General features: G+C 33.1%; 5 protein-coding genes and 1 long non-coding RNA gene across 7 annotated transcripts in view; 3 read left to right on the plus strand and 3 right to left on the minus strand.

Annotated features, from left to right (window-relative positions):
* Nucleotides 1–1,007, plus strand: part of LOC133202070 (3-oxo-5-alpha-steroid 4-dehydrogenase 2-like) — a 2,059-nt gene extending 1,052 nt beyond the window's left edge. For both annotated transcript variants that reach the window (XM_061337850.1, XM_061337852.1), the window contains 2 exons: nucleotides 169–319; nucleotides 892–1,007. In XM_061337850.1, coding sequence (XP_061193834.1) covers nucleotides 169–319; nucleotides 892–958 — 218 coding nt within the window. In that variant the 3' untranslated portion in view covers nucleotides 959–1,007. The remainder of the gene's footprint in view (nucleotides 1–168; nucleotides 320–891) is intronic.
* Nucleotides 1,008–13,752: 12,745 nt separating this feature from the next.
* Nucleotides 13,753–18,402, minus strand: LOC133202072 (serine/threonine-protein phosphatase 6 regulatory ankyrin repeat subunit B-like). Its single transcript, XM_061337854.1, has one exon. The coding sequence runs from the start codon at nucleotides 18,390–18,392 to the stop codon at nucleotides 13,791–13,793; it is 4,602 nt and encodes a 1,533-aa protein (XP_061193838.1). The 5' UTR covers nucleotides 18,393–18,402; the 3' UTR covers nucleotides 13,753–13,790.
* A 164-nt stretch (nucleotides 18,403–18,566) lies between these two features.
* LOC133202161 (uncharacterized) lies at nucleotides 18,567–19,685 on the minus strand. Its single transcript, XM_061337933.1, has 2 exons — nucleotides 19,077–19,685; nucleotides 18,567–18,655 (listed from the first exon to the last, which is right to left on the minus strand). The coding sequence occupies exons 1-2, from the start codon at nucleotides 19,681–19,683 to the stop codon at nucleotides 18,567–18,569; spliced, it is 696 nt and encodes a 231-aa protein (XP_061193917.1). The 5' UTR covers nucleotides 19,684–19,685.
* A 15,988-nt stretch (nucleotides 19,686–35,673) lies between these two features.
* LOC133202162 (ankyrin-1-like) lies at nucleotides 35,674–40,576 on the minus strand. The gene is made up of 2 exons (XM_061337934.1): nucleotides 40,531–40,576; nucleotides 35,674–39,407 (listed from the first exon to the last, which is right to left on the minus strand). Exons 1-2 carry the CDS (start codon nucleotides 40,574–40,576, stop codon nucleotides 35,674–35,676), a joined length of 3,780 nt encoding a protein of 1,259 aa, XP_061193918.1.
* Nucleotides 40,577–45,918: 5,342 nt separating this feature from the next.
* Nucleotides 45,919–48,173, plus strand: LOC133201915 (uncharacterized). Its single transcript, XR_009723174.1, has 3 exons — nucleotides 45,919–45,994; nucleotides 46,218–46,292; nucleotides 48,160–48,173. It is a non-coding gene; the product is annotated as an uncharacterized LOC133201915 (long non-coding RNA).
* Nucleotides 48,174–73,080: 24,907 nt separating this feature from the next.
* LOC133202163 (uncharacterized) lies at nucleotides 73,081–99,661 on the plus strand. The gene is made up of 10 exons (XM_061337935.1): nucleotides 73,081–73,693; nucleotides 73,774–74,082; nucleotides 76,922–77,194; nucleotides 77,360–77,668; nucleotides 77,750–78,037; nucleotides 79,180–79,446; nucleotides 81,799–81,921; nucleotides 92,880–93,089; nucleotides 95,632–95,913; nucleotides 99,588–99,661. The coding sequence occupies exons 1-10, from the start codon at nucleotides 73,081–73,083 to the stop codon at nucleotides 99,659–99,661; spliced, it is 2,748 nt and encodes a 915-aa protein (XP_061193919.1).
* The last annotated feature ends 44,518 nt before the right edge of the window (nucleotides 99,662–144,179 follow it).

Consider the following 144,179-nt stretch of genomic DNA (forward strand, 5'->3'; position numbering starts at 1 on the left):
AGTATTCAGAAATCGGGGGGGGGGGATGCAAAGACGATTGTGTATGGTTTATTTTCAAATGAACTTCTTTGAATTGTTATCATTAGGGGTAGTAACGTCATTTTATTTTTATCACTAGGATTTCTATTCGAGTACGTCTTTGGTGCTAACTTTTATTTTTATCTCTAGGATTTCTATTCGAGTACGTCTCTGGTGCTAACTTCCTGGGAGAAATCGTAGAGTGGATCGGCTTCTCTGTGGCGTGTAACAATCTCCCCTCTTTGGCCTTTGCTGTATTCACCCTGTGTAATATCGGCCCTAGGGCTTTCCATCATCACAGGTAATGCATATTTACTTAGTATAGATATACTTCATTTCAAAAGGAATATAGAAGTTTGAATTATTATTTTTTTCATGACATTGCGCTCTCATATAACATTATACATCAACCATTCCTCACAAAAAATGAAAATAAATAGATAAAACAGATAAATAAAGTAAAAATCAATGAATAAAATAACAGATGAATAATAAATTGATATACATGTATGAAATTTTTTCGTCTATCAATTTCTTGATATTATATATTGTCTTCTACAAAGATTTAGAATTTTAAATTGTGTTAGTATAAGTTCTGCATGTTCTAAGTCCCTATGTTCAAACTATAGCCAGGAAAAATTTTCCAAAATTTGGATATCATTTCTTGAGATATTGGAGATTACTTTAATACTACTTGTTACATTTACAATACTTCATAAGAAGAGATGGTGTATATTTTATTAGTTTTGCTTAGCGGACATTCTGTTCAATGTAATATACTTGTGCATGTACGTATAAGGGGAAAAATACAAATAGCCCAATGCGTCTTACTCACACCAATGCTTGATTTATTCAATTTTATTCATTTTGTAGATTTTATCGGGAGAAATTTGAAGATTATCCAAAGGACAGGAAGGCACTGATTCCCTTTGTTCTTTAGAAATGAGTTCAATCGTAGGGATTATGCAATAAATACACTTACATTTGTATACACTTTCCTCATAATTTCTATAGTTATGAATGATAAGGAAAAAAGAAACACTGTACTGGTGAACTTGATCTGTCTCACTGAAAAGCTCTATTTTTTAGGTAATGTTGCTGATCACTTTCACGATTGATTGATTGTATGCATGTTGTTTTACGCCAAGTTGGCAGTACTTTTAATCAATTTTGGCGGTTACTTTAATTTCATAAAAGTTCAGTTTCCTTAGGAGCTAAACTCTGTGTAACCTGTGCTTAGATTTTTAGCTCACATGAGCTGAAGCTTTGTTTACCCTGCGTTTCTTTTTCCTTTCAATATATATATAGTTAGTACCACTTCATTAAACAAGAGACCCATGGGCCACATCGTTCATCTTAGCACATTGACTAGCAAAAAAGCACAAATCAATTCAGCATTGAAAAGTTTACATGGGGAGGGGGGGGGCAAACTTGAATTTAACACTTTGGGGATGCTTCCATATCAATATCAGTAACGGCTTTGGTGTTCTTGAGCAGAAAATTCTTAAAGATTTTTAAACAGATTTTTTTTTCTCTATATTCCTTTGTAACAATTTGATCTTCCACTGTAGTCCCTCCCTTCCCCTTGGGGTTATGATTTAAACAAACTTGATAATTATATAAAACTTAACATGGCTTTGCTGTTCTTGAGAAGAAGATTTTTCAAGATTTTCTCCATTTATTCCTTTGTAAAATATTTCATCCCTATTGTGGTCCCATCTATCCCCCGGGGGTCATGATTTAAACAAATTTAAATCTATACTACCTGCATGAGGATGCTTCCATATTGATACGACTGATCAATGCTTTGCTGTTCTTGAGAGGAAGATTTTTAAAGTTTTTCTTATAAATTTCTATGTGAAACTTTGATCCTCCATTGTGTCACACCCTACCCGGAGGTCATCATTTGAACAAAACTTGAATCTACACTATTTGAGGATGCTTCCGTATCAATCTGACTAATCATAGCTTTGATGTTCTTGAGAAGAAGATTTTTAAAGTTTTTTTTCTTATATATTTCTATGTAAAATTTTGATTCCCCATTGTAGCCCTACCCTACCCCCAGTGTCATCATTTTAACAAATTGAATCTAAACCACCCGAGGATGCTTCCTTAATATGATTAATCATGGCTTTCTTGAGAAGAAGATTTTTCAAGATTTTTTCCTATTTATTCCTATGTAAGACTTCGATCCCCAACTGTGGCCTCACCCTAACCCCAGGCTCATCATTTGAACAAACTTAAATCTACACTATGTAAAGAAGAATTCCTATAAGTTTAACTGCAAATAATTGGAATTTTTCTAAGTCTAAGGGGGATAACTATGTCAAAAATTGGTCGATCATACCCAAAACAGAACTTGGCATAGATATTTATGATAAATCTGTATACCCAATTTCCATTTCAGTATGTGCAAATTTGCGAAGAAAATGAATGGAAACTGTTGGTGAAACGACAGACGGACCGACCGACCTACCGAACGACAGACAGCATCAAAACAATATGCCTTCCCTTCTTCAAAGGGGGTATTAAAAAAAGAAAAAAAAATAGTTTAAAACTGTATTTCCAATGCACATAAAAGATAATAATGCCTCCGAATTTTTCACAATTTTAGAATTTATTTTATAAAAATGTATTTCCAATAGGCACGGAAATAATTACTTCGCAATTTTCACACCATTAGAACCTTGCTTAAAATGAACAAGAGAAATAACCATACAAATGAATTCTGAACAGTATTGGTATCTAGTTGTCAATAAAAATATCCACTATGCATCTAATGGAATTTCAACAAAAATGGTTTCGGATTTCAATTTTGAAAGATTTCAAATAATACCCACTTTTTTAAATGCTTATATATATATATATATATATATATATATATATATATATATATATATATATATATATATATATATATATATATATATATATATATATATATATATATATATATATATGGAACGCCATAGCTGCCTGAAGGTCATTTTCATATTATATGAGGTGGTATAACCTTTATGTGAAGTGGTGAAGTCATTATATATAGTGGTAAAATCATTATATTCAATGAAAACTTTATTATATGCAATGGTTTTATCATTATATACAGTGAAAAAATCATTATTTTCATTGATAACTTTATTGTATGCAGTGGTTTTATCATTATATTCAGTGGCAATGTCATTATATGTAGTGGTTAAATAATGTAATGAAGTGATAATATCGATACATTATGTTGTAAAATCATTATATGCAGTGGTTTTTCCATTTTATACATTGCTGATATCTTTCTGTGGTGTGATGAATTCAATATATACAGTACAAACATAATTTGTGTGATAAAGCAATCATTACATTGTATGAAACCCGCTGCATGTGGAGTGCCAAGTTAATTTCATTCAGTGCGACACCTTTACATGAAGTGAAAAATCTATTATGTGCAGTACTAACATTTTATTATATAGTAGAATTATTATATATATTCCTAAAATCATACTTTGCAGTGGTAACATCTTTATATGAGGTGGTTAATTAATTATATGATGTTGTTAATTTGTTATATGATGTGGTCAAATCTTTACATGCATTAGTCGTTTCATGTTATGCAGTGGTAACTTCTTTATCATCATCTAAACTGGTCCTTTTATTTAAAAAAATGCGCGGAGTTCCAGTTTAAAGAGTGTTTGAAAATAGGAAACCCGGGCCGTGGGAGATTAAAAGCCGGGGCTATTCGAGATTTTTCTAATTTCTGACTCTACTATACAGCTTCCTGATTTTATCAACTGTGCTGAAATTTTAAGACTCATTTTTATAGGTTAATGTGTATTCGCTGTAAAAATTGCATTTAATTTTAAAATACTTAGTAATTTAGATTTTCTTGGCGATTGTTGATTTTCAAGTTCAGCGGTGGATCCAGGAATCTTGAAAAGGGGGGCCCGGCAAGTTTTTGGTCGGGGTAGGTAGCCCACAGCCAAACCAAAAAACAATTGATTTATTAAATCTTATGTATATTTTGGACACAAGGGGGGGGGGGGGGAGCCCCATAGGCTCTCTCTGAATCCGCCCGTGAGGTTGGTAAATCGGGTAGGCAATCAAGTAGACATTTTACGTGTTTTGTTTGTTTGTTTGTTTGTTTGTTTGTTTGTTTTTGCCATATTTGACAGAAAGCTAATAAACTTTTAAATTATTCTGATGTTAAAAATTATTCATTCTTTGAAAGGCATTTTTTGAGTGAAATGACACGTTTAAGAAAAACCGGTTCACATAGGCGTCGGAACCCTGGGGGGGGGGGTATTGCCCCTCCTTTTTTTTTTTTTTTACAAAGGTAGACATAATATAGGCATTGAAAATTCGGGCGTAGGTCTAGCCTCCCCCCTCCCCACTTTCTACAGGCACGATTCATTGTAGTGAAAGAAGGGTAATTGGTAGTGTTTAAAAGAATTTGGTACTGAAAGATGTTCGACCAACCCCCCCCCCCCACCCCCACCCCCACCCCCCGAAATAGGATTTTCGGGTTTGGAGAAAGAACAATTTTCTTTTTTTTTTTGCTTGTCAAGTTTTTTTCAGGTTTGATTTTTTTTTTCTATTTCAATTAGCCACCCCACTATCAATTTCCTTCCGACGCCAATGGTTCATTAAAATCGGATTTGATCTCCCGGAAGTCAAACATAAAAAATCCGAAATACTTGTTCATTATCTTCATGTCATTTGATAAAATATAAATTAATTAAAGAATTATCACATATACATGTAATTATAGGACTATTAATGCAAAGCCTTGTGTCAAACTTTAATCACGCGTAAGTTGCTTGGTTTAAGGATATCCGATCCTCAGCCTTGAAGGATAACTCTTAATTTTATCATTTTATTCAAAAAGGCTAAAATGATTTTAATTTGGTTGTTTGTTTGCTGTTTAACGTCCCTCTCGAGAATTTTTCACTCATATGACGACGCCACAATTTGCCAGTGGAGAGCTGCAAATTTTGTCCTCTACTTACAGCCATTGAACAGTGAGGGATTTTTTTCGTGCCAACACCTACTGTGGCACGGGACCTCGGTTTATGGCTTTATGCGGTCTCTTACGAAGGACCGGTCTCAACGTCCCACTGTCGGATTCGAACCCGTGACGTAAGGATTGACTCCTTATTCCGCGTCTCTTATAGCAGACACTTTAATCACCGTGCCACGTTGGCGACGGCAAAGATGAAACTTGAAAATGAAATATTTTCATGTAGCAATTTTTATTTTAAGCATTTCAATGTGATTTAAGGTTTTCTGAAGTCTTAGAAACAGTCTTATGAATAGTTGATATTAGTAATTTAACACCCCCCCCCCCCCGAAAAAAGTATTAAACAAATTACATATTTAACGTAATCCAGTTTCCTTCCATCTACTAACATATAGATACATGTACCAGTGCACATTTGCATATTATGAAATTAGAAATGATTTATGGTGTTTTGCACCAGGTTCTTCCCGGATGATCGGATCTGGTTTAATAATCCTTTGTTTAATGAAAATGTGTATTTTGCATAAAAATAGCATTTTCAAATAAAGAAATAACTATCAAAAAGAAATAGTTTTTTTTAGTTAAAATACAGTGTTTAACATCGGAATAATTTTTAAGTTTATTAGATTTTTATCAAATATGTCAAAAAAAACACACACACATAAAATATCACCAACCCAGTCTACCCATTTTACCAACATGGAAATCAACAATCGCCAAAAAAAAAAAAAAAATCTAAAATACTAAGTACTTATAGCACAATAGATAAAATATTAAATCAGAAAATTGAAACTGCCTACCAATTTTACTTGAAACCAAAAATCGTCAAGAAAATCTAAAATACCAAGTATTTAAATACAATTTTTACAGCGAAAACACATTAGCTTAAAAAAAAGAGTCTGAAAATTTTAAATCAGAAATTTGAAAAATCTCGAATAGTCCCGGCTTTTAATTTGTCACAGCCCGGGTTCCTATTTTCAAACAATCTTTAAACTGGAACTCCGCGCATTTTTAAAAAAATGTTTTAATTTGCAAGAGGACCAGTTTAGATGATGATAAAGAAGTTACCACTGCATAACATGAAACGACTAATGCATATAAAGAATTGACCACATCATATAACAAATTAACAACATCATATAATTAATTAACCACCTCATATAAAGATGTTACCACTGCAAAGTATGATTTTAGGAATATATATAATAATTTTACTATATAATATAATGATGTTAGTACTGCACATAATAGATTTTTCACTTCATGTAAAGATATCGCACTGAATGAAATTAACTTGGCACTCCACATGCAGCGGGTTTCATACAATGTAATGATTGCTTTATCACACAAATTATGTTTGTACTGTATATATTGAATTCATCACATCACAGAAAGATATCAGCAATGTATATAATGGAAAAACCACTGCATATAATGATTTTACAACATAATGTATCGATATTATCACTTCATTACATTATTTAACCACTACATAAAATGACATTGCCACTGAATATAATGATAAAACCACTGCGTATAATAAAGTTATCAATGAATATAATGATTTTATCACTGTACATAATGATTTTATCACTGTATATAAAGATAAAACCATTGCATATAATAAAGTTTTCATTGAATATAATGATTCTACCACTATATATAATGACTTAACCACTTGACATAAAGGTTATACCACCTCATATAAAATGAAAATGACCTTCAGGCAGCTATGGCGTTCCATATATATATATATATATATATATATATATATATATATATATATATATATATATATATATATATATATATATATCCATTTCTATTTGTTTTCTCTGTGATAACTCTTTGAAAGTTAGGAGAGTTGATTTATTGATCATTCCAACGGAATGCAAATTTCGCCAAGCGAAAGGTCAGGGGCTAAGAAGGCCTAATATGCATGTAATTCTCGTGCGGCTGTCTTTGTGTCTGACTCTAAGGAGGCCTAATATGCATGTAATTCTCTTGCGACTGTCTTTGTGTTTGACTTCAGTGGGCGGGGACTATTGAAATGGTTTATTCCCACTTAGCCAACATTTTGAAAAATCCTATTCCCACATAGCCAACATTTTGATTTTTTACACCTGAGTGATCAACAGGCTATAGTCTGTTTTCAGGTATATGTGCTTTACCTGAGAATTACTACCTTTGAAAAAAATAGTGTAAAAATAAATTCAAATGAAAACTTCAGTCAAAACATAAAATTAAAATTTAAAAAAAAATGAAGTTCTAGAAAAAAAAGAATTAATTTATATAAATATAGTAAAAAATAAACATAAATCTGCAATTTTTTTTTTAATTAAAAATTGAATATTGATAAAAGAAAATATTGAAAATTAATTAAGAAATAAAGTATTTTAAATCATACCAAAGAAATTGTATATTACATTGTAGAAACAATTTTGAATATTCTAAAATATATTTATCAGTTGTGATTAAAAATATTTATCTGAGTATGTAATATTCGACTGTGATAATGAACACAGTAACAGAATCTTTTGATACAAACTGATTCATTATCTGATTTAAAAAATCAACTTAGAAAATTTCATGCTTGATATTCACAACCCTGTCTTTTTTAACTATATATGATTCTAATAGGGCCTATGTATTATTGTAATTGACATGTGAGGCCTCCTGTAATTCACAATGAAATGGAAATATAAGGAATCACTGTCTAGTTAGTGTAGTATGCCAGGGACATCAACGATAGTTGGAAACGTGGGATAATTTATGCATATATATATATATATATATATATATATATATATATATATATATATATATATATATATATATATATATATATATATATATATATATATATATATATATATTTCTTTTTGAATTTAAGGTTAAATTAAACACACCCTGGAAACGTTAACTGTTTTTGTAAACAGGGCACGAACTCTGTTCTTGTTGATGTTTACGTTTCACGGGGTGTATTAAATTTGTTAAGCTCTGCACACATCGCTGAGCACGGACTGACAATACTGTTGAGTTGGTTTTGCTTTCTCACATTTCTACTCTGAATTTTCTGGATTACAGTTTTAATATTTTTAATAATGCACAACAAAGAACCACGCACGCTTACTCTCGATTCACGCCTACATTTTACATCCATTTCATTCAGTATAAATGGTAGTTTTGCCATTAAAACTTGATTGAATGCAAAGAAGAGTTCATTATGAATTGATAAATAATTTTGAAACCAGTGTCAAAAACTAAATTACTCTTATTTACGACTCTTTTCAAAAGGGAGGATGAACATTTTATCCATTTAAATTAGGCTTTAAAAATCTCTAGATTTTCAAAAACGCATGGAAATGGAAAAATGACCCTTAAAACTTTCTGTATGTTTAACTTATGTAAAATTCAACATAAAAGATTGATAAAAGACCTTATTTTATTCGTTATCACCATTGAAATTGATAATAAAATGACCATTTTTGCAGTTTTTTGTCTGTAAACATGTATCCCCCCCCCCCCCCGTGAAACAACAAAAGCTTTGGTATGACTATGTGAAAAAACAATTCATGAAACCCATTAAAAGGAATTTTTGTTTCACGGGGGGGGGGGGGGGGGGGTAAAAATATTTTCCGTTGATTTCTGTAGTGAAAAACGCAATTTTTACCAATATTAAAGAGTTATCTCTCTTAGTTTTCCCAAATAAGTTATGTTTTATGGAAATTCACATAAATAACTATATAAATATGAAAAATCATTCAAATGTGTTAACTTTTGAAATTTGACTTGGAGGTAGGTGGCAGAACAATACTATCGTTCGCAGTTCTTTTCTACTATACTTGCGTATTAAGGATAAAGTGTCAATCGAACGCATCCCGAAATATGTAGTTTCAATAATTTCCATATAAAATAAGTTTTTTTTATTATATTTCCATGTGAAATGGGATAGCAAATTATAAGTCATGATATTACACAGAAAATTTGAGAAAATATTCACTTCAAATCTGTGTCCAAGCCCCTTTAACAGATTCCGCGAAACACCGACACTCTATTCATTTGTTTAAGCACTTTTAGAAATATTATCCGACTGGAACTCCATATGATTCCCGATTTTCCTCAACAAATCATCATTTTATATGTCATGATAAATGTCCAACTTTTTATCATAATTTTCTAGTTTTCTTCTGCTTCCAGGTCAAAAATATTCAAAACACTATCTGAACCTCTCTAAATTTTTTGGGGGGTTTAAAAAAATCTTTGTCTGATCTCATGACTGCTCAGTTTAATGAAAAAAGTTTAAAATGATATTGGCATTAGTTTCATGCTCTCTAGCCCATGATTATAAGGGTTGTTCGATAAGGCTATTGAATGAAATATGCGGAGATAACGAATAGTATTCGAGCTCAGAAGTCCATTTAACATTACAAAATAGGAGCAGAGCAAACACGGACCTCTAAAACATCAGAGGTGGGATCAAGTGCCACGGAGGAGTGAGCATCCCCTGCCGACCGGTCACACCCAGCGTGTGTTCCTTGTCATGTTCGGGAAAAAAACAAAAAAATCCGTTGACAATTCAGTGTGTAAATAATGTTCCAGCAATCAGTATGAAAAATGTCAGTGAGCATTTGACTTAATGATAGATTGCATTTGCTGACAACGTCATTGTATCGACCATAGAACTTACAAAATGACGACTTTAAACGAGACTGCTGAAATTCTTGCTTGAATTGTGTCACTATTGGATAAATAAATGATCTAGTCCTATTGTATTACAGCAAAGTTGAATATGTTTCTCTGGGATCCGAAGTGGGGAAATTTTTTAGTATGATAAATAACTTGATAGTGATAAACAGTTCAGAAAAAAAACTTCCCCTCCTCAGGCCTTTCACCGTCGAAAGGAATGTTTTTTTTTCTAATATATTTAACACCATCTCGTTATCTCGTATTCTTAACCCAGTTTGATACAGCTGTGGATATTTTACATATCTCACATTTTCAAAAGGGTCATAAATGTTGTGTTTACATTTTCTATTTCTGCTTCAATTGCAGAAATGATTAATATTTCGGAATATTATGACATTATAATGCGATCATACTGAAATGATTGTAAACTCCCTCTGAAGACCCCTGCATTTTTGATTGGTGAATAAACATAAATATATAAGATAAAACTGCAAAAACTAAAACCATGAAAATGCAAATACTTTATCAAACGCAAACAAAACTTGCATGTTTCACAATAACTTATGCCATAATTATTGCATATTTTTGAAATTTCAAATTAAATTGTAACTGGTGCTATAATCGTTAAGCCCTATTGATGTGTACTCTAAGATTAATAACTCAAGAAAAGCAATTTTGCACAACAGATTTATTTCTTACATTCCTTTCTTCTTCCTTTTTTAACAATGGGGAATAAATCATCCAGAATTACAAACAATGTACAAAGCATAATATAAAACAAAACAATATCAAACAAATCAAAGAAACAAAATTAAATCAAACATTTTGAAGTACAAAAAAAGAAAAAAATAAATAAATAATATAAAATAAAAATTTAAAAAAAAAAATTTAAAAAAATTAAACAATGATTTATCGACAAAAGCCCTAGACATGCAATTTTTGAAATACTGTTTTTGCGATCTAATTCTTTATTTCGTAGAATTTTTGCGTACCTTTATCCACGAATTGATATACCGAGGTTTAAAAGACATATGTCCTTTAAAATGTGAATATATTAGTGAATACACGAAAGTTAATCCCCAAGAACCTATAAATTTTATACAATCCATGAAAATTGGTCCCAACGAATTTCGGTGAATCCACCGTTTATTACAGTGAGTTGTAAACACCCATCAAATATCTTATACAGTCATCTAAAGCCCTTAATTACATCAAAATAAATAATTATCACCACCCCCCCCCCCCCAAATCAATTCTGCAAGAATACGGGTCAATTCAATATATGTATATCAAATAATAGACTGCTTCCTTGCGGCCCGTAATAAGACTAAGTAATAACAAGAGGCCCATGGGCCACATCGCTCCACTGAGCACAAATCAGTTCAGTATTGAAAAGATTAGGGGTGAGGGGGGGGGGGCTTGAATTTTAAACAACCTGATGATGCTTCCAATATAACAAATGGCTTTGTTGTACTTGAGAAGATTTTTAAAAAAAATTCCCATATATTCCTTTGTAAAAATTTGATCCCCCATTGTGGCTCCTCCCTATCCCAGGGGTCATCATGTGAACAAATTTGAATCTACACTACCTGAGGATGCTTCCATATCAATATGACTAAACATAGCTTTTCTGTTCTTGAGAAGAAATTTTTTTCTATATGTTCTTATGTAAAACTTTCTACCCCCCTATTGGGCCCCACCCTACCCTCTGGGGTCATCATTTGAACAGAATTGAATTTACACTACCTGAGGATGCTTCCATATCAAAATGACTAAACATGGTTTTCAGTTCTTGAGAAGAAGATATTTTCCTATATGTTCCTATGTAAAATTTTCGATCCCCCATTATGGCCCATCCCTATCCCTGGGGTCATCATTTTAACAAACTTGAATCTACACTACCTGAGGATGCTTCCATATCAAAATGACTAATCATGGTTTTGCAGTTCTTCATCAGAAGATATCTTCCTATATATTTCTATTTCAGACTTTTATCCTCCATTGTGGCCCCACCCTACCCCAGGGGGTCATGATTTGAACAAACTTGAATCTATACTACCTGAGGATACTTCCACATAAATATGAACAATCAGGGCTTTGTTGTTTCTGAGAAGAAGATTTTTAAAGATTTTTCCTACATATTTCAATGTAAAACCTTGATCCTCCATTGTGGCCCCGCCCTACCCCCGGGGGGTCAGGATTTGAACAAACTTGAATCTACACTACCTGAGGATGCTTTCATATAAATAAGACCAATTAGGGCTTTGCTGTTATTGAGAAGAAGATTTTTAAAGATTTTTCCTATATACTTCTATGTAAAACTTTGATCCTCCATTGTGGCCCCGCCCTACCCCAAGGGGTCATGATTTGGACAAACTTGAATCTACACTACCTGAGGATGCTTCCATATAAATATGACCAATTAGGGCTTTGCTGTTATTGAGAAGAAGATTTTTAAAGATTTTTCCTTTACATTTCTATGTAAAAATTTGATCCTCCATTGTGGCCCCGCGCTACCCCCCGGGGTCATGATTTGAACAAACTTGAATCTACACTACCTGAGGATGCTTCCATATTAATATGACTCATCATGGCTTTGCTGTTATTGAGAAGAAGATTTTAAAAGATTTTTCCTATATATTTCTATGTAAAACTTTGATCCTGCACTGTGGTCCAGCCCTACCCCGGGGGTCATGATTTGAACAAATTTGAATCTACACTACCTGAGGATGCTTCCACATGAGTTTCATCTTCCCTGGCTTTGTGGTTCTTGAGAAGAAGATTTTTAAAAGATGCTATTAATTTTTCACTAATTCTTTATTATCTTCCCTTGGAAGAGGGCGTGGCCCTTCATTTGAACAAACTTGAATCCCCTTCATCTAAGGATACTTTGTGGCAAGTTTGGTTGACATTGGCCCAGTGGTACTTGAGAAGACGTACAAAAATGTGAAAAGTTTACAGATGGACGGACGGACGGACAGACAGACAGACAGACGGACAGACGGACTACAGACAAAATGTGATCAGAAAAGCTCACATGAGCCTTCGGCTCAGGTGAGCTAAAAAGACTTTGCTGTCTTGAAACAAGAAATTTCAAGAGACTGAAATTTTAGTAACTCACTTTCTTTTTAATAAAAAAAAGTAGTACAATAAAAAGAAAGCTCAATGACATTAAAGTGTAAGTAAGCTTAATAAATTACTGTAAATCATTATTCAAGAGAACTTTATTTTTGCGTCTACTTGCAAAAATTTTATTTTCGCGTATAAAAGTATTATTTCAAAATATTATATAGAACAATAACACGAAATCGAAAAAAATAGTTTTACTTTTAATTACAATATATCTATTTCGCTTTTAAATACAAATTATCCGTCTCGTGAAATTAATTGTCGCAGAAAATTTGGCGATTAACAGTAATCACTAAAATTAAAAAAAAAAGTTTTAAAAAATGATCGATCTACACTTTTTTTAAAAAAAAAAAAAACAATACATATCTGTGAGTAGGACATAAAATACGGACCACCAAAAACTCCCAAGGTGGAATCAGATGCAAAAGAGGAGTAAACATCCCCTTTTGACCGATCACACTCGCCGTGAGCCTTATGTATTGATTGGATAGAGGGAACGTTCCTCTGTCAAAAAAGTATAAAAACAAAAGCCTCTCACTTGGTATAAAACACGTCTGCCAAAATAAGACCCAAAGAAAGGTTATATTTGCTAAAAATGCCATTATAATGACAACAGGATTTTATGAAACATCCAAATATGAAAAAGAAGTTGCAGATTCTGTGGTGTCTTTTATTTCAAGTTCAATAACATATGTCGAGTCGACATATGAATGAATGTAACTATTGTTAATTGATAACACGTTGTCGATATATCTTAATGTCGAACTGAAGGCCACAGCAAGTGTTTTCTTCTTCTCATGTGGAAGTTTGTAAATAACTCTGTGATTGCATCTAGCTCATTTTTGTAAGGTATAGTAAAAGCCTTAATCAACTTTTGCTCCATATCTTCGAAATAATGTGAGCGCTCTTAGTATTGAGAAATCAATCGAAAGTACTGAAACCATCGTCAGCATATCAATTCAGCACCATTTTGTAGTAAAAGTTGCGCAATACTGTCATGACCATATAAGTATGTTACGCACAGTGGACTCTTATTGTCTTTATCACATAAATTAACACAAGCATCATTTTTTAATAATAATTGGACTGTGCTGAAATGTCCATTTTCACAGGCTATGTGGAGTGGAGTGGTTCCGTCGTTGTCACATAAATTGATGTCTGCACCTTTGTTCAATAAAAGTTTAACCATGCTGTCATGACCATTGAAACATGCTATGTACAGCGGACTGCAGTTGCCTTTATTGCATAAATTTACATCAGCATCTGAATTCAGTAGAAGTTCGATTGTGCTGCAATGTAAGTTTTCACAAGCTATCCAAAGAGGACTGACTCCATCTTTATCACATAAATTGATGCTGGCACCGTTGTGTAGTAACAGTTGTACCGTGCTATCATGTCCATTTCTACAAGCCATATAAAGAGGACTGACTCGATCATCATCACATGAATTGATGTTGGCACCATTGCTCAGTAACAGTTGCACTATCCTGTTATACCCGTATTGGCAAGCAATATGGAGAGGACTGTAATTGTGTTTATTACATAAATTTACTTCAGCACCACTGTTTAGGAACAACTGAACTATGATATCATGACCATTTAGACAGGCTTTGAAGAGAGGACTTTCTCCATCATTATCACAAAGATTGATTTCAGCGCCGTTTTTCAGTAAAAGTTGGACTGTGCTGTTGTGTCCGTTCTCACAAGCAATATGGAGAGGACTGTATTTGAATTTATTGCAAAAATTTACATCAGCTCCACTGTTAATGAACAATTGAACTATACATTCATGCCCATTTCGACAGCCTTTGAAGAGAGGACTTTCTCCATCATTATCACAAAGATTGATTTCAGCGCCGTTTTTCAGTAACAGTTGGACTGTGCTGTTGTGTCCGTTCTCACAAGCAATATGGAGAGGACTGTATTTGAATTTATTGCATAAACTTACATCAGCTCCACTGTTTAGTAACAATTGAACTATACTTTCATGCCCATTTCGACAGGCTTTGAAGAGAGGACTTTCTCCATCATTATCACGTTGATTGATTTCAGCTCCTTTTTTCAGTAACAGATGGACTGTGCTGTTGTGTCCGCTCTCACAAGCAATATGGAGAGGACTGTTATTGCATTTATTGCAAAAATTTACATCAGCTCCACTGTTTATTAATAACTGGATTACGCTTTCATGGCTATTTCGACAGGATTTGAAGAGAGGACTCTCTCCATCATTATCATAAAGATTGATTTCAGCGCCGTTGTTAAGTAAAAATTGCGCACCACTGGTCAATAGAAGTTTGACAGTGTGGTCATGTCCATTTAGACAGGCTATATTCAGAGGGCTATTTCCATCATTATCACATAAATTAACACCAGCGTCATTGTGTAGTAAGAGTTGGACTATCCTAACATTTCCCTTCTGACAAGCTATATAAAGAGGACTGCAACCATCTATATCACATAAATTTACATTCGCGCCGTTGTTCAGTAACAATTGAACTGTACTATCATGGCCACTTCGACAGGCTTTGTGTAGAGGACTGTCTCCATTATCGTCGCAAAAATTGATTTCATTGCCATGGACTAATAGAAGTTTAGCTCCACTGTTCATTAACAGTTTAACAGTGCTGTCATGTCCATGTTGACAAGCTATCCACAGAGGACTGACTCCATTCTTATTGCATAAATTGACATTGGCGCCATTGTTCAGTAACAGTTCTACCGTGCTATCACGCCCATTTTGAGACGCTTTCCACAGAGGACTGACACCGTCTTCGTCACATAAATTGACATTGGCGCCATTGTTTAGTAATGATTCGACAGTGTTGTCAACTCCATTCTGACAAACTTTCCGCCAAAGACTGACCCTAACTTCGCGAGGTAACAATTGACAAGCTATGGACAGAGGACTGACTCCATTCCTATTGCATGCATTGATGTCGGCACCGTTGTTCAGTAACAATTTTACAGTGCTATCATGTCCATATTTACAAGCTATCCATAGAGGACTGGCTTCATCTTCATCACATAAATTGACATTGGCACCATTGTTCAGTAACTCTTGTACCGTGTTATCACGCCCATTTTGAGACGCTTTCCACAGAGGACTGACACCATTTTCGTCACATAAATTGACATTGGCACCATTATTCAGTAAATCTTTTACCGTTCTATCACACCCATATTCAGACGCTTTCCATAGAGGACTGGCACCATCTTCGTCACATAAATTGACATTGGCACCGTTGTTCAGTAATCCTTGTACCGTGCTATAACACCCATTTTCAGACGCTTTCCACAGAGGACTGGCACCATCTTCGTCACATAAATTGACATTGGCACCATTGTTTAGTAATAGTTGTACCGTACTATCATGTTCAGTTAGACAAGATTTATAAAGAGGACTGCGTCCAACATTATCACAGAAATTGATGTCTGCACCTTTGTTCAGTAACAGTTGTACCGTGCTATCATGTCCATTTTGACAAGCTTTCCATAGAGGACTCTCTCCATACCTATTGCATGAATTGACATTGGCGCCATTCTTCAGTAGTACCTGAACTATGTTATCATGTCCATTTTCACAAGCTATCAAAAGGGGACTCATTTCATGTTTGTCACATAAATCGATATCTGACCCATTGTTTAGTAACACCTGAACCGTGCTGTCATGTCCATTTTCACAAGCTATCCATAGTGGACTGATTTTGTCCCGATCGCATAGATTGATGCCGGCGCCATTGTTCAGTAACACTTGTACCGTGCTAGTATATCCCTTTTGACAAGCTATCCACAGAGGATGCTTTCCATCGTCGTCACATAAATTGATTTTGGCGCCATTGTTCAATAAGCAAGAAATAGTTTTATTACGTCTTTTTCCTCCGTCTGTCTCCTTTCCAGCCTCTCTTAAATGTTCTTCATCATTTCCTGCTGCCAAAGTTAACGGAGTCCAAATATTCCCAGCAGTTAACATGTTGACGTCAGCACCGAGTCTGACTATCTCTGGAATAATTTCAAAGTTATGGAAGACCGAAGCAATGTGGATTGGATAAAATAACCCCCAAATTTCTTTTATAGCCGTTTCTTTGTATTCAGGGCTCAGACTATCTAATAAGTTTAATCCTCCATTAGCACACACGGCAGAAAATACTAAAAGATCCTGCAATGCTTTTTTGTCTATGCTTCTTATAAAAGATAGAGAAATTTCGTCATGACAAAATGTTATGAATCCAATTAAAGGGCATATTTCACCTCTCCAATGAAGGAAAAAAAGTCTTGATACGCTATAATCACTCAACAGGTTTTCTTTTTCTTTTAACTCTGATTTATCTATTAAATGTTTGATATCTAAAAGAATGTTTGGCAGATTTTCTGATGATTTAACATTGTCCTTAAATTCTTTGATCACACTTTCATTTCTCAAACATTGGTTAAGAACAACATCCACAAAATGTTCTGTTTGCATGTCAATGATAAGCCTGTCCACAAGATCACCTATGTACTCTTCAGGCAGGTAAACAGTGAAGGGATCGCGATCATCCTCTTTTGTATCGTCCTCTATCTTTATCCTTCGTCGAAGAAAACCACTGTCTGCGTACTGTATTGCCTCTTGAGGACAATTAATACCAAACACCAGAGTCGTTATCTCCATTATAAAGTCGTGAAGGAATTGGAAAACATGCCCGACACATTTCACATAAGATCCTTTAAGTTCTTGGAGAGTACTGCGAATGACCGAAATATGTGTGTTTTCTGATAACTCACACATTCCTAAAATGTCTTTATATTTCTTCATACAATCACCATTCCTTACGATTGTTTCTATTTTCAGATTGTTTTTAAAAGCTACTACTAAAATAAGAGCGCAGAATTTCTTCTTGTCCATTCCCTTCCAAATTTCAATTTCTTTTTTAATGAACCTGTACGGATATTTGAAGAAATCAAGCCCATTTTCCTTGTAATTTGCTTCCCTAGAAAATAGCTTACAAAGTAATGGAAAGTATGCTTCTATTTTGATAATTTCAGAAACAATTTCTTCGGAAAGCTCCAGATTCTTTGTGTACTGATTGAGGATTGCTCTTTTCTCTTTTTCTTTCAGTCGATTTTCTTCGTTGTCAATTTCTACTATGGTGGATTCCTCGAATAAAATGCCCTTCACTCTCTTGTCATAAAGAACGCATCTTCTACAGGACACCAGTAATTTAACCTTCTTCAAGCAAGTTTCTATAGTTTTTTGATATTTTTTCCACGACGTATACAAAATTTCATCCAAAGATTCTTTACCTAAAGGATCATTGAGTACAAAAAGTGTCTCATTTTCTGAATATTTCTCTTTAATTTCTCTAACTTCATCCACTGGTATGACATTACATCCTCGATCTTTATACTTGAGTGCAATATGTTGAATAATCGCCGATTTGCCAGATCCAGAATTTCCAACAACTGTGACTAGGTTATGACTTTTAAGCTTTTCTTCAACGACTCCGCTTGCTTTTGTAGGAATAAAAGCAATGTTCTCTTCTCGCCAGTCTTTGAGAATCTCAGCTATCATTGGTATTCCTAAAAAAAATCAATGTCTTTCACATTAATGAAAAAAGTAGTGCCAGATGATTGCGTATAGAATAACCAGTATTCTCAAGAGCTTTTATTCATGATTCGTAGCTGCTACGAAATTAGTCTGTATTTCCTTATTTTTAAGCTAAATAAAAAAATCATATGTTTCAATTTATAGAATTGTGATCAGCTTTATCAGCCTCACTCTAACAACATCGTTTAACGAAGGATTGCACTTATGACAAATTCTGATCATTAAATCTGAAAATAAAAAACAGTTATATATGTAAAGTATAAATTTCATTATCAGAAACTCAAGGGTGGGGTCAGGTGCAAGGGGTAGTAAGCATCCTTCCATTGTCGACTGGTCACACCCGCCGTGTGCTCCTTGTCAGGGTAAGAACAAAATTATGGTTGCAACAACCATATCAATATGGGAAATTAACTACACAATGTCGACCTGTCACACCTGTGAGATGTGGAGATGAAATTTTTAAAACTAATTATGATTAAAAACAACTATGCAAGAAGTGTTTTTTTTTTTTTTTTTTTTTTTTTTTTTTTTTTTTTTTTTTTTTGTTTGTTTTTTTTTTGCGGAAGTTAAAATCCACTGTGTCCTTATTGATAACATGTACACAGTAGACATTCTTTTTCTCCTAGGATTCGGATTTTGAATTCATACCTTGTAAAGGAGAAATCTTTTCCATAAGATCTGTATTACTTTTAATATCGGCTTCAAGTTTTTCAATTATAGCTTTTTCATTTTCCTCTTCTAAGGCCTGACTTTGAATGTTACTCAGACCAGACATGTAGTCTTTATTTGTGTACGTTTGCAGTCTTTGGCAGATATCAGTTATGATTGACCACGTGTCATCAAACTCTGCCTTTGAGGTAGAAGCCGAGCTAATGTGTCCAAACATGTTGTTTCTTATCAACCTTATCCTCTCAATGTCATCTCCAGTTGTTGTATCCCCTACTGCCGGCATTGTGTTCCCACCCCAACCTTTTGTTGGAATTAGAATCTTTGTACATATGTTCCTTATCAGTGTATATAACAACGTTATATCAAACTCTTTATAACCATTCTTTTTGGCTTGTGTAAGTCGAAGTTCTTGGTCTTTGCGTAATTTTTTATACACGTTGGTAAATTTCTTCACTTTGCTATACACAAGTCCAGGAGGTACCTCCATTTCTAAGACATCTCTACAAGCCTGGGTCAATTCTTCGTTTATTGCCATTCCGAGTTTGGCAAACCTAGAACGGTCGCCAGGGTATGGTCCAGAAGCCATTCTTTGGTAGACAAATTCACAATCTGAAATATTTGAAATTATTATTCAATATTTTTTCAATTTTAAGGTCCTGTCTAACATGACCTGATTGATTTTTTATATGTTTTAGCAAACTGTATTTGATGTCTCTCTTAAAAAGAAAGTGAGATTTTCAACCGATTCAAAAAGTAACTTGCGTTCATAGATAAAAGTATAATACAGGTATCGAATTGTATACTACCAAAATGAATTTGAATTACCATATCTATATTGGATTCCGAAACATCTTAAAAATCCTTACAAACAAAGATACATAGCGGGCTCCAGTAAATGTTCAACCAAGCCTCTTTCTTTACTCCTCACTAAGATATTAACAGTAGTGAAGGAGAAACTTCAAGAGTACTGTGCATCAATATATTCGAGAAGTGGTGTAAATCAAATGTGGATACTTAAAATTCCAAAGAACTTTTGGAAAATTTGAAATCACAAGAAATCTACCAAAATCAACAGCTTAAAAACTTACGACTTTTCAACTTTATCCACAACCATTCCCCACGATAAAATAAAGTCCAGGCTTTTTGATATCATTGACAGCTACTTTTTCAGTAAAAATGGAACTCGTAAATTTACTTACCTTGTCATTGGTCATTTGCAAAATTATTTTGTTATAAAACCTTCTGATTGTACACACAAGTACTCTGAAGTTGATATTAAAAAGATGCTTGAGTTTTTGATTGACATTATCTATATGGTTTTTGGAGACCAGGTCTTCCAACAATCTATTGGAATTCCCATGGGTACCAATTGCGTCCCGTTATTAGCAGACCTTTTTTTTGTATTCATATGAAGAAGAATTTGTCCAAAATCTTATACGTGAAAAGAAGAAAGCACTTGCCGTGGCCTTCAACTTGACATTTAGATATATCGACGACTTATTGTCAATTAACAATGGTTATTTCCATTCTTATGTCGATACGATATATCCCGGTGAGCTTGAGATAAAGGATACTACAGAGTCTGACACATCTGTTTCATATTTGGATCTTTTACTTGAAAAAGACGTTAATGGTAATCTAACAACCAAGCTTTATGATAAACGTGATGACTTTAACTTTTCAATCGTCAACTTCCCTTACTTATGCAGCAATATACCTTCATCACCTGCATACAGGGTTTATATCTCTCAGTTGATTCGATACGCAAGAGCATGCTTTACGTATGTACAATTTCTAAAACGAGGTAAGTTAGTGACAAACAAGTTAATGAAACAGGAATTTCAGCAGTCTCGTTCAAAGTCATAATTTCGTAAGTTCTATGGTCGATACAATGACCTTGTCAGCAAATACAATTTATCATTGAGTCAAATGCTGACTGACGTGTTTCATACTAATTGTTAGGCCATTATTTACACATTGAGTTTACACACTGATTTTTCCGTGATTTCCCGATCATGACAAGGAACACACGGCGGGTGTGACCGGTCGGCAGGGAATGCTCACTCCTCCATGGCACCTGATCCCACCTCTGATGTTTTGGAGGTCCGTGTTTGCTCTGTCCCTATTTTGTATTGTTTAATGGACTTTTTTTTTTTAATTTTTTTTTTTATTCACATCGCTTTTACTTTATTGTACATTGAAGTTAATACAAAATGATGTGTATTTTAAAGAATAAATAGAGAGATAAAGGAGAGAGAGAAAAAAGAGAGAGAGAGAGAGAGAGAGAGAGAGAGAGAGAGAGAGAGAGAGAGAGAGAGAGAGAGAGAGTTAAGAAAAAAGCTGCTTCCATCTGTTCCACTGGGCATCAAACTCTTCGTTTAATGGACTTTTGAGTACTGTTTGTTATCTCCATATATTTCATACTTCAAATGACCCCATAATCGTAAAGCCAGGGTAGCCACTAAAGAGTTTGAGTTTGAACTTAACATTCATTCAGGTAATACTTTTAATTAACAGGGATATATTTCTATTTTGTTTCAAAGGCCCGTAAAATAAATATATGATCCATATCTAGTTTATAACCATAATATTTTCGCAAATACTAATAGCGTTATATATCATACAGATATCGAATTTTATACTTTAAAAGGCTTCAAAATCTTAGAGGCAGGGTAGCCATTGAACTTAAGATCCATTTAGTTAATACTTTTAATTACCAAGGATCTATTTCTACTATTTATTCAATAACTCAATAAGTTCTCAAATAGCATTATTAAAATGATCTATGTTAGCATTATGACGTGATTTCGACTCAAGCTATTTAAAATAAAACTTCCGATATTCTCTGCTTTGATAGTTCCTGCAATGCTCTTCAAAAACATTGATACTATTGGACAGTTTCCATGTTTCGGGATTTTTAGTAGCTTAAACAATGCAATTGTTTTCTTTTTTTTTACTTTACTTTAAATCTGAAACAAATTTTAATTTACTATGAAATGTCATATAATGTCTATCTCATTTTTAGCAAAACACAATTTCAAGCACTGTTTTCCTGTTTTCCAGTCATATCTTTGTCATGTAAATTCAAATAGCACGCTATTGTAGATTTTTGTTTTATCATGCGCCAAAACTTCCCTGTCACCATACATGAATTCAACCCTCTTTGTTTTGTGAGAGATAAAAAATCTAGTGTACATTCAAGATTTTTTTTCGGAATATTAGTGTTATAGTTATGATTAACAGATACCAGGCGCGTAGCTGCCTATACGCAAATACGCAAGTGCGTACACATCATTTTCAGAAAAAAAGATAAGAAAAAAGAGAGAATTATTAGAAAAAAAAATTCAGTACCATCCAACAAATATTCGTGTTTCAAATTATTCTGTGTCATACTGTGTTGAATTAAATTTTAAATTATCATGACTGTATGATAAAATTGGAAATCTTTTATTTAATAACTGACAAATCCAAATAAATCATTCATTATTTTGCCATTGTTCTATCATACATTGATATATATTTTTAAAGATCTTTAAAAAGATAAATTTCAGCCACATCGTTGAATGCTATGATCTTCTAGTATGATTTACAATACGTTATTTTTTTGTTCATAAATAAAATTTTGTATACGTGTTTTTTAACGTTAAGAATGATTATAAGATACCAGTTAATATATCGATTATTCTTTAGCCTCAATTATATGTACAACAAGTTTCCATGGAATATTAATTTTCGTTAAAACAATAAATATTACTAGGTCTTTCATTTTCTAAACAAAAACTAAATGGCAAAATTTTTATATTTCAAGAAAATGAATGAAATATTATTTATTATTATTATTTATTATTATTAAAAGATTATCCTCTAATAAAACTAATGTCCAAATAACTGTCCTCTAATAAAACTAATGTCCAAATAACTGTATCTCACTTCCATTCTCAATGACCGTGTAGTGTACAGCAGCGCCGAGAGAATTCCATCGGCATCGAAATCAAGTTTTTTGACTTGCCTAGATAGCCGAGCGGTCTAGCGCGCTGTTCTTTTACTGCTATGAGACAGATTCCGTAGGTGGAGAGTTCAACCCCGGGCTTGGGCGGAAGTGGGTAACCTTATAAAAGTGAATTTCTTTGTGCTTTATATATTTTATATATATATATATATATATATATATATATATATATATATATATATATATATATATATATATATATATATATATATATATATATATATATATATATAATATTCCTGCTGTAAAAAAAAAACTTATTTTATTTTTTTATTTTCCTGAAAAAAAGTAACCGTTACGGAAGCTCAATTGGTAGAGCGCTCGCTGTGTGATCGGAGGGTCGTGGGTTCGAACCCCGGCCGCGACTACCCTTAGTCGATAAAATAGGTAGGAACTGTTCTTTATCAAAGCGCTCGGCATCTTGAAGAGAAAATTGAGGGTCTTTCAAATGAGACCTTAAGATCGAGATCCCGGTCATGGTAGGCATTGGCACATTAAAGAACCTTTCATTGCTCCATGGCCCTGAGTCCCGAGTAAAGGTCAAGATTTGAAGTCCTTCACTGGCATATGTTGACGTCCCAATATGAGTGAAAAATTCTCGAATGGTACGTTAAACAACATGCAATCAATCCTCTAAAATGTACAACTAAATATATTTATTACGTGAATAGAGTGCATGGCTCTATTTGAATAATTAACATTAATTTTTTTTTTCAAAGTGAAGTAATTTTCAAATTATTTGTACCTTTTGTAATATTTTTTTCCATTTATACCGCCAATCTGTAAAGAGGTACAAATGCTTTCTAAAAACCTTGATTGTACTATTTACACATGCAACTTATATTATTTTTGACGGTATTTTTGCAATTTATAATCACACTTACTAGATTTGTATGCATGAAAGTTTATCATTTTCTCATAACACATTTTATGGATAGGTGGTTGAATATTTTTTGCCTTATTGAAAAAAAATCAATATTCATGTTACTATCATGAAAAAATTCATATCAAGCTAAACATGTATATAACTTGGTATTTTTGGGTCGTTTTGAAAATGACCAATAAACAACAAAATAGAAACAGCACAGAAACCCTTCCCTATACACCATTGCTTTGAGCACAACATGAGGATAACCAAAAGATGAGTTCATAATATAGTATTATAATGATTTCTAATTACGTTTTAGCTAAATATTTGTAAAGTGCAGCAGAACGAATTGCAAACTTGCCAGGAAGAAATATACTAAAATAAATCTTCCTACCTGGTATTGAACTTTTATATTCTTCCTGTCCTTTTACTTTGTAGGTCTAAAGTGTTAAATCATCACATTTCCAATTAAGAAAAGAGAAAAAAATAAAGTTTAAATTTACTCTGATATGTCTGTTGTGAGATTTTGCCTACTCCTTTTTAGGTTAACAAATTTCACGGTCTTCCTATTATTTTAGTCATATATCTGTCACGTGATTCATACAAAAAGATGAATGCAGATTTTGTTTTTGTCAGTCTCATTCCTTTCATTTTTTTGTTAGAACAAAAAATTTTAATATAAATTAATCATTTAACCAATATTTCGATCGGTATTTTAAATTAAACAATCAAATAGATATTTTCATGACATGACATTTGACTCATAACTACAAACTATTGTTCACTGCTGAACCATATATTCAAATAACAAGCTGAAACATATGTAAGAATAAAAACAAACAAAAAAAAAAAACCCTTGTAAATTAACATTTTGGTTAATGAAAAAAAAAATGCTGAAAAAGTTTAAGCTAAACTTTACTTGAATATCTTTAATTCCAATTTCGGGATGTTTAAAGTTTGTTAAGGAGAATTGTAGAATACACAAACGACAAGGACATAATATTAGTTTGATGGAAGTCATTTAAAAGTTCTGTAGAAACCTGTATTTGTATCTACACAAAAATACGTTAGCAAAGTAACCTTTTACACCATTGCGTTTAGTGCAACATAAGGCTAACTGAAAGATGAGTTCATAATCAAAGTATTATAAGATTTCTAGTTGATCTTTTTTTTAATATTTAGTAAGGTGAAGTAGGACGAATTACAAATTGTCAGGAAGAAACATAATAAAACATCTTTCTACCAGATAATAAACTTTTAAATTCTTTTTCTTATTCCTTGTCGAAATTTTTGCTTTGTAGATGTAATTTTTTAAATCAACACAGTACAAATTAAAAACAAAGAAGAGAGAGAAAAAAGCTTAATTTGACGTTGATGTGTCTGTTGTGAAATTTTTTCTTGTTTTGCTAACGCAATTTCAAGCACGTTTTTCCTGTTTATCAATTTTATATCTGACACCTGATTCATACATTTTTTGTTTTTGTCGGTTTCAGTGTCATTATCTTTTATTTAAATCTTTATTTAAATAAGGAATGTAAACAGTTAATCAATAAACGATCTGAAAGCCCTTCCCCCATTACACAAACACACAAACTTAAAAAAATAAACATAACTACTATTTCAAAGTATACGAATTATATCATGTACTTGAATCAGTATCTGCAAGTTGTAAGTCTTAAACCCTGACAATTTTAAATATGACTTTATACACATACATTGAATTACAAAGGCGATTATGGTTAGTCATACACTCGAATTACGAAAAAATGCCATTATGTTTCTCAGGTGGCAGAGGATACTTACATACTAAAGACCAAGTCAAATTTCTTTTTTAAAAACCCTTAGATATCCCCTGTTTGATGTGATATTTGATATAGAAAAATGATAAGAATAAACATGGGACACATTTGCAGTGTAGCAGAGTGCAGGTTGAAAAAATGATGTGCAACATGTTAGTGTCACTATGATGCTTAGCATATACGTAGTTGTAAATGCAAAACTAAGACACGTGGTCAGTTGCAGAGGAAATTCAGCTGAAAAGCAGTTGGGTTTGGAAAAAGGTGTGTCTCGCAGAGGGAAGGTGAATGGCCCCAGATCAATTGGTGAATTTTCAGTAGGGCATGAATTGATTTGCAGAATACTGGGTGTTTTATCCTTCTCGCTCGGAACTGGGGGTGGGCTGTATGGGTGCGACTGAGGCCCAAATCCTGGAAAAACAAGCCAAAATTTGGAGAGTCCCCAAGTGCATTTTTGTACATGTGCTCTCAAATAGGAAGATTATGTGTTATATGTTGACATAATTCGTAAGCTATAGGCATATGTATTATATATTGATCAATAAGGCCTTCAAAATACTTTTGATCTTAAGGACGCTCTCTACAATAAATGAAAATGTTTTTTGGACATTCAGGAAATTATATTGTATAAAGGTGTAAATATTGAGATTATTTATGTCATTTTCAACATAGGATGCTTGACTTTTACCCCCAGGAAAAATGTTCAAAGTTAACTAAGTTTTGATGAACAAAAATCACTCTTGTTTACCTATGTGGGGAAAATGCATGCAGATAAAGTTTGAAATAAATTTATCTTGGCCTATAAAAATGTTAAGAATGCTCGAATTAATAAGAAATTGATTGATAAACTGTAGATTTTAATTTATTTCATTTTAGATCTAAGGGCAGATTACTCTATCTACATAAAAATACCACAGAATCAGAATTAGTGTGCAGTGTATAGAGGTTTCTTAATTTATTTCTCATGAAAATAAGACACTAGCTTGATCAAAAACATTTGGGTTTTACTCTGTAAAATCTTTATATGTATCTTCCAGGCAAGTTTATTAAATAAACTGGACTAATATGTGAATGTACAAGGTTTATACCAGCACAAAAACATTTCATTATACACCACTGTGTTGGGGTTTAGCATATGGCAACAGGTTATTCTCATATCGTTATAAAATACAGCGGGTATGATTATTTTAATTAAATTTATTCTACAAGATGTTTTGGAATTACCATATGGAATACATTGTAAATGTGTGCTTAAAGAATAATTTCTGAAAGAGGACAAATAAAAATACCCTTTGATTCAGGGTGTATATTGGGGGGTGGGGTGGGGGAATGTCAACAAGCACCTGTGTCAAGAGCCATGGCTTTATAGACATTTCAATTTAATATCTTCGACAATGCTGCAGGATCAACAAATTTTTCAGGAAGATATGTAATAAAATATGTTTTCCTACCTGCTATTGCATGTCTTTCCCTTCTGTTTTTCTTTGGGTAAAATGTTTACTTTGTAAATGTAAAGTATTCCATGAACTTATTGTAAACATAAAAAAAAGCTCAGATGTACTTTGCTACGTCCTTTGTGACATTTCTGCCTAACTCTCTTTTGCTGCTAACACAATCCAAGCACGGTTTTCCTGTCTTACAGCAACTTCTCTGTCACGTGATGATTTTAGATGATTGTAGATTTTGTTTCCTCCTGTTTTAATATTTCACCATCAACAGATGTTTTAATACACACCTCTCATTTTTTTAAAAAGTTCGATAGAGGAAATTTAAAAGCAAAGTAAATCAATCAACCAATAATTTCATTCGATCAATGAAATGGATTACGAAGAAAGCTCAAAAACATTTAACTCATAATTTTACTTAGTTTTGCGCTTCTCGATACATTTCCTTATACACCAAATGCTTAATCATATAAATAAAACAGTTCAAAATAAAGTATATTAGAGGTTTTGAATCTTTTCAGTTTCACAAAGTAATAAGAAACTTGTGCCAAATTTGAGAAATGAATGACGGACGAATAGTATTCTATATCAATGGTTTATAACGTACACTGTACATTTCATGCAAGATTTTTGTGAGAATGAAGACGTATGCCTTTATAATGGTGGGGAACTAAAAGCGTTGTGATTTTCTTTTGTTTGCTGACAGGTTCTGCGATATATCTGATCAAGCTGGTGAGAGAATCACTTTTCGTTTTGGTTGTGCTTTGCCAGATTAAGCGAGTCAAGTGGTGGGTATAATTTAAGGCTGTGATTTTCCCATTTAAGGATGTTTGATTTTGTACGCCTTTTTTCGCTTAATATAATGCTTTCATTTCGGAATTTGTGAATCTCTTTAGGTTTATTTCGTTCTTTGTCTCCTTTCTCAAAAAACTTACGCAGACGATTAGTAAATTTTCCAAACAAAAACCAATTTTTGTTGGAATAATACTACCTCCTTTTTTGACCCCATCTGGAATTAATCCAATAATTTAACAAGTTAAGGTGAAGTCAAACTGTCCAATATACAACCATCTGCGTTTTGATATAGATAACAAATGCTATTCAAAGTCTAAGATGTGTATATTCAAGAATCGCTCCCCATTTTACTTTTGTACAACCCAGTATTTCCAGAATGCAAATTAAAGCGTTTATAACAAGAGTGATTACTCCCCTTACTTTAGACATGCTTCCATTCATGACTTTATATCTCCTGTTAAGCACGACAGCTTATGTTTTACACAGTGTAAAACAGTTATGCCAATATGTATCTTCATATAGACCACAAATGGTATAAAACAGGGGGATAGAACAAGGGACAGAGACAGGGGATGCTTACTCCTCCATGGCATCTTATCCTGCCTTCGATGTTTGTTCGCTCTGCCCCGAATGTGTATTGTTTCAGCAGAATTCCGATCTTGATCAATATTCGTTGTGTTCATATTTCAGCTAAAAATTGAATAAAACTGGGGCTTATTCAAAAGTACTTTTTCACCACATTTCATATTGAAAACTTTTTTGTAACAAAAATTAATTATTTCTTTATTTATGTGTATAAGCCACATATCAATCATGAGCGGACCTAGGAATATTCCAGTATTTTTTCTAAAGGGGGACAAACACTGAAAAAATTAAAAAACAATCCCAACCTAAAAAAAACCGCAAACAACTTTTTGAAACCCCCAAACCCTACTTTGGGGGTGGGGAGTGGGTGGGGAAAGCCGCTTTCTTTTATATTTTCTTAAAATTTTCCTTGCCAATTTACAAGATGCAGATGTTTTCTATGGGATCCAAAGTAAATTTCTGCACATTTACTGTACATGTTTTTCATAACTCTGAAAATTACAGGGAGTGGTAGTCCGGATCTCCTCTAGATTAGTGCATGATTATTTATTTGTTTGAAAAAAAAATCTAACCTAAATTTAGGACTTTTATTTTCCCGCTGAGGACAAAGGGAAGTAAACCCACTCCCTTGTTTCCGTTTGTGGCTGCCGTTTTCTTCTGTTCAGTGAACGGCGCTCTACAGACGTACGGAATACTCCTACCGAATAACGAGATCCACCACTTGTTCCAGAAGGCAAGATTCTATCTTGGTATGTAAAACAAAAAAAGAATTGAATTACCCGTACCTTAGTGTTTGTTTTGTCTATTTGCAAATGACACATAAAAAAGGAGCAAACTAGTGTTCAATTTCTGAAGTTTTCATACGCATAAAACCCACACAGAAACACTTTTAATTTTGTTTGAAGGTATATTTTTTTTTTACCTGGATGTACATCAACATCTGGCAGTTTGCTGACGTCACTAAGGAAAGAGAAAGAGGGTACATATCAATCTCCAAGAGGTATTCAGACATATATTATTCCTGTAAGTTCCCTGTTCTATGATGCATGTATATGTAGTATTCAGAAATCTGAGGAAAATGTAAAGAGAATTGTGTATAGTTTTTTAAATGAACTTCTCTTTGAATTGTTATCATTAGGGATGCTAACTTCATATTCTTTTTATCCCTAGCATTTCTATTCGAGCACGTCTGTAGTGCTAACTTTAATTTTTATCCCTAGGATTTCTATTTGAGCACGGTCTATGGTTATTTATTAAACTTATATTTTGTTTTCAGGATTTCTATTCGTTTACGTCTCTGGTGCTAACTTCCTGGGAAAAATCGTGGAGTGAATCGGCTTCTCTGTGGCGTGTTATAATCTCCCCTTTCTGGCTTTCGCTATCTTCACCCTGTGTAATATGTGTAACCCTGTGTCCTAGGGCTTTCCGTCATCACAGGTAATATAATTAGTATGAATATGCATCTTCAACCTAATTTAGAAAGCAATGTTAAGAAGCGTAGATATAAATATTTCCAAAAATGCTTAATGATGTGATTACTATTCTTTTGATATCTTGAGTCTTTTTTAGGACCAAAATTATGTAATAATATATTCAAGGTATTCTTTGATTTATTTAAAAATGAGAAGCTTTGGTAGTGAGGACTAACTCACAGTGCGATAGAAAAAAAAATAAAAAGAAATGAATGAATTTCGCATTACACATGTGCACTGGTCGGCGATGTTTTTTTTTTTTTTTTTAAACTTTATGGAAATTGTTCGTACAGAAACAAATCGTGGTAACAGATTTACATGTGTTATATTTGGAGCTCGCACAGAAATGCGTTCTGTAGATCTTTAAATATCTTTTAGATCAGTTCCATCGTCAAGTACCCACGGGTGATCTCATCATTTACTCATCATCCGTGGGCAAACTCGCCGAAATATCATCGTTTATTAAGCAAATTCGTCGATTATAGACAACCAAGCATAAAGTTGGAACTCTTATACTTTGAAAATAAGTTTATAATTTTGCTATTTACGATAATATCGGGATCCCGTTAAAACATATGCATGCGAATTTTGTTTTAAAACGATAAAATTACACGTCGTACATGTCACAGGTATTAAATACCTTTCAGGAATAATAGAGGAGTACCTTTCTGAAACTGTTAAATGCGCCTGTGAATAGATTCGCGATTCTTTGCAATTAGTGTGCACGTGTGTTACAGAAAAAGCGTGTGGCATTGCCGAACATACAAATGTATTAACTTAAACTGAGATTCGTTGATATGTCATCGCAATTCTAAGCAGCAGCCAATCAAATTATCCTGGCATATTAATTATATACGACGATATTTCGACGAGTTTGCCCACGGGTGATGAGTAAAAGACAAGATCATGCGTGGGTATCCGACAGTGGATCAGTGCTTGTTTTCAATTTTTGTTTTATCCAATGCTAATTTTTTTTTTTTTTAAAGAAATGAATTTAATTTTTTGAGAATTCATGAGGACATGAACTACGACGTTTCACGCCGGCATATTTCACGAAGCGCGTTAGTCCTTCATGATAAATTTACAGGCGTGAAGCATTGTAATTCATGTACCTGACATGAATTCTCAAAAGTTAAATTAATTTCTTATATTTACATTATTTCTGGTGACTTGCTTAATAATTTTGTCATTCGATGATCTTTTTTTGAAAAAGAGATTGCACTATTTTTTTTTTACTTCAAATACCTCACAACGAAAATATTCTTTCTCATCCCAGTAGTTCATGAGAACGTGAATTTTTTCTAATTTGCAATGAATCTTAAGGAAAAATATTCGGAAATTTTAATATTAAATCAATTAATGTTCTCATCCATTGTTTACTAAGACTTATTCTGCTTGAAATCCTACTTCCACGTCCCCGTGATAAACAGTGGGATAGGTCCTTCCTGCTTAACGAAAGAGGTAAATGTTAATTTAAGTCGCGGAAAAGTTAAAATATAATTATCGCGGGAAAATAGTATAACTTGGAGCGGAAAAGCAGGATTTCATTCGTGGAAGAGCAGTGTTGCATCGCGGTAAAGTGGAAATGAGAAGTATGAAAAAAAAAAACCCAGGAGAAAGCCATATTCGCTTGATATCTTGATCTTTTATGCCCCCTATGGGAATATTAAACAAGAGGCCTAGGGGCCACATCGCTCACCTGAGCACTGTGGCTATGAAAAGAGGAAAAATCTGTTTAGTATTGAAAAGCTTAAATGCATAAGTGGTCCCAACATACCCCTAAAAGGGAGTGGGGGATATGATTTGAACAAAATTAAATCTACACTAACTAAGGATGCTTACATGATTTTTTGACTAACTGTGAATGTTTTCTCTACAAATTTGAACTTTCATTGTGGCCCCTCCCTACCCCTGGAGGTCATGATTTGAACAAACTTGAATCTACACCATCTGAGGATGCTTCCATTTAAATATTACCAATCATTGCTTTGCTGTTATTGAGAAGAAGATTTTTCAATAATGCCATTAATTTTTTGCTATTTCGTAATTATCTCCCCTTGGAGGGGGGCGTGACCCTTTATTTGAACAAACTTGAATTCCCTTTACCCAAGGATACTTGCCAAGTTTGATTGAAATTGGCCCAGTAGTTCTGGAGAAGAAGATGAAAATGTGAAAAGTTTATGACAACGACGATGACAACGACGACAGACAACGGACAAATTTCGATCAGAAAAGCCCACTTGAGCCTTCGGCTCAGGTGAGCTAAAAAGTATAAAACTGACATATGATTTCAAAGTATTTCCTCCTTAGAAAATGAACTATGAGTCTAAGTTGTTGCACTTGCAGATTAAATCCAAGTTCCTCTGAAAAACAATTGAAATAATGAGCCTTACAAACAAAGACATTATTATTTCTGGGATCATTACATACAGATCGTGTAATCTAATCCTTTTTTTCTTTTTTGAATTATTGAAACTGCATACATCTCAGACAGTTTTCCTGTTGAATGTGCCGTAGTCATTTTCAGTAGTAGACAAGAAGTATTTATCAAGATGTTGAGATTTTTATTTTATATACGAGTATCACTTAGCTGCATACAAGAAAAATAGGGTTTGGGCTAATAAATGAGGCAGTTCATGTTTGCTTGTCCAGAAATCTCAATGGTGAGACAATGCAATAAAGCTCCATAAAGCTCCAAGACCAATAGAATAAAGCTCAAATATCTGTTTTTTGTGTTTTTGCAACATAATTATACACTTTTTAATACTTATGATTTTGAGATTTCTAAACTATATTCCAAAATGTCTTTAAAAAATATAAACACCAAAAGTTTGATATCAGAATTTCAAGTAATATTCAATGGGATTATAAAGGAAATACCATCTGGTATCTTGCACAGTGCCTGGTACTGCATCTCAATATGAGGAAAATTTTTAAAGTAGCTCAATATCAAACAAAAATTACGGAGAAAATATATATTATGGAAAAACATCAATCAGATGTGAATACTAAAAATATCCAGGGAACTTTTAAAAAAATTTGAAATCACGCAATTTTACCAAAATCAATATAATCAAAACGTTTCTTTTCAGCATTTTACACAGCATTCGCTACGATTAATTGAAGCCCAGGCTTTTTGACATCATAGACATCTGCTTTTTCAATAAAAACGGAACTCGTAAATTTACTTACCTTAATAGCTTGTCAATGGTCATTTGCAAAATTGTTTTGATAAAAATCATTCTGATTGTACACAAGTTCCAAGAACTTGATATTAAAATGATGCTTGAGTTTCAGAATGACAATATCTATATAGTTTTTGGAGATCAAGTCCTTCAAAAGTCTGTCGGAATTTTCATGGTACTGATTGCGCCCTGTAATTAGCAGACATATTTTTGAATTCAAATGAAGCAGAATTTATTTTTAAAAAAAATTCTACATAAAATAAAGTCTCTTGCGGTGGCCTTCAACTCAACATTTATCAGCGACCTTTTATCAATTATCAATATTCATTTTCATTCCTACGTTTATTCGATAAATCTGTCTGAACTCGAAATAAAAGACACCACAGAGTCTGGCACATCCATATTTGGATATTTTACTAGGATAAGACGTTAATGGAAACCTAACAACAAACCTTTTTGATAAACGTGATGACTATAACTTTTCAATCGTCAACTTCCCTTACTTATGCAGCAATATACCTTCATTACCTGTATACAGGTTTTATATCTCTCAGTTGATTCGATACGCAAGAGCATGCTCTACGTATGAACAATTTCTAAAACGAGGCAAGTTATTGAAAAACAAGTTGATGAAACAAGAATATCAGCAGTCTCCTTTAAAGTCATCATTTCGTAAGTTCTATGGTTGATACAAGGACCTTGTCAGCTAATACAATCTATCATTAAGTTAAATGCTGACTGATTTTTTTCATACTAATTGTTAGACCATTTTTAACACACTGATTTGTCTATGATTTTTCCATTTTCCCGACCACGACAAGAAGTACATGGCGGATGTGCCCGGTCGGCAGGGGATGCTTATACTTCCATGGCACCTTACCCCAACTCTGATGTTTTTAGATGTCCATGTTTGTTTTGCTTCAAATTTGTATTGTTTCAATGGAATTTTGAGCTTGTTTACTGCTCATTATTTTCACGTTTAATAAATTTCATACTATCCTAGTAGAAACTTCTAATTTTCAAAAATGATTTTGACCTTAAATTGAAAAATAAAATAATTATAAATGTAACCACCATGGAGGCTTTATCGTAAAATTTAATATGTTTGTGAACCTGCATGATACAGACAAACCTTATTAACTTGAACTCGGTGGGACCAAGAAAAACTTTGAGAGGTCTGACAGTTAGACATATTGAGATTAAAATGCATAAAGAAAAAGTGACAGGGACGTCCAACTCACTTTGAGATATCCATGGTATCCGAGATATTGACGTTCAAGATACTGAAGTTTAACTGCCTAAAAAGAAAGAAAAAAAATCCATAGCTCAGATATTTTTCTGGAATGCCAGTGTCTGAATGACATGTGATGCTTGCGATGGACTCCTCTCTAGAAACTCCGTCTCAGGTATTTTGTAATAAGGTATGAGGTGAGTTTTATATCCAAATGAGATGGTAAAGGAAAGAGGTAGGAGTTATATTTCCCAGTGAGAGCATTACTTATTTTCATTGTGTATGATTAGATATAGATGTTCTTATATGTCTACATGAAAGTGTGCAATTTTTTAATGATGAGTGATGTATATATTATTCGATGAAAAGAAAAAAAGAAAGCTGTTTAAATTAGTGTTGTCTAATATGTGTCAATCAGTGCATGTATATGTTTGGATATTGTAATTAGCTCTGTTATTGATGATGACGTACAAGAATAATCTTCGAACTTCACGTAAGCTTGTTTAGATCTTGGCAAGTAGGCCACACCAAATGATAATATCAAAACTTTCCCGATCTGTTTTTTTCCTTAATTTTTCCCCTTCAAATTATGGACTCTGATATAAGAAAGAAGATCAAATTTTATTATCATTTTACTCACGAAAATCTTTGACGTGAACTGCCTTATTAGTTAGTTCTATTTTTTGACAAGCAGATTTGAAATACCTGATTAGTTAGCTCAATTTCTTTGAGACAAACATGAACTACCTCTTTGGTAAGGTTTTGTCGGACAAGAGAACAAACTGCCTGACTAGTTAGCTTTATTTTTCTGGACAAACGAACTTGAAGTACCTTTCGCATAAGGCGGACTAAATAGTGAGTTTGGTCTGCTTCTCTAATAAGATAAGTTTATTTTTCATTTGAAATTGCAAACTTCATTATGTGGGCGCCCTTGTTCATTGGAAGTTTGATAGCGCTACGCACAGAGGACTCCAATGATCATCCATGCATAAATTAACATCGATGCCGTTGTTCAATAATAATCTGACAATGTTGTCATATCCATGGAAACAATCTGCATGGAGAAGACTTTATTTAGTACCATCTTACCACAGCAGAAAATGATGTAGGTGCCGTTTTTTTTTTTTTTTAGTAAAGTAAGTAGTATCATTTTTAGAAGCTTTCCACAGAGGACTAATTCTTTTGCCGTCTCATGAATTGATATTGGCACCATTTTCCAGTAACAGTTGGACTATGTCGTTGAGTCCATTTTGAATAGAAATAAGCAGTGGACTAAAGCCGTCTTTATTACATAGGTTCACGTCTGCATTAGCCTTTACTAAGAGTTCGACGGTGCTTTTGTGTTTTTTTAAACAAGCAATATATAGAGGAGTGTCGCCATTTCTGTTGATGGAATTGATGTCAGCATCTAAGTTCAATAAATGTTCTACAATAGCATCATGTCCATATTTGCAAGCTAAAAAGAGTGGACTTGTTTTATCGTTGCTACATAAATTAACGTCTGCTTTGTTTTTCAGTAAAAGTTCCACTATGCTACTGAATCCTTTTTCACAAGCCACAGAGAGAGGACTAATTCCCTTGTCATCACATTTAACGACATCGGCACCTTTATTCAATAAAATTTGAACCGTGCTGTCATGTCCATTTTGACATGCTGCATACAGAGGACTAAAATTGCCTTTCATGCATAAATTAACATCGGAGTCCTTATCAAGTAACCACTTGACTATGCTCTCATGACCGTTGTAAGAAGATACATAGAGAGCACTGGCTCCATCGTTATTACATAAATTAATATCGGCGCCCTTATTTAGTAGCAGTTCAACTGCTTTGTTTTGTTTCCTTTCACATGCTATGTATAGTGGACTGTTTCCATTATTTGCACATAAATTGGCGTTTGCGCCATAGTCCAGTAATAACTGGACTGTGCTGTTATGTCCATTATAACAAGCAATATAAAGAGGATTGAATCCATTGCCGACACAAATATTTATTTTTGCGCCATAGTTTAGTAAGTGCTGAACCGTTTTAAAATAACCATAAAAACATGCTGCATATAGAGGACTATATGTAAAATTTCCTTTTATGCAAGAATTAACCGCGGCGTTTTTCTCCAGGAGCAGTTGGACAATGCTGTCGTTTCCTTGGAAACAAGACACATAAAGAGGACCGAATCCATTTTTTGCACATAAATTCACTTCACCACCATTGTTCAATAACAGCTGAACAGTGTTTTTATGACCATGAAGACATGCTGTATACAGAGGACTGTAATTGCCTTTCTTGGATAAATTGACACCAGAACCATGTTTTAGTAACAACATCACAATATTCTCATGTCCTTTTTGACTAGCTACGTAGAGAGGACTGGCTCCATCATTTTCGCATAAATTCATATCGGCGCCACTGTTCAGTAAATGCTGGACCGTTCTAAAATGACCATGAAAACATGCTATATGGAGAGGACTAATATTGTCTTTTGTGCACAAATTAACACTGGCCACTTTCTTTAATAACAGTTGTACAATACTGTATATTCCCTTTTGACAAGACACATGAAGAGGACCGAATCCATTTTCGTCACATAAATTGACATCAGCACTTTTGTTCAGTAAAAGTTGAACCACGCTTTCATGACCATGAAGACATGCTATAAACAGTGGGCTGTAATCACCTTTCTTGCATATATTAATATATGCACCTTTTTCAAGTAAAAGTTGTACCGTGCCGCCATGTCCATTTTGACAAGCTATCCAAAGAGGACTTGTTGCATCATTATCACATGAATTGATGTTGGCGCCGTTGCTCAGTAATAGTTGAACCGTGCTGTCATGTCCGTTTTGACAAGCTATCCACAGAGGGCTCGTTCCATCGTTATAACATAAATTAATATCGGCGCCTTTGCTCAGTAATAGTCGAATCGTGCTGTCATGTCCATTTTGACAAGCTATCCACAGAGGGCTCGTTCCATTATAATCACATAAATTGATATCTGCGCCGTTGCTAAGCAAAAGTTGAACCGTGCTGTTATGTCCATTTTTACAAGCTATAAAAAGAGGCCTCTCTCCGCTGTTAGAATGTGCATTAACACGGGCGTCTCTCCGTAGTAATACTTTGACTGTGCTGTCATATCCATTTTCACAAGCTGCATGGAGGGGACCATATCCTATTTTGCTTCGTAAATTTATATCAGCGCCATTTTTCAGTAGACACTGAACAGTTTTATTACGTCTTTCGCCCTCTTCTTTCTCCTTTCCCGCCTCCTGTATATGCTCTTCATCATTTGCTGCAGCCAGTAATAATGGCGTATACATTTCATCAGAGGTAAACGTGTTGACATTAGCGCCGAGTTTTATTATCTCTGGTATAATTGAAAAGTTATGGAAGACGGAAGCAATATGGATAGGTAAAAGTTTTCCCCACATTTCAAATACAGCCGTCTTTTTATATTCCTGGTTAAGACAATCTAGTAGCTTTGAATCACCATTTGCACACACAGCAGAAAATATAAATAAATGCTGCAATGTAGTTTGAGGGATACTTTTCAAGAAAAATGAAGAAATGTCATCATGACAAAATGTGATGAACCCGGTCATAGGACATATTTCATCTTTCAGTTCAAGGAAAGCAAGTCTCGAAAAGCCAAAGCCTTCAAAAGCTTTTAGAAATTCTGATCTGTCTATTTCACACTTGATATTTAAAGAAAGCTTTGGGAGATTTTCGAGAGAATTTAATTTTTCTTTAAAGTAGCCGATCACACTTTCATTCCTTAAACAGGGATTTAAAAGTACGTCTATTATATGTTCTGTCTGAATGTCCATGATAAACCTGTTTACAAGATCACCTATGTACTCTTCAGGCAGGTAAACAGTGAAGGGATTGCGATCTTTCTCTTCTATGTCGTCCTCTAGCTTCATCCTGCGCCTAAGAAAACCACTGTCCGTATAATGTATTGTCTCTCGTGGACAATCAACACCAAACACCAAAGTCGCTATCTCCATAATAAAGTCGTGAAGGAATTGGAATCCTTGTCCGACACGTTTGACATAAGATCCTTCCAGTTCTTGTAGAGTATTGCGAATGACTGAAATGTTTGTGTTTTTTTTTAATTCACACATTCCTAAAATGTCTTTATATTTTCGTATAGAATTGTCATTTCCTCTAATAGAATCAATATTCAGATTGTTTTTAAAAGCTGCAACTAAGACAAGAGCGCAAAACTTCTTTTTATCTGTTTTCTTCCATATTTCAATTTCCTTCTTAATGAATTTGTATGGATATTTGAAGAAATCAACCCCCTTTTCCTTGAAATTTAACTCCCTAGAAAAAAGCTTACAAAGCAATGGAAAATAAGCTTCTGTTTTAGTAATTTCTGTAGTAATATCTTCGGATACCTGCAGACCCCGTGTGTACCTTTTGAAGATTGCTCTTTTCTCTTCATCTGTCATTCCATTTTCTTCGTTGTCAATCTCAACTATAGTGGAATCCTCCAATAGAATACCCTTCACTCTCTTGTCATAAACAACGCATCTTCTACACGATACCAATAATTTAACCCTTTTCAAACAAATTTCCAGCGTATTCTGATACGTTTTCCATGAATGATATGATATTTCATCTAAGGATTCCTTACCTAAAGGATCGTTGAGTACAAAAAGGGTCTGATTTTCTGACAGGATTCCATGCGAGCATACTTCCTTAATCTCTTCCACCTTATCCACCGGTGTCACGTTCCATCCCCTCTCTTTATACTTCAGTGCAATATGTTGAATTATTGCCGATTTTCCGGATCCAGAGTTTCCAACAACAGTTACAAGATTCTGATTTTTAAGTTTTTCTTCAATGACTCCACATGCTGTTGTAGGAACAAAGCTAGCGTTTTCTTCTTGCCAGTTCTTGAGAATTTCTCCGATCAGCGTGTTTCCTATAAACGATTATATATGTTTTATATTCATTAGAAAATCAGATTATATACACAGCTACGCAGCACAGTTAAGGCTGCAGTAAGGAGGCGGGGCCTAATTTATACGTGAAATGCTTACTATGACATCACACAAAAATATAAGTTCTTCAAATTACCACAAAATGAAATGATTTGCTATTTTAAACTGTTTAATAGCTTTAAACTACATCAATACTAACTAGTGCATGCATTATTGTCGTTGGTTAAATCCCACACAGCAATATATAAACAAAATTTACGATATGACGTCACATTGACAAGTGCATTGCATTCACTGATCGCAATGCACTTGTCAATGTGACGTCATATCGTAAATTTTGACGCAGTTTGTATGCAGTGAGAGGCGGATCAAGTTATATTTATACAATGAAAAATGTATTTTGTAATTAAATAAAATATAACTTGTAGATATATAAGAGGCCATTAACTTGGATGCGATTTCTATTTTATGATTTTATTCATATACTTCCCGTTCATTCCCTAGACAAGCGATACTGTCGTATATTTGTATGCAGATTCATTGAAGGGTAATAGAAGGGTCGTAATAAATCGATTTATTGCAAGGGCATACCCTCAATGAATTACGACAAGCTTTTACACATAAACTCAAGAAGTATGAAGATATTTGAAAAGTGCTGTGAACCTGTTGAAATCTTGCAAATGAATTAATCATATCTATATTTAATGTACTTGACCAGCAAAATATTCAAAATACGGCCTAACAAATGTAATTTTAGCAATTAGATAGTAGAATCTATATAGGTTCGCAGCACTTTTTACAAACTACAAAGATTGTTGAAAATATTTATATGTTAAACTTAGATTTTTAACTTGGTTATGCCCTTGCAATATTAGAATATATAGATGACCTCAATACTTCAGGTATATTTGCTAAAATCACGTGACTGCCACATCACGTGACAAGTCTAAATAAGAAATCCAATCGTCTTCAACATGTAGTTTTCAACCACATTGCATTTGTCCGATAATAGTAAAGTCCTAAAAAGAAACGCTCATCCTCTTAAAGAATATATTTTCTATCTAAAATATTTGCCGATATTTCCATTTGGCACCTTAACTGTACTGCGTAATTGTGCCACGTACGTGTAACGTATGGTAGCACATACCATATGTTACACGTATGTGAAACATACGTAACGCATACGTGTATTCCAACCGCACGTTACACGTACGTGGTATAACGTATGGATAATATGCGTGTGACAACATACATTTCACATAACATACGTGAAACGTGCGGTTGGAATACACGTACGTGTTACGTATGTTTCACGTACGTGTAACATATGGTATGTGCTACCACACGTTACACGTACGTTTATAAATGCATGGTTTACATGTGTATTGTCAACCACACATTACACATACGTTAATGAACACGTGGTTTACATATGTATTGTCAACCATACGTTACACATACGTTAATAAACGCACGGTTTACATGTGTATTATAAACCACACATTACACATATTTCACACACAGGGTTTACATTTATTATCAACCACACGTTACACATACGTTAATATATGCATGGTTTACATGTATTAAAAACCACACATTACATGTGCTTTAATGACAAGTATGAGTGTTATCAGCTATGTTACATGTAGGGTAATAAAAATTGTTTTACATGTGTGTGAAAAGCTGGCTGTGTTTGAGAAGGCTGTATATTTTCTATATTAATGGTACTTTTACATACATGTACGATAAATGTAGGTCAACTATATATGATTAAATTCAATCCTTTTTAATTTTTTTAATTTCAATTTCGTTTGATTAATTAGTAAAAATATTATTTAATTTTTGTCAACAAGTGAAAAAAATCCCTAAAAGTTTTATTGTTGCTGGGACTATATAATATTCTTAAATTGGTGACATTTTCAAATACTGTAACAGGAACTTTTTGTACAAAAGTAAACCTCAGACCAAATACTTCTTTTTTACTTAATAATTCAGAGTGAATTTGGAGAACTAATCAAGATAATGTTTAACAATCAACAGGTCCGGCACAATCTCTTGATTAAGCTTTATAGCTTGAAATAGCTATATAGCTTTATTAAGCTATTCAAAATAGCTTGATAAAGCTATTTATATGCAGGTTTTCACAAAAATGTTATTTGTACAAAATAGACAAAAAGTCCCAAGTATTTGACTATTCATATATGTAATATGGGTTATCAAATCAACAACCCAAATCAAAGATAGTTCTAACATTGCAGCATTTGAATACTTTTAAGCAAAAGATGAATTTCCATTGTTTGGGTAACTGTACACTATCTTGTGTGAGTTGAGGCATGGATAAGTATGATTGCTTCTCATTGTACTGAATTATTACCAATCAATTATCTTGTTGACCATAATTGGCCTCCTTTATAATTTCATTGAAGAGGTAACTGTATCAATTGCTTTATATAGCCCCCAAAACTTTTAGAACTTTGAGTACAAAGTCTCTTAAGGAGACGCAATTTGATGAGTGATTTTTACATGCATTATTTTCATAAGAGTTCAAGGTTGAATATCATCACTGAACCAAGGTGCGACTTTTTGTACATAGTTGGAAAATAACACATTTGAGAAAAAAGTGTGATAAAATAGCTAAATCAAGCTATTCTGAATAGCTTAATAAAGCTATATAGCTAAATCAAGCTAAATAGCTTAATCAAGAGTATTGCGACCAACTTGGTCCAAGTATAAAATCCCTCTTAAAACGGGACCCTAGATCATAAGTTGCGTGGATTTTAATCATTATACTGTAATATATTTTAAAGACTTAACTATTTTTCTTTTCAAAAAAATAATATCATATCATGATCTATGATAATGATGATTAAAACCCAATCACCTCTGAAAGCTCAAAGGTGTGTGCATTGTTGACTTGTTGTGCGTGTTTTGCGTCTTTAATGTTGCAATTTATTTCACATTGTTTACCTTACATCCACTTGCATGTCTGATATGGAGTAATCAGTTCGCATTGGTGTATAATTTACTCTTAGAGCAGTAAAACATAGCCTATATAGGTGTCATAACAGTATTTCACTTGAGGTTCACGTCAAATCATGGCTGACGCAAAATAATTCCTGAATCCTCCCTTCCGATTCGGGCATTTCAACACGAGACTGGAGCTGAATTTTTTTATGAGATGAAAAACAATATGTAAACTTCCTGTATTGACTAGATTCATTAAAATTTAGGGCGTACTGAATTTTCTATATACTGTATTTGAGTGGGGAGTGATTAGGTCCTGGACTTGATTTTCAAGCACCTGCTCGACTTCGAGCGAAACAAACTTGCGTGCCTTGCTGGATGGCTATGTATTTTTTGGTACTAAAATCTTTATAAAGAATTGTTTTACAAGATCTGAAAAGGAAACTTCTCAAAAGTTTGTTTTCAATTAATACCACCTACTCAAAGTTGCGCATTTTTGGTAAGAATATATAGCAAAATTTAATACTGTTGTGCAACCTGCAGTAAAACCAGATTTTATACTTCGAAATATTGTAGTCTATAATTTAAGGTTTAATTTCGTGAGTTTAGACGGAAAATGAGAAATAATGGCATTTTTTGGCCGTCATTGCTGTTCGTTCGCGTTTAATGGAGCATAGAAAATTAGTCCAGATTTCCTCTAAAATAATTTATCTTGACCACACAAGGGCCTGATTTCGATGTATCGGGTTGAGAGAAATGCATGAAAATTAGAGGACACTTTAACAAATACCTTGCCATCACACTCGTTAACATTATTTACTCATAAACAATTTCAAAATCTATCAATTTAAAGAATTTAGACTAAACCCGGAGCAAAATAAAAATTCTGAATATGTGTAAATATCCGTTAATTTGGAACACAGTGGTAACAGATAAAGAAATCTGGTCCGTAAAAAGAATTTTTTAGGCAAAACAATCGTAATTAAGCAGAAAACGCCATGATATTTCAATAATATGTATTATTTCAATGCTCTTTTTAACCCCACCCCCCTTCCTTATGACAAAGACTACTTCTTTCGCCCTGTTATAAAAAGCAAACATATTTTAAATAATTTTTAATCCTTATGTGAATCAGTATGCATTAATCAAAAATTTGAGACGAAAAAACAACAAATGTTCAACGCGCAAGATCATTACATACAGTTCAACTTTTGCCATATTTTTAGAAATCCGTGTTCACCGCGAACACCCCTGTCACCGAGTGTCGCCAATATTTTTCCTACCTTGAGACGGATTTTTATGAAACTTGCTTTATTACATTGAATATTCATTACAGATCGGGAAAATAGCATTATACTGGCAAGCAAAAATTTTCACTCTTATTGCAGTAAAACCAGATTTTATACTTCGAAATATTGTAGTCTATAATTTAAGGTTTAATTTCGTGAGTTTAGACGGAAAATGAGAAATAATGGCATTTTTTGGCCGTCATTGCTGTTCGTTCGCGTTTAATGGAGCATAGAAAATTAGTCCAGATTTCCTCTAAAATAATTTATCTTGACCACACAAGGGCCTGATTTCGATGTATCGGGTTGAGAGAAATGCATGAAAATTAGAGGACACTTTAACAAATACCTTGCCATCACACTCGTTAACATTATTTACTCATAAACAATTTCAAAATCTATCAATTTAAAGAATTTAGACTAAACCCGGAGCAAAATAAAAATTCTGAATATGTGTAAATATCCGTTAATTTGGAACACAGTGGTAACAGATAAAGAAATCTGGTCCGTAAAAAGAATTTTTTAGGCAAAACAATCGTAATTAAGCAGAAAACGCCATGATATTTCAATAATATGTATTATTTCAATGCTCTTTTTAACCCCACCCCCCTTCCTTATGACAAAGACTACTTCTTTCGCCCTGTTATAAAAAGCAAACATATTTTAAATAATTTTTAATCCTTATGTGAATCAGTATGCATTAATCAAAAATTTGAGACGAAAAAACAACAAATGTTCAACGCGCAAGATCATTACATACAGTTCAACTTTTGCCATATTTTTAGAAATCCGTGTTCACCGCGAACACCCCTGTCACCGAGTGTCGCCAATATTTTTCCTACCTTGAGACGGATTTTTATGAAACTTGCTTTATTACATTGAATATTCATTACAGATCGGGAAAATAGCATTATACTGGCAAGCAAAAATTTTCACTCTTATTGCAGGTGTCATAACAGTATTTCACTTGAGGTTCACGTCAAATCATGGCTGACGCAAAATAATTCCTGAATCCTCCCTTCCGATTCGGGCATTTTAACACGAGACTGGAGCTGAATTTTTTTATGAGATGAAAAACAATATGTAAACTTCCTGTATTGACTAGATTCATTAAAATTTAGGGCGTGCTGAATTTTCTATATACTGTATTTGAGTGGGGAGTGATTAGGTCCTGGACTTGATTTTCAAGCACCTGCTCGACTTCGAGCGAAACAAACTTGCGTGCCTTGCTGGATGGCTATGTATTTTTTGGTACTAAAATCTTTATAAAGAATTGTTTTACAAGATCTGAAAAGGAAACTTCTCAAAAGTTTGTTTTCAATTAATACCACCTACTCAAAGTTGCGCATTTTTGGTAAGAATATATAGCAAAATTTAATACTGTTGTGCAACCTGCACAAGTACACCAATCTCGTAATGTGTATATCGGATATCGGTAGAGGCACATAAAATTGAACTCGATCATCGGTAGATATAATCATTCCGAATTCAGGAGCAAAAGCTGAATTTGAAAAAAAAAAGAAGAAAATCACGATAATTTCACAACAGAACTCAAATGGAATTCACCTAAATAGGTATTACATAATTATACAGTTGTTAGCGTCCGTATAACACTAAATATGTAAAATGTACGTTCCGGAATTTTCATCTCCGATTATTATTTACGTTAACGGGTGACGTCACTGGTAAGAAGTCTGACGTCTGCAAGATAGTGTCTGGAGTTAGGCTAGGAATAACGGTGAGGAATATACATAACATCAACAGTTATTTATTTACTTTATATTTCAGACTGTGTTGCATGTAAACTAACGGGTGTGTTTCTTTTATTTTAGTGTATAACATAATGTATACTTAGTTTACCAAATGAGTAAGAAAATATTAACGCAGTCAACTGTCTTGGTCAGCACCCCAGCCCAAGTGTGAATCAACACTGGCACATTATATCAAAATTAAGGTGAGGTATAAAACATACTGTTATAAAAAATATTTATTGTAAGATTTTTTTTTTAGCCTACCAATAAGATGCAATAAAACCCTTGATGGAGAAAGTTCCACCACGCAATTTCTTTACAAAACATGTAGAGGAAATATAAATTATCTTTTAGGGCAATAAGGGTGTAACACTTATTTTTCAGATGTCTTTTTCATACAGTCCTTATGAATATATATAAATAATGTATTTTGAGATTGTGATTTTTTTATGTGATTTTAAATGTACACTCCAGGATGGTGGCTGAAGCTCATCTCCTATTTAAACACCTAAATGCCAAGTCTGGACTTCAAAAACAGATTCTGAAAGTTAAACCAGCATTATGGTAATACTCTTAAAAAAGAAATCAAATTTTCTGATCCCATTGCTTTTAGACTTGCAATTTAATACATATAATATCATGTAATGATGTGCATTACATTTCAATCACAAGAGGAGAAAATGTTAAATGTTATCAGTAAAATAAGTAATTTTTCATATTGTTTGTTTTGCTTTACAAGTCTGAAATGCAATTTTTTTTTAACATATATTTTCTTTTTTACCCCAAGGACAAAAAGTATACACTTCGAACAGACACAAAAACATATAGGTCCATGCCAAGCTATGAAAGATTTATGCTGAGGGTAAGTTCTATTATTATATAGAATTTAATTGTCAGACATATGGTTATGTCTAAAATTTTACTGTTGTATTTATATCAGTGATAAGCAATATTTTGCACCTGAGCTGACTTACATGTAATCACAAAAAATGTTATAACTAATTAGATAACCTGAGTCAGTCATGACCTATTGCTATCTGTTTTTAGCTCACCTGAGCTGAAAGCTCAAGTGAGCTTTTGCTGATCACATTTTGTCTGTAGTCTGTCTGTCTGTCTAGCTGTCCGTCTGTCTGTAAACTTTCACATTTTCGACTTCTTCTCCAGAACCACTGGCCTATTTCAACCAAACTTGCCACAAACCATCCTTGGGTAAAGGAGATTCAAGTTTGTTCAAATAAAGGGCCACACCCTCAATAAAAGGGAGATAATTAAGAAATAGTGAAAATTTAGTGGGATGTTTTAAAAATCTTCTTCTCAAGAACCACTGGGCCAAAAAAGTTGAAACTTATAGGAAACCTTGTATGTCAAAGTGTAAATTCAAATTTGTTTAAATCATGAGCCCCGGGGGTAGGTTGGGGCCACAATGGGGGATCAAAGTTTTACACAGGAATATATAAGAAAAAATCTTAAAAAATCTTCTTCTCAAGAACAGCAAAGCCTTGTTTAGTCATATTGATAAGGAAGCATCATCAAGTAGTGTAGATTCAAGTTTGTTCAAATCATGACCCCCCAGGGGTAGGGAGGGGCCACAATGGGGGATCAATATTTTACATAGGAATACATAGGAAAAAAACTTTAAAATTCTTCTTCTCAAGAATAGCAAAGCCATGAATTGTCATTTTGAAATGGAAGCATCCTCAGGCTGTGTAGATTCAAGTTTGTGTAAACCATGATCCTCTGGGGATAGGATTGGACCATAATGGGAGATCAAAGTTTTACATAGAATATATAGGAAAAAATCTTCTTCTCAAGAACAGAAAAGCCATGATTAGTCATGTTTATATGAAAGCATCATCAGGTAGTGTAGATTCAATTTTGTTCAAATCATGAACCCTGGGGTAGGGAGAGGCCACAATTGGGGATCAAGTTTTTACAAAGGCATATGTAGGGAAAAATCTTGAAAAAATTTCTGCTCAAGAATAACAAAACCATATGTTATATTAATATTTCTTATGGCCTGCGGGTGTGTCATCACCTTGACCCAAGGTCATTTGGGCAAGTTCAAGGTCACTGACAGAAAAAAAAAATCATAATTCGTGTTTACACAAAGATTGCTTATGACCTGAAGGTGTGTCTTGACCTTGACCCAAGGTCATTTGGACAAGTTCAAGGTCACTGACAGAAAAAGTTCATAATTCGTGTTCGGTCTGTATCTTTCCTATGGAGGATAATTTTGGATGTTGGGAGTATCCACTTCACACAAAGATTTTTTATGACCTGAGGGTGTGTCATGATCCTGACCTATAGTCACATACTGTAGAAAAAATGGATAAATAATGCATCCATACTTTCCAACAGAGAAATACTTGAAAAATTGTTATTAATTTTTCAATGTAATAAAAAACAATATTATTATTAGTATTGCTGTTTTACTAGGCTATGCCAAAGTTTCATTCATTAAAAAAATATAATGAGCAATTACCGGTAAATTTTCTCTCTAAATGTATAAACAATTTTTGAACACCTTTTAGATCCTAAAATACTAGTATTAGTGACTTGGCATCTTCTCTGAAAAACCCAGTGGGGGGTATTTTCCATATTGGACAGTTCTAGTTTAGTTCTAAAGGGAGTCAACCGGGAGTTATATGTAGAAAATAATAATGTTCTGAAAAAAAAACTATGTGTTTTTACATATGCAAATTCATTTAATATTTTCTTTTTCTTTACAGATGAAAGGGAATTGGAGAAGAATGAATTGATGTTAACATCTCAACATTAAATTTGGCTTAAATTTGAATATGTCTTTTGTTGTGATTGCCTAAAGAGCAATTAGGATAAGGAAATTTGAGGTGAAGGATATCCAGATATGTACCTTCAAAATGTGGATCATTCAACAGATGAAAAGAAAATAAGCCCCTGAAGAAAATTATGTCAAATGCATGAAATGAATATTTTAATTGCACATCATTTTTGTTTCACCTATGTTTACAATATATATGTGAAAAAGAATGTTCGGTGGTCAAAACATGTTTAACCATGGTTTGGCACATGTATGGTACTAAATATACATTTATCACATGAGCAGTGCATTTAACAAACATGTTAAACGTATGTTTCTAAAAACATACGTTACACACATGTTGCACGTACATTATTCATACGTGAACAATATGAATAACGTACATGTGCAACATGTGTGTAACGTATGGTAGTCAATACGTAAGTTTCACGTACGTGTCACGCATGATATTCATACGTGTGAAAACGTATGTTTAACATACGTGGTGCTTTTTTCATGTGATACGTACGTGAAGTCACGTACGTATCACATACGTTTAACGTACGTGATACGTATGTGGCACATTATGCTGTGTAGTACTGCAAACTAACTTTTATTTAAATATGTGTATGGTATCAGTTTACAACAATTACAGTGATATCGATATGAAGTTTAAGATTTCTGTGGTGTGAGGGCACGCAAAAATATAAGAACAAATTTTATTTGCTAAATTTTCTTCAAAAGGCAGACCAAGCTCTAAGTCGTGATTTAAATCAAGGTCACGTTTTAAAATAATCGTTTTCACAAGAACACTTGCAGCTGGACACCATGTGATGAATTGTAATATTCAACAGGTCAATCGAGATCAAATCAAAGTTAAAACAGTCATAAAGATGGAAGCGACAAGTTTGATTTAAACATATTATTTGGTAAAATTAAGTTAAAAATTTGATGTCTTATGTCCTTTTAAGAAGGCATTATTTTGTTCAATATACAACTACATTTTTCGTAAGAATAGCAGACAAACATGCTATATATTAAGAAAATGAAAAAACGTGACCCTGATTATCTATTGATATTCAAGAAACCTTCGGGTCCCATGCCTTCAATATTTATTTAGTTTTCCTTGAAAAGAGTGTTTAAATTCATATCTGTAGCAAGAATACACAGTTAAGATATCGGTAATGTTATGGAAAGAAACGTTTTATAAATCTTCAATTTACGGCTTTTTTCAAAACTCTAAGGTCCACCCATTCTTTTAACCTATCCTATTGATTGTATTTTGTTTTACGTCTCATTCGAGAATTGTCACTCATACAGAGGTTTCATGACTGAAACGATGAATCAATACAACTTCTTAAGATTTGACGAGATATATATATCTCAGACCTATGGACATTTATTTCAAAACAATTTTTTGAAATTTGAAATCTTAAGAAAATTCTTGCATATTAATAACACGATTCTGCTTTTCTTGTGATTTTCCCTGTATTCTCTCACGTAAAAATATGTTCTGACTCTTTTTTGCTGTAACCCATCCCCTACACTCACCATAATTTGAACAACGTACATTATTTTGGAAAGCTTCTGGAAGTTTATAGTAAGTTCAATTTTTTCAATCATTGATTCTTAAAAAGATTATTTTCAATTACTTTTTTCCTAAATATTCCCATGTAAAATATGATCTCTAATTATAGCATAACCCTATATCCATGGATCTGAAACAAATTGCAACAATATAGAAGTTTGGGGGTTCTTCTCTTCTTTAATCTCTTTAGAGATTGTTAAAAAAGTATTCAAATACATTCGGAAACAAGTACATGCCATATATGAACTTCTTACATTGACCTCTTCGTTCTCATATCCAATTGTGGTTTTTCTTTAGTCGGAGACCGTTCACGGTAGCTCAGTCGGTAGAGCGCTCGCTCCGTGATCGGGAGGTCGTGAGTTCGAATCTCGGCCGCGACTGACCGAAGTCGATAAAAAATGGGTAGCAACTGTTCCTTCGCCATGCGCTCGGCACTTTGAAGTGAAAGTTGCGGGTCCTTCGGATGAGACCTTAAAACCGATGCCCCATGTCAAGACAGGCGTTGGCACGATAAAGATCTCTCACTGCTCAATGGCCCTGAGTGCCGAGTAAAGGTCAAAATTTGAAGCCCTTCACCGGTATATGATGACGTCTCTATATGAGTGAAAAATTCTCGAATGGGACGTTAAACAACATACAATCAATCGATCAATCATTAGTAGGAGAGAGACAACACATTACGATTACAAAAGCTTAACCAGTTTTGAAAATAATTTTATGCAATGTGTATGAATTTCTGACTCTGGCCTTTGATTTTTTGACGTCCAGATCCATGAAGGTATTTAAAAAAAAATTCTAAAAGTTTCATGCTTCTAGATAAATATGCAGGCCTGAAGCCTTGTAGTTCATGTACCTCATGAATTTTCAAAAAATAAATTCATATCACTACGTGTCTGATGACGTCACAATTTTTTGCCATTCAACGATCGTGTTTGAAACAAAACAGTTTGCACTATAGTTCTGAGGTAAACAACGGTATTATGACGTCATAATGGCAATATTCATTCTCTTCCATGATAGATCATGAGAAAATGAATTGTTTTCTAATTTGCAAAGAATCTTAAGGAAGCAGATTCGGAAATGTAAATAATTAGAAATGCATTTATCAAATTTATGTTAATTTAAGATTATTTTCCGCCATGTATCGTACACAGTAAATATTATATACTACTGTGTTCATAATAATCACCTTTTGTCTCGGATTCTGATTTTGATTTCATTTCTAGCAAATGCTGTTCCAAAGAAGACATCTTTTCCATTAGAGATTGATTATTCTTATAATCTTCTTTAAGTTTTTCTATGACTGTTGTTTCGTTCTCCTCTTCTAGGGCCTGACTTTGAATGTTACTCAGGCCAGACATGTAGTCTTTCTTTGTGTACATTTGCAGTCGTTGGCAGACATCAGATATAATTGACCATGTGTCATCAAACTCTGTCTGTGAGGTAGAAGCCGAGCTTATGTGTCCAAACAGGTTATTTCTTATCAACCTTATCCTCTCAATGTCATCGCCGATCGTTGTTTCTCCTACTGCCGGTATCGTATTTCCACCCCAACCTTTTGTTGGAAGAGGAATCTTTGTACATATGTTTCTCATTAGTGTATATAATAACGTAATATCAAATTCTTTATAGCCTTTAGTTTTGGCACCTATTAATCGATGTTCTTGTTCGGGACGAATGTTTTTATAAACTGGAGATGATTTCACTTTGCTATACATAAGTCGAGGGGGGACCTCCATTTCTAATATGTCTCTGTAAGCCTGCGTCAATTCTTCATTTATTGCCATTCCGAGTTTGGCAAACCTAGAACGGTCGCCAGGGATTGGTCCAGAAGCCATTCTTTGGTTTCTAGTAGACTAATTCACAATCTGAAATCATAATTCAGCATTTTGTCAGTTTTGTAATATCTTCTTTAATAGGGTCTGAAAATATATTTTTTCAGCAAAGTATATTTCTTTTCTCTCTTTAAATATGTTTTCAATCGAGTCAAAACGTAATTTGCTTTCACATATAAAGGTATCGTACATAAATCAATTTTTATAATTTCAGTGGCCTCAAAATCTAAAAGCCGGAATAGAACTAAAGAGCTTAAACTTTGACATTTATTCAGGTAATAATTTAAATTAACATGGATCTAGTTCTCTTTTTTTAAATGAAAATATGATCCAGGTCTATTTAGTAAACTTAATGTGTTCATGAATAGCATTTTGCTTACCATTAAATGATCTATGTTACGTAGATAACGACGGCTTAAAACAAAACTTCAGAGACTCCCTGCCTTGGTCTTTTGTGCAATGCTCTACAGATAAACGGTCAGGATTAAGCTCCTTTACAGTATCGTTGTCACAGACCTTTAAAGTTAAGCAATAAAACTGGTTGGTTGTCATGACCACACAGGTAAGGTTAAGATAATGTCCGCCCAATGTCATTCAAAAGAATTTTTAATGAATGAATAAAATTCGTGTTTTTTTTCAATTCCGGAATAAAATTGAATATTAGGGAACAGATACAACTTTCAGCATTAACAAAACATTCATGTCTTTAATTTGTTATCCGAAATATATTCCGATTAGTTTTGATTTGGCAAACACATACCATGGCGTAAAAACATGATTTTATAGTTCGGTGTCACTTGTCCTAACATGTAAGTCTGTCTTTGAATTGCAGAGGAAATATTAAATATATTTATTCTTCAGGCACATAGTATGGGGGGGGGGGGTTCCGGACTTTTTTTCACCGTTTATTAAGTATAAAAATATTCTTTGAAAGACCAATTGTCCCCCCCCCCCCTTTGTTTAAGTAAAGTCAAATCTACCATGTAAATATATTGAAGAATTTTCTCATCAAAAAAGTTGGAATGCAACCATTCCCAAAGTTTGGCCAATTTTCTTCTTTCTAATTACATGTGGTTTGTCAAAGAAATTTTTATGTAAATTGTCAATTACTGTCCTAACCCCCCAGCCCCACCCCACTACCTAGATTTTCCGATCGAATAACCGGGCATCGTCTCAAGCCACGGTCCGGAGTCCGCATACAGAGCTCTCCTACCCGTGGCTGCTTGATCACAAAAAGTGTCGTAATCTTGAATATTTACGCCTCTATTTTGTGACGTCATATTCAGCCAATGACAATATTTGTTTCCATCGCAATTGAAATCAACAACTGACATCAACAGTATACGAGAAAAGTTTCGTATACTGCGATTGGGTATTGAAAGGTCGCGTAAAAGTTCATTATCCGACTATGCTTTACTCGCATTGGTCAATATTTTAATGAGCTGCGAAATATTCTCTTCTCATTCAACCACGGCCAGAATGGGAGAGGATCGTACATTTTGGCCGGGTTTGCGACGATGGTACCCGGGTACTCGGTAAAAATGTAAATACAAGTTGTTAATTTCTTGAGTTTTATTTATCAAATAAACACAAAAGACATCAATTAATGCACCAATAAGTACAAGTGCTTTGCAGTTCTTGTTTAGGAAGACGATCAACGCAAGAGGAGGACCGGACGTTGTTGGGATTGCTGATCGTATTTTATTTCATATGTTGATTGTTACTCCCGTATACGTAAAATTTACTTCGCACAGAAACTTTTAAGAAGTTTTAATTTTTTTAATAATGTTTGAATCCAGTTATTTCTTAATATTTCTTCACTTAACATTTGAATTGGGTAGCGACATTTCTTTGCATGTCGCTACCGTATAATCACTAAATAATTCAAAGGGACCATACTTAAATGATTTTGATCGAAAAAGAGTAATTGAAGCCATGAAAAAATTAAGGGTAACAATAGGTGTGAACAGCTGTGTTTGGTCACTAATTACTGTACATACACATCCACAGGCGATAACGGTTGTTTAATGGGTGTATGTGACGGCAACTAATTACGATATGCATATCTAATATATTTTTTTGATAAGTTTTTGATAAATGTATGTACTTATGCATATTGAAACAAAGAAAAAAATATACAACTTGTACATCCGAGTAAACGAGTATCAGATTTAGTATTCGAAACTTGGACGTTCGATCGAGTACTCGGTTAACCGGGTACGCATTGACATCCCTAATAAATAGAAATACTGTAAGATATTCATGATGCTAAGGTTGGTTGCTTGCTTGCTTCGTATCCTCGACACCACAGACTGCCTATTGATGTGTTCAAATTATCTTTACTCGACACTTGTGGCCAAGGAGCAGAGGTCTATTTCGTGCCAACATCTATCTACTGCGACACGGCACTTGTAACGGTCTCCACGTCCCGCATTGAGATTCGAACCCGTGACGTAAGGATAAATTCTCTCACTCCGCCAAATCTAGAGTGAAACGTTCTAACCTCTGCATGCGTTCGTGCTGCTAAGGTATTCACCCCTTAAAAGTCTAATTGTAAAGTTCGGTGAATCTTAATTAATGTGTCAATAAGTCATCTACCCATTAATCTATATTTCAATTATTTTGTTTTATAATGAGTTTGGCACCTTGAATTTAATTTAAATAATTAAGGTTTTCTCCTAGAACCCCCCCCCCCCCCCCCAAAAAAAAAAAAATCTGCGGAACAATCTACTGTTAAATCCTCTATACCACTTGTTCGAAACCTGATTAAATGAAATAATGTGTATTATGAAACTACAAACGTACTCAGATTTCCAAATTTGACTTTCTGTTTTGATCTTGAAGGTTTCGGTTCTATACTAGAGATTTGCTCTTTTTGATGATTTGATGTATTACGAGTTTAAAATTCTTTCAATTGTCTCTTAGCTTACTAAAATATCATTTGAAGGAGAAACTTCAGGAGTACTGTGCAACAATACATTAGAGAAGTGGTGTAAATAAGATGTGGATACTTAAAAATTCCAAGGAACATTTGGAAAATTTGAAATCACAAAAGTTTATTACATTAAACAACATAAAAACGTACGACTTTTCAACTTTATATACAACCATTCCACGCGATAAATTAAAGTCCAAACTTTTTGATATCATTGACAGCTGCTTTTTCAATCAAACTGGTAGTCGTAAATTTACTTACTTTGTCATTGGTCATTTGCAAAATTATATTGTTAAAAAATATTCTGATTGTACACACAAGTACTCTGAAGTTGATATTAAAAAGATGCTTGAGTTTCTGATTGACAATATCTATGTGGTTTTTGGAGATCAGGTCTTCCAACAATCTAATGGAATTCCCATGGGTACCAATTGCGCCCCGTAATTAGCAGACCTTTTCTTGTATTCATATGAAGCAGAATTTGTTCAAAATCTTGTAGGTGAAAAGAATAAAATTACTTGCTGTGGCCTTCATCTTGACATTTAGATATATCCCCGACGTATTGCCAATTAACAATGGTTATATCCATTCTTATGTCTATACGATATATCCCAGTGAGCTTGAAATTAAAGATACCACAGAATCTGACACATCTGTTTCATATTTGGATCTTTTACTAGAAAAAGACGTTAATGGTAATCTAACAACAAAGCTTTATGATAAACGTGATGACTTTAACTTCTCAATCGTCAACTTTCCTTACTTATACAGCAATATAACTTCATCACCTGCATATGGGGGTTTATATCTCTCAGTTGATTCGATACGCAAGAGCATGTTCTACGTATGAACAATTTTCAAAACGAGGTAAGTTAGTGACAAACAAGCTGATGAAACAAGAATATCGGCAGTCTCGTTTAAAGTCGTCATTTTGTAAGTTCTATGGTCGATACAATACTGTATAGGGGATTAATTTCACGGGGTTGTAATTTTCACGGTTTTCTCTCCTCTGACACGATCGCGGTTTGTTGAATTCGCGGAATCGGTATATAATAAAAGTAACCTCCCTTGTAGAAATCCGTTTAAATCCATAGCATAGCTAGAGCAACATTAATCAGCGTTATGTATTCACTTCACGAACAACAGGGTAGGTTTATATAAAATAGTTAGATTTAATAATTACTTGACGATTAATTAAAACAAGTGCAGTTATTAAAAGTCCTTGATTATAAACGTCGAATGACTTTCCTATATGCTATTACGATGAGTGCATGTACACCCCAAGATCTTCTTTCCAAAGGGATAATACATCGCGGCGAAAAACCACTGGACGGTAATAAATGTGTTAATGTGTGTCGACGAAATAATATCCTTCCACATCTTTAGCAAGTTCGATAGTTATTTGAATGGTTTTTAAAACCGAAATGTCAATAAAAACTATTAACTATTACGCATAATAATGCAGGTAACAAATACATGGGGTAACATTAATTACGCACGGGTAATCAAAACCCATGACCCACGTGTTTGGATTGACGAAACATGTAGCGTTGGCTATTAAAACAGCTTTTTAACAATTAAATGCATGTTATTATCTGCTGATTTGAATTAAAGTAAAACGTGATAATTAAAATAATTGAATGAGAAGTACTACTTGTAATTACAGAAATGACCATGTACTGCACGTTAAAATACCTATCGTAGTTTATTCCCAAATTTCCAAATAAAACATGGTTATTGAAAACTTATTCACTGTTTCTTGAATTCACGGATTTATTAACACCGTGAATATAGCGAATATTAACACCGCGAGTTATTTTCCCCCTATACAGTAACCTTGTCAACAAATACAATTTATCATTGAGTCAAATGCTGACTGACGTTTTTCATATTAACTGTTAGGCCATTATTTAAACACTGAATTGTCGACGGATTTTTCCGTTATCACCCGATCATGACAAGGAGCACACGGCGGGTGAACCCGGTCGGCAGGGGATGCTCACTCCTCCATGGCGCCTGATCCCAGCTCTGATGTTTTAGAGGTCCGTTTTTGCTCTTCTCTAAAATTTGTATTGTTTTATGGACTTTTGAGCTTGAATACTGTTCGTTGTCTCCATACATTTCATTTAAAAATAAAATATTTCAATGTTAACCAAAACGTAACATGAGATACGTGCTAAATTAAAAATGCTTTGAACAGAACAATGAGTCGCTTTCAGTTTAGTTTCAATGGAGAATACATTAATGAATGATATGAAATGTATTTATGATATCATATATTTAGTTTCTATTAGCCGGTTGGGTTCCCTCTCCTACATCTTTTCCCTCTATTTTGGTGATGATAGAATTGTTGACAAATAAAATGCATTAAACAGTAGCAGATCATTCATTTATACCGATGTTGTATACATGTGCAGTACAAATCTGTCAACGAACCGATGACAACAGGCTGAATTTTTGTAACCTGTCTTGACAGCGGACATAATTTGAAGTAAAGCAACATTTCTTTTGTTTTACTTTGCTTTGATGTTTATTTCAGGAGCTTACAATGCTTCATAATATCTACACCCAATGTTGGAAATTGTTTATTGTATAAAAGAAAAGTATGTTCATTCAAAAAAAAAAAAAAAAAAAGCAAATCAACATTTTTTTAAACAGGGTGGAATATCACCAACAAAATCTACTTTCATACAACCTATCAATATCAGATGAGATGAGATTAATGCAGCGACAAAAATAATATGAGTTCTTTTCACTTTTCACCACCGCAAATTGAGAGATTGTAATCATTTAAAAACTTAGAAACTGAAAAAAAAACAATCTAATCATTAGTTTTCTAAAGGCACAGGACGAACATTGTCTTAACCTCATCTGTGTCGGAATAACAACGAACCAGTTTTAGTAACAACGGTACTGTAAAGGAAGTGAAGTTCCTGGCCGTGAGGTACATTCATTTGACAGTGTTAAAAACTATCCATTGTACCGGATTTTCAATACTCGATAGTTTAGACTATTGATTTCTTCATTTCACTGGCATTCTAGGTGTTGTTAAGAATTTACCGACGAATTTGTGCTTGTACAATTTTTTCCGGTAAAAATGAAAGAAAGCTTAAATTTACTTTGTTATGGAAATTGAAAAATATGCCTAAAATCTTTTGCCTGTTTCCAAGCGATCTTTCCTATTACATGATACAATATAACAGATTATTATAATCTTGGCTGTTTGTGGCATCTTAATATTTCCGTGTAACTAGACCCACATTTACCCACATTTATTTTATATTTGATAGCTTTACTGACTAGTCATACTAACTGTCTAACAAACGAGATGACTTAAGCTTTTCCAATGTCAACTTTCCTTATTTATGAAGTGATATTCATTTATCACCTGAATGTGCTGTTTATGTCTCCAAACCTATTCGTTACTCCAGAGCATGCTCTTCAAAAATTAAAATTTAATTTAATTTTTCAATTTAACCGAGAAAGGATGCTGAAAAATAAGTCAATGTTATACTGATTTCAACAACTTTGTTTTCAGTAGGCATTTCAAAAAAATTATGGTTTTTATAATAAGCTTATTATTGGGTCGTTTTTTGAGTAACATATTTCATGCAATTCGTTAAGCCATTGCTTTAATATTATATTTGACAAAGGATTTTCCGTCTATCCGATCCATACTCTGGGCTCAAAGTGGGAGTGACCGGTCGACAGGAGAAGCTTTCTCTTCCTAGGCCCCTGATCCTACCTCTGGAATTTCCAGAGGGGTGGTGTTTTATGCCCTGTTCACAAATTTATATTATTTGATTTATTTTTAAGATTGACCACTGTTTATTATCTTTCTCATTTTGATATTTTGTTCAATCGAGCAGAATCAACGAACATAGAAAAATGTTATAAAATAAATTTTCCTACCAGCTATTGAATTCTTCTAGTCTTCCTTTTTTCTTTGGCGAAAATTTTTACTTTGCAAAATTGAAATGTTAACTGAACACACTGCAAAAAATAACGTAAAAAAATATATTTACCTTTTTCCTATTGTGAAATTATGCCATCCTCTCTTTTTACTACTAAAATAAATTCAAGCATGATTTTCCTTTTTCACAATAACTTCTTTTTCACATGAATGCATACGACTACGGAAATATATAAGAGCCACGATTCCCTTAAGAATTATGAAATTCAAGTATTTAACACGGAAGTGTAAGAATATAAAATGGTATTTAAGGAAAAATTAAAAAAAAGTAATAGAATGATATAGTTTTTGAATTTTACATTTTTTTTTTCATTCCGGAATTCTTTAACTATAACGTTATGTTGAGTGTTCGCGCAAGACTTCTGTGTACATTCAACACGTACATAAGAGACATCAGCGCCCAATTTTGTCTTCTTAATTTTTTTGAAAGTTGCATTAGGGTTACGCACTTTAACTTTTTTATTTTAGCATTCTTAATTTAACTTTAAAGTATTACTTTCTTATCTTAATTTTTCGAATTTTAACTTCACTATTCTACTTATACATGTACCATTTAAGCAAAATTTTAAAAGAAAAAATAGAATTAAGAAAGTTTGTAAAATTGTTGAATTAAAACGAAAAATTATAAATTTTTTTTCCAAAATTGATACAATTAATTGAAATAAAAAATAAAAATTGAAATATTTATATAAATTGGAAAACAAAACAAGAAGTTGAAATTAAAATGAGAAATATTTTTTTTTTTTTATCATTTGGAAAAAATAAAATAAAAATTACTCTCTTGGTCTTACAAACACCTGAAAAGGTAAAAAGGTCAAGGTAAGAAAATCATATATTTAGCAAAATAAGATTCTAAATGAAAATGTTACGTATCTTTGAATTTTTTCTTAATCTCCCAGTGACTTAAAAAAGACAAATATTACTTTTTAATATTTATTGAAGGTCAATGTCAGAAGTTTTTGCATAACATAGTTTTTCTGATAACTTTATTAGTACCCCGAGGTTTTTAATCAAAATTATTTTATCTGTTTATTAATCAATCAATCAATTAATTATTATTATCATTACATTTTAGATGTCTTATTTTATTCAAAATATTACTCTAGTCAATTCTTAAAAGTCAACAAACATGTGTTTTCTTCATAAAATTTCACCATACAATTATGTTTGTAAACATGGACAGGATCTCTGCTATTGTTTTTGTTTTGTTCTTCCGGGTGTGTTGGATTTGCTAACTTTTCACGCATTACGAAACATGAAGTGTCAATATTAGTGTGTTGGGTTTTCTTTCTTTTTTTACTTTTTTATTCTGCCTCTTCATGATATAATTCTAAAGGTTTTTATTAAGACGTGGGTATTCTTTTGTTGTCAGGGGATGTCAACAAGTAAAGACGGAAACAATTTAGTATTTTAAATCTTTCCATTGTTTTTGGTTATTTTTCTGTCAAAGAAAAGAAACACAATCCTCTATCTTTCACGCTAAGGGTCATTTTAACTTTTTTGTAATAGTTTGTTGAAGGAAGAGACTACACAATGCCGCATTTTTGCATTAGATAACATCAACATCCAGAGACGGAAATATTTGAATGTTGTAAAATAGACACAGTTTTTGTTAAAAAGGTTACCTTGTCCTCTTACGTTTAAAGCTTTCTTTCATTCTTTCTTGCTAAAAAGAAAATCTACAAACTGAGACGGAAACATTTCAATGCTTTTGAATTTATTTTTTTTATCACTATTGTTTAAGATACTGGAAATTGGCTGAGCATAAAGTATGATCAGTTTTGTTGATGGTTGATGTCTATATAATAGAGAGAGGAAAGTCATCGTAGAAATTTTATGGCCTATCACAGTCTTGCGTAAACTTCTGAGCAAAGAGTACAAAATATTTTCGAATTTTCAATGAATAATGGTTACTAGCTTTCCTCGATTTATAACATGGTTTCCAAATATTTCTTGAGGGTATTACTCTATAACATTGCAAAAAATGTCTGCGAAATCACAAAATGACTTGTTGTCCGTTTAATATAAGTACAAAAAACCTTTAAGGGCGTTAAATTGAATATATTTTTGCATATGAGTTTCACTCAGTCTTAAAGTTCAATAGAAGTTGTTACATAGATACATAAAACCGAAAACGTGGCTTTGAAAAATATGATTTTTAAAATTTTCTATTGATTTTTTATCTTTTGTCAAGACCTCAACGTGGACAGGTGGCTTAGGTTTCACAATTATACACAGCAGGTGGGCCAAATTTTCCATCAAATCAAATTTTAGTTAAAAATTTTATTTTGTTTTTTTATGTTAAATATGAAAGAACACCAAACATGCACTTTTTGCCCATAAAGGTTGAAATGTATTATATAAGACCCCTGAAAGAAGAGGCTGGATTCAGACATGTGATATACCATATACATTGTTTAAAAAATAACATTGGATATTTTACTAATGATTGTGATACTGCTTATAAAGATTAACAATTTGTTACTAAAGTTCAGTAAAACTTTAGAAGGGTAAATCTGAGTATTTTGTATTCTCTTAATTTTTGTATGTGACCTAACAAAACTGCCTTTGAAATTCTTGAAATTTACAGGTGACCTGATGGCTCGAACATTTATCTCTCGAATTCTTGATCATTCGAAGTTATCTCAGGTCCTCCTATACAGCTAAGCAAAATTACTCTTCATTTCTTGAACTCTTAATCTCTTGAATCCCATGATCTCTCGAAGTAAAAATGCAATCCCGTTATTTATTATCTGTTGTAATTTACCCTCGATACCTCGAAGTGGCTATGGTTACCTAAGTCTGACCTACTTAGCACTGTTACCAGTCAATGAAAAGGCTAGAGAGATAGCGTCACATGTGTGGGATGTAAATAAAAGGTCACTGCACTAGAATGACACTGGTGACGTCGAAATAACTTTACAGGTAATTATTTCCTGAACTTAAAATAATCAATATCAAAGGAAGGAAGATAAATAGGAAAAGCATGAAAAAAACATAGAAAGACCAAATTTGTTTCGTTCCTGTTATATAATGATGTCACGTTATAAACAACTTTGGTTCAGCCGAAGAGTGAATCGTGCGACATTATATCCCGCGGATGCGATTTCGCGTTAGTATCACAAAAGGACGAAGATCACATGACAAACTTTCAGTCAATTGAAATTACGAAAATAATCTACTTATATATTCAATATTACATATCATATCTTGAACTTGAAATGAAAGACACTACAAAGTCTGACAAATCTGTTTCATATGTGGATATTTTACTATGAAAGACGTCTTAAAGTATGTAGGATCACCATTTTCATGCATCATTCACTTGTATGTTTCTACTTGTACCAATCTGATTTGCTAACAAGAGGCCCATGGACCAAAACGCTCACCTGAGTCAATATGGCCCTGCTGTTCTTCATCAGCAGATTTTTTTCCAGATATTCTTATGTAAAACTTTGATCCCTATTAAAACCCCATCTACCACCAAGTGTCATGCTTTTTATAGATGAAGTCATGATTTGAACAAACTTGAATCTACACTACCTCAAGATTCTTCCATATCAATGTGACTAAACATGACTTTGGTGTTGTTTAGAAAAAGATATTAGAGCCAGATTCCCAGAAAATTTTCCTTTACATCCATACGTTAAACTCAGATAGTGCATTGTGGCCCCTCCCTACCCCTGGGCGTTATAATTTGAACAAATTTGAACCTACACTATCTTAGGATGTTTTTATATTAATATGACTAATATTGGTTTTCCATAATCTTCCACTGAGGCCCCACCTTACCCCCAGAGTCATGATTTGAACAAACTTAAATCTACACTATCTGGATTTTTTTTCCATATAAATATGACTAAACACAGCTTTGTGGTTCTTGAAAAGATTTTTTCCTATATATTCCTATGTAAAAGTTTGGTTCCCCATATTGGCTCCACCCTACCCCAGGGGTAATGATTTGAACAAATTTGCATCTACACTATGTAAAGAAACTTTCGTATAAATTTAAACTTTTTTGGCCCACTGGTTCTGGAAAAGATGGTTTTTAAAATATACCACAAAATTTTCACTAATCCTTGATTATCTTTCCTTGAGAGAGGGTGTGGCCACTCATGTGTAAAGACTAGAATTCCATTTACACAAGGATACTTTGTGGCTAGTTTGGCTGAAATTGGCCCATTAGTTCTGGAGAAAAAGTTGAAAATGTGAAAAGTTTACAGACTGACAGAAAGACAGGTGGACAGCTAGACAGACTGACGGACAAACAGAAGACGGACCAAAAGTGATCAGAAAAGCTCACTTAAGCTTTTAGCTCAGGTGAGCAAAAATGTTATAGAGTGAAGCATAAGAAACCCGAGCTACGTACTAACATTATTCATGACCTTAAACCAAGATCGTATAGATTTAGTTATAGGTTTGCAAAATTCCTGTCTGTGCTGAATACTTGACAATAAGTTTTTTTTATTACCCTTACACAGTGACATTACACAGTGCTGGCGTATAAGTTTGCAGGAATGTTTCGCATGAATTACAGCTTATCTCTCCTTAAATAATTTGAAATTAAGTTATAGATTAGGTAAGTACATTGATTTTAATGCTTTTGGTATAAAACAATCATAACATTTGACATTATAACTAATATTGTAAATTCTTATAATTAAATTCTGGTTGTAACACATCGTTTGATTGGATGAAAGATTTAGTTTTTATTGCATAACATATGTTGCCTACGTCACAATTACTTACATCAAGAACGTATTATTCCGCTTGACTTTAATTTTAAAATATGCTCCATTTGAAGGCATTTTTGAAGGAAAAATTGTTTTATTGTCTACATTAAATGATGGAAAATTAAATTAAAAGGAATGAATTTAATCGCTACCAAAGTTATACCCAGGTTATACAGTATACCTTGGGTAACTATTAAATTCATTCCTTTATAACTAATATCCAAGAACACATAACACTAGTTTCGTATATCATTGCATTGGTACCTTACCTCCGAAAAGCGGGGCTGAAGCAGGGTTCTGTGGTCTTAAATAAAAATCAAAATAACGACAAATTCAGAAGAATGAAGAACTGAGATCTATAAATTAATTGAAGATGAATTATTTATACATCTAAATACCATTTTACGATGATGGGAGAATAATTGCGTAAATCTATTATAAAGTCATATTAGACAAGAACATCCAGGTTCTGGAGGTCCGTGTTTGCTCTGCTCCTATTTTATATTGTTTAATGGACTTTGAGCTTGAATACTGTTCGTTATCTCCATATATTTCATTTTAACCACCGAACATGTATCTCTGCTGGTGGACAGTCTGTCCTCGAGGATACTTGTCGTTCGGTACCAATTCATGCATGAGTACACAGAATAACGAAATGATACTGGCAGACGCGTCGCCCAGTATAAAACGGCGTCACTTTTTTGAGTCTGTAAGGGACACAGACTCGAGGAGTTCATTCGGTGCCCGTCGGATTATTCTCAGGGATATTAAACATACGTAATATGTACAGTCTTCAGATTCCCAGTTTTGGTATAAAACCTATAGTTCATACAAAAAATTGAAAGAATGTAAAGTTTCAATTAGAGATATATTTGAAGATTCCTTTTCCGATCTCATGTCTTCTGTTTCAAAATGTTCTGCGAAAAACTGTAAAACCTGTGACATTTTGATAACTAACACTTCTTTCACCAGTAATCTTACTGGACAGAGCTTCTTTACCAAAACTTGGGAAAATCTGAACTGCAAATCTTCTAATGTTGTCTACAGAATAGAATGTAATCTTTGTGGACTTGTTTATGTTGGTGAAACCAAGGGATCACTTCATAAAAGAATATCAGGTCATAGATTTCATATAAATAATGGGGTCAGGAACTTTTATACAAGCATTTTAATTTACCTGATCATTCTATTTTGTCAATGAAAGTTAGAATTCTAGAAAAGATTTACCACCACACAAACAGTCCATCACTGAGTACACCTTTCCGTGAACAACGAGAAGAATTTTGGATTAGAAAACTAGGGACAGCCTTTCCCTATGGATGTAATGACAATGTCGATAGTGTTTCCAGTCCACAGTGTAACAATGTAAATGTGATGGGACTTTCAACCATACACAGAGACGTAAGCGTAGTCATGGACATCGGTCTTACAATAAACCTTTAATACACGATGTCTCTTTTGATTCATTACTACCTTACGTAAATCAACAGTTAGGTCTACATCATAATCGCACCAAACTTTACTCTGTCCCTTTGAAACTTTTAAATAGTCTTCTTGAAAAGGTCAAGGAAAGTCCATTTTTTGATTCCTCGACACCAGAATATAGGCTCGGATCTGTGATTATGGATATTGCAAATCATAGGCATTTTAAACCCCCACGTTTTACTGAAGAAAATGCAGCTAAAACAATCCGTTTTTTCCTTAAACTTCTATATGCCAACAAAGGAATTGACGCAGTAAATATAAGTAATATTCTTAATCACAAAAGGGTCCAGTCTTGTATTCCACCATATTTCAAGTTAAAGACCTCACCTTGTATTTCCTATAAATGTACATCGACTATTGCTTCCAAACTTTTTAATTACAAGAAAACTTTACAGGACCTGGATATCGAATATCTGAAACATAATCCTCCATCGTGTTCATGTTCGTCTTCACCCTACAACTATAGTCCTGCTGGACACGTTATTACTGGTGACGTAAATATAGTTAATAATGAGGACCTTAGATCATTAATTTTAAAAGGTCCTAAGTATAGGGAACCCCGATCCTTCAACTGGCGTCGGAATTTCATAAATATTATGGATTCTGTAGAGGATTACGCCAGGCGATGGACCAGACATGAAAAAGAAGACCTTAACACTTTGTCAGAATGGATTAAATGTATCAGATATATGTTAAAATCACGCATTAAAAGATTGAGGGGCAATATGAGAACCATCTATCCTTCTGTATTCAATAATCCAGAATTGAAAAAGAATTAGATAGATTACATGATCTGTACGTACTGATCCCTGCTGACAAAGCAGGTAACAACATTGTCTTTGTTTGTAAGGCTCATTGTATTAAATGTATTTTAGAGGAACTTGGATTTAATTCTACAAGTGGTAATCCAACTTATACTCATAGTTCCTTTTCTAAGGAAGAAATTCTTCAAAATCATATGTCAGTTTTGAATATTTGTAATATTCCAAACAACCAAAATGAATTTGAACTACAATATCTATATTGGATTCCGAAACTTCATAAAAATCCCTACAAACAAAGATACATAGCGGGTTCAAGTAAATGTTCAATCAAGCCTCTTTCTTTACTCCTCACTAAGATATTAACAGTAGTGAAGGAGAAACTTCAAGAGTACTGTGCAACAATATATTCGAGAAGTGGTTTAAATCAGATGTGGATACTTAAGAATTCCAAGGAACTTTTGGAAAATTTGAAATCACAAGAATTTGCCAAAACCAACAGCTCAAAAACTTACGACTTTTCAACTTTATACACAACCATTCCCCACGATAAATTAAAGTCCAGGCTTTTTGATATCCTTGACGCTGCTTTTTCAATAAAAATGGAACTCGTAAATATACTTACCTTGTCATTGGTCATTTGCAAAATTATTTTGTTAAAAAACATTCTGATTCTACACACACGTACTCTGAAGTTGACATTAAAAAGATGCTTGAGTTTCTGATTGACAATATCTATGTGGTTTTTGGAGACCAGGTCTTCCAACAATCTATTGGAATTCCCATGGGTACCAATTGCGCCCCGTTATTAGCAGACCTTTTTTTGTATTCATATGAAGCAGAATTCGTCCAAAATCTTATACGTGAAAAGAAGAAAAAACTTGCTGTGGCCTTCAACTCGACATTTAGATATATCGACGACGTATTGTCAATTAACAATGGCTATTTCCATTCTTATGTCGATACGATATATCCTGGTGAGCTTGAGATAAAAGATACCACAGAGTTTGACACATCTGTTTCATATTTGGATATTTTACTTGAAAAAGACGTTAATGGTAATCTAACAACCAAGCTTAATGATAAACGTGATGACTTTAACTTCTCAATCGTCAACTTCCCTAACTTATGCAGCAATATACCTTCATCACCTGCATAAGGGGTTTATACGCATGTGAATTAAGGCTGGGTATAGGCGTTTCTATGCAAATGAGCTAATAAAAACGCATAAGAGGTATATTTATTATGCAGAGAAAGTTTTGATTTATTTTCTTATGCATACTTAGTACCCACGATATGTTATAGCCATTACACATTATGACGTCATATTATGACGTCATTGTTCTTACCTACTTGATGTATCAAAACATATCAATAAAACAGCTTCGGCGCAAGGGCTTACCCTATTTAATTTTACATAAAAATTGTGTAATGCTAAGAAGAATATTCTATAGATTGATAAAACTACTGCACAAATCCTAGGTATTTTCTCATTTGATCGGAATTTGAGGAAACATATACCGGACTGTACATTTTTACGCCGATTCAATTTAAATCTTTTCAAATAGAAATAATACAACTGAGCTTTTGATATTTGTGCTGCAATACCAGCTATCTTTGTGATATTTTGCTTCTAAATATACCTTGTTTCAGTTAAATAAAATAGAGCATGCGCTTGCGCCGAAGCATTTTTGTTGATGTCCATTATAATTTTGTGTAGTAAAGAACAATGACGTCATAACATGACGTCATAATGTGTACTGGCTATCTCATGTCGTGGGTACCAAGTATGTATTAGACAACAAGTTTTAACTTTCTCTGTATAATAGATATAGTCCTTAGACATTTTCATTAGTTTATTTGCATAGAAATGCCTATACCTAGCCTTAACTCACCTGCGTATCTCTCAGCTGATTCGAATCGCAAGAGCATGCTCTACGTATGTACAATTTCTAAAACGAGGCAAGCTATTGACAAACAAGTTGATGAAACAAGAATATCAGCCCATTTCATAAGTTCTATGGTCGATACAATGACCTTGTCAGCAAATATAATTTATATTTGAGTCAAATGCTGACTGACGTTTTTCATACTAATTGTTAGGCCATTATTTACACACTGAATTGTCGACGGATTTTTCCGTTATTTCCCGATCATGACAAGGAGCACACGTCGGATGTGACCGGTCGGCAGGGGATGCTCACTCCTCCATGGCACCTGATCCCACCTCTGATGTTTTAGAGGTCCGTGTTTGCTCTGCTCCTATTTTGTATTGTTTAATGGATTTTGAGCTTGAATACTGTTCGTTATTTCCATACATTTCATACAGAGTGTTATTATATTGAGCTTGCAGTAATTTTGATTCTTAAAATTATTTAAGGTACGCAGGTACGTTAAGACTTCCCAGAGAATATAGTAGTGTACTCTGTGCCTTCACTTTTCTGAACTACAAATGCATGAGGTCATAATTGAAAATGACGTCAAGTTACTGCAAACTTGAGTTGTTATGATGCGGAGAGTGTCGTGAACTTTACATCTTATTTCAGTCTGCATATAAAGTGTCAGAAAGATAGTTTAAAATAAACGTGTTTTAATCTTTTTTAAAAGTCTTATATATCCGAATATTTTAGATAACTATGCTTTATTACTCTTGTTTAAAAGTCAGCCTGTTCAAAATATATTCAAAAATATACGTTTGACATTTACCCTTTTTTATACCCGTGGATAGAAGTAGAATTTATAATATGTGTATAAAAGAGCCTGGCGCAGGTGATTAATGAGGATTTATTTGAGATCTTTTGTGGAAATCTGTATGAGGAGTTTCCCCCAACTGAATCTTGCTTGAGAAAAATGTGTGATGACTTTGTTTTAATACAAATTACGATATTGAGAGGAAAATACCCTCAAATTTGTCGGCAAGTTGAATTTATTGTGAAATATTTTGTACCAAAGTAATAGTATAACTTTTCCCAAGCACATTTCGGGTTCACAAGGATACAACGAGTTTATGTATGTGACAAAAAGTTAATAATAATTGTGTTAATCAGCTGCGCCGAAGCAATTTATGTGAAAACTTCAAAAAAGTAGAAATGACCGTCAAGTGATCAACGAGGCATGTGATATCGTAACAAATACGTTTATATATAGCCTAGAGAACTCTCTATATACGTTGGCCGTACTTGAGTATATAATTTACAAAAAAAAAAAAAAAAAAAAAAAAAAAAACATCGACCTTGCAGTGCAGTGTTATGATTTGAACACGTAAATTAAAGCTTCGGGAAGCCTTAACATTGCTGCGTATGTGATGCATGAGCAGGAACACATACATATCCTGCAAGAAATTCAAACTTGATTATTTCACCTTACCTTTTCCCTCGTAACAATATTCGCCTTTCGAAATTTTTTTTAAGCCTTTCGCACCAATCCCTCATGAGAGCTTCATATCAATTTGGAATATTTTTTTTTATGATATTTGTTGTTGCTGATGAAAGTGGAATTGGTTAAGCCCTACATTAAAAACTCGACTAGAATATGGCTTTTTGAAATTATCTTGCTCGAGGCTATTTAGACGTAATCAATATGTCAAAAGGTATTTAAATTTTTAATCCACCCCTCTTTATAAACAACGCGAATTACGTCCCTTTTCTTACCTATATTTAGTCTTATCGGAAATACCCGTCAATCCTCTGTTCCGTAGTGTGTGTAATTTTCTTCATTAACATTGTTTCAACGCACTTTTTTGTGGAATTGATACTTACCAAACAATATTGTACAGACCTATTTGAAAATTGAAGAAAACGGAATTAGAACATTGTAATTTGGTACTTTCGTTTTAGATGTTATTATGTCCTTTGTCCATACTGCTGGGCCGTATTGAATTGGCTTGTCTATAGGAAGACAAGAAATGTTAAATAAGGTATTTATGGTCGAAACTTTTGTAATGTTGATTTTGATTTTAAAGGATGACAATACCATTGAAAAAAGCTACGAAAATATCGATAATTGGAAAACTAAAGCAGTGACAATTTTAAAATCAACCAGTTCCATTTAAAACTAAAATAAATTCTTCCTGGTCAAGATTTTTGGTGACTCACATTGCAAATCACTGATATCCCCTACATGTTTGTGCTCGACTTAAGGATGTTGTATTTCATGTATTGTGTTTTTTTTTATCTGCCTAATTACAGTAATCAAAATAAAAATTTAAAACCACTCGCCATCTTAGATTCTAGGGGGTACCTCGATTAACATTTAATGATGAATTTGAAAAATTATTTGTTTGGACACCCTGCCCTCTTAATGAGAATTATTTGTTATAATACTCCTATATGTAAAGAAAGCAAATTCAAAATATTCTCAAATGTATATAGGATATCTATGTATATAGTACGATATCTATATACATTCATGCTTGATATTTACATTGAGGTATTTCCTATCATATGGATGAAAATGTTATGCTCAATAATATGTGAAATTAAGGTATGGTTTACCAAATCACGCCTCACCAGTGAACACATCGTAACTCATTGATTGTTTCATTCTCTTCTAAAATAGACTCATTCATCACCCTGAAGAAAGCTGATTGGTAAGCAAGGAGGATTTAAAGTTCTATAGAGAAACGTTTTAGGACGATCTTTATCTGAAGGAGAAGTAATGCAGTGTTAGAAATTCTCAAATTTATAGATTATCTTTTTAAAAACATTACGTAATGCGAAGTGTAAAATAGTCAATGGAAAAACTCGAATTAAGCATCGGATCCCTGGAAACACAAAAGGTGAAATCAGGTGCCTTGAAGAATTGTTCCTTCCTTAATGACTGGTCACACGCACCTTGAGTCCTATGTATTGTTCAAGTTGTCGGATAAATGTGTACTAAAATAAAGTATATAAGCAATGATCTAATAAATGGTATGAATCATATCAGACAAAATACCACTAACTATACGTTGTGTTTACAGACAAAGTCATTATTACGACCATAAAATTTTCAAAAAGCTGACTTTAAACGGGATTGAAATCTTTGTAACATCAACTTTTTTGTCAATAATTTGCCCTGGTTTTAAATATTGAGCTAAAGTCCACAGCAAGACTTTTACTCTTCTTGTCTAGAAGTTTTTGAATAAATTCTGCTTCGTAGGTATATAAAAAAACAGGTCGGCTGAAAAAAACCATAATAAATTTCTACATATTTCAAACAAATTGCTGGAAGACCTGGTCTCTAAGGATATGGTTTATGAGTAACTCCAGTATCTTTAACGATGTTTTATAAATTAAGAATTATAGCTACTTCCATAGGCACCTGATCCCAACCTTGAAATTTCCGGGCTCCATGTTTATGCCCTGTTCACAGATTTGTATTGTCGATCACTGTTCATTACTTTTATCTTTTTTCATGAAATATATGGAGATAACGAACAGTATTCAAGCTGAAAAGTTCAATAAACAATACAAAATAGGAGCAGAGCAAACGCGGACCTCCGAAACATCAGAGGTGGGATCAGGTGCCTTGGAGGAGTGAGCATCCTCTGCCGACCGGTAACATCCGCCGTATGCTCCTTGTCATGATCGGGAAATAACGGAAAAATCCGTCGACAATTCAGTGTGTAAATAATGGCCTAACAATTAGTATGAAAAACGTCAGTCAGCATTTGACTCATTTCATATCACTTTCAGAGTACTTGTAAAGAGTACTTAAAATCGGATATGAAAAATTACGAGTTTCATTTTTACTGTTGAAGCAGTTGTCTATAATGTTCAAAAGTCTTCACTCTTGCAACTCTAAATGTAATACATATAACGACGCAAAATGTAAATAATAGAGATTATTACATTTTTTATTACAATTTGCATCGAGATTAACGCAAAATGTAATAACACAAAATGTCATAACACACTTTTTGTACTAAAACATTTCGCGTTATTTCATTTTGCGTCAAGGTCAACGCAAAACGTAATAATGCAGAATTAACAACACTATATTTTGGATTATAACATTTTGCGTCGAAGTTATTGCAGTAAGTAATGATCGCTTATTATCTCTACAAATAAATGCATTTATCATAGAAAGTGGGAATACAGTATATTGCAATCAATTAAAGTTTCTTTATACAATCTTGACTTCATTATCCAAAATATTCTTTAATTTCTTGTCTGTTCACGTTATACATTGATCCCGAGGCAGAGTTTATTAAAGGAAAATGTTATAATCCTTGTAAGTAGCCACTGGAAAATAATGGCCATATTTTCGAACTTTCGACACGTTTCTTTTATAAAATCTTAATCTTATAAATAAAATTTATTCTTAATAAATCGAATATTATTTGATTTTATTAAAGCTTATAAGCTAAAGATATTCTGTTATATCTAATTATAGATTCAACTTGTTTGGAAATTGTTTCTTCCTGAATTTGGATTGATAAGTTTTCACCTCCAGTAACACAAGTAATTATTTCAACTGGCATTGATAAAATTTGTGCAAATTTCGTCACAGAATTTAAGAAAAAAAAAATGATAATTTACATGTATTTATATTATTGATGCCATAGAGTATTGACAAATTTTTCAAACATCAGGAAATGTGATTTTAAATAGTCTCAAATAATGTTTAGTTTCAAATATTTAATCCAGAGGGTGTTATATCAAATTTTGCCTTAACCTCGACGCAACTTATAAAAACACAAAATGTAATATCCCTAAAAAAGTATGTTTTGCATTATGTATTATTACATTCTGTGTTGATCTTGAAGCAAAATGTAATAACACAAAATGTGATAATCTCAGTTATACATTTTGTGTTGTAACACTGCTCTTTTATAGTAAAGCATGGTTGTATAAAGCATACAAAAATTATAAGTTTTGGTGCTATTAATTTTTTGAAATGTTTTTAGATTTAGATTTTCCAAAAGCTGTTTATAGTATTTTTTATAAATCAATTTATGTTTACACCAATTCTTGATTATGTTGTAGAACAATTTGTCAAACGTTTTTCCTTCACAACAATGAATATTCTGAGGAGTTGGGTTTAGGGGCTTGGATGAACAATAATTTGACCCTGCAATATTTTTATGTGCTAAGGACTTTTATAAAATATTGGAATCAAGTATAGATATGGTAAATCAAATTAACGTCTATTGACTGATATATTTAACTTATTTAAGACTGAAAGGTGATTTTAAAGAATTTGAAGGAACTTACAAAATTCCGTATATTATATCAAGAAATGTCTAAAGTAAGATTTTATTGCTTCTCATTAATTTAGATTTGAGAATTATTTTCAATTTTTCGTCTATCCAAAAGATTTACTCAAGGAAGATCTCACAGTTATTCAGTTAAAATCATTGTATTTCAGCGATATTTACGACAAAATCATATAATTATTATTAATATATGTAAAAATGAATGACAAACAGTTAACAGTTAATCATGAATATACATTTTTTTGTGTAGCATATTGTACAGTAGAATTACTTTCATTGAAATCTACTGTTGAATTCTTTTTTAATTTCCAGACAAATTATTAGAAAAAGAAATAGACATACTTCAGAGATGTATCCATAGCAATGGCATCCAAACTATTGTCCACCGATCAACGAAACTTTATTCATCTTGGAATAGTTTGCACAGACCTAATAAAGCTAATATTGAAGGATATTCTGAAAATTCAAATTGAACCTGAAATTTTATATGCAAAAATAAAATCATGTCCGAAACTGCTAACCGGAAAACATAAACTCAGATCAGACCAGAAAAAGATTTGTTTTTTCCCTCTTCCTCTTGTTCCTAACTATGAAAAGTTTGACGTGTCCTTATTGTACACACTGATACGAAATCTATGCTCCAACTTAAAACCAACACAGGGTTGGGGAAGTGAACCAACCAGTACAGATACAGATATCGGTGATGATATTGAGCGTCTTAGGCTATTTAGAAACGGGATGTTTGCACATTTGGAGTCTACAGCCGTCCCCGATGCAGAGTTTACTACAGAATGGAATAACTTGAAACTTGTATTACCAAGAACACAGGCATTTGTTTTATCAAATGGGATTACCGCTGACTATGAGAAAGAACTATCAAATATCGAGAAATCTGATTTTGGTTTCAGTGATATGGAGAAATACAAAACCATCTTGGATGGTATAATATGCATTTTGAAGCGACAAGAAAATGAAGGTTAGTGAATAGACAAATAATGACAGTAGATTTTCACGGAGCAATTTTAATAATCATTTTATATGAGATTTATTTTATAGAATTTCCAAGGATTGCAATAAATGGTGAAGACAAAGTAGTCTGTGGGAAGATGGTGCTCTTTGAGGCTAAGGTAGAAAATCCTTCAAAGTCCCTTACCTGCACCATTATCTGGCAGAGAGTGAGACATAATGGCACAGACCGGATTGGCACTAGTGCAGAGAAATACGAGGGCAGCAATAATAGACAGCTGGTAATATCGAACGTATCAAAGGAAGACGAGGGTGAATACCAAGCTTTTATTCCATGGGTGATAGACGGACAAACTCACAACATCACCAGCAATTCAATCTTTCTAAATGCTCTAGGAGGTAATGTAGATTTCATTCATGTAAAAAAAAAAAACAATTGTAATATTCTTTTCTACAGACCTTTTTCATAAACTTGTTGATACAAACAGTGCTTATACTGTAAATAACATCAAGAAAAAAAAAGATGCTTCCAATGTATTTAGTCCAATTCAAATTCTTTTAATATTATTTGAAGAAGAAATTACTTAACTTGATTGATCTATACTTTCAATCAAGAAATATGGTATTTATATTAATAAATATACTGAAAGGAAAAAGAAACGCATGGGAACATAATATGCGAAATATTTTGACTGTGAGACCAAAAATAATGAAAACTGGTCTAAGGTGTATCTTGGTTACTCTGCACGAAAATCGGTGTTCAAAACTATTCAACCGTGACGTCAAGTAGGAAAAGTGCTAAAAAGCCAAAAACACGTGCATATTGATGATGAGAGTTTTGTGAGCACATTTTATAGTACCAACTGATGCACTGGAGGTAAAGACATCGTTTTTGCATATTTACAGTCAGGATTGATTTCTTGCAATCATTGTACGGCTGACGGAAGTTTCAATGGGTCTAGTAATTGAATTGCATATGTGAATAAAAAAGCAATAACATGTCGCTGTGCAGTTTGTTTTTGACTTTTCAACCAAAGAACAACTTTCAGTTGTCAGAGTAACTTGAAAGGTTTCCAACCAACCGTGACGTTGACGCTGGCGCGCAATAATGTCACATCAAGACAGGGTTTTTCATCATGCGACCACTGTAATAGACAAGGCATTACCAATGAAACCGATAATACATGTAATACAGTAGACACTCATAATTGTAACATTCGCTCTGAAACTGAGAGAAACCAATAGCTCTATTTTGGTCCAGGAGCTCGTTAACTTTACGTCGGAATCACTCTCACTCGCGCACGTACGCGTCGTGTGCCTAATTTTTTAGCATGTCCAAGCCGGGAAAATATAGCCAGTGTTTGTCAAGACTTTCTTGAAAACATCTACATTTACCTAATCAGCTTAATTCCGTAAAATCCATCTTTTTTCCTCAATCGAAAATCTGTGGGATTAACTGAACATTAGGATTTGCAGGCTTTAGAATGCTTCAACAACTCTCAACCAAATTAGGACTTTCCTATCGGAAGGGTTGAATAGTATCCCTATGAGAAAGATATATGCTCTGATGTACTCAATGCACAGGATAATCAAGGCTCTTACTGATGCTCAAGGGAGATGATGAAAATTTTATTTTCACTTTTGGGAGGTACCGTAATATGAATTTCAATAATACAGGGTGTCCCAAAATATATGATACCATTAGAAATACATCCCACAAACACATCTTTGGCCAATTTCTTTGATATATGTCTCTAAAAATATTTGAATAAGTACATTTTTTTAGCAACAAAATATTCAAAAAAAAAAAAAAAAAAAAAAAAAAAAAAAAAAAAAATCCTCACACTTATGAAACTCCAACGTTACATATTTATATCAAACTTTTGCAAAAATATTCAATTTCAATCATATTGGACTATGAAAAGAGCTAGTAACCCTCATTTTGAAACCGTAATTATCAATCATAGTCTTAGGTTACCTCTGCTAAACTCAAATCAGAATCCTTAACATTTATAAACTGTTTACCTTTGATGAAAATCTAAAAGTTACTATCGAAACAGGCATTTTTGTCTCAATTTAAGGAATTTTGTGCAATGTCTAGACATTATCATTACACAGATAAAACTTCATTTAGAGGGCATCATTTGAAAACCATAGCATTTTTCAAAGTGAACTCATTCTGTTGTTTACTTTTTAATGACTACCAAATTATGTGAATAAAATTGGACAGTATTTGCAATGTTTATAGCGCATTTGTTGTAATTCAATATTCATTACATTAGGCTTTACAAAATCTTGAAATGGTATCATATATTCTGGGACATCCTGTACAAGAATTGTTAGTCAAAATCACGTAAAATGTTTTGGTAACTTGTTCATTAAAGAATAATTTAAATGTTTGATAAGAATACTGGAAAATACGTTCGAAATTACAGCTCTAATTCACTTGAAAAGTCTACTATGCGTTTCTTTTTCCTTTTAGTATCTCTCTTGTTCTGCATAATTACGCCATAAAGATAAATACGTTGTACATTAAAATTTTCCCTATTTTTTACCTTAAATTTGATAAAATATATGTACATGTACTCCTTTACAAAAACAGTGCATCAATATTTGTTTATTATTTGATAAATTTAATTTGATATTTGAGTATTAGATGAAAAAAAAGTTATTTATCCTTAAGAACACACATCACTATATATTATTTTCCCCTCTCTATAAAATCGTAAATTATTTTTTTAAAACTATAGATACATTGAACAATCATTCCTCAGTTTACTGTAAAAATAAATATTGATTATATTATCAATGAGTTTTAACATGATAGGATATATATTTCAAGCATAAAATAAAAAAAAATATGATTACATTTAATGAATGGAAAATAGAACATAAATTATGTTTATTCGTAAATTTAAAAAAAAAAATCAGTCACCCCTTGAATTTCTTGGTTATTTGCGATGAAAACGGACAAAAATATTAACCAATGAGTTCATTATTTCAAATCTAACCAGTTAATGTTTGTATTCATATTGAAAATATTATCGCAAAATACTCAAGTTAGAAAGAATATGAAATGATTGGCATTTTTATTGTATAATATAGACTAATTCCTTTTTAATATATCTATTCCCTTTTTTATTCCATTTTTAACATTTATATTGTTCATATTTTCGTAAATGAAAGTGTATCCACTAGATTATAATTAGTGGCCATTGAAATTTCAATCAATTCACAGAGAAACCAACTTTAGAAAAACTGATTGTTACCACGGGAACAGTGGGAATAACATTACATTACAAGTATAAAATCTCAGAAGATTCTCCAGAAGTAGATCACATTACATGGACAAGAAACGGAGAGGCTTTGCACATAGATCAGAAAAAATATGCAGGTGGACGTTTAATGGACACATACCTCAGCATTATATCTCCGACGTGTGACGACGGTGGCACATACATCTGTACGGTGGCCAATGCGGTCGGTGAAGTCTCTGAGTCTCTTGTGCTAGGTATTGGATGAATAGAGATAAAAAGATAGATTTAATTTGATTTTCCGTGTTTTATTCTCTTGTTTCTGGTTTTCATGGTCAGAATTATATTGTATTTTATCATAAACATTGCATTTGCTTGTCTTTTTTTTATTTTATTTTCTTCCATTTATGTATTAATTGTAGATTTGCCAAATGCAACAATATCAACAGAAGACTCTGTCATCTTTGGAAATGAAACTCGAATTGACTCAAAGATAATATCTTGCCCAGCGTGTGAAACAGCGGTCTGGCAAAAGAGTTCAGATTCATTTAGTACATGTAAAGATATAGATTTGGGCGACCCAAAATATTATGGAACCAAACTAGATCCGAGCAACCCGGTTCTTGTGTTAACTAAAGCGACCTTTGATGACAGGCTGTTTTATAGACTTCTTACGAGAAACAAAATCGGCGAACGTTTGAGTAACACCGTTTTTATCAACGTTACGGGATGTATGTATGAAGAGATTTATGTTACATATCTCATATCTCAAAGATCTCATTGCTTGAAAAAAATCTTATGTTTTATTGTAGGTCCTCCAAACATCATCTCATATAGTCCTTTGACAAACAGAACGAACAAATCAGTCACATTGACATGTGATGTCTTTCTTCCTGAAAACTCGCCTCCGCTAAAGGAAATTGTATGGATGAAAAATGATGACGTAATAGACATAGCCGGAAGTGGAGGGAAATATACAGGAGGAACCATTGATGATGCAACACTGGTCATCAACGATGTAAATGAACATGACGCTGGATCGTTTCAATGTAGAGCTTCGAATGCTTTGGGATTAACTTTCGGAAACGTAATCGTTCTTAGTGAGTACTTTAAATAAACTAATGTTGTTTGCATGAGCTCAGCTTATTTGTTTTTAGGGAGCTGTTCTATCATGTAAATTATTCTGTCTGTATTCCAAAGATATTTTAGTATTTCATACAAGTATCCTCTCAAACATTTCTTTTTGCAGCTAATAAGGAGTGTTTGAGAGTATATTTGTATGAAATACTTAAATACAATGGTTGGTGGAAAGCTTACTATCAGTATTTATGTATTATATTTATACTTAAGTTACATTTAGGCGACATAAGAATATTTCAACTGTGCACATAATATTTATACCTCAGAAATAAATTCATATAAAAATTCAGCTCGACAATGTTTAAAAATCGTTTGATTTCTTTGTAAGCTGAAAAATACGTCACGCTAACAATTTTTCAAAATGAATCCCGAAACCACAAAATGTACGCAAAATTTATAGAAATTCTTTTATTTTTTATATAAATAATTATTTCTGGTAGCTTTAATAAGCATGATGTCTTTAAGGCCGTAATAAGCTATGTGCAATGCTTCAGGTTTATTACACCCCAAACCCGCGGAGAGAGTAAAAAACAACAGGCAAATAATAGTAAAAATGTAAACAAAGTCTAAATATAAACCATATAGAATAAAAATATTACAAGAGTGGGTTTCCATAGTTTTGAATTTTAGCAAATCTCAGAGAAGAAACATTATTTCGGAATCATTTCAATACGATAATAATCAGACAATTAAAAAAAAAAACTTAACCCCTAGTACATTTACAGATGCATCAATAATTCAATAATTTTATATTAAAATAACTTGTAGTGTTTCAAATAGCAATTGACACACAGACATACATAGACACGCCAAATGCGCTTTTACATAACACAACAGCAAAACAGTACTTGATATCAAGTATTGTGCATCGCTTTCACGCTTTGAATAAAATAACACAGAACTTTCTTTATAGATGACCTAATACACAAGAAAATAGGAGCTAGGTTCCGGAACCTACGAGGTATAGGCATTGATGCCTTAGAGCACATCTGGAATACAGTAAAGTGCAAAACCGACAAAATTCGGAAGGAATATTTCATGGACACTACGAACAAGTTTCGTAAATGAACGTACTCATAGTTTCTATTTCAATACCTTACAGGTGTCCCTGAGATTCAAGTACAAGGACCAGAAATGACAGAAACAGGGACTTCAGTTTTTACAGCAATCATAAATTCATTTCCGGCGGCTTTTTCAGTCCATTGGAGTAAGAAAAACAAAGAAAACGATGAATATACACCAATAGATGTCAATGAAGAGGAATACAGAGGAACTACCAATTCTCTCCAACATCCTGTGCTAGTTACCACAAAAGTTTCCTTGATTAGCAGAAGTTTCAAAATAGAGGCACGGAATTTTATTGGAACCAGTACAAAATATATACCAGGTTGTTTTACAAAACAGAGATATTATCGATTAATGAATATCATACATACTGTGTCTTTTACTCACAAGGAAAATAGAGATCAACGCTACTCAGCATATTTTCCTTTGTTATATTTTCTGTTTTATTTTATAAAATCTACAACATATCTCATTCATTTCATGAAAATAATAGGTTAAAAGGGCAACATTAATGAAGTACTTAGTTGGTCTCTAAGACCTCAAAGCTTATTTTGAAATAATTTACATCCAAATTTTATCTTCTATAATATAGAGTTAAAGCTATCAGCGAGGTTTTCTGAGTATTATATGAGTGAAAACACCCCTTTAAACTTAATCTATTCATGGTTAAGATGTAAGAGGTGGACTAACTTAAGGTAAACTAAGTTTCTCAAACTCTGAAAACATATTGTAATTCAGCTCATCTATAAACATGCTCTTTAATTGAAAAAAAATGCCTTTCAGATGACAGCTCTTCTCACAGGTGTAATATGGCTGATAATAAAGGTATGGAAAAAATATTCATATTACAATTTCATTTTGTGTATATAAATACAGACATTATCATCGAGATCATTGGATATACGTGTACATGTAGATCATTATTTTATTGAATTTATTACACAAATAGCTTATAAACTACTATTTTTATATAGCATTTAAATCATGGTGTATGAAAGCACAATGCCGACATAATTCACTGAGTATTAATACTGTTTATGACTAATAATTTTGAAACGCTTGAGTGAGTATCAACTAAGAATTTAACATCATATTCTAAGACCGTATCTTTTAAATGAAGAAAATGTTCATTAAAATATATACTGAAAAGTAAAAGAAACGCAACATCCTATTTTAGGGGGAAATATTATATATAGGATATAATTTTGTATCTAAAAAGTAAGGATATCTTCAACTTTGTAAATATCTGTACAACGGTTGAATGACTTTCATACCATTACCGGAAGTTCAGTTTGAGTCCGCTTAATAGAAATCAAAAATTGCATGTTTAACAAAACAATTGGCAACAATATGGGGTTTTAATGGTTTGCATCTGTTCATCATTAGTAATGCAGCAATATTCCGAAAAATAAATTATCCTTTCTTTTCCGTAAGCTATGCCAAGGCTTCCTGAAAATGACTTAAGTACGCATTTCCATTGCTCTAGTTGGAAAATCTCAAAATAAAGGTGATGGAGAGTTGCAGATGCAAATATGCAATGCATCACGCCTCAAGGGGCTCTTACGTATCATTAGCATAAATGACAGTCCTTGGACCGGAAGTCCAAGGATACTACACTTTGCTAGGCTAGAGGAAATTCGACCCCGTCATCTTAAAAACAGGCATTTAAAAATGACAAAGAATATTTCTTTCGCTCAGATCTCGAGATTGATGAACCTATTGCATCGAAGAAATCAAGCTGCAATTGTTGTGCATGACAGTCTTGCACGCTGTTAATGAATGGCCGGGGAGGGGGGAGGGGTGTTTTAACAGTCATGAGTTACTTTCTAAAGTTAAAAGATAATCATTTAACACCTTTATCAAATCTCCTATGTTTTTAAATCAAGTTTAACCTAACTGTATAAATTTTTGAAAATCATTAGATAAAAAATTCAAATATTTGTGGATTACTGCTTGTTGCGTTTCTTTTGCGTTTCAGTATATATGCAATGAAACCAAAACATGTCTTGAAAATTTCGATCTATAAAATATGGAAAGTTATTGACAAATTTTTCATTGCCGTTCATTGTTTTTTTTCCTGAATGAAGATTGACTTTTACAAAAAAAATTTACTGATCACTACAAAAGGATCATGGTGGGGGCGACCGGTCAACAGGGGATGCTTACTTCTACACCCGATCCCACCTCTGTAATTTCAAGGGTTCTGTGTTTTTGCCCTGTTCAAATAATTATTTTTAAATAAAATATTGAAAACAGTAGTTTTGGCACATCAAATCTCATAATAATCTCATAAATCAATTTCAAATCACATTTAATAACCTGAAATTTGACATCTACGGTAAATAATATCGGATATCGTAACCTTAATAAGTTAACAAATATTTTGCAAGTTTACACTGCAAACAACTAAAAAGGTGAAATACCAAGATATAAAATTATCACATTTTTAATCACTTGTCTTGTTAAACATTGTTGTTGTTGGTGATTTTTTTTTTTCATTTAAACCCTGGGGGTGCGTACTTCACTACCAGCCTTCCGCTCCATTTTCTTATTCATAAGGGTACAATAGAAGCAATTTATTCATTGGAAAAGGAGTTATTAATTTCTTTAAATCAAGAAAAATAATTTTAGTTGTAAAAAATGTTTTCATTTATAGTAAATAGACTAAGAGACATCTACAAGAGGAAAGGCTCTACAATACGATTTAACAACCTGCGCCTTGATCTCATCAAGGAGATTCCGGACAGCAAATTAAACTCATTAAAAGAGACATTAAAAGGTAATAATGTAACACTGTATTTGACGAATTACGTTACAATGCATCCTACAGAAAGTTGAAATTGACGCCTAAAATCATTTGACATTTTTATTAAGATTTAAATCAAATTTTCATATCTCTTTAAGTTTGTGTTTCAATTTATCTTCTTAATCCTAGATTACTGATCACAACTGATTTCGGGAACATCTCTCTATTCTTTTCTCTCATTTATTTATTCTAATGTCATCTGTTACCTGAACAAACTTTTGAAATTTTTATTTGAAAAGCTAAAACCCAACTAATTAGAATAGAATAAGTCATATCAATCGGGAAAGGGAAACAATGCCTATGAATAGTGTCCCTTATAAAAAAGGAGAGAAAAAAAACATCACAAGTGATGAAATATTCGAAAGTTTACTCCTGGACACTTAGGAAGAGAACTGTTGTCATGAGTTTAGTTAAATGCCAAGCCATTTACAAGACTGTGTTTAAAACGTTTAAAACTAATGGCTACTTGGATTAACGTCCAAGCATTGGGTTTATTTGGTCATATATTCAATATACATGTATGTATGAGGGTTGTTTGGAAAGTTCAGGCTTCTCTCATTACATATTTACTTAAAGCCCTATGATATCCAAAATCTGTAGACACATTATAATAATAAATTTAAATGGTTTTAATTTACAATATGAAATGTACCATGATATATTTTTATTTATTCAAAATTCAAAACTGCGAAAATTCGATCACGGAACAAAAATGAAAATCAGTATAGACCTTCATAGCAAAATTTTTATTAGGTCACCTGAGTCACTCAGATGACCTATTGCTATCTGTTTTCGTCCGTCGTCGTGCGTCGTACGTCGTCAGTCGTCGGTCGTGCGTTAACATTTGAACATTTTCAGCTTCTTCTCTGACATCGCTCGACCGATTTCAACCAATTTTGGCATATGACATGTATGGGTGAAAGGAAACAACATTTGTGAATTTCATGGTCCCTACCCCCCTGGGGCCTGAGGGGTGGGGCCAAAACCACTAAAATCAGTGCAATCTTTAAAAATCTTCTTCTTTACTCCTGGACATCAAGCAGTCAAACTGTTGGCATGATTGTGATAAGCAATGAGCCCTCTACCAAAATTGTGAAATTCATGGTCCCAGGGTCAGGGGTTCTGGTGCTAGGGCGGGGCTGTGTTGAATACATAGTGAAAATATATTATTTCTTACAAAATCTTCTCCTCAGCTCCTGGGTATTAAACCAATGAACTATGTACATAGTTATGATGAGGAAGGGTGCCTCTTCCAAAATTGTGAATTTCATGGAGGGTCAGGAATTCTGGTGCTAGGGCGGGGCTGTGTTGAATACATAGTGAAAATATATAATTTTTTAAAATTATATTCTCCTCAGCTCCTGGGTATTAAACCAATGAACTATGTACATAGTTATGATGAGGAAGGGTGCCCGTTCCAAAATTGTGAATTTCACGGCCCCTGGGTCAGGGGTTCTGGTGTTAAGGCGGGGCTCTATCGATTACATAGTGAAAATGCATTAATCCTTTAAAAATCTTCTTCTTTGCTCCTGGGTATTAAACCAATGAACTATGTACATAGTTATGATTAGGAATGGTGCCTCTTCCAAAATTGTGAATTTCACGGCCCCTGGGTCAGGGTTTCTGGTGTTAGGGCGGGGCTTTAATGATTATATATACTGAAAATATACTATTTCTTAAAAAATCTTCTCCTCAGCTCCTGGGTATTAAGCCGATAAATTAGGTACATACTTATGATGAGGAAGGACGCCTCTTCCAAAATTGTGAATTTCACGGCCTCTGGGTCAGGGGTTCTGGTGTTATGGTGGGGCTCCATTGATTATGTGGTGAAAATCATTAATTCTTTGAAAATCTTCTCTTCTGCTCCTGGGTATAATGTCAATGATCTAATTACATAGCTATGATGAGCAATGGGGCTTCTTCAAGAATTTAGAATTTCAAGGCCCCGGGGTCAGGGATTCTGGTGTTAGGCAGGGCTCTAATGATTATATAGTGAAAATGCATTAATTCTTTGAAAAGCTTCTCCTCTGCTCCTAGGTATTAAACCAATGATGCATGTAAATAGTTATGATAAGGAAGGATGCCTCTTCCAAATTTGTGAATTTCACGGCCCCTGGGTCAGGGTTCTGGTGTTAGGGTGGGGCTCTATTGATTATATAGTGAAAATGCATTAATTCTTTGAAAATCTTCTCCTCTGCTCCTGGGTATAATGTCAATGATCTAATTACATAGCTATGATGAGCAATGGGGCTTCTTCAAGAATTTAGAATTTCAAGGCCCCGGGGTCAGGGATTCTGGTGTTAGGCAGGGCACTAATGATTATATAGTGAAAATGCATTAATTCTTTGAAAAGCTTCTCCTCTGCTCCTAGGTATTAAACCAATGATGCATGTAAATAGTTATGATAAGGAAGGATGCCTCTTCCAAATTTGTGAATTTCACGGCCCCTGGGTCAGGGTTCTGGTGTTAGGGTGGGGCTCTATTGATTATATAGTGAAAATGCATTAATTCTTTGAAAATCTTCTCCTCTGCTCCTGAGAATTATGCTGATGATCTAAGTACATAGTTATAATGAGGAATGGTGCCTCTTCCAAAATGATGAATTTTGTGGCCCCTTGGTCAGGGATACCATGGGGGAGGAAGCTCTAATGATTATATACTGAAAATGAATTAAATCTTTGGAATCTGCTGTTTGGTATTAATCAACCATTTATGATGAGCAAAGGTGCCTTTTCGAAAATTGTGAAATATGGGGCACCAGGGTCAGTGGTTCCTGTGGGATGGTAATCAAGTAAGCATGCTAAGTGTATAGCTATTATTAGCAATGGTGCCTCTTTCTGAATTTGAATTTCATGGCCTCTGGTTTAAAACATGAACCAAATTCAATTGTTGGAAAGTTGTTGCATGATACTTAGGTGACCTATAAGGCCCGTGGGCCTCTTGTATCATTTCCTATGCCAGATTTTGACTTTATAGTTTTGGTTCGGGTTGTCGAAAACAAATTACTTTCAGAAGATATGTTGTCCTCTGTGAAACGTATATTTGAGTGGTAGAGAGTCATATCAAACAATGTACGATCTGTAAAAATATGATAAAAATTTTAAAAATCACAGAAGAGTAATGGATGCTTTACTGTTGCAGATCTGACAAAAGTAGATTTATACTGTTAAAAACAAACTGACAATCAATTATGCTACTGAAATCAGCGTGTGCATGCTTATTTCAAGGTGGTATAGATTTGTTTTAATAAATTGGTATGGCGTCAGACTGTGGGAAAGTGTATAGAGAGAGTGTTTCCTGTTAATTGTGCTCCATGATAACAAATCATGTTAATTTTAGAATTGAATAATATGAGTTTCATTTTATTATTTGGAATGAAACGTAACAAATCAGCAAAATAAACATTTTTCGGTATGTAAATGTGCTGATTTCAGCACAGATTTCTTAAATATGATATAACAAAAAACTGACAATGTGCGCAAACTTTTCGAACAAACTTCTTGTATATAATATATTTTGAAGTCCTTTTCTTTCTCATGGAAATTTAGCAAGCAAATTAAAGTCAGACCGGTCGGCAGGGGATGCTCACTCCTCCCTGGCACCTGATCCCACCTCTGATGTTTTGGAGGTCCGTGTTTGCTCTGCTCCTATTTTGTATTGTTTAATGGACTTTTGAGCTTGAATACTGTTCGTTATATCCATATATTTCATTCTCGAACTCAATGGGACCAAGAAAAAATTTAAAGATATCAGAGAATTCGAGATATCTAGGGTAAGATACTTAAAGAATAAGGGGTGGGGAGTCCCCAATCACTTCGACATATACCGTATAATCCCTTTCATCCGCCCCTGCCCCTACAGTATAAGCGGCCCCTAGGTTTTTTTCAATTGTCCGGAAATAAGTGCCCCCTGCCCCCTGATTACAATCATCTAGAATCGTAAGAAAGTCCGCCATAATTGGAAGGATGTGAAAATGAAATTTTGTTATTGGGTAACTCGTGCGTAAGGTGTTCCTGAAAGTGACAGATTTTCAGAACGACCTAATTACATGTATTATGTATTTCTGAAAGTAAAAGTTACCTACAAAATTTGTTCTCCTTGTCTATTCTCTAATTTCTCGGTGGAAAAATGAATTTAGCATAATTTGGGTGGATTATCTTAACTTAAAGGAAAGTTAGACAATCTTTTGGTGGTTCTCTGAATTTATTTTTCTTTTTCAAAAGATTTCTTGAAGTTAAAATATGACATTAAATATTATACCGAGAATACCAATATAACCGATCCCTTCTCACAATTTTCTAAGCGCCCGGGGCGGTTGATAGGGATTAAACGGTACATGGTATTCGAGATATCAATGTTCAAGATACCGAAGTTCAACTGTAAGATAATGATAACCTCAGGTTATTTGATCTTTATCATGCAAAACTATATGCAAGTTATATTGAAGCACTCAACCTTTTATCGAAATTGTAAAATTCATGATCCCTGGATCCAGGTCCCGGCATTAGGCAAAGCTGGTCATATGCTCAAAACGGTATACATTGTTGAGATTTCTCGTAACACTTATATTAGCAAGTACACTTCTTGCAATAGTATAATAAACACTTAGTCCTCAGTAAGATTGTAAAGATTACTGCTCCTTTGTCCATGGTTTATACCCCAAGCTTGGAATGATTATTGATCATATGAAGAAACCACATTACACATATGAGGATCCATCTTTTAAGAAAGGATATTTCCGAGGTAAACAAGTTCCTTGATTTATATGCCCTCTTCTACACTTATGGAATTCCTTTTCTTATGAAACAGGATGCAGGCGATGCTATTTACATATCGACACTAAAAAATGTTTGTATTTTTTACTCCTGTATATCTAGTTGGCAAGCACTAACGAACAATTACTACAGTAACTATATTGTTAGCTATGGTAAATATTCCATTTATTTGATTTGATACGAAATTTTACTAAAGAATCTTTTTAGATTTAGAGCTATAATGTAAATTACATACTATTGATGTTTAATTTGTGAATTATAATATATAAATACACAAGTAATTTTCATTTGAAAATGAAAAAAAAAATGCATGTAAGCATTTGAAAAATTAAAATAAACAATTTGAAATACGAGGGTTGTTAGAAAAGTTCGCGGACAAGTTCTATTATGAGAGGGCTATTTGTATTAAACCTGTAAAACTCTGGGAAAAAAAAAAAAAAAAAAAAAAAAAAAAAAAAAAAAAAACAACAAAAATAAACTATCCAATTTTTTTAAGTAAATATGCAAAGATTTGGTATTTTCCGATGATCTTAAAAAATATATACAGCTAGATAATTTTGATAAAACATGCTTCACGGAGCATGTCACTTTTTTGCGCGTTTAGCTTACATACTATGTTCTTGAAATAAAAAAATGCACTATGGTAGTACAAAATGATTAATGATATTTTACATGTCGCTACAATATTATGAAAGATCAGGGGCGAAATTTTGAATTAAATTAGAGGGGTTATGAATGTTCAATCGATAATTATAAATGATCAATGTGTAAGCACAACGTCGAGAATTGCAACGTTATTGAAGTCTTGGAGCACCCAGATATTTTGAAAAAAAACATTTTTATGTGACAGGAAAAGTGCAGAAAGAGACTAAACTGTTTTTAGATGCTTTAGGGATTGCCTATACGTATCTAGGACAAAGGTGTTCAAATGGTAGTAGCTTTATTAGAATGTTAGAGTGGAAGGATCGACATTTTTAAGACGGAGTCCATGCGATATCCCAGTACACCGCTTATCGCATGGACTTTGCGCCTATAGATTTTCCCTTTGTTTCAATACCTGATCGCTTTACTGCACGACAATGATTTTAAGATCTCACTAATGTCCATTTTTAAGTAGGGAAAAGACATGAAAAGTCTATAGAAACTGAAAGGTATTTAGAGCTGTGAAGAAGCTTAACAGGTTTGGAATCAGGTTGTCACGTCACCAAAAGAGGTAAAGTTATTGCTCCGTGAATCCTATGACCGCACAGTAAAAATCAATGTATATTTTCAAACCTTTAGTAATGGAAAGGATTTCTTACATACTTACATATATGAAGCAGAATTTGTCCAAAATCTTTTACGTGAAAAGAAAAAAAAAACACTTGCTGTGGCCTTCAACTCCACATTTAGATATATCGAAGACGTATTGTCAATTAACAATGGCTATTTACATTCGTATGTCGATACGATATATCCTGGTGAGCTTGAGATAAAAGATACCACAGAGTCTGACACATCTGTTTCATATTTGGATATTTTACTTGAAAAAGACGTTAATGGTAATCTAACAACCAAGCTTTATGATAAACGTGATGACTTTAACTTTTCAATCGTCAACTTCCCTTACTTATGCAGTAATATACCTTCATCACCTGCATACGGGGTATATATCTCTCAGTTGATTCGATACGCAAGAGCATTCTCTACGTATGTACAATTTCCAAAACGAGGTAAATTATTGACAAACAAGTTGATGAAACAAGAATATCAGCAGTCTCGTTTAAAGTCATCATTTCGTAAGTTCTATGGTCGATACAATGACCTTGTCAGCAAATAAAATTTATCATTGAGTCAAATGCTGACTGACGTTTTTCATACAAATTGTTAGGCCATTGTTTACACACTGAATTGTCGACGGATTTTTCCGTTATCTCCCGATCATGACAAGGAGCACACGGTGGGTGTGACCGGTCGGCAGGGGATGTTCATTCCTCCATGGCACCTGATCCCACCTCTGATGTTTGGAGGTCCGTGTTTGCTCTGCTCATATTTTGTATTGTTTGATGGACTTTTGATCCTGAATACTGTTCGTTGTCTTCATATATTTCATACTAATAAACAAAAGATGAACATTTAATCAGACATACGAGGGATGATCAAAATGTTCGCGAACTAATTGAATAACTTCCATAAAAGAAATGATATAGGGTTTCAGTGTTGAAATTTTTTTTAAAGTAGTCCTCTCCGATTTAAATGCACATCTGCAACTTTTCTGCCCATGCCCGAATCACGTGATCTAGGCGGTCACGTGATATTCTCTGTAGCATTCACAGAAGCTAAAAGATTTTTTTCCGTCTCCTATAATTCTTACCGTGCAAGTTATTTTTTAATAACAAAAAGAGTCCATTTGTTAGAAACGGCCAAATCTCGGCAATAGTATGGGTGGATAAGGATATCATTTTCCAGAATGAGCATGGTGACCATCATAACTCCTCTGTCTTGGGAGCGTCGTTTATTCAATGTGGATAAAGTATCGATGCCTCCTTCTAATCATATCTGATATGTTTAAAGTCTAAAGTAAACGATATTTTAGGGATTTAATAATTATATTATTGGACATTTGCGAGAAGCAGTGACTTTTACAGTTGAAGGTTTACTTTGACATTAAACCTGTATCATGTATGGAGGTACAGAATTGACAATAGATAAGTAAACATATTTAGTGGTCATAAGTATGGTGTTAGGGGCACTAACATCAGCTTTGGGGTCAATTACTTTGAAATGTAATTAAATACTTTCAAATACATTGAAGATTTTGTCAATTACTTGCAATTACAATTACATAGATTTTCTTTCAAATATAATTAATTACTCTCAATTACTTTGAAGAATGTAATTAAATACATTTCATTTACTTTTGTTTCATTTTCAAAAATTTTGAAGAACAAATGCATGTAAATTTAAGGTAATGGGAATATTTAAAATAAATAATCTCAGGTGCCTGTCATGTTTGCGTGTTTCATCAACATACGACTAGTCCTACATGTACATTTAACAATTAATTGACTGCCTTTATCAAATTTTATTACAAGTATATTTTCAAGAGTTTATGAATCAACCATAAAATATTCTCAAGTTATTTTAGCTACAGGTAGGCAAGCTAAACAATTTTAGTTGCAAATGTTGACAAATAATACTAGTTTTATGTAATAACTATTTCTAAGATACCAAAATGCATAAATGTATATAAAGATCTGTTTAAATGTTAAAACAGATTTCTGAGGTACATGTATATAAAAAGCAGAGTATTCTTAATAGTATTTAATAGATCACCTCTAATGGTCATAACTTTGAATTTAAACAAATCACTGTATAAATTTATATAAATTTTTGGAGGGTTGTTTTGATAGCAATTTACAGCTGGGAGTAGAAGGGCACCAAGGAAGATCTTAATGACACATTAAATTATTTTCTATTCTTTTTTGATAATCAAGCAAAAAATAATTGAAATGTTTCATGCCTATACCAATGAGAGGTAGAACAAAGTTTTTGATAAACAATAAACTAGTATTAACTTTTGTATGTGCATTATAATTATAGAAAAAAAACAATATTTTTTTTTAATAAACAAGCCAATATATCAAATTCATTTATTGAGATACTAAAGTTTACATTTAGAAAAAAAAACCCAGAAGGGCTTCTTTGAATAAATTACAATAACTGTAAAATGTGACAGTTGGAAATATTTCCCGATTAAATACATATAATGTGTATTATGTATTAGGTAAAGTAATTGAAATGTAATTGAAAAGTAATTGAAATTACAGGGTATTTTGTTCATTGTAATTAATTATATTCAATTACAAGTAATTGAAAAAAATTGTCAATTACAAATTACTTCCAATTACTCCGAAAAATCAATTTCCGGGTACTTCGAAAAATGTAACTAGTTACACTCAATAACAATTACTTTTATCAATTACCCCATCCCTGACTAACATGTGAAGGCCGGGTGGTTGTCGTTTTCTTCAAGGACAACTTATTTGTGTCTTGGAATAATCCGTTATTAGTCCCCTACCGGTGAAACCGGAGGGGACTATAGGTTTCCTCTGAGTCTGTCTGTCTGTCCGTCTGTCTAGCTGTCCCTCTGTCTGTCTGTCAGACTGTCCCACTTGGTTTTCCGCATTTTTTCCCCTAAACGCTTGCAGATATTGAGCTGCTTTTTGGTATGTGAATGTGTCTTGATGAGTTACAGATCAAATTAGCATTTCGTTCCCTTTCAATGATTTTTGACGGAATTATGGCATTTTCAATTTTTAATGGGAACAAGATTACAATTGCCGGTAGGGGACTAGTATTGCGAATGCAATACTCTCAGAATACTTGTTTTCGTTGAATTAAATGTTGTGCTAAATATTTATTCCATAAAAGAGCTTCCGTACATTGTCCTAGTGTAAAAGTAAGCCGTCAATTGTAAAGATCGGCGCTCCTCGCAGAAGTCCATTGTTAAGATATTGAACTATTTCTCTAACTGTAAGTTGGCGATCTTTCATATCAAACTGCTAAACAAAACACATCTCTTCCCCAGCTTGCTTTCACTGGGCAACAGAACAAACATCACTTTTAAACATCTCCCTTCCTTCACTAAAACAATCAATGCAATTAATGACTAAACTTCTGACACGTCTTTTGTTTTCATAAACCGTATACAAATTATTGTGTACTTCTGCAAAAAAATTTCCAAGATATACGTTTAACCTTACAGCCGTTCGTTGCTCGAGTACGACTGAGTCAACCATTTTTTTTCGCAAATGATCTACATATTGACGTCATTTTCACATTGTGACGTCACAAACATGGAACAAAACATTTTATTATATATGCTTTTTATAGAATATTTGAATGTCTCTTAGTGTTCAAATTTTATTCTGATCTGAATTGTGGTTTTGTAAATATAGAGATAGTTCGCGAACTTTTTGATCACCCCTCGTACGCCATTCTTCAAAGTGCAAAATAAATTTTCTGTAAATCAATGTGTCCGCGAACTTTTCTGACAACCCTCGTATACTATAATTTACTATAGTAAAAACTTTGATACTAAGGTAGTTTTGATATTTCAATCAAATTGAACTTAATCATCGTATCCAGGTTATCTGTAAAAAGCTTTAATATGATTCAACTGTTCGAGTATGGTTAGAATTTTAAATTTCCAATCAAAATATATTTCTCCTGCATTTGGTCTTCGCAAAACAGGTACAGAAGTGATAGGGTGCTAAACTACAAAATTCATAATTTTTTGTCTTGAGAAAGGAACAGGGCTTCCAAAAATTTGACAACTTTTTTTTTTCGTGTCGTTGATCATATATATATATATATATATATATATATATATATATATATATATATATATATATATATATATATATATATATATATATATATATATAACCCAAATTCATGAAATCAAGTTAATTATATATCTGACGTTGCACCTTTTGTGAGTAATCTACTTGCTTTTTGTCCAATCCTGTCCTGTAATTAAATAATAAGAATAATTAAATAATAAAAATAATTCAAAATTGACTTAATCAAATTACAAAGATATGAGTGCAAATTATGTTACATTGATTAGTAAAGTTTATGTTCATTTCATTTTTATGCCCCCGTAATCGAAGATTCGGGGGTATATAGTCTTTGCAATGTCCGTCCGTCTGTCTGTCTGTTCTTTGCCTGTGTATCTATTTGTCTGTTTGTCCGCAAAAACTTAATCCTTGTCCATAACTTTTGATCGGGTGGGGCTATGGCTTTCTATATTTCACAGGTGTATTTCTTGTGACAAGACCTTTCATAAAATATATATATTTTTTTTTTACCTTGACCTTAGAGTTTGGCCCACTTTTTAAAAACTTTAACCTTGACCATAACATTTGAATTGTTAATGCTAGGGCTTTCACATTTTACAGGTGTATTCCTTGTAAGAAGACCTTCCTTTGGGTACCAACAGTTTTGACCTCTTGACCTTGACATTGGAGTTTAACTAGCATTTGATAATTTCAACCTTCGCCGTAAGGTGCCATACGGGGGCATCAGTGTTTCACAAACACATCTTGTTTAATATTCTATATTGACATGTCTTTCGTCCGTTTAAATTGGTTTGATTTTCTTTGCCTTTAGTGATATCATCGAGAGACGTATCTGTAGAAAATATAGCGACAGTTGAAGATTTCTTCACAGTTCTTCTCGACGAGGGAATATTTAAAGAACAAGATATAATTATGATGCAGTACCTATTAAGAAGCATTAAACCCCCTGATCTGGAATTCAAATGTGTGGAATACGCAAGAAAGAACAAACAATGTTACTTTGAGGAAACACAACCTACAGGTAGCAAAAAAAAAGTATACTTAATCAATTAGATGAGGGTTTTCTCCCTACACCTGGTTGTAGATTATAACAAACCTTTGTCAAAATAAGATTTTAAGAATGATTTGTAAATAATTTTATTTCCCTAAAACAAGATAAGAGATGTGAAAATAGGTTCTAAATAGATATAAAATTAATGAGGCTCTGTACATCGTCAAAACATGGCGTGTGTCCGTTCGACACGCCATTTTGGTCTAAAATGATCAGATTCTGTCCTGAAAAAAATCTTTAAACACTGATAAATCACAAGGTATACCAAAGATGTGTGCTCTATTCAACGGAAATTTACGAGAGTGACCAGGTTACCTTTTCTTTAAGCATGGATTTGCCAATAAATGTGAATGATTATATTCACAGACAATATATACACACACTTATAAAGCTAAGATATGATTATAATAAATTCTAAAAATTGATTATAAACTAAAGCTTTGTCATGATATTTGATCATTATATATAGAAACCACTAAGTTATTTCCATAAAGTCCTATAAGAAATTAATGCATTTTTCGAATGCATATCTAAAAATGCTAACTTGGACAGAAAAGGTATGTCCACCACTTAAATATCGCTTGGGCGATATACCCTGTTCAGAACAGAATATACACCCCGCATGTGTGGTTACACTTTGTGAAATTTTAATTCTTCATAAAATCAACAAAACGTTTAGATTATATGTGGAATTGCATTACCTCGAACGTTTGTTCAACGTTGTTTATCATCTGCTCTGTATGAAAACCGTTAAGATTTGGAAAGAAGTAGGAATTTCGTCATTTTACTCGCGTTTGACCATTTGCGTGGCAAGTCATCTGTTGCACAGGATAATACACAGAAGTTGGATGAAAAAGGTTAGTATCTATCAATACCTTAAATCCACATATGTCTTTGACTAGAAACATTTGTGTCTTCTCATATATTCATTTGAAAAACAATACAATATGACCTTCTTTTGATGTACTTATTTGGCGTGTCCTTATTAATTCTTTCTTTGTCAATACTTGTACATGTTTATAAGATATAAATTTAAATATATATGTATAAAAAATCATTTCAAAGATATTTGAGTTCACTTTTTAAATGGATCCTTCCCACCAGGATTTTTGTGACTTTAAAATTACGTTTTTTTTTAAAAAAAAAAAAACATTTTATTCAATTTCTTTTTCCCCCATCATTTTAATCCTTTGATTTTATTTTTATTTTTAGATTTTGGAGGAAATTCATCCAGCTCTTATCATGAAAATACTGTTTTAGTTCTTCTTTTGTCTTTTTGTGTATGTAAATAAAAAATATGTAGATTTCAAGTTTGACTTTGTTCGGTTTTTATCAAGTTTTTATCAAAATTTAAAAGCAGAAGGCTTTTAAAAATGTAAAAGGAAAATGAATTAAATATTTTTTTTAAAAATAATGTTCAATAGACTGGTGCTTTATTTCATTATTAGAAACAAACGCACGCAAAAGAAAGAAAAAAAAAACCCATATATATTTCATAGGTGTAGAGATCCTCCTTAGGGCGAAATTTATCGGCATGAAATGACGTCAACGACTACTTTGAGACATCGTATGTTGGAAATTTAGAATTATCATTAGTTGTAAATACTCTGAAATCAATAATTTTCGTTGGTTGTGGGGGTCATTTTATTGTTTTCGAAGAGGCCAAAGAATTCATGTTCACCACAAATGTAAAATGTCATAAACATACCTACTTAAAACTTCTTCATCCACAAATGAAATCCCAACGACCCCACAAGTTTTTCTTAATCCACGAAAATTTGCCCCATTAAAAAGTGTTATTTTACAGTATTAAAGTTTATGGGCAGTAAGCTTAATCTAACAACCTGTAGTTCTATCCTTAAATTATTTAATCTATATTTTGTATCAAAATATTGATGTTTCATAAAGAATGATGACGAACTTGAATCGAAATGTATTATTTTGACAGATACAGTTCACGAAGAATAAAAAAAAGATGTCCACTTTAATGATTTTATATGCAGAGACATTTTGCTTTGAGGAACTCATTATTAATTTCGAAATGAAAAATATCCGGATATCCCAAAATTTGTACATTTCCTAATTGTTAACTATCACATGACAATCATTGATGTTTGTGACATCACTTTGATCAACATCAACGAAAACCTAAGAAAGCCGATAAACTTTCTTCATGTACACAGTACCCAAAATCATATAAAATGCAGTGTATTAGTACTAGTATACATTATGTTCAATATATTTCATGGCTTAATACCTCCTGTGGTACATACATGTACCTAAGCTGAAATAGCCAAAAATAACTGAAGGTAGAAGACATTTCATTCGAAAAAGTAACTTCCTGGATTATTTAATTAAGTCTTGGAGAACACATAGAAAGATTTCTAAAAGCCTCGTTGTCGTTATTAATCATAAAATTAGTCTTATTCAACAATATAATAGGATATTTTTTTATTGATTTAGTATACTTATAAAGAAACATAGCTTACTATACTTTTTTTCTTGTTGACAGGAGACGGATATAAATACGTTCAATTGCACGTTGCAGATGACTTACAAAATTTCACAAACATTGACGACTTGTTAGCGACAGTGGCAGATATAGTTGGTTGTGAAGAAAGTTTTATTGAACTGGTTGGTTTACGTCCTAAAACAAGTTTCATCATTGTAGTTTCAATGAAAGAAAAGTTTGCACGAAAACTTAAAGAAAAAGGTCCAGTCGGACTAGCAATATTATTGAAGTACAACGTAGACTGGATTAAAGTTGAAAATGAGGTTATACGCATTGCACGAGGTAAGTGCCTATAGCAATCTTCAAACGCTATCAAGTAAACTTAATAAAGAATTGGTTTGAACATATTTTTTCTAATACATATTCACAACTTTCTTTGTAACTGGTAGAGCATCATTAATCCCAATTGTCCTGATAACGGAATCCCATCTTAACTCTATTATTAACTCGGTCGACTTGAGATACTTACTCCTCCATAGCACCTGTGTCAACCTGTGATGATTTTTGAGGTACGTGTGTGCTCTGCTCCCGGTTTTTAATGTTTCAGTGGACTTTTGAGCTTGATTACTGTACTTTAACTCCAGATTTCATTCAATTTGTTTTGTTTGTATGTTGCTTAACGTCCCTCTCGAGAATTTTTCACTCATATGGAGAAGCAAAGAAAGCAACATAATTATTGAAGTTATAGATTTATCTTATTAGCTATGTACCAAAGCAGTTTAAACAAACAAAGCTAAGCAAATCAGAAAATCTTTTTTTTTCTTGGAAAAGGACCAAGGCAATTTGAAAATGTGGTTACCTTTTTAAAATAAAGGAAAAATGTGAACCTCACGTCTTCCAACAATCTGTTTGAATAAAAGCAGAGTTTATTTAAAAAAAAACCTTCTATGTGAGAAGGTGAAAACAGTGACTATGCTCCTCGACTCGACATTTAGACGACGCTTTATTAATTAAAAATAGCTATTTCCATTCATATTTCGAGTATACATTTCTATGAACTCAAAATAAAAGATTCCACAGAGCCTGCCACATAATTTTATATTATATTTTATTTTCTAAAGACAATAAGGGCCAACTAACAACAAAAATACTATGATTTGACAAACAAAAATACTTCAGCTGTTTTCATCGTCATAAGAACGGTCGATTTTTAAATCGATATTAATGAAATTTAAGTAATATTAAATGAAATATGTGGAGATAACGAACAGTATTCGAGCTCAAAAGACCATTAAACATTACAAATAAGGAGCAAAGCAAACACCGACCTCCAAAACATCAGAAGTGGGATCAGGTGCCATCGAGGATCCCCTGCCGACCAGTCACACCCATCGTGTGTTCCTAGTTATGTTCGGAAAAAAGCAGAAAAATCCGTCGACAATTCAGTGTGTAAATAATGGCCTAACAATTAGTATGAAAAACGTCAGTCAGCATTTGACTTAATAATAGGGTGTATTTGCTGACAAGGTCATTGTATCGACCGTAGAATTTACGAAATGAGACTGTTTATATTATATTCTTGCTTCATAAACCTGTTTGTCAATAACTTACCTCGTTTTAGAAATTGTTCATACGTAGAACATGCTCTTGCGTATCGAATCAACCGAGAGATATAAACTCCGTATGCAGATGACAAGGGTATATTGCTGCATAAGTAAGGGAAGCTGACAATTGAAAAGTTAAAGTCATCACGTCTATCATAAAGCTTTGTTGTTAGATAACCATTAACGTCGTTTTCTCGTAAAATATCCGAAATTAAAATAGGTGTGTCAGACTCTGTGATATCTTTTATTTCAAGCTCATTGGGATGCATCGTCTCGACATGAGAATGGAAATAACCATTGTTAATTGACAATACGTCGTCGATATATCTAAATGTGGAGTTGAAGGCCACAGCAAGTGTTTTCTTTTTTTCACGTAAAAGTTTTTAAATTAATTCTGCTTCATATGAATACAAAAATAGGTCTTCTGATAACGGGGGGCAATTGGTACCCATGGGAATTCCAATAGATTGTTGGAAGACTTGGTCTCCAAAACCACATAGATATTGTCAATTAGAAACTATTTTTATCGTTTTACATTGTATTGGTGAAACAAATTTAAATTAAAGGCATCCAAATATGATTGCGCCCAGGACAAAAGGGCCTTATGGCAATTTTGCTAAAACAGAGAAATAACGTCATAAAGATATGACGTTGCAGACGGTGAGCGTCGACGCAGATTTTTTTTATTCACGCGTTTTACGTTTTGACACGTCTAGCTCACCTTTGCTGTTTGTCGTTGTTCTCAACATTGAAATAATTATTTATTTTCATTTATATCTTTAATTCACGTCTTGATCTTCTAGTCCACTGATATTAATTAAAATATTTAGAATTTTATTCGAGACCCGTTTCTTTACTACATGTTATTGAAGCTTTATATTTCTCTGATCTGGGCTATGCATTTCCCATACATGTATAGAAGCTTCAGACAAGGTGATTTTCTGGATAATTGAATATGGATGAACGAATGCGATTTTGATATATAGACAAATTGAAGTTATTTGTTAGACACGGGTATATTATCAACATATTGCAGAGGAAATCGTTTTCCTGTATAAGATCCGCCCCACCATTCTCAACACATCGATCATGTAAACATTGAAGCATTGGTGCATCGTGCATAAATTTTTGTCGTAAAATGCTTTAATTGCCAAAAATTTGAAACTGATCACACTTCTTCCAACAGAAAAGAAAAGTATTCTTGTAAGTTTTCACAAATATAGCAAAAGTACGAACGAAAGGATATTATTTTTATGAACTATAAATAAAAACAAGAGAGGTAACTCTGACAAGCGAGATACTAGAGAGGTACCAGAGAGGGACTTTATTTTTTTTTAAACCATTCAAAATCAACATACTCATACAAATTTGCTCCCGTAGTATAAAAATATCTTTAAAAATTTTACTTATCATCAGTTAAAAAACGTTTAAATTTTTATGTATTATATTTATATTTTCTTTAAAAGTATTTTTGAAAGCTCATGGAACTAGCTGCTGTCAAAGTGAAAGAGAAAAAAAATATAGAATAAGAAATAGATGATACATTGAACCAGACTTTCATTTATTTTTTAAATCTGTTACATATGCATCTATTTATTTTAACATGAAATTATTTTTTAAAATAACTTGAATTTTAATTTTTTTTCAGTAATAATGATCATAAATTTAAATAAAATAAAATGAAATTTTAAAAAAAATTGTTTCGTATTATTTTTGTTGTTGCCACTTCCGATGTAAGTACTTGAAAACAAACAAAAACTACTGAATGAAATAAAATTGTTCTAATTGTTCTAGCTTAAAAAAAAAGTTTACATGTATGTATACCTGATGTGTGTGTGAGAGAGGGAGAGAGAAAGGGAGAGAGAGAGATGTTACATTAAATCCAGTTTATTTATACAATGTGAAATGTGAAACTTTAATGCAAAGGCGAATTTTCAAAAACACAACAATATCGTATTATGAAAAGAAATCTCTATCTCTTTTTTTTTCTTTTGCTGTCTATTTATTTTCAGTAACTCGAAAATATAACATTTTGGTACTCGTGTTGTGCATAAAAAAGTTCAAAGGTTTTAGCTTTATCTGCAGTTTTTAGTCACTTAAAAGTCAAATACATGTATATGTAAGCCTTGTCATTCATAGAATCTCAGCACTGTATGTCATTACAGTTCTATTATTAATCTAAAACTCGTTTTCTTATTGAAATAATAATCTCAGTTATCGGTTTAGTATGATATTGCTTAACTTGCCCTTGAATTATGTAAACGGACTGATTTTGTTATTTGGATTTATTGAAATAAATCTTGTTAAGATCAAATTGTATTTTAACATGCATTGTACAAATTAAATCAAATGCTAAAAATATACTACACAAAAGACTAAGAATATGTTTGCAAGTTTTTATTTTTGTGGCAGTGCAGGAGACCGGGGAAGAGGGCCAGGGTCATTTTATATTACCGGGACTTAACTACAGTACTGTGTATCTGTAAAGCTTTACAAGGATAAGCATATCCAAGTCTCTGGCATGGGGCCAGAATGGAATTCTTATATTGTAAAACTTCATATACAATAACATTTGAAAACAATAACATTAGAATTTCATACGATAAAGAAGCCGCGAAAAATTGGGGGGGGGGGGGGATTCTACACACACCATCACTTAACAATATTTACATGTACCTAAGTGTGTGCCACATCGTAAAAATTTGTCATTTAAAAACTCAGCCAGGCAAGGAATATTATGAACCAGTCGCATTTAACTGATTGGATATATAAAACTTTCAATTAATTTTTACACCCCCAGCCGAAAAAATTCTATTAATTAATCTGCATGTCATTGATTATAACGACAACATATATATAATTATTTATGATTTATTTCTTAGAAAAATCTATTTGATATTAATTTTAAAATATGACATATTGATTTCATTCAAAGTTCGGATAAAATTTGTTCAAATGATAATAAAATACCCGATATCTATTAATACCCAGTGTATACATGTTCTTCTAAAACCATTTAATTTTACAAAATCAAACAAAATCGTTATTCTAGGACGCAATTTTTTTCATGATTAACTAGATTTGATAGCAGTTAAGTTTCCAGTTCCAGGCATGTGGAGCTCATGATCGCTGTTTGTTTTGAAAATGACCCTGCTCATATACATGTACGTAAGGAGAGAGTTCAAGGTGCAAAAATAAATTGAGGAATTATTTCAATATTATTTCAAACCTAACCAAATGACGTATTTGGAGGTTATGGGGTTGGTGATGGGAAGGCATCCCCCCTGCACACCTAAAATGTAGGAAGATTTTAAAAATACAACAACCCTCGTATGCTATTAAACTCATGTTAACTACAAGTATTGCATGTTTCTGTCATTTAACATTTAATCCCCCCCCCAAACAATCCAACTACTGGTCATCCTGGATCTGTTCCTTTCATTAATGCATGTGAATCATTATTCATCCATTTGTTTATAATTTATCAACCTACTTACTTAAAATTAATTATTCAAAAATTTTCCTTGCTGTGACTGAAAAAATGTGTATCATTTTAATTTAAAAAAAGAAGTTTTGTTACCACATGTGGGCAGAAGTTGGTCTGATTTTTTGTTTGAAAAAATATTGCTTAACATGCAGTGTATCAACTTAATGTCCTTAAATTGTTGTACAGCGTATACAGTAACTCACTACATTTCACAAATTTTCTGTCTAATTATATTTAGAAAACAAGAACAAAAAACAACAGATTTTCAGTACCCAGCAGCATCTATTTTATTGTTGTTCCCGAGATTTTTTTTTTAAATATTTTTTAACTTCACATTTTGAAAGAGATATCGTTTATACTGGATTCACCCCCCCCCCCCCCCAAAAAAAAAAAAAGACATCTTGTCCTATCGAAAGCCATGCTTAAAATGAGATGATTTTCGAATGAATTCTACAGGTTTCTCAAACGATTATTACACGAGATAAATACTTTGGTTTTGAGAGAATAAATTGATATTGAACAGAAGCCGCTTGCTTCTCGGGTTTTCCTGTCATTCCAGCATAGTGAAATGTAAAACAAACGAACAAACACTCATAATCTATACACCACTGCATGATGGATAATAGTTAATACAACTATTTATTATCATATTATACAATTATTAAAAGAGACAATGACTCAAAAATGTTTCTGGAAATGCTCAATAACATACATTTATTACCGTAGTAACATTACAATGCAAAGTGAAAGTCATGTTCACTCTGAAAACTTTTGACGTTGGTGCGAAAGTAACATGACGTCATTGTTTACCTGTTAAAGTATCATTGATATAAATAAAGAAAAAACCTACTTAGAGTTGACGTAGGGCCATAAAAATTCAGATTTGGCAACTTCTAACCTTGCTCTATTAATATCCATGAAAAACTTAAAATGTGTAAAAATTGCCATAAGGGCCCTTTTCCCATGGGCGCAATCATATAAATCGAGATGGAAAGCGTTTGGGAATTGTGTATAAAATATGTTGGAACCGCTTATATTTAGAAACATAGTATTACGGTGACGTTGTGCGGGTTGCTAACTCGTTTAGCGTTTCTTGCTTTCTAGTTGCATTTGTCATCCCTGCGGCACTTCGTTTTAGTAGAAGCGCATATCAGGGCCTATACATCTTGTTCACAAGAAGTGTAGTGATCTGTCGAAATAACTGAATTCTAATACAATGGTTAACGTAACAAGTCTTTATAATGGACACAAAATTTATCAGCAGATTTTTAATTATTCTTTAAATTCTAATTCTTAATACATAAACGACAAAAATCGCACCTGCCGTTGCATCCTGAAATCCGATTGCTTTTGAGCAACATGTCTTAATCTATCAATTTATTTAAGATATAATACTTAAATCATTATTTCATTGATCCTTTGCAAGGCCGGATTATTTTAAGGAGACTGTTAAGGCCCATGGGCCTCTTGTTATAACTGTTTTATAAGGACAAATCTTTTTGAACATTTTGGATTTCTCTAGAAGAACTTTCGGGCGAATTAACGAAACATCGAACAATGCCTCGTTGGAATAATAAAAGTTTGTTCAAATAAAGATCATAGTCCCTTTGCAGGGGAAATTGGTTATGAAAAAAGATAAATAAATACATGTACTAGTAGTTTGGTCTTGGAGTTGCCCTACGAAAGAAATAATAGTTCAAAATATGTCTATAAAAAATGAAAATTTTTGTTTGTTGAGACTATGGTTCCTTTGACTAAAATGTTGGCTAAGAGATGAAAACCAATAATTTATTTTGAAACAAACAGGAAAAAATCACGTTTATTTTCCCCCCAAAATGATGCTACAATGCAATTGTTTTGTAAAATGCATTTTGATTGGCTAATGGACTGATGTTTGAAGCAGTTAAATGAGTATTAAGGAGAAAGAAGGCTTTTGATTGTGATGTCATAATAGAACGACGCAAAAACACAACCTTTCATGACGTATTTCATATAAAAAATGCAACAAAATAAGACGTTAACATCAAACAAAATGCATAAAATGCATTAGAATGGGAATGACTATCTTCTCAATATTGTTATTTGCGACCGTCAATGCTGGTTTAACGGTCGCAAACATCCATTTTACAGGATCCGCTGACGCGTCGCCAGTAAAATTCATTTTGGGACCGTTAAATCATGCAGAATTAACGGTCGCAAATAACAATTGAGATAGTTATTCCCTAATTTACATGTAGAGTAGGAAAAAAAACCCCATGCATTGTGAATTTAAAGTGACCATTAAGACAATGGATCTCTTATTAAAAATTTTCTCTCTTAGGCCAAATAAAAAAAAAATGTGTGGTTCCGGTTACCCGACCTTCCCTATTTTATACCCCCGACCCTAAACTTTTTTTTGGCAATTTTCATATTTTTTCCGGATTTTTCCCCTATTTTCATCAATGGCTCCGGTTTAAGTTTTAGTTTCAGCAATGACGACCTCCTTGCAAAACATAGTGCTAGTGTTTAATAGTGTTAAATCCAAAGCAAGCTAGCATGTAGGTGTCCCCTACCAATATTGACTAGTTCATTATCACACCACATCTAAATGCCATTTGCAAAGCAGTGATTAGGTAAAACTTAGAAAAATTAAGAAAATCATTTTGATTAAGAAAAAAAAATTCCCTACCTACCTACCCTAATTTTTTTGGAGGTGTAACCGGAACCACACATATTTTTTTGTTTGGCCTTACACAGATTCCATCATGAAATAAAATCATATTTAAAATATTCCAGGTGCAAATGCGGAAACAGGCGATAAGGAAATGTTGAAAGGTCAGTTGGAAAGAAAAGAAAACATTAAGGAAAAACCGAAAGGTAAGAACTCTGATCCTCGACGTATTTGGCTCCAGTCTTTCGAACCTTTTTTCAGCTGTTCAAAGTCATTTTTTATTTAAATGTTTTGGATTTTCAACCTTTCGGCATGAGCATCACTGAAGAGACATAGTTTGTTGAAATGCGCATTGATGACTAATTAATATGAAATGAACTGGTGGAAAAAAACATGAAATTCTTTATACTCAATAATTACATTTAATCCGGATTTCTTCAATATTTTTTTCCTCAAAAATCCCAGTTTTCATGAATTCACATGAAATTTCATCTCAATTTTTACAATTGACCATACAATGTCAAATATTTAGATTTTTGTCTGATGAATATTCAAAGGTTCGAGATTAATCTATAATGTAAAAATGATATGGTAATCAGGCAAATTATCGAAAAAAAAAATCCCGAATTAACTCTACACTTTCTGAAGTCTTCAATTTACAGAGTGTTTTTAATATCTATAAGAAAGATTTTTAATCCCCAAGAATAAAGCAATTTGGTGTAATTGTGACATAAATACATTTATTTCTACCAGTTATACATTTTATTTTTATGGTATTTTACACTAATGATATTTAAAATATTCATTTCGAATTTCCTCTGTCATTTTATTCTTATGAATAAATTATGCTTGGCAATTTCATAAAATACATTAACTTTCCAGTGGCAATTACAGAAAATTATCACAAACATTTTTCACATGCACAGGACTAATTCACAGCAGCTTAACCTTCAATATAATAAGGAATAATTAATAAACCTTCAAAAAATTATGAGAAAAATCGTACATAAAATTTTCCTAGACTTGAAATATTTCAATACATTATTTAGGATATAAACATGAAATCAATATACATGCATAGTGAACATGCCATATGAATATAGACATTCAATGCTTAATATATGAATATCAGAGGGACTAATACATGCCTATACATGCATATGTAGTTATATTATACATATAGGTCCCTAGTATTATGTTATTATTGGATATTTCACATTTGTCGTTTTGAAATCAATAAATACTACACACATTTATAAGTATAAGTATATAGTTTGTTCAGCACAAATAAATATAAGTCCTCAATGTGATCATATATTGCATAAAATTTGCCGGAGTTTTAAGATAACGAAAAAGTCATCATCTGCTTTTTCAATAAAAATGGAACTCGTAAATATACTTACCTTGTCATTGGTCATTTGCAAAATTATTTTGTTAAAAAACATTCTGATTGTTCACACAAGTACTCTGAAGTTGACATTAAAAAGATGCTTGAGTTTCTGATTGACAATATCTATGTGGTTTTTGGAGACCAGGTCTTCCAACAATCTATTGGAATTCCCATGGGTACCAATTGCGCCCCGTTATTAGGAGACCTTTTTTTGTATTCGTATGAAGCAGAATTTGTCCAAAATCTTGTACGTGAAAAGAAGAAAACACTTGCTGTGGCCTTCAACTCGACATTTAGATATATCGAAGACGTATTGTCAATTAACAATGGCTATTTCCATTCTTATGTCGATACGATATATCCTTGTGAACTTGAGATAAAAGATACCACAGAGTCTGACACATCTGTTTCATATTTGGATATTTTACTTGAAAAAGACGTTAATGGTAATCTAACAACCAAGCTTTATGATAAACGTGATGACTTTAACTTTTCAATCGTCAACTTCCCTTACTTATGCAGCAATATACCTTCATCACCTGCATACGGGGTATATATCTCTCAGTTGATTCGATACGCAAGAGCATGCTCTACGTATGCACAATTTCTAAAACGAGGTAAATTATTGACAAATAAGTTGATGAAACAAGAATATCAGCTGTCTCGTTTAAAGTCATCATTTCGTAAGTTCTATGGTCGATACAATGACCTTGTCAGCAAATACAATTTATCATTGAGTCAAATGCTGACTGACGTTTTTTCATACTAATTGTTAGGCCATTATTTACACACTGAATTGTCGACGGATTTTTCCGTTATTTCCCGATCATGACAAGGAGCACACGGCGGATGTGACCGGTCGGCAGGGGATGCTCACTCCTCCATGGCACATGCTCCCACCTCTGATGTTTGGAGGTCCGTGTTTGCTCTGCTCCTATTTTGTATTGTATAATGGACTTTTGAGCTTGAATACTGTTCGTTATCTCCATATATTTCACTATGACAATCAAATGCTTTTGACATCTTTTGAACTTTGTAACAATAATATTCATGCAGGTATCAAACTTAATTTCACATCTAGCTGCAAAATACTTATTCAAGGATGAAATTTCTTTTTTTGAGAATTTGTAACACAAACATTTATTTATCAGTGTCAATAATTTGTTTTGAAATTAAATCTTGGGGGATTCTACTGCAAGTACATGTATATGTAGTTCATTTGTAAAAATCTAAGTTTTAACCCGGCCACTACCAGCAATTTTGTTCGGCATGCTCGTGCTTAAAATCACCCTTTAACTAAATGATCTAAAGCAGGCACATTTTTATACATCTCAGAACTGTATTTTAAGTTTTTAACTGTATTTGAAAATGTACAGCAACTGAATACATAGAGCTAGAAATATATCATTTACAAGTTGTTGTAATGCCAGTACATGTTAATCTTCACACTGTAATCTAATGAAAGATAATGCTAAAAAAATCAGTCTAGGAGTAATATTTCAAATTTGAATCAAAGATTTTTTAAAGTAATCAAATTCTACAAAGCGTGCATTGTACCGGGTACTTGGGAATCAAATAATTAAACATTATATGATTATAAATAAAACTACTTTTGACTGGAAGTTTGTAAAAAAAAATCAAGAATGGAATCATGCAACAAGCATCAGTGATTTTGATTGCATGCATTGACTTCCATATTTCTAAAAAAAACATTTTCTTTGATCAAATAAATATGTAAGTCCTGCTTCTGACATGATATATTCTGATAAAATCTCTTTTCCACAGACAGCCATCATTCATTTGATGTGAGAATTTCTTGCTGAACATGTGTCCACCTGGTGAAAGTCCAAATTTTTTGCTGACTTACAATTTAAAAAAAAGTAATATATTTTACATAGCAGCACAGATGCTACATTACATGATAGTTAGATAAAGTGTCCATATGTCTTATACATGTACCTCAATAGTCCATCTGCCAGCACCCCTTGCTCAATCATCCTGCATTCTGACCTCCAGTCTTTTTTCTAGTCTAGGGTAAAGTGGGGTTGTTTTTCTCCTAGGAATTAAACATGAACATCCCTTTGACTATTTTCTTAAGTTAATGGAAATTGATTATAAGATTAAACAACAAATCTCATCTGTATTTCATTTATTGATTTCAATGAATGAAGATATTTTAATAGATTCTACCACATGTATAACATCTTATATTATAGTGTATTAGAAATATATAAATAAACATTTGTTTATTGAACCTTATATTAGAAAAATATGGGATTATAGAAATGCCGATATAACAAAACTTAATGCTCTTGTGGAAACTACTGATTGGGAAGGTCTTATTAGCAATGCTGAATCGATTGATAAGGCTACCGAAAATCTTACAACTAATACTTAGAATGCGTTCCTGAAAAGTCGGTCATGATTAGGCCCAAAGACAAACCTTGGTTTGATTCGGAATTAAGAAGAACACTTAGAACCAAAAAAAGATTGAGAGAAAAAGCACTCAAAACTAAAAAAAACCGCTTGATTGGGCAAATTTTGGACAAATTAGAAACAAATTTAATAACATGAAAAAGCATGCAATTGAAAACTACCAAAATAATATTGAATCACAACTCAATGATACAAGCAAAAACAATTCAAAACTATATTGGAAACTTGTTAAGGAAATTTTTAAAACCAAACCAAGAACAGACATTCCCCCGTTACAATATACGTCCAAAAGTGGTGGTGACGAGATCGCCTGTTCAGATGATGATAAGATAAATGTTCTTAATGATTACTTCGCTTCAATTTCATGTGTTGATGATGAAAATTCAGATTTACCTGAAGAAACTCCTATGTGTGACACCATATTTGATAATATACATATTTGTGAACAAGATGTGATAGATATTTTATCTATAGTCCCTGTAAATAAGGCCACTGGAGCAGATTCTATCAGTCATAAAATGTTAAAAGCTACCTAATTTTCTATTGCAAAACCGTTATACATACTATTTAATCGTTAATTGAAAGAAAATATTTTTCCTAACAATTGGAAAATAGCTAATGTTATTCCGCTTTTTAAAAAAGATGATCCTACAGTTTTGTCTAACTATAGACCGGTTTCATTACTTAGTTGTGTTAGTAAAGTCATGGAACGTATTGTATTTAAGCATTTATACAACTATTTTCATTGTCATAATATTTTTATAAATACCAAGCTGGTTTCCTACCTGGTCATTCAACGGTGTATCAATTAATAGAAACGTATGACAACATTGTTAGACAAATTGATGAAGGGAAATCTTGTTGTATGATATTTTGTGATTTGTCTAAAGCCTTTGATCGTGTCTGGCATAAAGGGCTTTTATTTAAACTAAAGATGTGTAGTATTAATAGAAATGCGTATCTCTGTTTAAAAAGTTATTTAGAAAACAGAATGCAAAGAGTGATGTATAGAAATTTGTTATCTTCGCCGGGGTAACTCAAGGTTCGGTATTAGGTCCATTGTTGTTTTTTATTTATGTTAATGATGTAGCTGACAAAATGTCAAGTTTTTGTAGATTATTTTGTAGAACAGTTTACAGTATGCTTCAAAATGTGTAAAATCTATTGAAAGTAATTTAAATAATGATCTTAAATCTCTAGAAGAGTGGTCAAAAATGTGGTTACTTAAATTAAACCCCGCCAAGACTAAAGTAGTATTTTTTAACACAAAAAAGAATTTAGAACCCCCTAAGCTTCTTTTTCAAGATAACCAATTAGAATACGTTCAAACCCACAAGCATTTAGGAATGAAATATATGGAGATAACGAACAGTATTCAAGCTCAAAAGTCCATAAAACAATACAAAATAGGAGCAGAGCAAACACGGACCTCCAAACATCAGAGGTGGGATCAGGTGCCATGGAGGAGTGAGCATCCCCTGCCGACCGGTCACACCCGCCGTGTGCTCCTTGTCATGATCGGGAAATAACGGAAAAATCCGTCGACAATTCAGTGTGTAAATAATGGCCTAACAATTAGTATGAAAAACGTCAGTCAGCATTTGACTCAATGATAAATTGTATTTGCTGACAAGGTCATTGTATCGACCATAGAACTTACGAAATGATGACTTTAAACGAGACAGCTGATATTCTTGTTTCATCAACTTGTTTGTCAATAATTTACCTCGTTTTAGAAATTGTTCATACGTAGAGCATGCTCTTGCGTATCGAATCAACTGAGAGATATATACCCCGTATGCAGGTGATGAAGGTATATTGCTGCATAAGTAAGGGAAGTTGACGATTGAAAAGTTAAAGTCATCACGTTTATCGTAAAGCTTGGTTGTTAGATTACCATTAACGTCTTTTTCAAGTAAAATATCCAAATATGAAACAGATGTGTCAGACTCTGTGGTATCTTTTATCTCAAGTTCACAAGGATATATCGTATCGACATAAGAATGAAAATAGCCATTGTTAATTGACAATATATCGTCGATATATCTACAGACCCTGAAACGTGCTACTAACCCAAAAAAGCGCGTGACTTTCGTGCGCTTTTCGTTTCGTGCAAACCGTGTAGCGTTTCGTGTAAACCGTGCAGCGTTTCGTGTAAGCTCCAAAGCGTTTCGTGCAAACCGTGTAGCGAGCGTGCGAGAAGCGTGTGAGAAACGTGCGACTTTCGTGTAAGAACCGTGTGAGAAACGGGCGACTTTCGTGCAAGAATCGTGTGAGAAACGTGTACGATTCATTCAGAAGTCCTTTTATTTTAAATATGGCTATCGATGGATCAACGTGTCATTCTGTGTTGTTTGTAACTAATATTATCCGGATATATAATGGTGGCATTTTAAGGGTGAAAAAAAATCGGAAACAACAAAATAAAATTACTCGGTAATGTATTACATATTTGTTTGATTTTCTTTCTTTTTTATTTCAATAAAGATGGACAGAAAATGTGTTAAAAGTAATTAATTATATGCACATAAATTTTAAGGTATTTGATTCAATACATTTTTTAAAGGGAGCAATACTGAACATTTTTTAAAGAAAATTCATTTGGAATCCGGTCTTGTCTTTTTCATTCATTTATTTGAATCTCTTCATCGTTTTACAATTATGGGATATAGAGATTACAAGAACATATCGGTGATCAATACAAAATAATAGATAGATATTGCAGGAGTGAAAAATAAAATGCAAAATTTAGTGCGTTGCTATAAATGTGAAGTATTGGAATTCTAGGCCGGGAGCACAGTTAATTGATTTTCTTTATTAAACGAACATAATTTTCTTATACTACTAGATTGTGATACAAATAATTTTGAAACGATGAGTCATTTATAGTCTTTTTTATGCATAAAATTGGTTGATTTATAATAGTCATATAAATGAATTATAACTCACATGCATCGGCAAATACAGGGTTAAATATTTCCGGGAAGGGGGGGGGGGTGATCAAATGAAAACACAAATTGAGTTTCTGTTTTAAACAAGTGTTTTATTGATCATTTTCTTTTTTAAAAAAAAGTATTGTTTCTTTCGGGATGCGCCCGATGCACCCCTTAAAAATATATTGGAATCTTCTTTACGCTTTCAACACTCTTCTTACGACAGTGATCAAGGTCATTTACAACAGCGATCACGGACTCCGCGTGCTGGGACTTAAACTTGTTCTGCTATTTTCTCTTGTCAATCATAGCTAAGATGACACCCGACAATAACGATTGATTTTTAATTCGTGAAATTGAACGTTTTACTAGTATTTAATGGGTATAAATAAATACCCGTGGATTTTATTTCTTAAATTTATCCTATTGTCTATAAACAGTGAATTAATTTGCCAGTGTATTCGAGAATAAAATTATAAAGAAATAAATTCTGAATAATTATATATTAGTTGCTTTATTAATCACGCAGTTCTAGAGCATTTTTTTTCTTCAGTTTTTAGGATTGGACATGTATACATATATATTGAAGGTATTGTTAAGAGCCGCGACTATTGATTACATAATTATTGATTTTTTTTTTTTTGGTCTAGACGGGGATTGAAATGGTGGTGGGTATATTGTTTTTATTTGATAAACACAGTGCCTCAACAGAGAACTAAATAATTACAATACCTATCCCTCGGCTTTTCTACCATATAAAATTTTAATGATAAATTAAGGTTTAACTCTGTAATGAAACGATATACTTACCATTCTGAATAATGCGCATTTAATGAATTGCATGTATCGGGTCCCGCTGGATATGGATATCCTTTTATTTTCTTAGAGAGGGCACTTGTTCCTATGATAATCCCCGATGGTATACTTACTGAAACAAGTGCCTGTTATATTTAACCATGTACAGATTTGAAGATACAACAGTAACATCTCGGTAATCTACCCCCCCCCCCCTTTTCCTGCACAATGTTCCTGTTTGATACAGTTTACTTATTACCTTTGCAGCTTCTAAACAAAACCTTTAATCAAATGAAATTATTTTTTTTACTAAATCAAAAAATGTATAAATCAATCAATAATTAAAAAAAAAGGAAAAGAAAATAAATCCGTTTACAGAAATCATACGCAATTTAATAAATTTTTTTTTCAAATCAATAACTGAGTTTATTTGTCAGTAATAAAACGACATTTCAAATATCAAACTATAATTGTAAAAACAATAAATGTTGTAAAGGATTATGAATTACCAATATAATTATTTTTTTCAGTGCGTAATTTAGAGTCTAGTGAAAAAAAGTTTGTACACAGACGATGATAAGCATTTCACCGCGCGGGTCACATACTCAGTGACAACTATTAATTAATTACAAGTGAACATTGAGTATTTTATCTGTAAATATAGTACTGGTGTAGCGAGTTCTAATCTTAATCTGAATGATTGCAATTCTTAACTAATCTTTGATTAATCCGTAATAATTGAAATAAAGTCCGAGAGATTCCGAATAGAAAATCCAGATCGAGGCCAAAACGTGCGAGAATCGTGTACAAAGCGTGTGAGAAACGTGTACAAAGCGTTTCGTGCAGTCTTTCGTGTAAACCTTGCAGCCTGGACTTTAATTTATCGTGGGGAATGGTTGTGTATAAAGTAGAAAAGTCATAAGTTTTTAAGCTGTTGATTTTGGTAAAATCTTGCGATTTCAAATTTTCCAAAAGTTCCTTGGAATTTTTAAGTATCCACATCTGATTAACATTTTCATATAACTTAAGTTGGTCATCTCATATTGAAATCTTATTATTAAATGCATACAAGAAATTGGGTCTTTTGAAAAAACTAAAATTTAAAATAAATCGGAAAACTCTTTCACTCATGTATGCATCATTTATCCGCCTTCAACTTGAATATGCGTCAGTAGCATGGGGTGGTTGTGCAACTACAGATTCTGAAAATTGGAGAAATTACAACTACAAGCAGCCCGTATTGTTACTGGTCTGACTCTATTAGCTTCTAGAGAGTCTTTGTATTTCGAAACTGGCTGGGAGCCGCTAAGTGATAGACGCAAGCTACACAGATTAAATACTATGTATAAGATTCGTAATAATTTAGTTCCTGATTATCTCTGTGATATTATACCTGATATGCGATATAACGCTTCCATTTGTACAACAAGAAACTCTCGAAATTATAACATACCCATATGTGTAGACTGCAAACTTATAAATCATCATTTGTTCCAACTGTAATTAATGAATGGAACTCATTATCTCTAGAAACTCGAGCTCACTTTCTGCCTTTAAAAGAACGACTTTACAAAAAATAGCAGTAGCTCCTCCTTATTTCAGTTTTGGAAAAAGACGTAATAATATACTGCACACCAGACTACGACATAACTGTGCATTAAATATTGATCTTTATAGGTGTAACATTATATCAAGTCCATTATGTTTTTGTGGAAAAGTAGAAGACACACATCATTATTTTTTCTCTTGTTCTAATTATACTAAGGCCAGGAAAGATTTTTTCGATAAGTTTTTGAGATTTGATAAGGTTCATATTGTTGACACCCATACTTTACTGTGGGGGGATACTTCACTAAGTGTTGCTGAAAATGAATATCTTTTTTTCCATTGTGCATTCATATATTCAGCACTCTGGCAGATTTAAATGATATATTGTAATTGTTTATGTATTGCATTTGTATATCACAAATTTTCTTGCAGTTTACAAATTCATGTTGTGAGTTTATGAAATTTATTTCTAAAAATGTGTAATACATTTAACTCAAACTTTATAGACTTCTCATGTAGGGAGAGGGCGAAATAATTTTAAGAACTTGTGCCCAATCCCATTGTATATATATTGCAATAAAATATGTTCAATTCAATTCAATTCAAACATTTTTTATCCTAAAAATACTGAAAAGGTAAAAACAATAATATAAATAGTTTTTGTACAATAGTGTTCAATTTGATCTATCTATACTTATAAATTAATAAATTTTGCAAATAAACTCCGAAACGGGTGCACCAGAGTTTTTACTTACCCCTCTAACAATAAACTAGATACAAGATGATGTCCGTAAACTATATTTAGATTTCATTCGCATAGTAAGTATCGTACATTAAATCAAAAGTCTACTTTCAATTTCTATAAACAGCCATGAAATAGCAAAAACGTGAGTACGGTGGCGTTTCCGGTTGGCGGATCTAAGTTACTGGCAATTTTTAATAACACTTACAACAAGCAATCGTTTATTTATTTCATAAAACGTCATCACTGAATTATTCAATCAAAACTTAATTTAAATGATATAAAAGAAATAAGTTGTGATAACCGATTAAAAAGGGAAACGTGCAAATTATTTTCGTCATTCACCGATCGTAATATTGACGGAAGCTTCTAGAACATCATATAGCATCGAGCCCGATGTTAAAAAGAAAAACGAGGCGATTACTGCTGCATAACTAAAAAAAGCTTTTGTGTGAATAGTCATTGAAATAATGGTAAATCATAACACTATTAGTTGTGAATATATTTATATATCGAAAGACTATTATATATACATGTATGTAGTAGGTTTTCCTAATAAATTTATCGGTAAAATTTGTATAGGCTATATTCCTTACTGAGGGCATCATGGCAACGAACCCGAAGTACAATTTGCACTTCGTAATAAACTTGCTTACATGAAAAGAAAAAAATTAATGAATAAGATATTGTTCAAATACAATTAAAGATGTAAAATTTTGTGCTTTAATCAATACATTCCAGTTTTTTTTTCTTCTGAATACAGTCTTTTGTATCAAACACTCGGCCTATTAATAGGGCGTTAAAAGCTCATTTTTACACAGGTACTTGGGTCTTGGTTTATAAATATGTATGTACCTTATTGATATGTAAAAAAAGGAAAAGTAAATAAAGTACATTTTTTTACGTATCAATAAGGTACAAACATGTTTATAAGCCAAGACCCAAGTACCTGTTAATTCCCCCCCCCCCCCCCAAAAAAAAATCAATTAATTAGTAAAATGTGCATACTCGCTGCTTTTATCCTTGACGGAAATGAAGTAAGAGCATCTGAAGTTCAATGTCCATAACACAGGTTTCACAATAAACGTCAATTAATGAAATTGTTATTTTTCAAGTTTTTTAAAAAAAAGGGGGTTGGTTGGTAGGGGTGGAGACGTACATCTACTTCATGCGGGATTTTGAACAAAATATTTCTTCCTGCTATAAGTCTGTAGGCTGTCAGTAGAAACTATAATATATTTTCAGTCGGTAGTGGTATAAATTCAATTCCCCGCGCTTGCGCGGGATTTCATCTAGTTTATTAGACATTTACGTATTTCAATATTATTGATGTTTCCGTTTATTTTGTACCCAAGCGGAACACCTTACTTTTCTAATAATGTGGTGATTGTTGTGTCTTAAACAAATTAGGCGAGTTAGAAATAAAATCTGTTGTAATCATATACAAAATATGCTATTTTTGTGAATTATTATTCATAAACCTGACGAACACACGGAAATAATAATTAGCCTATAGAATTCAATTTCAAAATTATAAAAATCTTCAGACATATATAGCTGACTTACATGCTCACTGCACACGACATGACATCAGACGAGGCAACGTGGGTCTGCAATCTCGCACGTGTTTATGACCTTCAAGTACAAGCTTTCTTTTGGCTGATCGGAATGTCCCGGGCATAAATAATTATGATTTAAATTGTCATAACTGTCCCTGGGCTTTTGCAATTCTTCGATAATGTTCACAGTTTGTAGATTTTACAAAACGACCCTCTCAGGGTTTTCTACGGGAAATGACCTAGACATGTTGACATTCGCTACCGAACTGCGAATATTATGGCGATTGTCGCAAATCAAAGAAAATATTATGAAAATTTTATTTATTTCAACAGAAATAGATTTAACATTACTTAGACTGACAAATTAACCAATAGTTTTTCATTCAGTACAATTAAATATGAATTTTGCATTTTAAGACTTGCATAATTTATGGAGACCCATTGACGACGTAAAATGCTGACAACAATCCATCCTTAGCAGGATTAGTAATCAGGGAAGTAGTATCGTTTTTGAAACGGGGAGTGGGGGAGCATCCAGAAAAACATGCCTGAGAAAACTTTTGACAAGCAAGAAAACAAGAGAAAAACTCACTGTTTAAAAACTTTAAAATACTTTTTTCTTTTCTTCCCAATTTTTTATTCTAATACATTACCAAATTTTCATGATAAATTATGATTATACAATAAAAAGTAAAGGGGGGGGGGGACAAGCCTTCAAGTAAACAGATACTTTGTACCTGGTTGTTATGTTCAGGAATATTATTAATAGCAAAGTTAAGACTAAACATTAGTTTAAACGACCTTGTACATCATTTGCTGATAAATCCAAAGAAATAATGAGTCATGTGCAAAATCAATCGACACATTCTATAATTAGAGATAGAGTACATCACATGTAGATTTAGGCAATGTGATGTCATGTTATTTTATGGCTATGTGATGTGACAAGCACTTTTTTTCAAAATTCACCATTTCCGGTAAATTCAAAATACATATAAACTGAATTCATGAGATTTGAAACGTCTTTATAAACGATAATGTGCTGAGAGTCCATACTGCTATAAATAGACGGAATAGGATAAAGGGGTCTTACTTTCTTTATTTGATTTTTTTTTTTTTTTTTTTTTTTTTTTTTTTTTTTTTTTTTTTTTGCTTTCCGAATCACCAATGAAGGATTGATTGATTGTATGTTGTTTAACAACCCGTTCGAGAATTTTTTCACTCATATAGAGACGTCACCATATACCGGTGAACGGCTTCAAATTTAGACCTTTACTTGGCACTCAGGGCCATTGAGCAGTGAGGTTCTTAATCTTGCCAACGCCTACCGTGACACTGGACTCGGTTTTTAAGGTCTCATCCGAAGGACCCGCAACTTTCACTTCAAAGTGCCGAGCGCTTGGCGAAGGAACAGTTGTTACCAATTTTTTTTTCGACTTAATTCAATCGCGGCCATAATTCGAACACACGACCTTCCGATCACGGAGCGACTGAGCCAATGAAGGAATAAACTTTATCCTAAAGGGAAGTGTACTTCCATATAAAATTCTTACTCTTGTAAAGAAAAATGTAAGTTTAATCACCATGTAAATGTGTAAATGTTTGCATCTGAAGTTAATGCATCAAAATACTGCTTGGTAGTACTCAGTATGTTATGAGAGCTTTACATTAAGCCCTCGATGCATAGTGCACAAAGTTGTGCAAGGCGGTATGTGTGCGCAGATAGTTAAATCTGCCGGATGTCTCATATGAAATCAATCGTGACTTGACGAAGCCGATCACAAAATCATTTTTTCACTCCAGCATCAGTTAGAAAATATACCTCCTTAATATATTCACACAGAATATATTTTTTCTTTATTAATCACTTGCCCCAGTTTGATATATACCATAGTAAACGATCTATGAATTCTGACTCTGAATACGGGCGTGTAAAGGGAGCATGTCCCATTCTACTTTTTGATCATTTTTTAATAAACTGCAAATTAGACAAGAGAAGATAAAATATTTAAATGTTCAAATGTTCACCATCATAACATAAAATATCATAAAGATTTAAGAAATCCAGTACAATACAGTAATCCAGGCACCTGAATTTATCATCAACGTAAAACATTTTCTAAATGTCACATGAAAGGAATGTAAAAGTTTTGACACTCTCTTCGTCATATTCGCTCATGTTTGTAGTGACTTGACACCATATGCTATGGTGACGTCATATCTAGATAGCTCAGAGAAGTTACTACACCTTGTGCACTGTGATATTTTACGGACACCCTTATCATAGTCGCGTGATTCACAAACATCTACTTTTCATGATAGTGAATCTTACCAAACACATATGTATACAGGTAACTCTTGATGGCTCGATCTTCGATATCTCGAAGTTCTTGATCGCTCGAAGTGAGTCTCCAGTCCCGATTTTTTCCGTACATTTACTCTTGATCTAATCAACTCTCAATCTTTCGAAACCCTTGATCCCTTATAGTCAAAATGTAGTCCCGCAATGCATAATCTATTGTAATGTTCCCTCGATACCTCGAAATGGCTATGCGTTACAAGGGATACATAATTAGCCTAGGCATTGGACGCAGCACACCACAAACGGGATGTTTATTCAGGTGGCACTTGTACTTCAAGGTGACAGTTGATTGATATAAATGTTGTATGACTGTCTAATCAATATCGCCTTTACATGTCTAACAATAATTTGTATAGAACATTAAAAAAAATTATCAGAGACATAAATTTTGAGTCAGTGTCAAAGTTTAATGAATTATAAAAATGCAGACACCATACGAAAAAGCATTAACGTCAATATGACGACTATTGCAGAACAAATGCTTACAGAACTTATTCGATGTTTGTTATTAACAGATACAAATTAGCTGTGCTACAACGCTATAAAATGTCGTTTTCATGTAGTGTAATATTATGTTCGCCTTCTATAGAATAAATGTGATGTAAATATTATGACTATATACACTTTTTTGCTTTTTTCAGTATTTCAAAAAAAAGCAGATCTGTATATCAACCTAAAAAAATACACAAAAGTATCATTCTTAAAGCAAGTGTACAAGATTAACACTGGAAATGAATGAAAATCATAACATCCGATTAGACGAATTTTAAAACTTGTCAACCAAGCAGGAAAATTAGGGACTCCTAAAAACTCGAACTGTTGATCTCTCAAACTTCGCACTTCGAGATTTTGAGAGTTATCTGTAGAAGAATTAACTTCTCGGCCTTAGAACTTCCAACGAGACATGCACGTAGGGAAATTCCTAGATATATGTTTAAACAGCGAAGACAGTTGGTATCACAATAGTCTCTACTCACGGGCAAAACTCAAAACAATTGCCCTAAAAGAAATCTCGTGAACAAAATATCAACAAAAAATAGCTCAAATGCCCGAAAATACGCAACTGACTGCTTCACTGTATATGTTAACTCAAGATGAAGTGTTCGGTATAGAGCAAGGTCCTGAAAACTAAAGAGTAACTGCGCCGATGTTTCTAAAATCAACATCATGGAACTTTGAGTTGTAGTGCGATTCCTGTTAGAACGTGTTTTTGACTTGAACAATTCTCTAACCAACAGAAACAAGGCTATAGAATCATTGAACTGAGAAATTAAATAAACTTCAGTCTGATTATGATAACCTGCCCCCAAAGGCCATAAACTGAGAACAGATTTCAGTCAAAATCAACTAAACTTTAACAATAATTTTAATAAAGAAGCAAAATGTTCTTCCTTGGTTTAAAGTGGAATATTATACAAAACTTTTGACGCACGTATGTTAAATAAAACACAAAATATTCAAAATCAAAATATTGACCTTAGTCTGTCTAAGTTTATGGTCTTGGGGCCTGAAGGCGGAATCCCTAACAAAAATACAATAATAACCATAGTTAACTATATTTTACTATAGTATTTACTAAGATTGTACGCTAGTAAATCAAATTTATTACTATAAAAAATAAAAGTATTTTACTATGGATTTCAGATTGTTATATTCTATGTTCTCAAATTCATATCTGCACATTTTTTATATTAAATGGAAGTATTGCTTGTATATTCACATTTTGTTCTCAATTTTACCTCCTTGGTATAAAATTCAATAGATTTGAAGCTTCGAAATCTAAAAAAAAAACATCTTAGGTAAAGTTCCATATTATATCAAAGTATTTACTAAAGTTAACCATAGTTAACTAAAGTAATCTATGGTTAACTTTTGTAAAGTTTTGTAATGGTAAGTCCCATCAAAGTTTTCAAAATATGATTCTTCCCAGAGATGTTCAAGCGCACTGAATCAGACATCCTAAATATCCACTCAATTGAGATCAAAAGAATTATGATAATAGAAAAGAAAAAAGCCCAACTAAATCATACGCAAACGCAATTAAATCTACAGTGTAAATGATATACATGTACGGTACCGGTTTTGATGCAACAGATGCGCATTTCGACAAATTATGTCTCTTTAGTGATACTCATGCCGAAACGATGGGAATCTAAAATATATAAATTAAAAAAAAAAACTTTGAAGAGCTGAAAAAAGACTGCAAAAGACTTGAACCAAATACGTCGAAAGATTAGATTTTTAAATCTTTTTTTGCATCACTTTATTGCATCTCATTTGTAGTTTCGAAATATGTTGGTCCCACCGGAAACAAAAACGTCAACTTCCGGTTATGAGAGAAAAACTACATAATTCGAGTTTTATACTTCCCCATAAATATCGCTTATAGATTAAGTATTTGAAATTATTTTTATATATGTTATCAAGACTGCAAATGTCTAGAGTAACGTCAAATATCTTGGTAAAATTCACTTCCGGTCGCGTGTTTTACTGTCCGTGAAATGAGAATTTGTCTGAGTCAGATCTCAGAAACGGTAAGAGATCAAGACACCAAACTTTTATGAGTAATAGATCTTGACAAGTAAGCAAAACCATTTGGGTAAAGAACTTCAGCCGTCACTTCCGGTCGTCACAGGAACTGATCAACGAAATTGAAAATTTTAACTTTTCGTTTTTGAATCTTTTTTTGCATCACTTTTTTGCATCTTATTTGTCGTTTCGAAATATGTCAGTCCCACCGGAAACAAATACGACAACTTCCGGTTATAAGAGAAAAACCACATAATTTGAGTATAATACTTTCCCATAAATATCTTTTATAGATAAGGAATTTGAAATGATTTTTAGATATTTAATTCAGACTGCAAATGTCTAGAGTAATTTCAGATATTTTTGCAAAATTTACTTCCGGTCGCGTGTTTTTCTGTCCTGAAAATGAGAAGTTCTCTGAGCGATATCTCGGAAACAGTAAGAGATTAAGACACCAAACTTAAACGAATAATAGATCTTGAGGAGTAGTCAAAACATATATGGTTAAACGCGTCAACCGTCACTTCCGGTCGTCACAGGAAGTGATAAAAAAATCAAAAATTTTAAGTTTTCTTTTTAAAATTAAAACTTGCATCACTTTATTGCAACTCTTTTGCTGTTTTGTGATATGTTAGATTCCACCGGAAACAAAAACCTAAACTTCCGGTTTTAAGAGATCAACTATGTTATTTCTATGTTTAACTGTCTCATAAATATCACTTAGAGATAAAGTATTTGAAATGTTTTTTTTATATATGTTGTAGATTCTACAAATGTCTGGAGAAATTTCAAAGATTTTTAAACAATTCACTTCCGGTCGCGTGTTTTCCTGTACTCAAAATTAGAATGTGTTCTCAAAATTGCTTGACAACAGTAAAAGATATGAAAGTAAAAGAAAAGGACTGATAGTCAGTTCAAATGCATCGTGTAAAATCATGTGTCACCATTACTTCCGATCCTGACCGGAAGTGATACAAAAAAGTGAATTTTTGCAAGTTGTTTTCTTTCTACATTAGTTTTAGGATAATACCGAAGTTAGAAAGCAAATAATTTCCGCTAGAAGTACCGGCCAAAAAAACGCTCAAAACACTGTGTTACATAGGCGACTCCCAACAGGAAGTGGTATAACGGAAGACCTTCTCATTACTAGTAATAAGTTTCTACAGTACCAACCAGACCCAACCTGACACAAAGCAGTCCCAAAGCAGTCCCGGGGACTGCTTTCTGGGACTGCTAAAGCAGTCCCACAGCGGTCCCAGAGCAGTCCCACAGCGGTCCCAGAGCAGTCCCATAACAGTCCCAGAGAAGTCCCACAGCGGTCCCAGCAGTCCCAGAAAGCAGTCCCAGCAGTCCCAGAAAGCAGTCCCAGCAGTCCCAGTGGGCGGGGTTAATTAATTTAATGGGCGGAGCTTACTCAGAATGAGATTACCAATAAACAATGTAACTATAAAAGGCAGTTGAAATTGATAATCATTTCTTTCTGAGTTGTATCAACACATATTTACAATTCTTACACGACAGTCATTCCTAAATTAAGAAAATCACAGTACGCGTATAGAAACAAATAATAATTATTGAAGGAATAAGACGTTCACACCTATTAAAACATGAATATTTAAGCATAATTATTTCGTATATTAATTTTTCACCAAAATAAATATGTGATTGATATTGGTTTTCATATTTATTTTTTCTATATAGAGAATTAAACTTGTTATTAGCAGACCTTTTTTGTATTCATATGAAGCAGAATTTGTCCAAAATCTTGTACGTGAAAAGAATAAAACACTTGCTGTGGCCTTCAACTCGACATTTAGATATATCGACGACGTATTGTCAATTAACAATGGCTATTTCCATTCTTATGTCGATACGATATATCCTTGTGAGCTTGAGATAAAAGATACCACAGAGTCTGACACATCTGTTTCATATTTGGATATTTCACTTGAAAAAGACGTTAATGGTAATCTAACAACCAAGCTTTCATGATAAACGTGATGACTTTAACTTTTCAATCGTCAACTTCCCTTACTTATGCAGCAATATACCTTCATCACCTGCATACGGGGTATATATCTCTCAGTTGATTCGATACGCAAGAGCATGCTCTACGTATGTACAATTTCTAAAACGAGGTAAATTATTGACAAACAAGTTGATGAAACAAGAATATCAGCTGTCTCGTTTAAAGTCATCATTTCGTAAGTTCTATGGTCGATACAATGACCTTGTCAGCAAATACAATTTTTCATTGAGTCAAATGCTGACTGACGTTTTTCATACAAATTGTTAGGCCATTATTTACACACTGAATTGTCGACGGATTTTCCCGTTATTTCCCGATCATGACAAGGAGCACACGGCGGGTGTGACCGGTCGGCAGGGGATGCTCACTCCTCCATGGCACCTGATCCCACCTCTTATGTTTGGAGGTCCGTGTTTGCTCTGCTCCTATTTTGTATTGTTTGATGGACTTTTGAGCCTGAATACTGTTCGTTATCTTCATATATTTCATTCTACCAGAATTAGCTTTAAATAGATCTTGTAATTATAGAGCAAGGCTGATTCCCACACTATACTCTGAATGCATTTTTCTTAAATATTGGAGCTTTTGAAAAATTCTTTGTTAACTATTGCCGAGTATTATATTTCAGTCATGATTATTTTCAATGAGTTGCCGATTTAATTATCATTAGATTCTCAGTTTTAAGTGTTTTATTATATAAATGTTCGAGTGTACATCTGTAAATCACGCGAATGGAACCCTCAGGTTATGTTCAAAATTAATTAATCCCAAAATAAATTTATACACAATTATTGAAACAAAGATTTTTTGCAGTACATAGATTGAAATTAGTGTCATTGTTGACCAGTGTGATCAGTGATGTGTAATACTGATACCCAAAATAATATGCATTGATTTTCTGCTAATTATGCCCAAAGGCGATTGAAACCTCAGGTGTTGACACCATTTATTACAATTGTATTGCTTTTTATTAATCGGCCATGTAAACACAAACAAAAAAAATAAGAAATAAGTCACAATTCCCGATATTTTCAAATGTTTATTTTAAAAAAAAATGTACTCTTTTAATAATTTGTTTATAAATTAAAAACTAATTCATAAATAAATCCCCCAATAATTGTTCACATTGTTTATGTGACAGAAGAATGGTAGTATAATTTTTTTCATGGCCATTTAATAAATTATTAGGTTTTATTTGAAGGCGGTAAAAATAGCATGGAGTGCTCTTTTTTAAGCATGGTATTAGCTTTTTTAATTAAGAAAAAAATCCAGTACAGTACGTCCCTCTAAATATCTTACTAAAATGACAAGTTTTTTTTTTTAATTGTGCTAATGCAAACTTTGAGTACAAAATTTGACAGCATTAATTTATCAAATAGGCCTAGATATTTTTTTTTTTCAAACACCTGTATTGAAGTTTAATTTAAGGGATAAAAATCATCCCCTGACTTCCCTTTTTAACTACTTTCATTTTTTAAAATTAATTCTAGACTACAATTGTGTAAATTTATACAGCCCCTGAAGACAATTAGTAATTACATGTATAACTATCTCTACTTATTTATTTTTTGTAAGAAATACTTGTTTTTTTTTCCCTTAAACGCCTCTCTGCAGAAAGTAAACAAAACAACAGGGAGCTGCAAATTCAGAACACACAAGGGGCGGAGCTTTCATGTCACTCAGAACCTTTTTCTGGCATGAGTGAACAAAGCAGTCCCAGAAAGCAGTCCCAGGCTAGGGACTGCTGGGTCTGCTTTCTAGAGCAGCCCCACAGCAGTCCCATAGCGGTCCCAGAGCAGTCCCACAGCAGTCCCAGAGCGGTCCCAAAGCAGTCCCGGGGACTGCTTTCTGGGACTGCTTAGGTGTCAGGTTGGGTCTGGTTGGTACTGTAGTTCTTCTTCTTCTTTTTTCCCCTTTCTTTTCTTCACGATTTCTCAGAGATGGCTGGACGGATTTTCTTGAAATTTTCAGGGATAATAGAGAATGAAAATACCTACCGGTCGTCAGATATGTCCGATTTCCGTTTTTTTAAAAAATATTTTGTCCGAGTCATATCTCAGAAACGTTTAGAGATTAAGACACCAAACTTATATGAGTAATAAATCATGAGGAGTAGGCAAATCTATTTGGGTTAAGAGCGTCAGCCGTCACTTCCGGTCATCACAGGAAGTGATCAAAGAAATCGAAATTTTCAACTTTTCTTTTTTGATTTTTTTCTTTCATCACATTGTTGCATCTTATTTGTAGATTCGAAATATGTTGGTCCCACTGGAAACAAAAACGTCAACTTCCGGCTATAAGTGAAAAACTGCATAATTTGAGTATTTTACTTTCCCATAAATATTTTTTCATACATAACGTATTTGAACTGATTTTTGAATATGTTATCAAGACTGTAAATGTCTAGAGTAATGTCAAATATCTTTGTAAAATTCACTTCCGGTCGCGTGTTTAAATGTCCCCAAATTGAAAACTTGTCCGAGTGAGATCTCAGAAACTGTAAGAGATTTAGACACCAAACTTATAGGAGTATTAGACCTTGAAGAGTAGACAAAACCATTTGGGTTAGGAGCGTCAGTCGTCACTTCCGGTCGTCACAGGAAGTGATCAAAGAAATCAAAAATTTCAACTTTTCTCTTTTGGAATAAGACTTGCATCATATAATTGTATCTTTTTCACAGTTACGATATGTGTTGGTCCCACCGGAAACAAAAAACGACAACTTCCGGTTATAAGAGAAAAACTACTTAATAGGGGTTTTGAATTTTCCCCAGCATATCGCTTATAGATAGAGTTCATTAAATGATTTTTATATATGTTATTGAGACTGCAGATGTCTAAAGTGACGTGAAATATCTTAGTAAAATTCACTTCCGGTCGCGTGTTTTCTTGTCCTTAAAATGAAAAGTTATTTCAGCGAGATCTCGGAAACGGCATGAAAGTAAGACACCAAACTTATAGGAGTAATAAAACTTGGTGGGAAGGCAAAACAAATAGGGTTAAAAGCGTCAGCCGTCACTTCCGGTCATCACAGGAAGTGATCGAAGAAATCAAAAAATTCAACTTTTCTTTTTAAAATTAAAACTTGCATCACTTTATTGCTTCCCTTTCGCTGTTTTGAAATATGTTAGATTCCATCGGAAAAAACTTTAAACTTCCGGTTTTAAGAGATAAACTACGTTATTTCGTGGTTTAACTTTCGCATAAATATCACTTATAGATATGTATTTGAAATGTTTTTTTTACATATGCTGTAGATACTGCAAAAGTCAAGAGAAAATTCAGAGATTTTTATTCAGTTCACTTCCGGTCGTCTGTTTTCCTGTCCTCAAAATTAGAATTTGTTCTCACAATTGTTCGGCAACAGTAAAAGACTGAAGTCTAAAACTTTCAGGACTTATAATCAGTCATCAGTTCATTTGCTTCGTGTAAAAATCGTGTATCGTCATTACTTCCGGTCGTGAGGGGAAACGAAGCAAAAAAGTATTTTTTAAGTTATTTTGTTTCTACATAAGTTTTAGGCTAATACCGACGTTGGAAAAGACATGTTCATGCAAACAGGAAGTAGTATAACGGAAGACCTTCTCATTACTAGTAATGAGTTTCTAGTTATTAAGGTCTTCCGTCTTCACGGAAGACCTTATAGTGATTCTACTGTTTCTTCTTATTATTAAGTCTTCCGTTTTCAACGCAAGACCTATAGTGATTCTACTGTTTCTTATTAGGGTCTTCCGAGCTTCCGCTTCGGAAGACCCTTCTGTTATTCTACTGTTTCTTATTCTTATTTTTTTTTTCCCCGCAAATTTTTGTCAGCTGATTTCTCGGAGATTTTTCGCCTGATTTTTATGAAACTTTCAGGAAAGAAACATTATGTTAAGGCCTAAAAACGGTTTTTTTTCAATTTTTTTGATTTACGCCTTTATTTAAGAGTTATTGCCCTTTAATTGATATTTGGAGGGTCTTGTGTCCGGCTGAGATCTTGGGAACTACGTAAAATAGTTGTATGAAAATTTTAAGAAAATGTAGCTAACGTATTGTAGTTGACTAGGTCGTTAAAAATATTGGCTAAACTTTTCAAATTTGTATGTTATTTGATGGCAAATTTTTAGAATTTTTTTTTCATTAAATTTTGTTGCTTTTTGTTTAATAACTTTTAAACTAAAATATTTTGCAAAGACATATAGAAGAAAAGTTGTGTGAAATAACAAGGGCTTTCAGATGAAATCAAGAAAAAGGGGCTGACCCTTATATTTAGGGGTCAGTACATCATAAATGTCTTTTTTGAAATAGCTAAAAATGTTGACATTTGCTATAAAATTCTTATTTCATACTATTTAGAATACTAAATCTTTTTATTTGCCATAAAAAGAAAAAAAAAATCATGCTTTATTTAAAGCTTGTTTAACTAGATGAATTTCATGTAAATATAAGAACAAGTTGTCTACAAACTAAAAATAGATCAACGCGTACATGCCTTGTCAGGACCTAAATGTATACAATTATTACTATATGACGGCTTTCTGTCATGCTGGTACTGAAATGTGCCTATATATTTGTCACTTTAAACACCTATCTAATTCCTAAGTTACAATATCGCAAATGTTTGGTTCGATCGCACTGGATGTAAACATTCAACGGCATTGTGGGTAGGGGACCAGCATGGCGGCATTTGTCAACGAACCAAAAATTCGCACTGTATGTTTGACATTGATTGCGTATGAAGGCATGCATTATTCAATCCGCAGCTAGGCTAGGCACTAGAGCATTAGTGTAAAGAAGGATTTATTCTGAGTTTTTTAACTGAAGATCTTGTGTGCGATTGCGAGGAAATTCTGACGACAGAGTATTTGTGTAACGAGTAAGAAAAGAGTTATCAGTGATGTGTTATAGTGTCTATGTCATTCCTGTGAAGTATGAAAGATTCAAAAGAATTAAGGTAAGATTTTTTTATGTAATTAAATTATTTGGAATATACACAGATTGATAAATGCCAGCACGCACATGACATACATGTAATACACTGATCAGCTGATGTTATCTATTTTAATTATAGTACAGACTCAAACTGTAAACACTTTGATGATATTATCCAACTTTTACTACTATAGTTTGTTATGCTAATTGATACTTTATTAGATTTTATATCACAAAGAATTTGAAATAATTGATTATATTAGTTGTAAAATTCAGATGGTACAGTTCAGTTGCAGTGATCATGGTGATAAGATTAAGAAAAAAAATTATGTATATTACATAGAATACCAAACTTCGTTTTCTTTGTGGAGTGTGGTTATGAAATTTATTTTGAGCACAATGCAACCGTATGTTGAGTAGTACATGGCAGACCCAAATGAAAATTTAACAAAAACTTGTAGGTTTGTTAATGGATAGTTTTCATGGGCTGTGTAAATTTCACAGTCATGGCAGTGAATACTCTAAATATAGCTATAATCGCTGATGTCGTAACTATTTGGCAATGATTTAATAGTTTGTATGAAATTCGGTGTGAAGTCGGTTATACCAGCTTGTAAACAGCGAATGACATAATCATGATAACTATTATGGTATGTGTAAACTACATTGAATTATTTGTTTGTTAGTTGTTTAACGTCCCTCTCAAGAATTTTTCACTCATATGGAGACACCACCGCTTGCCGGTGGAGAGCTGCAGGTTTTGACCTATGCTCGGCACTTAGGACCATTGAGCAGTGAGGGATCTTTTTCGTGCCAGCACCTACTGCAACACAGGACCTTGGTTTATACGGTCTCATCCAAGGACCTGTCTCCACGTCCCACAGTGGCATTCGAACCTGCGACATAAGGATCAAGTCCTTACTCGGTGACTCTAGAGCATTCGCTTTTACCCCTGCGCCAAGCAGGGGACCTACACTGAATTAAGTTAACTAATTAAGTATCCAAATTTATTTTTAGTTAACTCGCGGTTTCACTCTTCCTAGCACCTATGCCAGCACCTACTGAAACACGAGACCTGGTTTTATATGGTTTTATTCATAGGATCTGTATCTTTGTCACTCAGTGGATTTGAACCCATGAACTGGAAGTATAAACATGATAAAGGGTTACGTCCATTTGAACTAATTATAGCCATAGGTTTTATTATTCAGAATGAAAATGTATTAGCCTGAAACTAACGGACTAATGTAAGTGTCGAACCTTGCGCAGTAAGGATCAGCTCCTTATTTCACAACTCTAGAACAAAATGAGAAAATACTCTTAGCAACTTTGCCACTTTATTCTTGAAAACAAAAAGGCATAGGTTCAACAATACACTATCCAAAATACTTTAAATATTGCAATATGTCAGAATTTTATATTCTGTAACACATGTAAAAAGTCATGCAGCTTAATTAAATTTCTCAGGTATATTTCATGATCAGTGTACAATGTATATAAACAGCAAAAAATTGGAAATGTTTTATATGAAAGTTTGAAATAAATTTTAGGGATGGGAGTTGGATAAATTTTTGAAACTCGGGTTAGTCCGAAATTTTTCTCACCAAGTAACAGGTGACAGGACTTGTTAGAAATTTTGTTATTATTTTTTTCAGTTCATTTTCTTACATGTATAAAACAATTTGTAAACAATGATAATAATCAGAATTCTTTACTTTCGCTAATAACTAAAAGCTGTAATATTAGTTATTTCCTATGTCGCTTGTAACACGAGCTTTGATTGGTTACAAAGTTGGGTGTAAATTTCTGAACACCCAACTTGAGCTGGGAGTAAAAAACTTGACGTCACAATGCATAGTTTCTCTATGATAAAAAGCTAATATGACGTCATGATGCATTGTAGGATGTAGTAAATCTTATCGATAGCATGAAACACAGTTGATTGGACTTGTTTACAAAGAATTTATTTGGGTACATAGGAAATAAATTTGTTATCCAGGTCCAATCAAGGGTGTATCATGGTGTATGGGGATTTACCCTGGGTTTTATTCTAGACACCCTGAGGCCGAAGTATCCAGGTCCAATCAGAGGTGTACGGGGATTTACCCTAGGTTGTATTCCATACACCCTTCGGCCTCAGGGTGTCTGGTATAAAATCCGGGGTAAATCCCCATACACCCTTGATTGGAGCTAGATAACTAAATATTATCTAGGTTCAATCAAGGGTGTACGTGGATTTCACCCCGGGTTTTATACCATACACCAGAAGGCCGTACACCCCATACAACCTTGATTGGACCTGAATAACAAATTATTTCCTATGTAACGAATAAATTCTTTGTAAACCCAAGTCTTATCAATGGTGTTTCAAATAATCGATGAGATTTACTTTGGGCTACGCTGCATCGTCATGATTGTGATGTCATCCCTTACAGAATTTCTGATAAGTGACTTATAAGTGATTTATTCTTTTACTTATAAGTGGTTTATACTGGACTTATACTTCACTGATACATTTAACTTATAAGTGACTGATTAGTGACTCATTAGGATTTTATATGCAAATGAGGTGCTTGACTTATAAGTGACTTATAAGCCAAGTATAAGCCACTTTGCTTTATGCAAGTATAGTCACTTATAAGTGACTTATAAGTCAAGTATTAGCCCTTTATACTTTATCAAGTATGAGTCACTTATAAGTGAAGTATAGCACTGCCTCTAAGATCTTAATTTAGAACAGAGCTTCAAATCATGCAGGGGTTGCATGATGTTCAAAGTTTTTTTTTACATATATACATATGCATCTTCACCTAAGATGAAATAATTAAGTTAACATTTTATGAAAAAAAATTCCCTCTCATATGACATTCTTTGATGATGCAAACTTTATATATAATTTCAGTTCACAAACAAAAATGTTGGAGAAAAAGAAATCAATTAAGATTTGATGACCTTGAGGTTTCTTCAAATTTATGAAATCTGAAAGCAACTGAGTCAATTGATTCAAAATTTCAGGCAAAGAAAGTTAAAAAGATAATGTGAATAGAACCTACTTGTTGAACCTGATGTGAAGGCATACTCAAAATAAATTTGAAATCTCCAAAAACATCCTTTCACAGAGACTAACTTAGTTTCAAATTTTTGTTGTTTATCTCTTCAGAGACAAAGTTTCTGATTGGTTAGCTTGAATACCCACAATGCAACTCCAGAGAAGTCTAGTATAGTGTAAAAATTCTAAGTCCACACTTATTCTGGCTAATACCATACTGATCTTCACTTATAAGTGAAGTATAAGTGAAATATTCACTGATATGTGGCTAATCTTCACTTATAAGTGAAGTATTAACACAATCTGTTCCTCACTTATACTTACTTTGACTTATAGTACACTTATAAGTAAATTTCAAAACTTATACGTGACTTATAAGTGGCTTATAAGTGAAGTATAAAACACTTATAAGTGTCTATTGGTTTTTTCTGTAAGGGATGTTATTTGCTTTTTGTGCTAGAGAAACAATACATTATGACGTCACATTATTTACCCAAGCTGGAGCCATGTGTACAGAAATTTACACCTGGCCTGCTTACCAATCAGAACTTGTGTTACAATCTAGATAGGAATAATGAAAAGAAATTGATTGTTTGCTGTTTTACATCCAATCAAGAATATTTCACTGATGTAGAAACATCACAACATACCATGAAGGGCTTCACATTTAGACCTTACTTGGCACTCAGGCCATTGAACAGTGAGGGTTTTTTATCGTGCCAACATCTACTGTGATATGGGGCCTCAGTTCTTCTCATCTGAAAAAGCTGTAACTTTGACTTCTAATACTGGATGTTTGGTGAAGGAACAGTCACTATCTATGTTTATGTCTTAGGTTTGATGCAGTGAACGAGAATCAAACCCGGTACTTCCACATCACAAATTTAACACCCTACCACTAATTAAGCTACCGTGTAAACCATTGCTTAGTAGAAAATTAGTTGTTGTTTTAAACTCATCAATTGAAACAGAAAATATAGGTCAAATTTTTTTATGACGAGGGTTAATTTGTTAACTTTTGATTAATAATTGGATTATAATGACTAAATAAATGGGACTTGTTTTGACAGTCATATTTGAAAAATATATATGAAAATCATAACAGGTTACCATCTTTCTAACCAATTCGTCTATTAACCATAATTGCCATCTTTAATAAATTTTATACATGTACTGCAAGTTACATTATATGTGCATTTCTTTATGTGAAATCATGAAAAAATATTTTACATTCATCTTTTTATTTTATTTTTATTACACTCTCAAATGACTGCATGTAAAAAAAAAAAAACAGTACTTTACCAAATAATGCACAGAAAATATGACAGTATCTATGTACTCAAAATGATGGTTTATTATTTATATGTTGCATAATATCAATTTCTTTTATTTTAACTTAAATGAGAAATTTCAAATTCCTTTTAGATAGGTGTGACTGTCATCTGAAAACTGAATGTGAAATTTGATACCAAGCATGCCCATGATTTGCCAGAACATGTTGGGAGATGAAACAGAACATGCAGAATAAGCAGCATAGTAAAATTTAAACAGTCACACAAGGATAAAAGTCCATCTAGGATTATGAACACATTAGGCCTTAAATTAATTCATTAAATTAATAAGAACTTGTAATATGTGTAATTTTACAGTTTAATTTAGGAAGAGCTATTTTGGCATATATACAACTACAGTCAAACCTCATTATCTTGAATTCAATGAGAACGAGAAAAAACTTTGAGATATCCGAGGATTTGAGATATCCAGGGTAAAATTCTTAAAGAATAAGGGGTTGGGCCCCCAAAATCACTTCAACATATCAATGGTATTCCAGATATCGGTGTTCAATCACTTGAACTTTTCTGATCGAAGGGTGCCCAGTGTTCGTCTGCCTTATGTCCTTTGTAAACTTTTCAATTTTTAGCTAACCTGAGCCAATAACTGAACAAAATTTACCCATTTTTGTCATCGTCTAAAACTTTTAAAGTCACAATTTCACAATTTCATTTTCTTCTCAGAACCACTGGGCCAGTTTAAATGAAACTTGGCACAGTACCTTGTTGAGTGAAGGGGATTCAAATTTTTCTAGTAGAGGGCAACCCTTTCAAAGGGAGATAATTAAGATTATTGAAAACCTAAAGGCATCCTTTAAAAATGTTCTTAAGAACCACTGGCCAGAAAAGATAAAACTTACACATGTAAAAGCTTTATTACATAGTGTAGATTCAAGTTTGTTTAAATCATTACCCCCAGCGTTAGGGTTGGGCCATGGCAGCGGATCAATTTTTTTCATGGCAATATATAGGAAAATTTTTTAGATATCTTTTTCTCACAAATAGCAAATCCATGAATAAAAGCATACTCGCGTAGTGTAGATTCATGACCTCATGGGGTAGAACAGGGCCACAACAGAACATAAAAGTTTTACTGTAAGAAAGGGTTGTAGCGAACATGTTTATAATGAATTGATGCTTACAGTGAAGTGATTTTCATTCCCTGTGACTTTGAAATCTATTGTAAACCTAACAGATATAATCAATTATGCTTATATCGAAGCTAAATCATCCATTCCTGACACTTTGTTATAAGCAATACCATGTTTTACTGTACCTGGTATATGGATTTAACAAACAGTATTCAAGCTCAAAAGTCCATTCAATATGTAGGAATTATCTTAAGAATTCTTCGTCTAAGAAATAAATGAGTCATTATTATAGTTATTAGCTCTTCTGAGCCAAAGGTTCAAAGAGCTAATACTATGGCCATTTGTGCGGTGTGCGGTGTGCGTAAACTTTTTTAGAATATGGGCCATAACTCAAGAACCCCTTGGCCAATTATTGTCAAATTTGTCACAGGGTATCCTTGGCCCAAGGGCTCCCATTTATAGTAAAACTAGGGTTGTGACCCTTAAACAAGAGGAGATAATTAGGAAAATAGAAACAAAAGTACTGGTTGCTAAAAAATCTTCTTTTCAAGAACCACTGGGCAGATTATCACCAAACTTACACAAAAGGATAAGGATATGTTGAAGATTAAAATTTTTTCAAGGCATCACCCTAGGGCAAAGGGCGTGGTCTCATGGTCACTTCAAAGTTGACCAAAAATTACATTTTATTAAAATGTTGATATTTTGCTTACTATAAGGACTAGGATCATCAAATCTTGTCAGTTGATGCATCTAAGGACTTCATATCGTTGTCTCAAAAGTAGGTCACGGTGACCTATTTTTAGCTCACCTGAGCCGAAGGCTCAAGTGAGCTTTTCTGATCAAAATTTGTCCGTTGTCTGTCGGCGTCGTCGGCGTCGTTGTTGTCGTAAACTTTTCACATTTTAATCTTCTTCTCCAGAACTACTGGGCCAGTTTCAATCAAACTTGGCACAAAGTATCCTTGGGTAAAGGGGATTGAAGTTTCCCTCCTCAAAGGGGAGATAATTACGAAATAGCAAAACATTAATGGCATTATTGAAAAATCTTCTTCTCAAGAACCAATGGGCTAGGAAAGATGAAACTCATATGGAATTATTGTCAGGTAGTGTAGATTCAAGTTTGTTCAAATCATGACCCCGGGGGGTAGGGTGGGGCCACAATGGACGATCAAAGTTTTACATAGGAATATATAGGAAAAATCTTTAAAAATCTTCTTCACAAGAACAGCAAAGCTATGATTAGTCATATTTATATGGAAGCATCCTCATGTGGTGTAGATTCAAGTTTGTTCAAATCATGACCCCCGGGGGTAGGGTGGGGCCACAATGGACGATCAAAGTTTTACATAGGAATATATAGGAAAAATCTTCTTCTCAAGAACAGTAAAGCTATGATTGGTCATATTTATATTGGAAGCATCCTCAGGTGGAAGATTCAAGTAGATTCAAGTTTGTCAAATCATGACCCCCAGGGTAAGGGTGGGGCCACAATGGACGATCAAAGTTTCACATAGGTGTACATAGGAAAAACCTTTAAAAATCTCAAGAACAGCAAAGCCACGGTTTGTAATATATGGAAGCATTCTCAGATAGTGTAGATTCAAATTTGTTCAAATCATGACCTCCAGGGGTAGGGTGGGGCCACAATGAAAGTTCAAACTTGTAGAGAAAAAAGTCACAGTTAGTCAAAAAATTATGTAAGCAGTGTAGATTTAATTTTGTTCAAGTCATACCCCCCCCCCCCACTCCCTTTTAGGGGTAGGTTGGGACCATTTATGCATTTAAGCTTTTCAATACTGAACTGATTTTTCCTTTTTTCATGGCCACAGTGCTCAGGTGAGCGATGTGCCCCCTGGGCCTCTTGTTTTCAAATTTTGCGGCCATTCTTTTTCAAAATGATTTAGAGGCATATTTTGAACAATTTAAGGCCTATGATCATTAAACTTTGTCAGTTGATGTATCTTGGGTCCTCAGAGTATGTCGACTAAAAAGTAGGTCACCTTAACCTACTTTTTGAATTTTATGGCTAATCTTTTTAAAACAATTAAGTTCATTAATTCGAATACTGAGAGGTTTAGAATCATTAAATCTTGTAAGATGATGCATCTTGGGGCCGTAAAACATATTTATTAAAAAGTAGGTCACCTTGACCTTTTTTTTGAACTTTGCAGGCATTCGATTTCAAAACGTTTTAGAGGCATAATTTGGACATTTTAAGGCGTATGTTCATAAAACTTAGTAAGTTGAGGCATCTTGGGTCCTCAAAAAATGTAAGCTGAAAAGTAGGTCACTGTGACCTACTTTTCAATTTATAAGACTATAATTAAATATTTCAGGTACGAATTGGCTTAGAATCATCAAACTTTGTCAGTTGATGTGAGTCTTCGGAGTAGGTCGACCGACAAGTAGGTCACCATGACCTACTTTTGAAAATTTATGGCTTTAATTAAATATTTCAGGTACGAATTGGCTTAGAATCATCAAACTTTGTCATTTTATGCATCTTGGGTCTTCAGAGTACAACAACTAAAAAGTAGATCACCCTGACCTACTTTTGAAATTTTATGGCTGTATGTAATATTTTCAGGGAATGTTTGGCTTAGAATCATCAAAATTTGTCAGTTGATGCGTTTGGGTCCTCGGAGTAGGTCGACTGAAAAGAAGGTCACCGTGACCTACTTTTCAATTTATAAGACTATTATTAGATATTTCAGGTACGAATTGGCTTAGAATCATCAAACTTTTTTCAGTTGATGCATCTTGAGTCTTCGGAGTAGGTTGACTGAAAAGTAGGTCATCGTGACCTACTTTTGAAAATTTATGGCTTTGATTAAATTTTTCTTGTACTAATTGTCTTAGAATCATCAAACTTTGTCAGTTGATGCACCTTGGGTCCTCTGAGTATAACAACTGAAAAGTAGGTCACCCTGACCTACTTTTGAAATTTTATGGCTGTATTTAATATTTTCAGGGAATGTTTGGCTTAGAATCATCAAAATCTGTCAGTTGTTGCATCTTGGGTCCTCGGAGTAGGTCGACTGAAAAGTAGGTCAAAGTGACCTACTTTTCAATTTATATGACCATAATTAAATATTTCGTGTACTAATTGTCTTAGAATCATCAAACTTTGTCGGTTAATGCGTTTTAGGTCTTCAGAGTAAGTCGACTGAAAAGCAGGTCACCATGACCTACTCTTGAAAATTTATGGCTTTAATTAAATATTTCAGGTACTAATTGGCTTAGAATCATCAAACTTTTTCAGTTGATGCATCTTGGGTCCTTGGAATACGATAACTGAAAAGTATTTTTACTTTTTCATTGATATTTTCAGATACTGTTTGGCATAGAATCATCAAAATTTGCCAGTTGATATATCTTGGGTCCACAGAGAAGATCGACTGAAAAATAGGTCACCGTGACCTACTTTTCAATTTATGTTACTATAATTAAATATTTCAGGTAATAGTTGGCTTAGAAACATCAAACTTTGTCAGTTGATGCATCTTGGGTCTGCAGAGTTAGTCGAATGATATGGAGGTCACTGTGACCTATTTTTGAAATTTTATGGTTTTATTAGCTCACCTGAGCTGAAAGCTCAAGTGAGCTTTTCTGATCACCCGTTGTCCGTCGTCCGTCCGTCCATCTGTCCGTCCGTCTGTAAACTTTTCACATTTTTGACTTCTTCTCAAGAACCACTGGGCTTATTTAAACCAAACTTGGTACAAAGCATCCTTGGGTGAAGGGGAGTTTAAATTGTAAAAATGAAGGGCTAAGTCCCCATCAAAGGGGAGATAATCAAGATAATAAAAAATTGGGTGGGGTCATTAAAAAATCTTCTTCTCAAGAACCACTGGGCCAGAAAGGCTTAAACTAATGTGGAAGCATCCTGGGGGTAGTGTAGATTCTAAATTGTTCAAATCATAACCCCCAGGGGTAGGGCAGGGCCACAATAGGGAATCCAAGTTTTACATTGAAATATATAGTAAAAATCTTTAAAAATCTTCTTCTCAAGAACCACTGGGCCAGAGAAGCTGAAACTTATGTGGAAGCATCCTTGGGTAGTGTAGATTCTAAATTTTTCAAATCATGACCCCGGGGGTAGGGCGGGGCCACAATAGGGAATCCAAGCTTTACATTGAAATATATAGTAAAAATCTTTAAAAATCTTCTTCTCAAGAACCACTGGGCCAGAGAAGCTGAAACTTATGTGAAAGCATTCTGGGGTAGTGTTGATTCTTAATTGTTCAAATCATGACCTCCGGGGGTAGGGCGGGGCCACAATAGGGAATCCAAGTTTTACATTGAAATATATAGTAAAAATCTTTAAAAATCTTCTTCTCAAGAACCACTGGGCCAGAAAGGCTGAAGCTTATGTGGAAGCATTCTGGGGTAATGTAGATTCTAAATTGTTCAAATCATGACCCCCGGGGCTAGGGTGGGGCCACAATAGGGAATCCAAGTTTTACATTGAAATATATAGTAAAAATCTTTAAAAATCTTCTTCTCAAGAACCACTGGGCCAGAAAGGCTGAAACTTATGTGGAAGCATCCTGGGGTAGTGTAGATTCTAATTGTTCAAATTATGACCCCTGGGGGTAGGGCGGGGCCACAATAAGTACTACGGGGGCGGTGTAAGAGAAATCAGGTGAAAAACAGCCAGGCCAAAGTTACTCAGGTGAGCGCTGTGGCCCATGGGCCTCTTGTTTAAATATAGTTTTAACCTACTTATGAAACATTTTAATTTTGGCTATAATTTTTGCTCCAGAAGATAGTTTTCTCACATGTGCATTATTTGTTACCTTTTGGATTGTATTATGAAAATTGACTTCATGACCTTGATCTTGAAATTGATGCAGTTTTCAGAAACTTCAGTCTTGGTCAGAACTTTTATTAAAATTTATATTTTTTTTTTGTACAATAGACAGACAAGACAGGACAATGGACAAGACAGGTAAAATATGCCATAGATAATTGTATGTCAACCACTAAGACTCCGAAATAATGAGACAAGAATTCTTTGAATTTTCTTGCTGTGTCTTAGGTTCACTTGTTCCTTCATGTTATACTGTACTGTATCTACTGCAATAAACTTCAATGGATTCAGATATTTTAAGTGAATCTTTATAGCAAATTTACTTGAATATATTTGTAATATGCATGTAAAAATTATTTAAACATGTTGCAAAATTTAAATATGTGTGTGTTTTTCTTTCCTTGTAAAACATTCTAATAAATGAACCCAAGATGTACACTCAAACCTTGTTATCTCAACCTCAATGGAACCAAAATTAAATTTCAAGATATCTGTTGATTCAAGATAAACAGGAAGGGTAAAAAACATGATATAAGTAATTTGGACAACCAACTCATTATGACATATCCTGGAATTGAGATATCAGTATTTGAGATAATGAAGTTCAACTGTATTTAAAAGGTTAAGAAAGAGGTTACGTTAAAATATCCACAAGTAACACTGTCTTACTGATACTTTGGTTTTGCGACTTCGCCTTTTTAGCTCACCTGAGCCAAAGGCTCAAGTGAGCTTTTCTGATCAAAATTTGTCCGTTGTCTGTCGTCGTCGTCGTTGGCGTTGTCGTCGTCGTATTGTAAACTTTTCACATTTTCATCTTCTTCTCCAGAACTACTGGGCCAATTTCAACCAAACTTGCCACAAAGTATCCTTGGGTAAAGGGGATTCAAGTTTGTTCAAATGAAGGGCCACGCCTTCTTCCAAGGGGAGATAATTAAGAATTCATGAAAAATTTATGGCATCATTAAAAAATCTTCTTCTCAAGAACCACTGTGCTTGAAAATATGAAACTTATGTGGAAGCATCCTCAGCTAGTGTAGATTCAAGTTTGTTCAAATCATGACCCCCGGGGGTCGGGTGGGGCCACAATGGGCGATCAAAGTTTTACATAGGAATATATAGGAAAAATCTTTAAAAAATCTTCTTCTCAAGAACAGCAAAGCCATGATTGGTCATATTTATATGGTAGCATCCTCAGATAGTATAGATTCAAGTTTGTTCAAATCTTGACCCCCGGGGGTCGGGTGGGGCCACAATGGGCGATCAAATTTTTACATAGGAATACATAGGTTAAATCTTTAAAAATCTTCTACTCAAGAACAGCAAAGCCATGATTGGTCATATTTAAATGGAAGCATCCTCAGATAATGTAGATTCAAATTTGTTCAATTTATGACACCCCCCCTCCCCCCGAACCCCTTTTTTATTCAAACTTTTCAACCTTTCAAGACTGAAATGATTTCTGCTTTTTCCTAGCCATAGTGCTCAGGTGAGCGATGTGGCCCCTGGGCCTCTTGTTAATCTTTACTGATATTGATTTCTCCCCTCTGGTAAAACTAGAAATCATCCATGTGGATTCCTTATAAGAGTATTCTCCACTTGCTGATTGTCAAACATTGGAAATCATCAATCAGTTACACATTTGGATTACTTACTATCTAGTAAATATTTTTAAAACAATTTTTTTTGACACTGATGTAGCAAAGCACATAGTATGTCATTCATCATTTTACTAACATAATTGCTTCAAAGATGCTAGATTAATTTAGAGAGAAGTCTAGGTATTAAAAATCAGAACTCATAAAGGTTGAGATATGAGGGATTATTAGTGTCGTGTATAAAATTTACAGAGTACTGTTGCAGACGCATGTGAGTTAAGGCTAGGTATAGGCGTTTCTATGCAAATGAGCTAATGAAAAAGCATAATTTTAAGGTATATTTATTATTCAGAGAAAGTGTTGATTTATTTTCGTATGCATACTTAGTACCCATGATATATTATAGCCAGTACACATTATGACGTCATATTATGACGTCACTGATTTTACCTACTGGAGGTAATAAAACACATCAACAAAACAGCTTTGACGCAAGGTTTTTTTTTTTTTTTTTTTACATAAAAATTGTGTAATGCTAAGAAGAATATTCTATAGATTAATAAAACTGCTGCACAAATCCTAGGTATTTTTTCATTTGATCGGAATGTGAGAAAACTTATACCGGAATGTACATTTCTACCCTTATTCAATTTAAAACTTTACAAATAGAAATTATACAAATGAGCTGTTGATATTTGTGCAGCAATACCAGCAAACTTTGGAATATTTTGCTTCTTAATATACCTTGTTTAAGTTAAATCAAAGAGAGCATGCCCTTGCGCCGAAGCATTTTTGGTGATCTCCATTATAATCTTGTGTAGTAAAGTACAATGACATCATAATATGATGTCATAATATGACGTCATAATGTATACTGGCTTTCTCATGTCGTTGATACCAGGTATGTATTAGACAATAAGTTTTTACTTTCTCTGTATAATAGATATAGTCCTTAAGCATATTAATTTGATTATTTGCATAGAAATGCCTATACCTAGCCTTAACTCACCCGCGAGAGACTACTGTTGGACTATGTAGGCTCAAAATCACTTCAGATTCAGAGTTCTAGAAAGGAGGTCAATATTTGGGTCAAAGTTTCAAAGGTCAAAGGAGAAAAGAATGTTAGAAGAGTTGATAATGTAACCAGAAACATTTGACCTTTAGAGGGAATTAAACTAAAATTAAATCCATTATTTCATCAATTTACAAGCTAATCGCTAAGAAGGAAGAATTTTAAATATGTTATTCAGAGTGCAAATGCTTAGACTAACCTTTAGAGTAATACTTTATCTATAAATAGTATTTATGGGAAGTAAACTACTCAAATTATGTAGTTTTTCTCTTATAACCGGAAGTTGTCGTTTTTGTTTCCGGTGGGACCAACATATTTCGAAACTACGAAAGAGATGCAATAATGTGATGTAAGTATTGATTAAAATAAAGAAAGTTGAAATTTTACGATTTCTTTGATCACTTCCGTAAGCGACCGGAAGTGCTGAAGACGAACAAAAAGTAGTGACACGGCTAGTATCTATCACGAACTATAATCCCTGAAAGTTTGACTTCGATATCTCTTGTCGTTCTTGAGATTATCCGCGGACAAAATGTCATTTTGAAATCAGAAAATGGTCTGTAACTTGGCACAGGAAGTTAATTTCCACACTTTTCAGATACATTAAGTTCATGTTACAACACAGTATTCCTGAAAATTTCATGTAAATCCATCCAATAGTCTTTGAGAAATCGCGTGCACAAAATTAGAAAGTCAAAAAAAAATAAGAATAAGAATAATAATAATAACTAGATCCGATCTCGTTGCGAGCAACGAGTGGGTCTTCCGTCCGATTTCGATAAGATGTGAATTTGATTGTTAAAACAAGGACTATTTCTGTATTTTGGGAGATGGAGAACATCATACAATGTGTTTTGAAATCTTTCAAAGGTGAAATAGAGTGAAATTTAAACGATTTAAATTTTTCAAAAAAATTAAATTGCTTCTAAATGTAAAAACAAGGACTATCTCTGTATTTTGAAAGACGGAGAACATACAATGTGTTTTGAAATCACTGAAAGGTCAAATAGAGTGAGATTTAAACGATTTAAATTTTTCAAAAAATTTAAATTGAATTCAAATCTTAAAACAAAGACCATCTCTGTATTTTGAAAGACAGAGAACATCATAGAATGTGTTTTGAAATCACTGAAAGGACAAATAGAGTGAGATTTTTACGATTTAAATTTTTCAAAAAATTTAAATTAAATTCAAATGTTAAAACAAGGACTATTTCTGTATTTTGGGAGATGGAGAACATCATACAATGTGTTTTGAAATCTTTCAAAGGTTAAATAGAGTGAAATTTAAACGATTTAAATTTTTCAAAAAAATTAAATTGCTTCCAAATGTAAAAATAAGGACTATCTCTGTACTTTGAAAGACGGAGAGCATTATACAATGTGTTTAGAAATCACTGAAAGGTCAAATAGAGTGAGATTTAAACGATTTAAATTTTTCAAAAAATTTAAATTGAATTCAAATCTTAAAACAAAGACCATCTCTGTATTTTGAAAGACAGAGAACATCATAGAATGTGTTTTGAAATCACTGAAAGGACAAATAGAGTGAGATTTAAACGATTTAAATTTTTCAAAAAATTTAAATTAAATTCAAATGTTAAAACAAGGACTATTTCTGTATTTTGGGAGATGGAGAACATCATACAACGTGTTTTGAAATCTTTCAAAGGTTAAATAGAGTGAAATTTAAACGATTTAAATTTTTCAAAAAAATTAAATTGCTTCCAAATGTAAAAATAAGGACTATCTCTGTACTTTGAAAGACGGAGAGCATTATACAATGTGTTTAGAAATCTCTCAAAGGTCAAATAGAGTGGAATTTAAACGATTTAAATTTTTCAAAAAATTTAAATTGAATCCAAATGTGAAAACAAGGACTATCTCTGTATTTTGAAAGATAGAGAACATCATACAATGTGGTTTGACATCTTTCAAAGGTCAAATAGAGTGAGATTTAGACGATTTAAATTTTTCCAAAAATTTAAATTGCTTCCAAATGTGAAAACAAGGACTATCTCTGTATTTTGAAAGATGGAGAACATCATACAATTTGTTTTGAAATCACTCAAAGGTCAAATAGAATGAGATTTAAACGATTTAAATTTTTCCAAAAATTTAAATTGCTTCCAAATGTTAAACAAGGACTATCTCTGTATTTTGAAAGACGGAGAACATCATACAATGTGTTTTGAAATATTTTAAAGGTCAAATAAAGTGAGATTTAAGGGATTTAAATTTTTCCAAAAATTTAAATTACTTCCAAATGTGAAAACAAGGACTATCTCTGTATTTTGAAAGATGGAGAACATCATACAATTTGTTTTGAAATCTCTCAAAGGTCGAATAGAGTGAGATTTAAAGGATTTAAATTTTTCCAAAAATTTAAATTGCTTCCAAATGTTAAAACAAGGACTATCCCTGTATTTTGAAAGACGGAGAACATCATACAATGTGTTTTGAAATCTTTTAAAGGTCAAATAGAGTGAGATTTAAAGGATTTAAATTTTTCAAAAAATTTAAATTGCTTCCAAATGTGAAAACAATGACTATCTCTGTATTTTGAAAGATGGAGAACATCATACAATTTGTTTGAAATCTTTTAAAGGTCAAATAGAGTGAGATTTAAACGATTTAAATTTTTCAAAAAATTTAAATTGCTTCCAAATGTTAAAACAAGGACTATCTCTGTATTTTGAAAGATGGAGAACATTATACAACGTGTTTTGAAATCTCTCAAAGGTCAAATAGAGTGAGATTTAAAACGATTTAAATTTTTCAAAAAATTTAAATTGAAACCAAACATTAAAACAAGGACTATCTCTGTATTTTGAAAGATGGAGAACATCATACAATATGTTTTGAAATCTCTCAAAGGTCAAATAGAGTGAGATTTAAACGATTTAAATTTTTCAAAAAATTTAAATTAAATCCAAATGTTAAAACAAGGACAATCTCTGTATTTTGAAAGACAGAGAACATCATATAATGTGTTTTGAAATCACTCAATGGTCAAATAGGGTGAGATTTAAACGATTTAAATTTTTCAAAAAATTTAAATTGAATCCAAATGGAAAAACCAAGGACTATCTCTGTATTTTGAAAGATGGAGAACATCATACAATGTGGTTTGAAATCTCTCAAAGGTCAAATAGAGTGAGATTCAAACGATTTAAATTTTTCCAAAAATTTAAATTGCTTCCAAATGTTAAAACAAGGACTATCTCTGTATTTTGAAAGATGGAGAACATCATACAATGTGTTTTGAAATCACTCAAAGGTTAAATAGAGTGAGATTTAAAGGATTTAAATTTTTCAAACAATTTAAATTAAATCCAAATGTTAAAACAAGGACTATCTCTGTATTTTGGAAGATGGAGAACATCATACAATGTGTTTTGAAATCTTTCAAAGGTCAAATAGAATGAAATTTAAACGATTTGAATTTTTCAAAAAAATTAAATTGAAACCAAACATTAAAACAAGGACTATCTCTGTATTTTTAAAGGTGGAGAACATCATACAATATGTTTTGAAATCTCTCAAAGGTCAATTAGAGTGAGATTTAAAGGATTTAAATTTTTCAAAAAATTTAGATTGCTTTTAAATGTTAAAACAAAGACTATCTCTGTATTTTGAAAGATGGAGAACATCATACAATGTGTTTTGAAATCTCTCAAAGGTTAAATAGAGTGAGATTCAAACGATTTAAATTTTTCCAAAAATTTAAATTGCTTCCAAATGTGAAAACAAGGACTATCTCTGTATTTTGAAAGATGGAGAACATCATACAACGTGTTTTGAAATCTCTCAAAGGTCAAAGAGTACGGTCATCCACAAGTGTCCTTGATAATGAGTTTGATATGTCCTGTCAAAAAAAAGCTAACATACCTGAGCTCATATTTTCTTTATTAGTGCATTTACAAACAAAAGAAATATATTGTTGGAAAGGTCTCGTAAAGATCTATTTGATGGTGTATAAAGTTCAAAAATCGGTCAAGAAATAAAAGAGTAATGCTTTAAAAAAAAATCAAAGGATATCTGCCAAAGATCAAAGAGTACGGTCATACGCAAGTATCCTTGACAATAATTTTGACATGTCCTGTCAAAACAAAAGGCTAACTTTCCTGAGCTCATATTTTCTTTATTAGTGCACTTACAATTAAACTATACTGTTGGAAAGGTCTCGTAAAGATCTATTTGACGGTGTAAAAAGTTTTAAAATCGGTCGAGAAATAAAAGAGTATTGATTTTTTAAAGAAAAGTTCTAAAAGTACACTTGCACTCATGTGGCCTAACACACCTGAGCTTATATATTGTTTATTAATGTACTCACATGCAAAACAAATACATTTTTGGAAAGTTCTCGCCAAGATCTATTTGACAATATAAAAAATTTCAAAATTTGATTAAAAATTTTTTTTGAAAAATTTAACTTTAAAATTTGAAAAATTTAAACATCTTCTAAAAATTTCAAAAGTCAGGTGCACATGTCAAGGTCACAATTCTATCATTCCTGAAAATTTCAAATTTCTATTTTGCGCAGTTTCTTCAGAGTAGGACAGACCGGAATTGCAGAAAAACGTCAAAAACATGTCATATTTCGCAACCGGAAGTGAAATCATCAAAATTGAAAAGAACGTCCCGAGGGAACATCGTTCCCTATCATCTCCGAAAG

Source organism: Saccostrea echinata, unplaced genomic scaffold, assembly GCF_033153115.1.
Source record: "Saccostrea echinata isolate AGI-Se365-2 ecotype Australia unplaced genomic scaffold, CSIRO_AGI_Sech_v1 ptg000046l, whole genome shotgun sequence".
In the NCBI taxonomy this organism is placed as follows: Eukaryota; Metazoa; Mollusca; class Bivalvia; order Ostreida; family Ostreidae; genus Saccostrea; species Saccostrea echinata.

What these genes read in the sequence shown, in the direction of transcription:
- LOC133202072 (XM_061337854.1), bottom strand. Translation starts at nt 18,392, where the DNA reads ATGATAGCTGAGATTCTCAAAGACTGGCGAGAAGAGAACATTGCTTTT.
- LOC133202161 (XM_061337933.1), bottom strand. Translation starts at nt 19,683, where the DNA reads ATGGCTTCTGGACCATACCCTGGCGACCGTTCTAGGTTTGCCAAACTC. An exon ending in AAAGATTTCTCCTTTACAAG is followed by an intron (nt 18,656 to 19,076) that starts GTATGAATTCAA and finishes TTTTATTTTCAG; the next exon opens with ATTTAATGATCAGAATTTGT.
- LOC133202162 (XM_061337934.1), bottom strand. Translation starts at nt 40,576, where the DNA reads ATGGTATGTGCTACCATACGTTACACGTACGTGGCACAATTACGCA. An exon ending in GTACGTGGCACAATTACGCA is followed by an intron (nt 39,408 to 40,530) that starts GTACAGTTAAGG and finishes AATCGTTTATAG; the next exon opens with GAAACACGCTGATCGGAGAA.
- LOC133202163 (XM_061337935.1), top strand. Translation starts at nt 73,081, where the DNA reads ATGGCATCCAAACTATTGTCCACCGATCAACGAAACTTTATTCATCTT. An exon ending in TTTTATCAACGTTACGGGAT is followed by an intron (nt 77,669 to 77,749) that starts GTATGTATGAAG and finishes GTTTTATTGTAG; the next exon opens with GTCCTCCAAACATCATCTCA. An exon ending in GGTTATACGCATTGCACGAG is followed by an intron (nt 95,914 to 99,587) that starts GTAAGTGCCTAT and finishes TTTTTGTGGCAG; the next exon opens with TGCAGGAGACCGGGGAAGAG.